Below are 144,179 nucleotides of genomic sequence, written 5' to 3'. Positions count from 1 at the left end.
CACAATCTGAAGCTTATGAAATAGTAATTAGTGAAGACAAATAGGCCACAATGATGACAGGGTAGGGCACAGCAAGCACACAATAGGTCATATAATGGCACAGTAGGACACTGCAATGACACACTATAGGATATTGTGATGGCATGATAGGGCATTGTGATGGTACAGTTGGGCACTATGATAATGCAATAAGACACAGTGATAATACACTAGGCTAGTGTGTTCTCACAATAGAGTCTTGTGGTGACACATTAGGACATGTTGGTGACACAATAAAACACAATAATTGCTCAAGATTATATTGTGATAGCATGTAAGTAGTGGTGATGACTCAGTAGGGCATCTTGATAGCACAACAGAAGGTCATAGCACAATATGACACAGTGAGAGCAAATAGGCCAGACAGGATTCAATGGGACACTCTGATGATGATATGATAGCATATTATAATGACTCAATAAGGCACAGCAATGGTAAAATAGGGCACTGTGATGATAGAACAGGACCTAATTGTAGAACAACAGGACAAAGTGACAACACAAAAGCTCACTGCAATGGTTCAATAGGGCAAAATAATGTTAAATTAGGGCACTGTGCTTATGCAATAGGTCACAAAGAGGATACAATAGGCCAAAGGCACAATAGGACACAAAGGAGCACAATAGACCACATGATTATATAAGAGCATAGCTTTATAGTGTAGTTGGGCATTGTGATGACACTATATGGCACTGTAAGGACACAATGATGATATAATAGGGCATATTGATGACACAAGAAAAACTACAGTGGCACAATAGCTTACTGTTCTTACTCAATGAAGCAAATTAATGGCAAAATGGGCCACAGACATAGTATAATACAACCCAGTTATGCCCAAATGTGTCATAGTGACAGCATAGGCTATGGATACTGTACAATATGGCATGTCATAGCACAATGGCAAAATGTTTTGGTGCAATGAGGCACAGATATTGCATAATAGGTCACAGAGATAGCACAATATGACACAATAGGCAACTGTTCTGACTCAATAGGGAATATTGATAGCACAATAGGCTTCAGGGATGGGAAACTTGTCCACAGTGTTGACTCAAAAAGGCATAGCGGTGGAATACTAGGTCATAGTAATGGCACAAAAGGCAAACTGTTGGCACAATATGACATACTTTTTGGTTCAATATAACAAAGCAATGGCATAGAAGATCACTTAAATGACAAGAAAAAATAATAACAAAGCTATACTACAATAGGACACTGAAATGACACTATATAGTGTTGTGATAGCATAGTAGGGCAATATGATGAGTCAATATGGCACAGCGATGAGGCACATTTATGACAAAATAGACCACTTGTAGCATAACAGTACTCTGTGATGACATGTACACAATAGGACATGGTGATGACACAAGAGTACAATGCAATGATACAATAGGACACTTTTATGGTACAATATGGAACTGTGATTACTCAATATGGCACAATGATTGTGCAATAGGAAACAGTAATGGCACAGTAGGGGACATGACTCATTGAAGCACAGAGATAGTGCAGTAAGATCTTGTGATAACACAATACAGCATAGTGACGCCACAATAGGTCACAATTGTGATGCCAAAATTATGTCACATATGACACTGTGATGACAAGGTGGAGCACTGTGATGAGTCAATATGGAATTGTGATGACACAATACATTAATGCAATGGTAAACATACATACTGTTATGACACTACAGGAATGAAAGCACAGAGAAAAAACTCTTTTGGCAGAAGACATAATTCTGGTTGTACAATAGAACACTAAGATGAAAAGATAAGATACCAAAGTGACAAGATAAGATACCAAAGTGACAAGAATGACTCAGCTGGGCAGTTATTGTGGAACAGGACAGAGCAGTGTGACATATAGGGCACAGTGTTTGCACAAGAGGTCACAGTGATAACAAAATGTGCCACTGTAATGACAAAATAGGGCACTGTAATAGCAGAGAGGGCACTGTGCTGACTCACATGCACATAGTCAAGTCTCATAGAACACAAGGGTGATACAATAGACCTAAGTTATGACACAATAGAACATACTGATGACACAAGAGGGCATTGTCAAGACAAAATATGTCACTGTGGTAGCTAAGGGGTCACAGTCTTGTAAAAAACAGTGATGCAGTGTAGGCACACTAGAAAACACTAGTGATACAGGTTCACATTTTGACGGGACATTAGGACAGAATAATGGCTCAGTAAGGAACCATGAGAGCATAGTATGACACAGTGCTGGCAAAATTGGCCGGAGTGATGACACAAAGGATGTTGGGATGACAGCATTTTGAAGACCCAGTTGGGTACAGTAGTAACACTATAAGCTAATATGAAGGCACAAAAGATAATGTAATTATACTATACAATACAGGAATAGCATAAAGGAAAAACTTCTGGTGCAGGAGGAAATTGTGATCAATACGATGCTGTGGTGGCAAAACAGGACACTATCATGGCAAAATAGGGAACTATTGTACTCAGTGGGGTACAGTGATGCTACCATAGGATACAATGGATATGTAATAGGATATTTTGATGACACACTAGGGAATGATAATGGCACATTAAGGTATAATGATGTCACAAAAAGGCACATTAATGGCACAGTGGGCCACAGGTAGGCAAAATATAGCACAGTGGTAACACAATTGCTTCAGTGATGGCACAAAAGAACACTGTGGTGACACAATAGGACTCTATAATGACACTTTAAGCTACAGTGATAGCAAAATAAGGACCTCTGGTGTCTCAACAGAACTTGTAAAATAGATGTTTCTGTCCCAGTAGGGCCTTGCTGATGCTTCAGCCCCAAAGAAACACATGGACGTAATATCAGTATAAAGGTGTTGGTCATTATCTATGCTTTCTTATTGGCTAGCTCTGACTTATTTATTAACCCATAACTACTAATGCATGTATTTCCATGTGGTCTTCGCTTACTGGACCTGCAACTCCTTTACCTGCTATTCGATGATGGCTCAACATCTCTGCAAAGAAGAGATGAGAAGAGAAATGAAGAGATTCCCTATTTGTCCTTGCTTATATTCTGCCTCTGACCAGCTACATCACTTCCTGCCTGTCTGTACAGACCTCCAGAACTCTATGGTTAGCTAGTGACAGTTTCCACCCAGCTATGTCACTTCCTAGGATCACATGGAGACCTCTCTACCTACATTTCCCAGAATCCTCCTTGTCTCCTAGTCCTACCTATCATCCTCCCTGGTCAGTCAGTGTTTTTCTCATTAACCAATAAGAGAAGCATATACACAGAAGACCCTTCCCCATCATTTCCTCTTTTCTGTCTAAATAAAAAGGGTTTTAACTTTAACAAAGCAAAATTATATATAGTAAGAATGATAGTGACAATATTTAGTCCATTAATATTTACCAAGATTTAAAGACAATATTTTATCATCTATCCTATCTTTGTGAGTCTGAAGTCTTACATGTGACTAATCTTTTATCCTAGCTATATAATAATAACCATAACTATCTGTCTTCAACTCCATCAAAGACTACACAGAAGGATAGGATATAAACTCTATGATTGACAGAGACATCTAACTACCTGGTCAGTCACCCAAATTTCCTCTGTAATGTTGGAGCATCCATCTTCAGCCCATAGGCCATAATGTGTCTGGCAGACTTCTCAGCAAAGTAGGAAATTTGAAACTGTCCATTTGTATTGGCAGTTTGCCAGTCATTTTTCACCATCCTGCAGAATTTCTAGCAGACATTTCCATGAAGCAGGAACCTTTCAGGACTGTTCATCTTGTGTTTACAAATTCAACAGCCACTTTATTGTAGGTCCTTCATGTCTGGTTTATGCACCAACAGTCAAACAGTCTAGGCAAGATTGGTTTCTTGCCCAAATGGCTAGTCATGCCATATTGAAAGCAAACTCCACAACTAGTTACTTTGATGTCCAGTTTCCTCTCAGATGTAATGGTGTTGCCAGGAGCAGTTGTGTCTCATTGTCATGAAAAAGCCTAAACCATTTTAAATGCCATATTATATAGGTCTTTGAAAGGATTGAAGACTTATCTATCCACCTCAAATGTATTTCTGTATAATTAGAAAGCCTAACTAACATGAGTTTTGACTATTATAGGTAACTATCTATAATCTATAAACACAATGCCTAAACAAGAGGAGAAACATAACAGCTTTTCCTCTTGTTTAGGTGTTGTGTTTGTTTATACAGCTCATTTAAAAATGTAATGTATAATTAAGTACAAATTATAGATAGTTGCCTATATAACAAAATTGATCTTAAATTTGTATCAATAAATCAAAATCCATACCAATGTATTCATTTTATCTCATATTCCCCAATTTTCTTTTAAAAAGAGATTGGTTGTGATCCTTAATCATTTATAGCCAACCCCATATAAATGAAAGCAAACATTTATAAAAATTATTTGGTATTTTGCTCGTTACCATTTCCTGCTTTTCAGGGGTGCTGTCATGTGGATCCTAAGAAAACCCAGAAATCCTGGCTGTAGTGGTCTGTGACTGCATCATTCCAGGTGTCTTCAATGTTGGATCACCTGGCCATTGCTTCAGGGGGATCTTGCTTCATCAACCATATTAGTCTGCAAGGAATCCACAGCTTTTCATTTTCTGTGGAAACAAAATCAGACATTCTTTTCCCAAATATCCTGTCCTTATAGTTAAATTTAGAAGTCAAAGCATTTTCAAAATATATAAGTTGGACTAATTCAGCAGCATTTATTATCAAGTGTATTTTAGCAGTTGTTTTGTTTTTTGAGACAGAGTTTACCTGCAACTTTGGAGGCTGTCCTGGAATTCACTCTGTAGAACAGGCTGACCTCAAGGGCACACTGATATATCATGTCATCACTGTATGTTCAGTAGGACACTGTGATGACATGATATGGCATTGTGATTGCTTAATAGACATAGTGATGTCACAATATACTTAAGTGATGACATAATAAGACACCATGATGACACAATAGGACCAATGGCTCAAGAGGACACAGTGATAGCACAAGAAGGCATAGTGATTGTACAACAGTTTATTATGTTGAGTATTTAAAGCACAGTGAGGGCACAATTTGGCATACTGATAGAAAAATATGGCACATTCATGATAACATAATACTCTGTTATCTTGTCTTTATAGGACACAGAGATGAGACAGCAGGATACAGCAATGGCACAATAGGAGAATATGAAGGTTGATCATGGCACAGTGATGGCAACAGGTAAGTGGGAAGTAATAGTAGAATATTTCAGTGACACAATAGGTCACTGTGATATCTAAATAGGGTACAGTGATTATGGCATTATTATAATAAGTGATAGGACAATAGTACACAACCATAGTACAAGTTACAGTTATGGTATGGAAAGAATCTATAACTTCTGAAGAGGACTCTGTTATGGCACAAAATGACACTTTTAAGGTATGATTCAAAAGTGGGATACCAAAGGGTATGAGGAGGCTTAATATCGTATAGTGTAGACCCACATAGCACAGCCATAAGACAGAATTATTGTACAATAGGGTATCATAATGACTTAATAGGAAACAGTGACGTCACACTTTGACACAATAGGATAGTGTGATGGCATAATAGACTAACTTGATGATTCAATAGGACACAAGATGTCTCACTAGGGCTCAGTAGGCCAAAGTTATGGCACTACAAAAAGCCTGATGGCCTGATAACACTGAAGGACCTGTGATAGCAGTGATTACACATTAGGGAACTCTGATGATTTAATAAGGAACAGTTATGGCACAGTAAGTTACAGTAATGTAACAATAGAGCACTGTGATTATCACAATAGAGCACAATGATGGCACCCCAAGACACAGTGATGGCACCATAGAACAACACATGGCATGTTATAAGGCTGTGATGGTGTAACAGCATACTTTGATGGCACAATAGGGAATCTTGATAATTCAGTTAACACACATTTAGGGTACCCTAGTGACTTTAAAATAGGACACAGAAATGGCACAGTAGAAGACTGTGAGAACTCATTAGAACACAATAATGGTACAATAGGGCATAGTGATGGCAAGAGCCCACTGGGAAGGTACAAGAGTTTTATAACAATAGGCACAAGTGATGGCAAATTTGATACTGTGGTGGCACAATTTAACACAGTCATGGCACTATGGGCTATGGTAGCAAAAAAGTGAACTGTGAATCTTTTACTAATGAGCTATACACTAGAGTATAGTAGCACAATTGGCCACAGTGATCACACAGTAGGAAAGTGTTGGCATGATATAACTCTGTGATGGCAAAATAAGGCAAAGTAATGGTACAATTTGGCACAGGGATGACACCATGGCAACACAGCAGAACACTATATAATAGGCCACTTTGGTAACTCAATTTGGCACAGATGTTGCATAATACACCACAATAGAAAAGTTTTAGGACACAATAGGTCCAGTAATAGTATGATAGGACACAGTGCTAGCAGGATAGAGCAGAATGATGGCACAAAGAACACAGTGACAGTACAATAAGATAATGATTTCACAATAGGTCATAATAATGGCACAATAGATAATATGATGCATAATAGATTAATGCGATGGCTCAATAAGAAACTGTAATGACTCAATAAGGCACCATGATGTCACAATAGGCAAAAATGAAGCACAAAGTGAGCTTAAAGACATAGTATGGCACTGTGATGGCACCATAGAGTATTGTGATGGCACAGTAGAGCATTATGATAGCAAAGTAGGACACACTGATGGCACAACAGGGTATTATAATGATACGATAGGGTTCTGTGATGATTCAGTAAAGCACAATGATGATAAAATGAGACAGAGTTGTGGCACAATAGTGTTGTGTGTTATTTTGATTGTGTTCTGACAAATAAAGCTTCCTTGGAATCAGAGGGTAGAGCTAGCCACTAGCTGACAAAAGTCAATCACAGAGACTTGGAGAACTGTAGACAGATAGGAGACAAGAAATAGTAAGGCAGGACTGAGAGAGGATCTTGTTCGTTTTGGAGGAAGGAATGGGAAAGGTAGGAGACAACTGATGGCTGCTCCCCTGCTTTTCTGATCCTTCAGGTTCTTACCCTGATATCTGATTCCTGGGGTTTTTTGTTGATAGAACATAATTAGTTAAGGCTCCCCGTGGTTTCCAACTTGGAGCACAAATTCACAAGATAACCACTTGCCCTGGCTTTCCAGCCACTGGCAGCCACCAGACCTGCACCCACAGGAGCTGCCACACTGTCAACTGGATTTTTCTTTTTTTTCCAAGTCCTTTGAGGGAGTCTGGGATTTTCCTATTCCAGCCTCTCTAACAGTCTCTGGCTGTCACCCAAACTCCATAGACCCCAAACTCCAGAGCAGCTGGGCTCCAAATGCCACTGGACTTATCTGCCCATGACCAGTTGGCTCTGCCTTCAGGCAGTTCCCAATGTTTCTCTCATATGATCCCCATGACAATTTTTGATAGCGGGCTTCCTTTCCCTGTGGGTTAGAGGCTTCCCCGGGACTCCCTCCTCAGGGTGCTACCACACTAGGTAACTGCCTTGACACATTCTCAGGCTTCTATTGTTGTTGCAACACCACACACTCTCATCTCACAACTACACATGAGCTGCTGCAGCTGCCTGCAGCCAAGTTGTGCACTGTCTGTGTACTTTACCCAGTTGTGCTATACAGTGACAGACAGCCTCACATTTCATTGTCATCATCAGCATATTTGGTAAGACAATTGGGAATTCTTAAAGTGTGGGGGGAAGTAATTAAAAAGAAGAGATATTTTTCTCATCTTAAAAAGGGGAAACAATATTACAATGGAGGGAGTTAGGTTTCTGTATGATTCCACAATGAATGGTTTTAAAATAGAACAAATAAATAAGGAGATAAACAATTTAGCTGAGATTGATATAATGTTGGTCATAGTGATTACCAGTCTGATAAATCATATTTTATCCTTAAAAATGGTTTCATAACTGTGCCAAATATGAGAAATTGACTGATATGATACAGGTGTTTTAACTGTTACTACTGATAATATGCAAGCCCTAAAACTAATTAGTAAAGAAAATAATGCAATTTTGTCTGATAAGTTACAACTGTTAGGAAAACTTATTCCAAGATAATTGAGAGATTCAGACACAGTCAAAGGAATTTAAAGGAGAACCAACCTTACCATAATATCACAAAATTAAAGAGGAGCAACCCAAGGTTACAGAAAAAAAAACATAATTTACCCAGTCACCATACAGGAACAAACACCACATGACAGGTATCCTGAAGTCTATGGACGAGCTTGCTGAGTTCCTGTGGAAACGTTAGAATATAGGAGATTTACAGAAGTTATAGTCTCTTATGGTATATATTCACCTTTTGTGAAGATGTTAAATTCATGAGCAACTAGTAACCGAATTATCCCACTATATTGAAGACTTGTTTATAGCTGTATTGGAACCTGGTCCTCAATTATAGTGGAAGACCTAGTAGAAAGATGAGGCTAGGGGCATTGAAAATTGAAATATAGCTAGAGGTATTAAAATTTTCCAAGACCAGCTTCTTGAACATGGCTATTATGCTGATGTTAAAAAACAGTCTAGCCGGGCAGTGGTGGTGCACACCTTTAATCCCAGCACTCGGGAGGCAGATCTCTGTGAGTTCGAGGCCAGGCAAGACTGACAGCCTCCAAAACAATACAGAGAAACCCTGTCTCGTAAAACCAAAGAAAAAACAGTCTATATATGAAGATGCCTTGTCTCTGTGCTATACAACAGCTTTGAATGCTTGGGACACAGGTGAACATTTTTGAAAGAGCCCTGAGTAATGTACTAAAATTATACAAGGTCCAAAAGTCCTTCACTGATTTTTTTTACAAAGATTGATTTCAGCTTTAAAACGAATGATATCAAATCCAGAAGCTAGATAAATTCTAAATGAAGCTTCAGATTTTGAAAATTCTAATTCACAATGCAAAAGGGTAATTAGACCTTTAAAGGCAAGGTCAGCACCCATAGAGGAATTGATCTGAAATACAATCAATATTGAATCTCATAATCATGTCAATTCGTGTATAGGAGAGGTGATTTCCAAAAACTTGAAAGAAAAACAAAATGCCAGATGTTTCATTGTGGTAAACAATATCATCTAAAAAGGGATTGTAGACAGGAAATACCTAGACATAATGTGTTTTTCTAGACATACTCCAAAGAGAAGACCCCTGCCATCTGGGATATGCAAAGGTGCAGGAAAGGCTAACCTTGGAATAATGAATGTAGACCAATAAGGAGGAGACAAGATAATCATTTGCCATTGGGAAACACCTTAGGGAGCCTCTCACAGGTCCCCCATGTCTAATTTGGTTCAATAACTCCCTGTCAACATAAAGGAAACTCCTCCACAGAGCAATCAAAGGACATAAGGCCTATTGTAAAAACCATAATGCTCTGGATAATGGAACAACTTTAGAAGAGAAAACAAAAATTTCAAGAGAATACACAAAGGAATTTTAGCAAACTTCTATAAATCATCAAAGACCAAAATTAAAATTATGATGAAAAAGCATTGTGATTGCACCAGAATCTTGATGTCCAAATTGGCCTCTTCAGGAGGTAAATGTTCAGCTTTTAGGAATTAGAACTTTTCTCAGTAAAACAAAACACAAGATGGGTTAAATTAATAGGGCCAGAAGGACAGAGAGGAAAATTAACGCTTCAGGTGGTTAACATCAATGGAATACCCAGATCAACATTCATTAAATCTCAGTAACAGACCATGTATGTTTATTGGGGAAGTATTAAAAGATATTTATAGAACAGTCACTGACCATTCAGGTTGTACATAAACAGGGCTCAACAGCTGTTGACCTTTCATAAGTACCAACAGCCCTACCTTTAAAAAGGTTAACTGACAAACATGTCTGGGTTTAACAGTGGACTTTGACATTAGAAAAAATACAGGACTTAGAACAGCTGACATAGGAGCAGCTAAATGCCTCAGCATATTGAAGAATCAACCAGTCCTTGGAATTTCTCTTTATTTGCATTATAAAGAAAACTGGAAGATGGAGAATGTTAACAAATCTGAGAGCCATAAATAAATAAAGTAATTCAGCCAAGAGACTCTCTATGGCTGGAATCCCCTTGCTTTCTCTATTACCTAAAGGCCGGCCTATTATAGTTTTTGGTTTAAAAGACTGTTTATTGCTATACCTTTAAAAGATCAGGATAGAAAAAAGTTTTCCTTCATGGTACCTACTTACAATAACTCTCAGACATCATTAAAAATTCTTCCACAAGGGATGTTAAATAGCTGCATCCTGTGCCAATATTTGGAAATAATTTCTACACAGTTTCCTTAATCTATAATTTACTATTATATGGATGATACAAATGTAGATGCCTTTGAGAAAATGTTTCAAGAGTAAAGAACAATTTTGCCTTGTTAGGGATTAAAACTGCTCCTGAAAAAATACAATGAGTAGATTATAGGATATAAAATACATTTACAAAAAATTCTACCACAGAAAGTACAAATAAGGAGAGATCAATGACAAACTCTTAATTATTTTTCAAAACTTGCTGGGAGATATTAACTGGATACAACCCAAAATTAGAATGACAACTCAAGAAGTAAGTAATTTGTTTCAAACTTTACAAGATGATAAGTACTTCAGTAGTTCAAGAAAATTATCACCTGAAGTGGAGAGACAATTGGCTTTGGTAGAAAATAAATTAAAGCATACACATTTGGATCATTTGGATCCAAAGCCTGACTGTATTCTGATTATTTTACCTTTTACACATTCCCCTATAGGACTTCAAATGCAGAGATAAGATAATATTGTAGAATCGATATTTTATCACACAAACAGAGCAAAAAGTTAAAGAAAAGTTTTCTGAGTTTATCCTAAAAGAAAAATTGTGACATCATCAGTTAGCAGGAATGGACCCAACAGAAATTGTAGTACTTTTTACTATTGCTGAAATTTCTGCATTATGCACAAGAAATATCTATTGGCAAAGAGCTTGTGTAATTTTTAGGAAATATTAGCAACAAATATCTAAAATGCAAGATAAATCAGTTTATAAGGAGAACTAATTGGATCCTTCCTCACATTGTATGGGAAACACCAATTTCTAGAGCTCCTCCATTCTATACTGATGCAAAACAATCAGCAAAGTTGGGCTATAAGTCAGGAAATTTAAATAAAGTAAAAACTTTTGATTCTGTTCAAAAGTCAGAATTATATGCTATTCTCATGGTGTTATTGGATTTCATAGAGCCTCTGAATATAGTTTCTGACTCTTTATTTTGCTGTTTTATTTAAATTAGAAACATGCATACTTCAAATGTCAATCCCAGCTCCCCCACCACTTGTCCCTCCACCAGCCCCCCCACCCCACAACCCCCAGCTCAATCCCCACATCTTTCCCCGGGGAGGGTAAGGCCTTCCTTGGCGAGATCTTCAGAGTCTGTCATTTCATCCAGGGCAGGACCTAGGCCCTTCCCCATGTGTCCAAGCTGAGAGAGCATCCCTCTATGTGAAATGGGCTCCAAAAGTTCATTTGTATGCCATGGTGAACACTAATCTACTACCCAAGGCCCCAGAGATTTCTGAGCCCTCCTCACTGACACTACATTCATGGAGTCTGGATCAGTCCCCTGTTGGCCTCTTAGACATCAGTCTGGAGCTCAAGAGCTCCCCCTTGTCCAGTCGACTCTGTTTGTGGGTTTCACCAGCACGGTCTTGACCCTTTTGCTCATCATTCCTCCATCTCTGTCACTGGGTTCCAGCGAGTCAGTACAGTATTTAGCTGTGAGTATCTGTCTCTGCTTCTATCAGTCACTGGATGAAGGTTCTAAGGTGTCATATAAGGAAGTAGTCAACCACATCATTAGGAAGGGGCTATGCATAAAGAGTTGTTTTAGATATTGAAGCTGCTGAATTTATTCCAGATAATTCAGAATGGCTTTGTTATTTTTTTACCTAATGATATATATATCATACCATAGATAAATATTCAAGGGGGAAGTACTTTGAATTCTGAAAAGGCTGATTCTATAATTACACATTTATTAAAAGGTATGTCCATCATGAGAATACTTGTACTAATTAAGACAGATAATGCTCCATAATATGTCACTAGTAATTGAAACAAGTATTTTTACATATTACAACATAAATCATATTACAGATATACTGCATAATGCTACAGGCAAAGGGGTAATTAAGGCCCCCAGAGACATTTTAAACAATGCTTTGTTAACATTAAATTTTCTAAATGCTAACGAGAAAGAAATGACAGCTGTAGAAAGACTGGATAATAGTAAAAACTGCTGAATTAAATCAGTCTGTATACATTAAAGTAGTGTTGACCTCAGAATGGAAACCAGAATATGTGTTACATTGAGGAAGAGATTTTACTTTAGTTTCCACAGAGGAAAAGCTATGTGTGCCATGAAAATTGGTAAAGATTAGATTGGAACAGGAGAGACCTCTGGATTAGAAGAGGTGATAGTTCAACAGCATAACCATTCAACCTAAACTAACTGATAAAACTAACAAATGCTTTCATTTGACCACATATAACTTACCTAAAGGACACTGTAAAATTAGGGTTGGCGTAGGTTTTGTTTTGTCTTTCTAGGAGAATGAAGATATCCAACTAAGGAATCTGAAGAACACTGGAAAAATGAGACATCTGAAAAAAAAGGATAAATCATTTTTTAATCCCACATTCCCAAGAGGGGGATGGGTATGTTTTGGTTGTTCATTGGTTATGGGTATTTGTCATCATTTAGGGGAGCTGGTTACAAGGCATTATTGGTATTGATGAGGGAAAAACACAAAGGACACTAGATTCAGAGATTATGTTCTAAAAAGAAAAAGTGGGGATACAGAAATGACAGGATAAAAGGGTAGATTATTGAATCTATTTTTGAACCAAAAAAGCAACTACTAGTCTTAAATGTTTTACATTGGTATGAACTTTTGTTTAATGATACAAATTTGGGGTTATTTTTGCTATAATGTAGATATGTTTCCTATGCTTATTTAAGTTATTTTTATATATTGATACAAATTTGAAGTTATTTTCATTATAACATACTGTACATGCATTTCTACTCTAGTTTAAGGCATTTTACCTATGCAGCTCATTTAATAATATAATTTCTTCTATTCCTTGAAAGTTATTATTGCAAACTATTTAGGATAACAAACAAATGCAGGTACTAGTTAGTCACCTATTACAATAAAACTTATCTTGTTAGATATGTTTTCAAGGTAAAACAGACATATGTTCTAGATAGACAGGGAGTCTTCAAACACTTCAGAGATATATAGAATATAGCATTTAAGATGTTTCAATAACAACCTTTTTCTTTATGACAATGAGGTATATCTGATTTGTTCCTGGCAGCATCATTCTCCTTCAGAGAAGAAGATGGGCAGTGAAGAAACTCCATATAGAGTTTATTTTATTTGTGGAAAAAGTTAGCCACTGGCAATAAACTTTCCTTGTCTCAACTACTGACAATATGCTGTCCAAATTACACAAGCAGTACACAAAAATATATGACTGCCAAACTTTGCCAAGGCAAGGCAGTACAGTCCTTCAAAAATTTTACTTCATAGAAAAGTCTGTCAGATATTTTAGGCCTGCATGCTGAAGACAGATTTTCCAAAGTTTCAGAGAAACCTTTGGTGTCTATCCTGGAAGTCAATTGTTTCTGCCATTTCGTGGCTTTGGAAGTTGTCTGGTCTGTACTTCCTGTTTACTTAGGTAATATTATAATCTTCTCAGGTCACTGATGAAGCTGAAGACTAGATGGTTATAGTTAAAGTTTCTCTTATTACCAAATTCAGAAAAGAAGCTCACAAAAGTGGTATAAAGTGTATAATGTTGAAAAACATAAAAAGATAATTTTGTGCTGGTAATGCAAGTTAGGATAGAAAGTGAATTAGGTACATCACTTTGGGTAGTATAGATTATGGAATATTTCCTCTGAATTTGTCAAATGAAAATGGACTGGGCATTGTTAATGCAAATCTTGCTTTATATTTTTCTATATAGTTATTGCACTTAGTATATATAGTTTTACTATGTTAGTCAAAATCTTCTCTTTTTTTAGATAAATAGGAAGAGATGTTGCATGGTAGTTTGATTGTCTTCTGACAAATAAAATTTGTTTGGAATCAGAGGGTGGACTAATCACTAGCTAACCAAAATTAACTATAGAAGTTTGGAGGACTTTAGACAGAAGGCAGGAAGTAGTAAGTTGGGACTGAGGCAGGATCTCGGTCCTTTTGCAGGAAGGAATGGAAGAGGTAGGAGGAAATGGGTGGCTGCTCCCCTGCCTCTCTGATCTTTCAGGCTCTTACTTCAATGTCTGACACCCAATTTTTTTATTGATACAGAATAATTAGCTAAGACTTCACCATAGGACACAATAATGGCACACTAGTATATAATGGTACAAAATGTCACTGTAATTACTAAATAGACCTGAGTGATAGCACAATTGGACATAGTAAAAGAACAATAGAGAATTGTGGTGGGGCAATGGAACAGAGTCACTTCACAATAGGCCTCTATGATGACTTAACTGGCCACAGTAACAGAATAGCACAATAGGGCACAGTGATAGTATAATTGGCCATAGTCTTGGCAAATATGGAATAGTGGTGAGTTATTATGGCACCTGGTGTCAAATGGTACATAGCAATGTCAAAAGAGGGCATAGTGACAGCACAAAAGATCACTGGGAATGACCAATTACTTCTGTAATGACTGTGTGACTCATTGGTGTAGTGCAATGTTACAATAAATTACTATAGTGACAAATTGGACACAGTGAAGACACACTAGGGCATACTGATGGAACAAGCAGTAGCTTTATGGCACAACAGGTCACAGTGATTTCTAAATAGGGCACTGTGAAGACACAATGGGACACTATGACGACAATATAGGAACAATGTGATAGACCAAGAGGCCGATACAATGACTCAATAAGGAATAATAATCATTAATAGGCAGGACACTGTGAGAACCTAGTAGGTCATGTTGATAGCACAATGGGAAATTATAATGACATAACAGGTCACTGTGTTGATACAACCAACCACTATGATGACATAATGGGGCATAGTTATGACACAATAGGACACAGTGATTGAACAGTTCGGCACAGTCATGGCACACTAGTACACTGGAATGGCCCAACTGGGCACGTGCCAGCACAACAGGACAATAAGTGCCAAAGGGAACTCTGGTTGCAAATAGGGTACCCTGTGGCTATACAAGTCACTCTGATGGCACAACAGGACACTGTGGTGGCAGTGCAGGGCACTGTATTGGCACACACAGCAGCATTATGAAGGCAAAAGAGAGCAATGTGTTCAGGCAATAGGATACAGTAAGGGCACAGAAGGTCGCAGTGCTGACACAACCGTGCGCTAACTACCATACAAAAAATAGAGCAATGTGAGAGCAAAATATGTGACTTTAAAGACACAATAGTTTACTGTGACAGCAAAATGCCACACTATCATGGCTTATCATAATGTTGTGATGGAACACTAGCACACCGTGATGCCATAGTAGGAAACTTATGGAGCAACAGGAAACAGTAGCACAATAGAACAATGTGTTCGCACAATAAGGCATTTGATGGCCCAAGAGACTACAATGGTGACACGAAATGTCAGAATGAAGGCCAATTGTATACATTAATGGCACTGTAGAGTACAATGAGACATGGGGATGGCACATAAGAACACACGAAGGGTACATTAAGCCAAAATGATAGTACACTGTAATGACATAATATGGCCTGTGAGATTCAATGGGCCATAGTGATGGCACAATACTGCACTGTGGTAACACAACAGGAGACACTGATAGTATAACAGGGTACTGTGATGACACAATAAAGCCCTGTGAAGACATAATAGGATATACTGGTGGTGCAGTCAGACACATGGATGACACAATAGGGCATAGTGATGTCATAATACGACTCAGTGATGTCACAACAAGGCACAGTGGTTGGCAAAATGGAACACCGTGATGGCATAACTGGGCACCGTGATGGCATAGGAGGGTAATGTCATTGTGCAACAGCAAACTGCCATGGATATAGAGGCCCCTGACACAGCACAGCATGGTACTTAGATAATCTGGTAGGGCACTGTGATATCACAAAAGGGCTAAGTGATTTTACAATAAGAGCGCTCTGATGGCACAACAGGTACTCTGATGTCACAAGATAGTATTGTAACACAACAATAGAACACTATAGTGGCACACTAGGTCAATGAGAATGTACAATAGGGCATTGTGATGGCGCACTGTGACAGTGTGATAGACAAGGTACTGCTATAGTACAATAGAATGCTGGTTACAAACTAGAACACTGTGATGACATGATTGGACATTGAGGTGAAGCAATAGAATACTATGCTGGCATAATTTAGCCCCAAGATGTCATGTCACAAAAGGGAATTGTGATGTCAGAGTTTCTCATGGAGATATGTATTAGCCGTCTATAGCAGCTTGTCTTTATGGTGCCTGTCGATAGTAACCCGTTTTTGTGAGGCTTCAGTCAGATCCAACTGAGTGCCTGGTTCGTACCTGAGAAGGAGAGTATGTGTTGAGAAATAGCAGGTAAAGATGCCAAGGAAAAGACAGAGATACAGGACAGAATCAGGAGAACAATCCAGTGAATACTAAATGCACCAAGTATATTCTTCAACATTCTTATATACTCCAACCAAAAAATGGTAAAATGGCAAAAGACTTCTTCATCAAGACACAAGGAAGAAACAGACTTTCTTCCTTAATTCTCCAAAGACTTGGTAATCACGCCTTAGACTAAATCTCTCATTATCTGGCTTTGAGGGTTAAGAGTAACCACACCTCAGACTAAATCTCTTGTTATTTAGATAAAACATTCACCCTAAGACCAGACATCCTACAGTAGCTACACCTTAGACCTTTGGTCTTATGACTTTAACCTTGCAAGATTAAGGATAGTTTTGAACTCTCTGTCCTGAAGCCAAGATGAAGTGAAGCCCTTTTATGGGCCTTGACAGTGACATTGTGATGGCACTGTGATAACACAATGAATCACAGCGATGGTACGCAAAGACTCTTTGATGACACAACAAGGCACCATCATCACACTAGGGTAAAGTGATGACACAGACAGATACTGTGATGGCACAGTTAGGCACAGTAGGATATTATTATGGACACACATGGTACAATAAATAGGGCAGTATAACAGTCTAATTGTCACTGAGATGGCACAATAAGGAAATAAGATGTCATAATAGGGCATGGTAATGGCATAATAGGGAAAAGTAAGAATGACACAATAGGGTGCTAGCCAGATTCAGACTGTGTTGTCAGAGCTTGGGAGCAAGATAATGCAACATCTCACAGTGGTAGTAAAATGTGGCACTCTGATGGGAAAGCAGTACACTTCTGTGTCAGAGTAGGACAGTATGATGACAATAAAGAGCACTGCAATGGCACACATCAGCTTTTTGATGGCACAACAAGACACTACAATGCGAAACATGGCACTAGGATGGTTCAATGGAACACTGTGACGTCACAACAGGGTACTGTGATGGCAGACTAGGCTCAGTGAAAGCACACTGGAAAACTAGGATGACACAATGGGAAAAGTGGCGGACCAAAAGACACTGTTATGTTTCAATAAGGGATTACAATGGCACTACGTGGACTCGAGATGGCAAAGGGACACTGGGATGGCACAGGAGGACACTACAGTTAAGCAAATGGTGTAAAATGGCCCTGTGTTGTCACACCAGACACTGTGACATCAGAAAGGGGCAGCATGATTGCACAATAGCACACTGCGCAGACAAAGTAAAGTTCTTTGTTGGCACCAAGGTGCATTATGATACATAGGGCACTCTGGTGAAACAGAAGGGTGCTGTAATTGTACTACAGGGTACTATAATGCCACAATTGAGAGTGTATTGGAAAACAGAGCATGGTGGTGGTGCAACTGGACAATGTCATGCTATAATAGAAAATTGTGACGGCAGAATAAAGCTCTCTCACAGCAAGAAGGAAACTGTTATGACACAATATGGTGTGGCACCTCTGGACCTTGTGATGGAAAAACAAGGCACTTTAATTGCACAAATGGGCACAACATGGAACTGTGATGGCACAATGGGACACTGAAACGGCGCAATAGCTCACAGTGATGACATAATAGGGTACTGTGAGCATGGCACAGCAGGACATAATGATGGCATAACAGGGTGCCAAGAAATAGCAAAATGATAGCATTATGCACAATAGGGTATTGGTGTGACATAACATGGTACAGAAGATGACAAAATAGGACACTGATGGCACAATAGGGTCTTATGATGACACAAAGGACACTGTGATGGCATAATAGTACACTGTGAGGCACAATAGGTCACTCTGCTAGCAAAATGGATCGTTGTGGTGACACAGTGGTACATAGTGATGACACTACTGAATACCTTAATGTCAGAATAAAACTGTGATGGCAAAGTGAGCACTGTGATGGCATAACAGAGCACCTCTCTATACAACAGGGCGCTATGATTACACAATATGGTTCTGTATTATATGTGCTTTCTTAGCACTTTGAACACTCCAGTTCCTAATTGGTCATTGTAGTAGTCCAATATGTATGCCACTGTGATGACACTATAGGACACTGAGACGGCTCCATGAACATGTGTGATTGAATAGGTAGCATTATGATGGCAATGGTACCTTGTGATGACATAGTGGAGCTTTATAGAGGCACCATGAGGCTGTTGCAAGGCTATATTATGATGGCAAAACAGAGCATTGTGATCTAGCCAGCCTGACTTAGTTGAATTTCAGGTAAAACTGAGACCCTGCCTCAAGAACATGAGTCAAATATCACCCAAGGAAGAAAATTAAAGTACCTCTTGCCTTAACAAACACACACATGGAAACTCATACATTTATTTTATTTTATGTTTATTGATGTGCAAGTGTGTGTCTCTCCCTGCGTGCATTCACACAGGAGTGCGTATGCCTGTGGAAGGCAAAAGGAGAACATCAGATTCCCTGGAGTCCTCTAGAAGAACAACCAGTGCTCTTAGCCCCTGACCCATTTCTCCAGACCATACATTCATCTAAAGTTCTCCTATTACAAGACTTTCAAAAGCACCCATTGCTTGCTAGTCTGTGACAGTTACTACTGTCTGTGACTCACTTTCTCTCCACATCTTTACTAATGGACCGAATTTTGTGCCACACCCGAAAGGTGCTACACTCTTATCACTGATTCCTTTAAAAAACATTATCCCAAGAGATTGGAATGCTTACACAACCAACAAAGGCAGACAGGTCCAACCTAAACCTTGGAGTCCATGTAATGTAGGAAAGTTTCCTCTGTAAAACAGAAAGTAAAAGCAAAGAGGCAGCTCGGGCAGAGGCACATTGCAGAATTCATCTGAGGACTCTCATCTGAGAAGGTGAGAGAGTGACTTCTCTCACAGGTGAGGGCTTTAGCCAGGGCTTGGTAACAGATTTCTCCAAAGATACTGAGTTCCAGTTCAGCTAAGTAGTGTTCACGGTTAAACTAGAATGCACATGAATGGTATTGGTGATGCTGCATCAGGAAATTGACGTTGGGAAACTGAAACTGAATTTACTGAACTTGGCCACAGAAGCTGTTCATGTCAGAATGGGGGCAAGAAGCACACTGTGGTGACACAACACATCTTCACAGGAAGAAGGTCATTAAGGAGCGATGGGGTTGACATTAGTTGTGCTGTTGGCTGGAAGCTGAAGAGGTGAAGCTGGGTGACATCTGCGAGATTTCAAATGGGAGAAATATGTGATACATGCTGTTGTCTCTGAGCATGGGGCTCCACACAGAACAGAAAGGCTCTGGAAACCCAAGGAAGTCACTTCCCTCCCCAACGAGAGCCAGTGAGCAGCAAAGAAGCTCCAACCTGCAGAGGGAAGGGTTGGATTCTGATGATAGCAGGTCTGAATTGGGAAAGCAATTTCCTCCCAAACTGTTTTCAACCTCAGCTTCCAGAAACTCCTACAAGGGAATCCACCCAGCTAACCTGGATTTAGGACCTGAAGAACTCAGAGGTAAATTGTGCCATTATAGAAAACAGAATCTTACTATTGTATGGCAGCTCTCTGCTTCATTTAAATATGCCCAATACACTGGATAAAAAATTAACTGATATTCATTTTTTCAGTTCCATTCCACTATGTGGCTAGCCTCTTCACAAACTCAAGTGATAAAATATATTCTTTTTGGTGAAATGTGATCTTTTGGGTCCTTTTTATTTCATTTGTAATTTCATCGTTTTGGTATATAGGCTGTTTTTACTGTTTATCTCCATATGAATATATCATTTCCCCAATTAGGTTATAATCCCATGGAAAGTTGAGGTCTTGCCATATTCATTATTGTGCATACATACATGTATGAATGTGTGTATCTGTTCTCTGTATGTTGAAAAGCATATAACTTTTGAAACTCTTTGTGATCTGGCCTGGTTCCATTTACTTATTTAGCTTATCATCCATCACCCCCTGGCATATTTCCAGAATTTAAACCTATACTTGGTTTCTATCACTGTGACGAAATATCATGAACAAAGCAACTCGGAGGAAAGGGTTTATCTGGCTTACATTTCCACAGCATTGTTAATCATCAAAGGAAATCAGAATAATATCTCTTACAGGGCAGGAATCTGAAAGCAGGAACTGATGCAAGGTCATGGTGGGTGCTGCTTACTGGCTTGTTCAGCCTGTGTTTTTACATAACCCATGGCCACTAGTCCAGAAATAGCACCACTGACAATGGGCTGGGATCTGCCCCATTAACCAGTAATTAAGAAAATGCTCTACAGCTGGATCTTATGAAGGCATTTTCTTTCAATTAAGGTTCCCTTGTTTCAGATGACTTTAGCTTGTGTCAACTTGACATGTAACTAATGAGGCTACTTGGCAAATGTTTGTTGTATGCCAAGAACCAGAGTCCAGTGTCTTTCACACTGTGCTAAGGGTAGTGTTCTTGATACATAAAGAGGAGGAGGAAGATGAAGAGGAACAGGAGGAGGGAAAGAGGGGTGCTGGATCCTGAGATAATAAAGGAAGAGGAAGATCTGTGAGACATGGCTCAGGGGGTAAGAACACGTGCTTTGGAAAGTATGAGAACCTGAATTAGGATTCAAGCGTGTAGAGATGGGAAGAGATAGGATGATAATTTGGATTTTGAGGTTGACAACCTAGATGAAAAACGCAAGCACCGAGTTCACGGACTTGAAAGGATAACAGCATGGAGTGAGAGAGGATGATACCCAGCAGCCTTCTCGGGCCTCTGTACAGAACCAAACATACATGTAGAACCATATACACAAAAATTAATTAAAATTTGATGGTTCAGAGTCTACTGTGTTTTTCATATTGTTCATTTTGTCCCCGAGGAATATTGGGAAATACATGGAGGGTTTTGGTTGGTTGGTTTTGTTTTTTTTTTTGGTTAATTGTGTTGGGGTGAGAGATAGATTTCAACTGACATTTGGTGAGTGAAAAGCAGAAATGCTACTGAGGAGCAGGCGGCAAATACTGGGTGGGGGAATCAACAGGCTCCAGGCTGAGCAGCCTTGTCCTAAAACCACACTGCCTAGTGCTGATATCAAGATGCAACAGTCTTTTATTCCTGAAGAGAATAAAATATAGTATATTCTGGTGTCTAATGAGAGGCACCCCCACCCAAGGAAAATAAATTTAGATAGTTCCATATATTAGCTTCCTTTTATTGCTGTGACAAAACACCATGACCAAGGTAATTTTTAAAGAAAAGTGTTGAACTGGGTTTAAGGTTTCAGAGAGTCAAGACCATAATGATGGAATGAAGGCATGGCTGCCCCAGTAGCTGAGTGCTCATAATTGATGTCTAAGGAAAAGGTAGAAAGAGAGATAACTGGGAATGGTGGAGCCTTTTGAAACCTAAAAGCCTGACCCTAGTGTTGCACTTCCTATGAGAAGGGTACACCTCCTAATCCTCCCCAAAGAGTTCCACCTACTGGGATCAAGTATTCAAACATAAGAACTTGGTGGAGGTGGTACACACCTTTAATCCCAGCACTCAGGAGGCAGAGGCAAGTGAATCTCTGAGTCTGAGGCCAGCCTGGTTTACAGAGCAAACTCTGGGACAGCCAGGGCTACGCAGATAAATCCTGTCTTGAAAAAGCAAAACAACAAACAACAAACACCAACAACAAAAATACATAGGCAGCTATGGAGGTTATTGTCCTTTAAAACACCATAGCACGGTACTGTGTTTCAGTGCAGTCACAGATTCAAGAAGTTTCATTAGCAAGAAAACAAAGAAAGGTATGAATCAGGGCACTTTTCAAACACTCTGGTGGGAACACCAAATAGGTAGGTTACAGGAACCTGGGGCAGCCTCTGTCTGTTGCAAGCCTCAGATGTTCTCTGATGATACCTGTAGCCTATGTGTTGGTGGAAGCTAAGAATCTGTTCATGTATCCCAAAGACTTCCCATGACAGTCCCAAGGATATTATGTAAAATACTGAGGTGATCAGTGCATTGTTATTTAGGGACTAAAGATAGCCCAAGATAAATTGGCTCTAGATCTGCAACACTGTAACTGTGTCAGACACAGAAGTTTACATATACATAAAACTTTTTATGTTTGTCACTTTCAGTTCCCTCTCCCTCCCCTCCTCCCTGACTCCCCAGTCCTCTCAACCCCTCACCCCCACTCCATCCCCCCTCTGCTCCCCAGTGAGGGATTTTCAGTGTCTCTCACATCATCCCGGGAAGGGCTAAGGTTCTTCCCCATGTGTCCACGCTGAGAGAGCGTCCCTCCACGTGGTATGGGTTCTCAAGAGTCCTTCTGTATGCCAGGAATAAATACCACTCCACTCTCCAAGGTCCCACAGACGTTTTAATTAGTCAGTTAGCCTTGTTGAATGGTTTAACATTGGTGAATTTTCCAGGGAACATTAGTTCGTCCTAGCTCTGTATAAATTTAGGTTCTCGGCCACACTGTAGAAACTAAGCAAGCATTTATAAAATTGAATGATGTACAACCCAGCTCTTAGGAGTGCTGTAAACACATGAATGATAGTATTTATTTATTCAATATTTTACAAATGTCTCTGTTCTGTCTAGATATGCTAATTTGTCAATTCCTTAATTTAAAATATGTTTCATGAACTATAAATTAGTGTATCTTTCCTGAAACAGCTAACCCTAAGGCAATGATTATGACTATAAAACTTAAGTGAAAACAAAACTCTCACAAATTACCTAATTAAGACCTAGCATGGCCATTTCCTAATAACCCAGCACGTTCTCTGTCTTTGAAGACAAGGCCTCATTTACACAAATATTTCAATCTGTTCAATAATATTTATCTTGTCAAGTTATGAAATGCTGCTACAAAGTTGCTTTGCGTATGTTGTGGCATATAAACATCAGAGAAAACTCTTAAGACCAGTGAAGCGTCTGTTTGTGGGTCAACATCACTAAAGGGAAGGGGGGATTTGCCAGAGAACTTTTCTCGCAACATCTTCTAAATAATGTATAGATCTTCACAAAACCCATATAACACTTTTCAGTTTCTTAAGCGCTAACACATCTAAATAAGAGAACTTTAGTTAAGGAGGAAAATGTAGCTTTTAAGATCAGAAGCTTGTAACCTCTCTTAACACCAGAAGTTCAATTTAATACGAAAGAAGCACAGGTCCATCAATGTCTATCCAGCTCTCTGGAAAACCTGAGGGATATTTTCTTCCTCCTTGTTACATCTGTGTGTTAGATATTATTTGAGTCATTTTGGTCCTGGAACATTTACCCTAAAGAATACCGGGAAATTACACTTTGCTTTGTTTTTTCTTATTCTGTACACATCTATATTATGTATGTGCAGGTATGCAAGCATATGTATTATATGTGGATGCACTTGTGAAGATCAGAGGTCAATGTCAGGTGTCATCCTGTATCATTCTCCCTCTTACTTTTGAGACAAGGTTTCTCACTCTACCTGGAGCTCAACAACTATCTAAACAATCTGGTCAGCAAGGCCCAGAGGTCTGCTAGTCAGCTTCCAAGCTCCTCCTTTTTCTACCTCCCCAATCCCTAGGATTCCAGTAGGTAGGTCCCACACCAGATACTGTGTACTGAAATCAGAACTCAGGTAATTTACCTTGAAGATGAAAAGGGGGCCGTTTTTCTCCTATAATGATGTTCAGTAGTACAGAGAAAAGAGGCCAGTATTGTGGTGTGAACTATGGCACATGTGTCTGATTCTGACACAGAGGCCCTTCCCTGCTGTTGTAATCTTTTCCACAGTTGAGTCCTTCATCAAAGTCAAGCCCTGCCTGAGAGTAAAAGGACCATGGGAAACATATTTCATGGATTATGTTTAATCCATACAAAATATGATGAAAAATAAATTACTAATATGAAATATCCTACAAGGTTGTATCCTACTATTTCTAAAACATACCATGAGATTACAGCACAGTGTTCTGTTTGTTTTGTCAACTTGACACAGGCTACAGTCATTTGGGAAGGGGGAACTTCAGTAAGAAAAAGGTTTCCTTCACATTGGCCTGCTGTCAAGACTGTGGAACATTGTCATGATTAATGATTGATGCAGTGGATCCCCTGGAAAGGCGATCTTGGGATTTATAAGAAAGTTACTGAGTAAGACAGTAAGACAGAGGAAGCAAGCAAGTAAACAGTGTTCCTCTGTGGATTATATAACATGGACAAGCAGGAAAATCCCACAAATTTGGGGAGCCCTTGTCTCCAACAAGGTGGAAAGTGGAGACTGACACCCAGAGCCACTCCCTGACCTCCACACCCTTGTTCCCACACTCACACACAGAACTTACACACACACACACACACACACACACACACACACACACACACGCACGCACGCACTAATTTAAAAGGAGAAGATGAAGGTTTAAAAGGAGAGGATTCAGGCACCCCTTCTCCTTTGCACTAGCCTTCATTATGGTGAGAACCAGGTGTGAGTTACTGTTGCAGAGTTCCATATGCTAAGGAACTGGAGGAGCCCTTTAGTCAACAACCTTCAAGGTAGCTGAGGTTTCCAGTCCAGAAGACATGAGGAAATTATGCCTTCCTCAAATCCCACTCTCAGGTGAGGCCATGCTGCACATCATGAAAATCTTGATTAAAATCTTCTGAAAAAACCTGCATGGGTCAGTGGCACTGAGACCAGTTATGTCCATATTCCAAATGTATGAAAAATGTGAGATTATCTCTGTTATTTGACATTCCTGGTTTGGGTAAATGTATAACACAGCAACTCTGGAAATTTTGTGGAGTCCAAGTATTCAAAAGAACTTCCTTCAGATAGTTACTTCTCTTCTACAAGCAAATAACCCTGAATATTTTTGCACTCATTTCCCTAACTAGTTTCTGTGTCTCATCCTGAGGCTTACTTAACATAATAGGGGCAAACCCCAACTTCCTGGATTTAAATACTGTGTCCACTACTCATTAACTTCATTGCCCTGGAAACAGCCTAGCTTTTGCTTTAGTAATGAGAATGATGACAGCACCTACTTGTCCTCATTAGTGTCAACTGTCAACTGAACAGAACACAGAATTATGAGGAAGATGTCTCCTTTGAGGGATTTCCCAGTGTAGTTTGTCTGTTGGCGTGTGTGTAGAGGTGAGTTTTCATGACTGTTTAGGGATGAGGGAGGACCCAGTGTACTGTGGGCCTGCCATTCCCTGAACTGGTAGGTGGTCCAGGCTAGATAATAGGGAAGCATAAACCTGGGAGAAAGCCAGCAAGCATAATTTCTGCCTTAGGTCTCTGTCTTGGGTTCCTGATGTAACTTCCCTTAAGAACACTCTGTGACATGGAAGCATAAGCTAATTCAATCCTTCCTTTCTTTAAGTTGGTTTTGGTCAGAGTGTCTATTACAGCAGCAGAAAAGAAACTGCATTTCTCCATAGACTCAATTTCATATTGTGGCATTAATATGTTCATATTCTCAGCATGAAACACAGTTCTTATTATATAGAAAAGGCAGAATCAATTTTGGCCTGCATGAGCAATATTGCTTGATCTTTCTATCCACCTAAGTATACTGCAATCTATTTGAGGACATGGGCTATCTCTCATGTTATTCCATGGTTCATAGATATAGATAGCTAAGGAAATTATTTTACACCTTGACACCCACAGAACAATACTTATCTGCTAAAGGTCCATTGATTTAATATTTTATTCACACTCTTAAATCAGCCATCTCTTCTGGTTCTGCAAGTTTTTAAATCCTTGGCAATCAGTGGATTTTACAAAATGTCTGATTGTTTATTTAAGTTGCTTTCATCTGTTTCATTTCTTCACTGAAATCAATCATATTATAAACATACCCGATTTGCCTCTAAGACTAAGTATTGACATTGAACATGAAAACGTCAGGTGGTAGAATTTACTGGTGCCTCAGTTTTGATACTCCTCTCTAAGATACATTACTAGGGAAGTCTGCAATTCATCAGAAGGGAATCTCCACTGCTGTAGATCAAAGATGGCTCTGTGCCCTGTGATTTGTGTTTCTAACTCCCAAATGGAACTGCCCCAAACCTTGACTGCTGCTGGGTCATATGTTCCCTAAACATTGGTTTTCCCAGAAGCTGCTTAGCTGTCTGCTTCCTCCAGAGATAAGTGGTTTTCACAGAGGTATACAGACAGGTGGCATATCATTACCCAACAACCTGCCAAATGTGGAAATGATTGCGTTCTTTCCTATACCTAACAGACCCATGCCTCTAGGGCCTGAGCTAGCAGCCTGTATTTCTCATTGGATTTATGATTGTCAGGACAATGTGGGTATACCTTGAAGTTGAGAGACACTGCTACAGAGGACAGAGTCTTTGAAAGCAGTGTCCATAGGTTACTCAATCTGTGATTTCCATTGTCTGGTGCATGACATAAGCTATACATTCAGTGGATGTCTGGTCACAGGCTTACTTTTTAGAAAAAAGAGTGTATATGATTGTGTATATATGTGTATACATGGGCATGTGTTTATTTGTATGTATGAGGAAGTGTTGCATGTTTATGCATTTAGAGGCTAAAGGACAACTTCAGGGATCATCCTCAGGAACACAAGCTATCTCCTTTGACACAGGGTCCATTTTTGAATTTGGGTCCACTAACTGGGCTACCTAGGCCATGCCGCATGCCCCTGGGATCTGCCTGTCTCCATCTGCCAGCATGGATATTTCAAGCACTTGCGACAAAGCCAAGCTTTTTGAATACGGGCTTTGGGGAACTCAGGTCATCATGTTTGTGAGTCAATCACTTTATCAAATAAGCCATTTGCCCATAAACCCCTCCCATTTGACTTTTGAATACTATATATGTAAATAGTTTTAATGATAGATAGATAGAAAGACAGACAGACAGAGAGAATACCATATGTGCAAAAACAATATCTAGGAAATGCATGTGACTGCAAAACATACTACCTGTCTTTAGTCATCACTATTTTTCAGTTATCTAGCTATACTGGGCAAGTTTGACCCTAGTCTTATGGTGTTATGTTGCTTCTGTGTTGGTAAGAATATTATTACAATGACTATCATCCCAACAGAACATTGGAGACACACATGCATGTAGACCCACACTCAAAGATACAAACATACACACACAGACAAAAAGATCACACACACACACAGAGACAGAGAGACAGAGACAGAGACAGAGAGAGAAATGGGGGACAAAGGGAGATCTTTCTCAAAACTGTCATCAAAGATACAAACTGTCGACTGACATGAATATTGTGATAAAGCATGAGAAAAACCTTGGTGGATTCCATACCAGGTAAGGGTGACTGAGGCGAGGGAAAAACAAGTCAAGCACATAGCTTAGTGAGAAGTTTTATTCAAAAGAGAAAGTTGGGGACAGAAAGAAAAGGAGGTAAGGAGACACAGAGAGGATGGAATAGAGGAGGGAGACAGAAAAAAATCCTGTCTACCCCAGAGAAACAGCATGAAAAGAGGGAAAGAGAATAGCAGAAAGAGCATAATGGGTAGTGGTCTTTCTTTTAAAGGGATCCTTTGCACCTGAATGCAGACTAGTAGTCTTAGAACCCTGGGCTGACCAGAGTACTGCCTGAATGCATTCTGCCAGGTGATGGGCAGACCGACATAATGCCTGAATCCTTACAATGACACCTGACAGGTTTTTTTCCTGATTTTCTTTACCCTTGAAAGTGAATTTTAAAGGTAAAACATCTTTAAACAGAAAAATTAATAAAGCTGATGTATTTTTATATTAATCACACATCCAAATCCCAGACATCTTAAGTATATCACTGAACAAAAGACACAAGATTCTCTGTCATTAAGTAGCTCAGATTGTATAGGAGGCAGGGAGGAGGCTGAGGAAGGACAAGGGTGTAGACAACCTACATGAAAACAAATCTGTAAAACAGTGTGCAGAATGGGAGAAGCAGAATGGATGGTACTGTCACTGCAGGGACAGAGGCAGGGCACCTCACTGTCACCTGCAACAGCCTGAAGACTTTTTTTTTCTCCTTAAGGACCTCCATCCTGGCAAAATCAAGATTTGTGGCTTCAATACAAAACGGGACTTCAGGAAGATCCAGTATAAAGAGGAGTTTGGGATTATTAAAAGGCATTTTAAAGCAGATCTTAACTCAGGGGTAAATAGAAAGAGACACTGGAAAAACAATAAAACATATCCAAAATGTGGGGATAGGCTTCTCAAAGTAGAGTTGCATTTCAGTATATGTACAATTGTTTTTTGTTTGTTCTTTTTTTCTGTGACTTTGTAAGATACATCGTTTAAAGAGTGCAATTCATTACAAGGCTTAGAGGTTAAGGGATTTTCTTTAGTAAACAAAGTTATAGTGTGGATAAGTGAACAACTGAATTTAGCAATGAGACAGAATTTCTGGGAACTCAAGGTTATGAATTATTGTGGCCTAAGGAAGTTTATTTGATATTTCTGAGTTGTTCTTAAGTATGGACTGTCTCAGTGGGTGTTTGTGCTTTATCTGTGTGATATCTGAAACTTCCTACTTTTGCCTGTAGGGAATGCAAATCAGACCACAGTATGCAAGATCTCATTTCTTTACTGTGCTTTCTGTCCCATGATCCTATAATTTTACCCATCATACCTCAGGACAACAACAATAAAATCATGGGTAGTCCATGGATTTACAGGTCAGGACTGAAGACTGAACCTCAGGGATTCTGAAAACCCATTATCTTACCCTTCCTAAGGTCATCTCCTTTATTATTCCATCAAGTCTCTGGGCTTCAAATATAATTTATATGCAAATGTAACTAAAATTAGAATGTCCACTCTAGGGCTTGGGGGTATTCCAGATGTAAGTATCCCAACTGCCTTCTTGGCATCTCCACTTGAACATCTGAGAAGCCTTTCCAGTTCACATTATCCAGAGCATCTCCTGTCTACTACCCCAGCCCATACTCTCTTTGGACTCCTTAAATTGGCGCTCTATCATTTTCATCACTCAAAGCCTCTCTGGGAATTTTTCTTAATTTCTTCTAGTACCTTCTCACTTTATCTGATGGTGAATCAAATCAACTGTCCCTTAAAATCTCTCCCAACATCCATTGAATTCTATTATGTGTTTGTGCAGCATGTTACCTCTGTTCTTGGGTTGTCTTCTTACAGATAGCACTGGGAGTGCCATAGTTACTTCTCATGAAAACTTTGTTCTCATCTTTCAAACAGGCTGCCTGTACCACAGTAATCCAAGTGATTGAGTTACTTCTACATCAGTCATTTTTCCTTCCCCAGTCAAGTTCCTTCATGGCAGACCCCCAAGCTCACTCCTTATCAAGATCAAGAGCCTCATATTGGCCTGTGAGTCCCTTTCGACCTGAATCTATTGTTTCCCTGACTTCAGCAATTCCCACTTCCCTCCTCGCTCCTCCTCCTTTCTCCAAGTACTTGGTTCTCCTTTGGAGTTCTGAGATATTTGGGGACAAAGCCCTTCCCAGTGTTTTGTACTTGTCTTTTCCTCTGCTAAGCAACTTATTCCTAGGTATCCGGACATCTCATACTTTACCTACTTCAAGTTGCATTCTAATGTTGCTCTCAAGGTGACCTTCCTGTGATTACATCTTACAAGTTGTAGCTACCACCCCCCCCAATACTGGATACCTTAATTTTCCCCATAGCACAGATGGTAAGATGACTTTCGAGACATTTTACTAAAAACTTTGTTTTAAAGAACTCGCAAATAAAAAATATCACTCAGAAAAATTAACCAGACTGAAAGTCTATAAATCTTTATAAATTCTATACTACTAGAATGACCTTTGTGCAGCTATGAAGCTTCACACTAGATTTTATACTCTTACTAGCAAATGTGTTGTGGTAGTTTGAATATAACTGGCCCCCTTAATATCATGGGAAGTGCCACTATTAGTAGGTGTGGCTTTGTTGGAGTAGGAATGGCCTTGTTGGAGGAAGTGTGTCACTTTGGGGGTGGGCTTTAAGATTTCTTATGCTCCAGATACTGCCCAGGGTCTCAGTTGACTACCTTTTGCCAGCAACGTGTCTACATGCATGCCACCATGCTCTTGTCATAATGATAATAGACTGAAACTGTAAATGAGTCACAACAATTAAATGTTTTCTTTATAAGGGTAGTCATGGTCATGTTGTCTTCTCACAGCAATAAAGGCTCTAAGAGAGAAGTTAGTATCAGGGACTAGATTATAGTTGTGATCTGCCTGACCATGTTTTTGTTTGGAGTAATATGGATTTTGGGATTGAATACTGTAAGTGCTGACTAATGAGCCATACCAATAGGAGTGTAGAAGACAGTGGTGTTGTGTTGTGTTGTGTTGTGTCGTGGAACATTATTTTAACTATGTAAAGATGTGTTACATTTGTTTGTGCTGCAGGATATTGCTTGAAATATGTAAAGGTGTGTTGCATTTTTATGCTTCATTTGTTTAACGATGTAAAGAAGTACTGCTTTGCCTGCCTAATCCACCAGAATTGTCTAATAAAAAGCTGAACAGCCAATAGCTAGGCAGTAGAGGGATAGGTGGAGCTTGTTGATGGAGAGAATAAGTTGGAGGAGGAATCTAGGCTCAAGAAAGAATGATTGGGGAGAGAATTATGGAGAAAGAGAAAGAGATGACCAGGGCCAGCCAGACACAGAGTAGGGCATACAGAATAAAAGAAAGCCCTGAGGTATAACATAAATGCAGAGAAACAGGTTAATTTAAGTTATAAGAGCAAGTGGGACACGCATAAGCTAGAGCTGAGCATTCATAACTAATAATAAGTTTCCATGTCATGATTTGGAAGCTGGTTGATGGCCCAAAGGAAAGACTGCTATGGTGTTGAATGTGATTTGATGAACAGTGGGGAGCTTGCTCAAGAGATTACAGAAGGGAAAAATGTAAGTATGTTGCCCAGAAATTCTTCTTATGATATTTTGGTAAAGAAAGTGGCAGTCTTTTACCCTTGTCTGAAGATATGCCTGCAAATAAAGTGAAGAGTTTTGGATTAATTCCATTGACAGAAGAAATCACATGCAGCTTGGTATAGACTCTGTCGTGTAGTTTCTACTGTTCATGCTTATAAAGATTTATAATGAGATAGAGCAAGCTGAGCAGGGTAAATTACAAAACATAAATTTGGAGGAGAAAAAGAGCACCAGGAAGTCAAGTGAAGTTAAGTCCTATGTTCAAAGAGACAGATTAAGAAATGGGATAAAGGTCATGGTAACCTCAGAGTAAGAACCTAACCAGCTAACTTTCCAACCCTTCACTATCTAAGTTTGGTGTTCTGGAACTTGATCTGTAGAGCAGACTGGCCTCAAACTCAGAAATCCACCAGCCTCTGCTTTCCTACTGCTGGGATTAAAGGCATGCGCCACCACATCAGGCTCTAAGCTTTACTTTTATTCTTTTTCACAAGTTGGAAATTTAGCTTGGTTGGATCTTCTCCTGAGGTCTCCCTTCAAATTTTACATTTTCTTACTCCTTTCCATTACAAATCTGTATAAGAGTAATCACACAATAGAGTCAATATTAGGCAGTTTTGATATTTTCTCTGACAATGGAATAAACACTTCACTTTAGCCTCAGTCAGTCTCTTTGGAAAAGGGCAAAAATCAACCACATTCTTGACCACAATATCATAAGACCTAACTATCTCTGGGCCACATACTAACAGTCTTCTCTGAAACCTCTTGTTCCCAGAACCCATTGTTCAAATCATACTCAGCACCACTGTCTTCCACGCTCCTATTAAGATGACCTATTAAGCAGCACTTAAGTTATTCAGCTGCTTTTCTAATCCACACTCCAAGATCCATATTTTTCCAAACAAAAGTATAATTAGACCTATCACAGCATTATCCTAGTCCCTGGTACCACCTTATATCTTAGGGTTTCTATTGATATGAAAAGACACCATGGCCATGGAAACTCTTATAAAGGAAAAACATTTAATTGGGGTAACTTACATTTCCAGAAGTTTAGTCTATTATCATCATGGTGAAACAAGATGGCATGCAGAAAGACATAGTTCTGGAGAGGTAACTGAAAGTCATACATTTTGACTCACAGGCAAAAGGAAGTCATCAGAGACACTGGTCACAGCCTGAACATATATGAGACCGTAAAGCCCACCTCCACAGTGACAGACTTCCTCCTACAAGGTCACATCCCCTCACAGTGTCACTTCCTTTGGGGGGCATTTTCTTTCAAATCACTGTAATATCTCTTAGGTCCAGTTGATTTATAATATCTGTTAGCTCCAGTATTTCTTTGTTTAATTATTGTCTAGATGTCCTTTCCTTTGCTAAGAGTGGGGTATTGAAGTCTCCCGCTATCAATTTGTGAAGTTAGATTGTGATTTAAGCTTTAGAAATGTTTCTTTTATGAATGTGGGTACGTGTCCTCGAATTTGGGACAGAGATGTTAAGTATTGAAATATCATCTTGGTGGGTTTTTCCTTTAATAAGTATGAATTTTTCTTCCTTGTCTCTTTTGACTGATTTTGATTTGAAGTCTACTTTGTTAGATATTATAATGACTATGCCATCTTGCTTCTTAGGTCTATTTGCTTGAAAAATCTTTTTCTAAACCTTTAGTCTGAGGTCATGTCTAGGTTTGATGTTAAGGTGTGTTTCTTGTATGTAGCTGAACAACAGATCTAGTTTTCACACCTATTCTATTAGTCTGTTTCTTCTTTATGTTGGAGAAGTGATTTCGTTGATTTTAAGAGAGACAAAAGACCAATGATTGTTGATTCCTGTTATTTTGTTGTTGGTAGTGATGGTGTGTGTGTGTGTGTGTGTGTGTGTGTGTTCCCTTTTTTGAGTTTTGATGATATGAGATTATTTATTTCCAGTGTTTTTATGGGTATAGTTAACCTCCATGGGTTGAAATTTTGTTTTTATCATCTTCTGTAATGCTGTATTTGTAGATAGATATTATTTAAATTTTACTCTATCATAAAATACCTTCTTTTCCCATCTATGGTGACTGAAAATTTTGCTGGGTTTAGTAGTCTGAACAGGCATCTGTGTTCTCTTAGATTATGCAACACATCTTTCCAGGTCCTCAGTTTTAGAGTCTCCAATGAGAAATCAAGTGTAATTCTAATAGGTATACTTTTGAATTTTGCTTTCTGTTTTTCCATTGCCACTTTTAATTTTCTTTCTATGTACTGTATGCTTAGTGTTTTGATATTATGTGGCAAGGGAAATTTCTTTTCTTGTCCAATCTATTTTGTGTTCTGTATACTTCTTGTACTTTTAGGTTAGGAAAATTCTTCCATGATCTTGTTGAAAGTGTCTTCTGGGTTTTTGAGCTAGGATTATTATTCCTCTTCTATTCCTATTATTCTTAGGTTTGGTTGTTTCATAGTGTCCCAGAAAATTTGTGATGCTTGTATCTGGAGTTCTTGTTCACTCACCTACCTTTTCCATTTCCAGAATTTCTTCATTTTTGTTTTCTTTATTGTTTCTACTTCCATTTTCAGGTCTTAAACAGATTATTTCTCTAAACTGCTTGTATGACTTTCTTTAAGGTATTTATTCATTTCCTCCATTTTTTTGTGTCTTTTCTTCAATGTCTTTAAGGGATATATTTACTTCTTCTTTAAGGCCCTCTATCATAAACATAAAGTTGATTTTAAGGTCTTTTTCTTGTGCTTCAGCTGTGTTGGAATATTTAGGACTTGCTTAGACAGGATAGTTAGGCTCTGATGATGACATTTTGCTTTGATTATTGTTGATTATGTTCTTATGCTGATGTCTAGGTCTCTGGGTTTTGAGTGATAATAGGTCTAGGTTCTGATTTCTGAGTTTGTCTTTGTTAGATGGGTTTCTGTTTTCTCTCTGTTTTCCTGGTTTGTGTGGACTGAATTTTGATAGCTGGCATAGCCTATGGTACAGCAGATAGTCTCCACCCAATTGAGGGCTAGACTTTAAGCTGCCAGCATGGTCTTTGGTTGAGCAGGGGTCTCCTTTTGAGTTAGGGGATGAGACAGGGTGATTAGAAGGGGAGAGGAGATTGGGGATAATGTTGAGGAGAATGAGGAAGTGGAAGAGTACTGAGGGTGGGTAACCTAATGGAGTTCTGGAGGCTGGTGTGACCTCTCGTTCAACAGTGAGTCTCTGCCTGAATTCATCTACTTGTTCTTCTGGCTGGTATGACCTGCACATGAGCAGGGGATTCCATCAAAGTTGGGGTGAGGATACGGCAGCAGTGGTGGGTGGTGGGGAGAGAAAGGATGGTAGCAGTAGATTGGGTCTTTGGGGACTGAACTATGGGAGTGGGAGAGTTCTGTAGGCAGGCAGCTTACCTGTTCTTTTGGCTAGCATGACCTATGCCTGGTAAAGGGATATCCATCTTCCAGCCCTCCCTCTAAATAAATATTTTATTTAAATGTTATTTACATATAGAGAATTACAATAGCCATGAGTATATAATCAAATAAACTCATGTAAAATGAGAAGGCTTGAGTATCTATCATTCAGATCAACACAGCATTATGAACATCTCATCAGAGTACTGAATTGCAGGGGTTCTGCAAGCATCACAGCAGGCAAGCAAATTCAGCTTAGTCTGTCACCAGGTGGTTTAATGCAAGCATATTGAAATATAGCAAAATTTAAGGAAACATTTCTGGGTGTAATAATATCCCTGATACACAGGGAAGCATAATTACATAGAAACTCAACTCAAAGTACATGGCATTTCTCACAAGAAGATGGGTGCTAGAGATAGGCTATGCATATTAGCTTAGGGTCTAGGCGTGGCTCTGGCATGGTCTCGTCATACAGATAGTATAGAGATCATTTAGACTATAAAGTACATGTGACATCTCACCTAAGGATGTGTACTATTGATTGAGAAACAATGATAAAGATAAAAATTCTGGGGGATATGGGTTAGCTCTGACCCTGCGGGTATCAAAACTCACAAGGTAATTAACATAATCTACAACCAGCCTTCTGGGTGGAAAAATGGGTATTACATCTTTTTCTTTGAAAAGACAACCTTTACCTGTCTATCTATGGGTACAAGGACCTTTGTAATTCCAATGCTGAATGACAACTTTCAGCAGTCAGATCTCTACACCTGCCTCCTAAGGCAGGGCATCTCAGTTGATTCTCCAGTGATGTATATTCCAGGATAGCTGGCCAATTACCACGTAGGCATTGTTTTCTGTCTGTATCTCCCATCTCACCATAGGACTCTTGGCATCACAGATGCCCCCCACTAGATCCAGAGGCTTGCTCTGTTTTGTTTTTTTTTTTGTCTGTTTGTTTTATGTAGTTTCTAAAGATTGAATTTTGGTCATCATGCTTCCCTGGTAAGCACTTTCACATGCTGAGTCATCTTGCAAACCCCTATGTACTGGTGTGTTTAGTTGCCAACTTGATACAATCAAGAAATGTCTGGGAAAAGGGAATCCCAAATGAGGGATTTCCCTGATCAGATTGATCTGTGGGCCATTTTATTCATTTTTAACTTATATAATAGGAATCATCCCATGGTGGACAGTGCCATCTCTAGGAGGGTGGGCCCAAGCTGTGTAAGAAAGGCAACTGAATATGATTTCCTCCATGGCCTCTGCTTCAGTTCCAGCCACCAGGTTCCTGACTGCAACCTGTGAACCAAATAAACCCATTCTTCCTTAAAGGTGGTTTTGGTCAGTTTTTTATTATAACAAAAAATGTAACAGCCAACCATGCATGCCTTTAATAAGCATATACATGGGAAAGAAAGGAAGAGAAGAAGGGAGAGAGCAAAGAGATGAAGGGGGAATGAAAGAAAGATGGCTCAACAACCAAACAGCAGGAGCAGCTTTTGTAGTTAAAGTTTGAAATTTGGATTCCAGCACCTACATTGGCAACTCCATGTAACTCCAGCTACAGGGGATCTGAAGCTCTCTTCTCACCTCCTTAGGATCCTGTACTCAGGTGCACATAACTACTTTCACACACATAAAAGTACATAATTTAAATCAATTTTTTAAAATCTTAAATAAACAAACAAGCATGCACTTTTCTTAGATTTTAATTAGAAGTAGAACAACTTACACAGAGATTTAGTGATCTTCCAAAGTGATCCAAACAAAACTAGGTTGTTTTCCCAAGAATGTATAAGAGAATTTGTTGTAGCAAAATATGGTTACACAGCAGTTTCTTCTAAATTGAAACCTCAGATCCTAGGAAAAATTTATGGGCCTAGAAGGTAAGGATCTTCACCAACCTCATAAAACTGAGACCAGCAGGATTCATCAGGACCCTCAGAGGGTTGAAGCATCTAGAACCACCTGCAGGGAAGGAGACACGGTGCAGAGGGGAGCTTTCAGCTTGTGGGGCTCTCTGGAGTTGCTCTGAGAACTACAGGAGTGCAGCTTTCCTGAGTCTCACCTTTGTGGGGAAGACTCTTCCATGAGACAGCTGCTGTTCAGTCATCCTTAGGCAACCCCTCACCTACACCCTTCAGCAACCCAGGATAAGCTTATTGGTTCCTCAAGGCACAAAACTTATTTTGTCTGTAGTGGGTTCCCAGCCTAGAGAGAGTAGACATGTGTGTTGCATCTCAAATAACCCATCCCCAATGGGTGGATTTTGTTTGTTTGTTTGTTTTTGTTTTAACAGACTAAGAGATGTATTCAATATTGTTTAAATTTACACTTCTCTGATGACTGATACAATTTAGCCTTTGTTCACTGATGTTAGCTGCTTGGGTACATTCTGTGACTTCTTAAGACTTCAATTAGCTTTCCTATCAATTGCATTGATCTGTAGAATCAATACCCAGAAACTAAATTCCATGGATGAAAACTTGTGAAATCACTTATCCTGCTGAGATGTTTATTTTTCACATTTAATGACACTTTTTTCCCTGTCGAATACTGGGACTCAAACAGAGAACCTAGCACAAGTTTGGTCAACACTTTCATCTATATCCCTTGCTCATTTTTCATTTTTAATCAGGGTCTCTAAGTTGTTCTAATTGATCTTGAACATACTTTTCAGCTGAGTCAAGCCTTGAACTTTTATTCTTCCTGGCTCACACCCCACCCCCTGGCCCAGTACCACTAGCCTGTCATAACTACACTTCCTGAGATAAACAAGTCTTTGACCCTACCACAGTTAGTTTCTACACATGCCCCTTTGCTAATAGAACCATCAACATGTTAGTTAAGAAATCTTTGCCAATTTGCTGTTAAATTTTAAAGATTTATCTTTATTTTATAAAGTGTATGTGGCTCTGCATGCCATGAGTGCAGGTCTCTGTAGAGGACAGAAGACTTGAACCCCTGAACTAGTGTTACCTGCAGATGTAAGTGCCTGATATGGATGATATAAAGAGAACCCAGGTCCTCTGCACAAGCAGCAAGTACTCTTAACCACTGAGGCATCTCTCCAGCCCCCACAAAATAGAATTCTTAGAAGTGTATTACTTGCCAGGCATTGGCGGCATATGCCTTTAATCCCAGCACTCAGGAGGCAGAGGCAGGCAGATCTTTGTGAGTTCGACGCCAGGCTGGTCTACAGAGCAAGTTCCAGGACAGCCTCCAAAATGATACAGAGAAACACTGTCTCGAAAAACCAAAAATAAAAAATAAAAAAAGAAGTGTATTACTTAACACTTTAAATGCAGATATGTATATAATCTATACTTTTGAGTCAGGTGTGAGGTAAAGAGTGACTATTCATTTAAACACGATATTATCCTAACCTAGCACAATTTATTCAAAGCTATCCATCATTATCTACTGTCCTGAAGATCTCCTGTAACCACACACAGCAGTTCAAATGCACGTGTGGAGTTTATACTCTAACTCTTCAATAATATTATAGTTTTAATTAGCACATATTTGGAGCGAGAAAATATCTGCTGGTAACTATGTATTCTTCAAGATTATAACCTCCTTGTTCTTGGTCATAGATAATCCCACCAGAAACTTAAAATTAAATTTGCCAAATATTTCACAAGAAAATCTGCTGAATTTTTTATTATGTTTTTGAATTTCAGCAGAAAGTGCCAGCTTTATTTATTTAAGCATGGAATCCACGAATGTGGCACATTCTTGATGTCATTTAGTTATTTTACTAGTCTGTGGATTTCCTCAGTGTCAGTTGTTGTTATGTCCCCTTTTCATTTCTGATTTTGTTAATTTGCATGTTCTCTCTCTCTGCCATTTGGTTAGTTTGGATAAAGGTTTTTCTATCTTGGTGATTTTCTCAAAGAACCACCTCTTTGTTACAGTGATTCTTTGTATTGTGTTCTTTGTTTCTACTTTATTGATTTCAGCCCTCAATTTGATTATTTCCTGGTGTCTACTCCTGGGGGTGAGTTTGCTTCCTTTAGTTCTAGAGCTTTTCAGTTGTGCTGTTAATTCTCTAGTGTAAGTATTCTCCTGTTTCTTCATGTGGGCACTTAATGATATGAACTTTCCTCCTAGTACTGCTTTCAAAGTATCCCATAAATTTAGGTATGTTGTGTCTTCATTTTCACTGAATTCTAGAAATTTTTAATTTCTTTCTGTATTTCTTCCTTGACCCAGGAATGGTCCAATTGTGTATTGTTCAATTTCTGTGAATTTGTAGGGTTTCTGGAATGGGTGTTGTTGAATTCTAACTTTATAGCATGTTGCTCTGATAAGATACATGGAATTATACCAAGTTTTTGTTGTGTTTAGTATTTTTAATCATATATTGGGGATATAAGTTTTTTCTGTCTTGGTTTCATTCCCTCAGCATTGTGAGAATGTCACTAATTTCCTGTGTTCACAGTGCCCTCTTGTACTTTTAGACTTCTCTGTTATGGTTGTTTCTCTTAAATCATTTTTACATTTAATATTTCCTTCTTTTGCTCTGATTTTACTTTCTCTAACTTTTACCTTGAATTGTAGATTAAATCATGAATTTTAAGATTTAGATTTTTTATGTGCTATAAATTTCCTTTTGAGCTCAGTTCTTTATGCAGCACATATGTTTTGGAAGTTATTTACAGTCTGACTTTTTTTCCATCACTCTATAATTTAAAGTGTTTTATTGATTCACATAACCTTGGGAATTGTATTTATATGTATGTATATATAATATATTTTATTGCTCATTTTTACTTAGTTTCATTGTTGTCAGAGAAAAAACTCTGGATATTTCAATCTTTGAAAGTTATTAAAATTGTTTTATGACCCAACATATGTGCAATTTTGATTAATATTCTATAAATATAAGGCAGCAATAGTTTGCAGTTTCTCAAAGTGTCTATAAATTCAAATATAACTCCTTGTTCTACCAAGTGAGGAGAGCTGCTATGTTAAAATGCCCTCTTATGATTTTAAATTTATCCATTTCCCTAGCTAGTTTTATTTCTGCTTTATATTCTCAGATATTTTGTTACCAATAACATCCAAATTTAGAACTTTTATGTATTCCTGATCATAATAGAATGCCATCTTTATCTCCCATGATATTTTACTTCATAAAGTCTGGAGTGCCTGACTGGAAAAAAATTTCACTAATTTTTTTAAGGCAGGGTCCCAGTGTGTAGTTCATGCTATCCTTGAATTCATAACCCTCATATGGTGACTTTGCAGATGCTGGGATTACAGATGCACATCACTATGTCCCCAGCACCCCAGCACTTACCATTCTTAACTTAGCATTTGAAGCTCATATTTTTATTTATCCTTACATTCTCAACCCTCCAATATCAAGTCTCTCCTTAGAAGAACTGAGTAAGTTTTAATTTGAAGTATTAAAAATTTAATCAGCATCTATTATGCCATTTTCATGCAGCATATATATGGTTTCACTTTGCTCATATTTGCCACTACAGTACCCTTCATCAGTATTTACTGGTTTCCTTCCTCCATATTAGTCTCTTCTGCTTTCATGGCACACACACACACACACACACACAGATTTTACACATGGTAAAGTGATTAAATGATTTTACCTGTCATTGCTTACCATGAGCCTCCTCCTGTAGACATCTTCTTGCTCCCCCATCACAAACAGTCCTGTTCACACATCATATACATACATGCATACATATATATAATATTCATGTCTTTTCATATATGTATCTAAATTTCAATTCCAATATGAGAAAATATGACTTTTTTCTTACTGAATCTAACTTCTTTCACTAAAATTATGATCTGAAGTTCTAGTAATTTGCTCAGAAGTGATATGATTTCATATTTCTCTGTGGATAAACAAGATCATGATTTATCTTTGCTTCTATTTTCATTATCCATTCACCTATTGAAGGGGATCTAGGCTGGTTCCATATCTTAGCCACTACAAAAAGTGCTGAAATAAACATGGATACAAAAGTCTATTTTTGGTATATTGACTTATAGCTTGGGTATGTGCCAGAAGCAGTATAGCTAGATCATACTGTAGTTCTATTCTCAGTTTTTTGAAGAAACTCTTTATTGATTTCCATAGTAGATCAACACACTTACATCCTCACTAGGCGTGAACAGGAGTCCTTTCCCATGACCTTACCAATGTTTCTTGTTATTTGTTTTCCTGATGGCAGCCATTTTGAGCAGGGTGAGATGTAATCTCATAGCAATTTGTATTTGCATTGCATTGGTAACTAAAGATGTTGAACACTTGTTCAGGCAAGATTGGACTTTTGTGTTTCTTCATAGAGAACTGTATATCCTTTAATTAGCTCACTTACTGACTGAACTATTTGTTTTATTGGTGTTTAATTTTTGCCGTCTTCATATTAGTCCCTTGTTTGAAGCATATTTGAAAGTATTTTTTTCTCATTCTGTAGGCAGTCTGCCCTCTGTTGGTGGTTTTGTTACTTCTTGTTGTTCTAGAGAGGCATTGTCACTTTGTGTGATTCCATTTGTCAGTTCTTGGAAATATTTCCATGAGACTGTTCTTTCCACATAAACCTATATCCTGAAGTTGGTTTTCTGTTTTTGTTTTTTGTTTTATGTTGATTTTATTAGAAGTGTACAAAAGTCACTTTAGCCTTATGGCAATTATTTCAAATTAAAAGTATCCAGAAATTTTTTTCCTGAGAATATGTATTCAAGCTAAGGATGTATTTTAAAGTTCTTCAAATATATATGAACCAAGCTGTTTGTTTCATTGACAACAAAGCACTTTGTTCCTCATCAAATTATAAATATATGCCAAAACTTCATTCTCCTCTTAAAGTGAGTTTCAAAGATTCAGTCTTTGGTGATATAGGAATTGGTAGTCAAAGGTAACAAGCCATTTGTCTTTCATAAAAGTCAGTAGACTTGTGCCATTTTCGACTTTGTTCGCATGGCTTCTGATGTCATGGGTTCTGAATTTTAACTCTATTTCAAGATGAAGACAAAATTTCTGTGCTGGTTCGTATTAACTGTCAACTCAACACAATTTAGAATCATGAAGGAAGAGACTCAGTAGAAAACTTTTCTGTATTGGGTTATGTTGTGGAATATTATTTTAACTAGTCAAGGATATGTTACATTTTATGCTGCAAATTTTAATTTAACTATGTGAAGTTGTGTTATATTTGTTTCTGCTGCCTTTGCTAATGATTTAAAGACATGTTATATTTATTTCACCCTGCCTGTCTTAGGCACCTGACAATCTAATAAAAAAGCCAACAGCCAATAGCTAGGCATGAGAGGGATATGTGGGTCTGGCAAGCAGAGAGAATAAGTAGGAGGAGAAGTCTAGGCTCAAGAGAGGAGAAAAGAACTAGGGAGAAAGCAAGGGACATACCCAAGGTCAGAAGCCAGGCAGCTGTCAGCCAACCAGCCATGGAGCCCGCAGGAACTAAGATATACAGAAAGAAAGAAGGTAAAAAGCTCCAAGGCAAAATGTAGATGAACAGAAACAGGTTAAGTTGTAAGAGTTAGGGAAAAAAAACCTAAACTGAAGCCCAAACTTCGTAACTAAATAAGTCTCCATGCCATGATTTGGGAGCTGATTGGGGGCTCATAAGAAATTCTAGTACATTTGGCCCCCACACTAGGGCCCAAATCTCCACATAGGGCCTGTAGTTGCCAGCATCCCTGTTTTAGCAGCCATGACAGGTTACCATGTACTTTCATGACCTTGCAGCTCCTGTCCTGGTCACTAGGAGGGCAGATGCCCTCCTTGTGGCAAGGAGCCAATTAAAAGTTAGCTGGTGGGGCTGTGCTTTATATAAGGCTCTGTGTGTGTGCTTTATGGACAGTGCACAACAGTGACTTGCAGAGCATAGCAACCACCCTGGGAGGGCCTATGGGCCATAAGAACCAGTTGACCAATCACCACAGGGCAGGTCACCCAAACTTGAAAGCAAACCAATCCTGAGACTACTTCATACCTCTAGACACTCCCCTCTTGCTTCCTTTTAAGATCCCTGCCTCGAGGTTGCTTGGGGTCTTTCTCCAGCCATTCGCCATGGTGGAGGGGTGAAGGGCCTGAGCTAATGGGTTTAGCTCATTAAATAACTTTAATAAAAGACTCTTTGCTTTTGATCAAAATGGGCCTCTTGGTGATTTTGGGGTTCAGAATTTGGGCACAACAGGCCTGAGATAGCTTTTAAAAAAGAAAGGAATTAAATATGGTCATGGCTCTTTAAGAGAATCTGCCATACATGGAGCCCTTGAGCAGCTGGCATACCTAAGTGGAAACAGTAAGCTATGTGAAATGCCTGCCAGAGCTGGAGTGACTGAACGCAGCTACCTGTCAAATGCAGATCTGCAGGCTTAGGAGAGGCCTTCACAGACCTGAGAAGGCCATGGGGCCAGCCACCAGAGCACAGCAGAGAGCCTAGCAGCCTCTGCTTAGCAGTTTAAAGTGTGGCTCACACACCAGAGAATGAAACTGCAGGCATTTAGTAACCAGATTCAGACTGGAAACAAAAAAAAATACTATACAGGTTACAGTGTGTTTGAAAATGTCCATAGGATTAAGAAAACAGTCATATAAAAATAGTCTTTAAAGAAAGAGTAAAGTAACATAAAAAGGATAAGCTATGTAAAGACAGGAAACACACAGGAAGCTACTGAGAGACATGGGATTGTAAAGGGGACTGATGATTTAAACCTCCCTAATGCTTCAGGAATGCCTTAATTTTAAAATGGAAGTAAAAATAAATGTATTGGCCGGGCGGTGGTGGCGCACGCCTTTAATCCCAGCACTCGGGAGGCAGAGGCAGGCGGATCTCTGTGCATTCGAGGCCAGGCTGGACCGATAGCCTCTGAAACAATACAGAGAAACCCTGTCTCATAAAAAACCAAAATAAATAAATAAATAAATGTATTGCATTGGGGAAGTATGAATGGCCGTGGATTCACTGAAGGTTAACAGAGATCAGGTTTGATTAGAGGAGACCCCCTGAAAATCCTGGCTACATAAATAAAGAAATAAACCTAGAAAAACTGCAAGACAGGTGATGTGCATTTTACCTGCTCAGATATAAACAAAATATCATTTTGGGCTGGCTTGTGTATGGTGCACAGTCCATATTTGTGTTAATACACACATGTATGTTACCTTTGAAAGTTTATGTGTTTTCAGAGCAAGGGTACCAAACGCCAATGAAAATGTGTAGTTCAGGTGATCAGTCTCTTAGTGTACCTCTCTTGAAGTTTCCTCAGAGTTCTTCATCCAGAACAGCTTCAAGGTTGCTGGCTGAGATGGTCCAGCCTCACAGACTATTCTAACCAGAATTGTAGTTAAGTCTTGTGCCTTCCCATTGCACAGAGACTGGACAGCAAATGTCACAATTAGTTTTTCCCAGGACTTGACCATTATGTTGATTTTCTCAGGGTCCTCTAAAACATGCCGTAACCCCTAGACAACAGGAAGTACTTTTGAGAATATGACACCTACATTCCCATGAGGTTGGATGGGTGGTTTTGGGTCATTTGGTGGGTTATGGATGTTTGTCATCATTTGGGGGAGTTGGTTGCAAATTGTTACTGGTCATGGTGAGGGAGGAAACTGAGTAAGGGTGGTGAGATTCAAGGATCTGTTTCTGAAAAGAAAAAGGGGAGATCTGGGAATGATAGGACAAAAGTAGATTACATACATACAAAAGTGGATTATTGGATCTACTTTTAGATTAAAAGGCCATTATTGACTCAAATATTTTACACTCGTTTGGATTTTTGTATATTGATACAAACATGTCTCCACTCTTATTTAAAAGACTTTTGTTCAATGATACAAATTTAACGTTATTTTTGTTACAACATACTATATATATATGTTTATACTCTTGATTAAGATATTGTAAATATGCATTTCATTTAAAAGTGTATGATAAACATTCTAGTCCTTGAAAACTATTATTATAATAAACCATTTAATATAAGTAACAAATACAAGTTAGTAGTTATTCATCTATAACAATCAAACCTGTAGTTTTGTTAGCTATGATTTCAAAATCATACAGAGTTATATTTCATATATATAGATGGTCTGCAGACTCTTTAAAGACCAACAGAATATGGCATTTAATTTGTTTAGTAGCATGGGCTTTTCATGACAGTGAAGCATGTCTGATCCTGGAAGCACCAACATACTTCATAAAAGAATGATGGGTATTGAAGGAACTCCAAATTGCAGGGGAATTTTGGGGGACTGTCCAGGCAGCCAGATGTCTATCGTTTCTATAGTTTTAGGAGTGGCTTAATTTATACTTTCTGTTTACTCAGGTAATATTATATCCTTCTGGGGTCTTTGATGGAGTTGAAGACTAGATAGTTACAGTTCTAATTTTCCGTAGTTATGATATAAGGCAAATAAGGTGTAAAATTTTGGACTCACCAAGATAGGAATAATAATGAAGTATTTTCTGTGAATTTGCCAAATACAAATGACTGAATAATGTAAAGTAATTATTACCTGATAACTGTACCTATTGTATATGTTCTTACTATGTTAGGTTTAAACTTTTCTTTTTATTTAGACAAAAGGGATAAAAGTTGTGCAATGTTATTTCAACTAGGCAAAGATGTGTTAAATTTGTTTATGCTGCAGAACACTACTTTAACTATGTGTATTACATTTGTTTCTGCTGCCTTTGTTAATGATGTAAAGATGTGTTATAATTGTTTCACATTGCCTGCATAAGGCACTTGATTGGCCTCATTAAAAGCTGAATGACCAATAGCTAGCTAGGCAAGAGAAGAATAGGCAGGACTGTCAAGCAGAAGAATAAGTAGGAGGAGAAATCTAGACTCTTTTTTGTTTGTTTTACAAGACAGGGTTTCTCTGTATTTTTTTGGAGGCTGTAGGAGGAAGCCTGTATGCCGCCATTAACCATGTGACTTACTAGAGGTGCATACAGATGAGGTAAGAGCGGTTTACCACACCGCTAACCACACTCACTTTAGGCATGACTAAAGACATATACAGACGGACGTAAAGAGGTATACGTACGTAGGCGGTGAACTACGTCCCTAGCCATGCCCGAAAGTGGCTAGTGGGCATTATGGGGGAAGACATAAAAGACAGCACACAGGAAGTCTTGCTCTCTTTTTTCCTGGAGTTCGGCTTCTGGTTCGGCAGCGGAAAACTACTTGGCTCATCTGGGTTACTTGTTTGGTATCTTGTGAGTAATTTCTACAATAAATACTTACTTTTACTTTCAGTAAGTGTGTCACTTATCATTACAGCATCATTTGGAGCATCAGGAGGCTGTACTGGAACTCACTCTGAAGACCAGGCTGGCCTCAAACTCACAGAGGTCTGCCTGCCTCTGCCTCCCGTGTGCTAGGATTACAGGCATGTGCCACCAACGCCCGGCTGAAATCTAGACTCCAGAGAGAAGGAGAAAAGAATGAGAGAAAGAGAGGGACATTCCCAGGATGAGAATAAGGAAAGAAAGAGAGGAAGAAAGAAAGGGAGGGAGGGGGAAAGGGAAAGAGAAAAAGAAAGGTAAAAAGCCTTGAGGTAAAACATAGATGAAGAGAAACAGGCTAAGTTATGAGGTAGAAAGAAATGAGCCTAAGCTAAGACTGAGCATTCATAACTAATAATAAGTCTCTATGTCATGATTTGGGAGCTTGTTGGTAACCCAAAAGAAATTCTACTACAGGGAGAGCATATGGACAAGTCAGTGGGAGACTAACTTGAATGCTAATTGATGAAGAAAGAACCAACCCACTGTGGGTTGCACCATTTTCTGGACTGGGTGCTGAACTGTTTAAGAGTGAAGAAAGCTAACTATGCATAAGCAGTGAACAAGCAGGTTCATTCATTTCTCTCTTATCTTAACTGTGCATGTGATGTGAATAGCTGTTTAAGTTCCTGCGTTGGCTTCCCCCAAATGATTGACTGTACCCTAGAATTGGAAGCTCAATAAACCCTTTCTCGTCTAAGTTGATTATTTTCAGAGTATTTATCATAGCAACAGAAAGAAAACGTGGACAGTTTCTATAAGTGCTCATTTTACATATGCCTGCCTTTCTAACTACACACAATATTCAGCAAATCACTGTCTCAGAATTACTAACCTGGGAGTCATGAACAGTGAGCAGAACTAGATGGCTGCAATGAAAAGCACTGATGTGGGAAGTCTGCTGTGGGCATTCTGACACAGGCCTGGCAAGACAGGAAGTTATTGTCTGAAGCACAGAGGCCAAATCAGAGGCCAAAGACCAGACAGACATGACTGAGTGTATTTTATCTTCCACAAGTACACACAGTGGAATAAGATGTCAGTGTCATAGATGTCAATATCAGAGAGACATAACATGATGCCGATGGCCATTTCTCCATCTACAGGGACCAGAGAATGCCTGACACTGACTAGTAGACTGTAAGAATGACAGGTTAACTAATGTTTAAATCACTTAAAGGGATAAATGAGGGACTGATGATATGTCTCTGTGGGCAAAGATATTTATCTCCATGACTAGGTTCAATCTCTAGAACCCACATGGTAGCAAGAGAGAACAAGTTCCTACAATTTGTCCACTAAGAACATGTGTTGCAGAAATTAGAGGCTAGTTCTGATTGGTACAGACCCTGAACATATATGTGTACATGTGACTGTGCATGTGCATGTGTAGCTATGTGTGTATGTACATATGTGAATGCATGTGTATATGTATGTTTGTGAATGTGTGTGCACATGTAGTATTCCTATGTGTGGGTCTCTGTGTATGCATTCATACATGTACGTGTATGATGTGCATGTGCATGTTGAAGCACCCATGCACATGTACAGACATAGACACATAAATGTGCTTAAAAATTAAGTACTACATCATCTCACAACTTTAATTAGCTATTTCTACCTTTAATTTTACATGAAAATATCTATACAAAATCATCTTAAAATCATTGTTCATTAGAAAAACTATTCCTAGTCAGGCAGTGGTGATGCATACCTTTAATCCCAACACTTGGGAGGCAGAGGCAGATGAATCTCTGTGAGTTTGAAGCCTGCTTGGTCTGTAAAGCTACACAGAGAAAGCCTGACTTGAAAAATAAAAAATAGAAAAAAAAGAAAAAAGAAGAGAAAATCTATCCCTAAGAACTGGCAATTTCTTCTGGAATATAATGCAAATCTTGAATGAAAGATTTTAGGATTTGAATATGCCTTAGCTGATAAAGTGATAGCAGCACAATCATGAATCTGGTGCCATGAACTTAAATAAAAGCCAGGTACAGTGGGATGCACTCTTATACTTGGCATTTGAACACACCTCTAGGTGGCTGTGCTCTGGAATACACCCAGTGTGTGAGGTTGGGGAGATGGCTTGTTTGTTCCATAGCATGAGGAGCTTAGTTTGGATCCTCAGTACTCACAGAAAAAGACCAGATATGCAGGCACATAACTATAATTTCAGTGCTGGGGAGGTGGAAACAGAAAAATCTCTGGGCCACCTACTATAGCCAAATCCTCAAAGCCAAAGAAACACTGAGAGACCTTGTTTCAAAAAATAAGTAGAGTGACTGAGAAACATACACATGCATGTTGCAGATGGTTCTCTGTCCCGGTGGGTCCTGCCATCCTTTGACTCCAAATAAGTGCACAAAGACTTATACTAATTATAAATCTGTTAGCTGATGACTAGGGCTCTGTCTTGATTATTAACTCATTTCTATTAATCTAATATATTTCCATGTGGTATTATCTTACCAGAGAACACCTGATGCATTCTTTTTTCCCAGACTGTACAAGGTGACTTCCGGGCTCCACATAATGACTCCTTCGACTACCTTTTCTAGAATTCTACACTTCTCCTAACCCCACCTAGCTTCTTGCCTTATTGGCTAACAGTGTTTTATTCATCAATCAATAAGAGAAACATATATACAGAAGGACTTCCCCTATCACATGAATGCACACTTACCATGAATGAACATACAAAAGTATAAACCACACACACATTTACATAAGCATACCACATGAATAAATAAATGAATACACATATGTATGGTGTTACTCAACCACGGAAGCCTGCGCTGAGTCCAAGGAAGTGTAAGTGTGCCATTCTCCCATTCTCCAGCCTCCCAGGATTCTGAAGACAATCAAAAACAGTAGAGAGTCTAGTCAAGCAGGAACTCGTTTATTGCCCCATAGCAAGCATCTTTAAAACAAAAAAAAATAGTATGGGAAAACAGCCAGACAATGATTTTAAATGTCAGCCTATCATGTGCTTAGGTGCCCTACGCTTTACCTAGTGAACATGAGCAGTTCATGCAGTGACCTCATCTGTTTTGATCTTGGCAACCAAACACCCCTTTTTGCAAACATCTCAGGACTTGCCCTCCTGACTTCCTCTCCTTGGTGCCATCTTTGACTAACTCATATTCCCTTCACACATGCACATACACACATCACACAAATATATGCATATGCTGGAACTCACAAAGGAATACCCCAGGTGCACACATAAATTAACAAGAATGTACACACATGCACACACACACATGGCACACATATATACACGCATGCATACACAGAGACCCACATACAAGAATACCACATGTACATACACACACTCACATTCATACACATTTGTACCTGAACACATAGTCACACATGCATTTACACACAGCCACATGCACACATACATGCACAAGGTCTGTACTATTCAAACTAAATCATCTCTTTGAGCTCCCAAATCCTTCCTTAGGTTCCATAAAGTACTCAGTTTAAGGAAAACTCTTTTCCTTCTTCTGCTAACACAACCCTCCATTAATAGGCACTTATTCTTTGAAAAAGCAATCATAAATACAGTAGTCACTTAATCTGCAAATGGTCTCAGCAACAGTTTTATCAAATCAGCACTAATGTTTCTTGATTGACATCGGTTCTTCATATTATTTCTTACAATGACGAAACTTGGGATTACACTTGCACACATACACATACAAACATACATATGACATAAGAGTAGAGGGGAAGAGAAGGGGATCAGTGGGAAAAGGAGGGAGAAAAAGAGTAAGTAAGTGGAGTAAATGATCAGAATACATTATATACAACATATATGTGAAAAGTCACCAGGAAACCCATTATTATGTATCATTGGTATATGCTCATAAAAATTTTGGAGGTTCACTGAAAGTGACTCGGTGTGTAAAGTGTTTGTGGCATAAACAACTCAGTTCTGATGTCCAGAACTTGCATAAGGAAAGACACAGGAGTATGCCTCTGTTACCCCAGCAATACTGGAGCAGACATATGAGGATCCCCTAAAGCATACAGGCCAGTGAGGGCTAGATATGTATCAGGAAATCCTGCTTCAAACAAGAAAGAAAGGAAAGTGAGAGCCAATACCAGAGGTTGTCCTATTCCCTCCACGCACATTCCGAGCTTGTTCCTTACTGTGCAAGTGAGTTTATGTCATCTTGACACAAGCTAGAGTCATCTGAGAGGAGGGAGCCTCAACTGAGAAAATGCTGCCATAAGATCAGGTTTCAGGCAAGCCTGTAGGGATTTTCTTAATAGGGGGATGAGGGAATCATAGGATCGAATACAGATCAGGCACCAGAGCAACCTCGAGTGATCTAAAGGGATAACACCAACTGGCAAGCTAAGCAATAGTGGAGAGACCACCTCGAATGCCCATTCCTGATAATGAACTTGATGTCTATAACCATCCAGGAGCCTTCATCCCATGACTGATGGAAGCAGAGGCAAACACACAATTAATCACTGAACTGAACCCAAGGAACCCAGTGACAGAGAAAGACGAGTGATGAGCAAATTGGCAAAGAATGGGCTGGCAAAACCAGCAGAGACAGCTGATCTGAACAGGGGAGAGCTCTTGGACCCCAGACTGACAGTGGGGAGGCCAGCATGGGACTGATCTGGACCCCCCAAATGTGAGTGTCAGTGAGAAGGCCTGGGCAACCTATGGGGCCCTGAGCTGTGGATCAGTGTCTATCCCTGGTATACAAACAGTCTTCATGTGCCTATAGCACAAAAAGGGATGCTCTCTCAGCCTGGACTCTTAGGGGAGTGCCTGGACCCTACCCAGAGTAAAATGACAGACTCTAGATATCCCCTATGTGGAAGGATTTGGCAATAGGGTGGGAGGGTGGGGGGGAAGGGGAGTGCAGGAGGAGGGGAGGGAGAGGGAACTGGGATTGACATGTAAAACAAGCTACTTAAAATTAAAATAAAAAGTGATAAAAAAATAGTGACTGGTGGGGGAGGATCCAACCCATTGTGGGTGTTAACACCCCTGGACTGGTTGTCCTGGGTTCTATACAAAAGCAGACTCAGCAAGTCATGAGGATCAAGCCAGAAGGCAGCTCTCCTCCATGGCTTCTGCATCAGGTCTTGCTTCCAGGTTCCTTCCTTGTTGAAGTTCTTGTCCTGACTTCCTTCGATGATGAACAGTAATGTGGAAGTGTAAGTCAAACAAACCCTTTCCTCCCACAAGTTGCTTTGCTCAATGTGTTTTACCATAGCAACAGTAACCCTAAGACACTTACAATTGTTTCTGGGAAAAGAGAAATACCCAGATTGCCTTCCCTTTGATTATGTCCAGGAAGCATTTAATACTCTGATGTGCAATGAAAATTATAGAATCACCCCACCCCACCCTCATCTGGGAAGAGCATTTTCCTGGACAGTGCTCCTTAGAGTACCATTAAGGAAACTCTGATCTAAATATTTCATGCATAATTTTCTCAGCACTTAGTAAGTGATTGCTCAGTAAAGACTCTGTGTTCCCCCAAAAAAACTATGTGTGTTACACAAGGACAGAGTTCCACTGCTTCTTAAATCAGGACTAAGATATCATTAATGTGTTTGGGAGATGGCTCAGTTAGTAAGGGCTTTGCTCTGTACTCTAGTTTTCTTGCTGTTGGTACAGTAAAGACAAGGACCAAAAGGAACTTGGTGAGGAAAGTCAGTTACATCTCGTAGGTTAGAGTCCATCAGGGAGGGAAGCCAAAACAGTAACACAGAACAGAGATCTGGAAGCATGCATTGAAGCAGAGACATAGAGAAATACTGCTTACTAGCTTGCTGCCCATGCTTACCTAACCTGTGTCATATATACCCTAAGAGTATCCACCTAGTGATTGAACCATCCACTGTGGGCTGAGTTATCTTACATCAATCATTAATCAAGAAACTGCCCCCACAGAGTCGCTTACAGACTAGTCTGATGGAGGCCTTTATCTCCATTGAGTTCTCTCAATTAAACAAAACAAAACTCAAAATCCTAATGTGTGCACTTTGCAAGCATGAGGACATGAATTCAGAACCCAGAGCTCACATGAAAAACCTGTTGTGGCAGCACAATTTGTGATGTCAGAGCTGATCAACTCCCTATGGCTCCCTGGCCAGCCAACCTAACCTACTTGGTGACTTCCAGGGTTGTGACTCTCTCAAATGACTCCTGATGAAGGACATCAGCACAAGAGCATGTGTATTCTCTCTCTCTCTCTCTCTCTCTCTCTCTCTCTCTCTCTCTCTCTCCTATTTACACACACACACACACACACACACACACACACACACAGAGGCATATATACACTTACAAAGTAAGTGACCAAAAGACCTACTACTACTACAGAGCCGGTGGTTATGATTATGAAAGTCCAGGCAACTGTATCTTGGGAAGACAAGTAGTGAGTCTTATGAGAAACTGTAATTTTCTCTCCCACTGTAGTCAGTTCTGTAAGTCTGCCTTATTTCCTTCAGTAAGCATTGAACTGTGGTGTCAAATTTGCTTTCTTATTATGGAAATTATTCGCTGAAGCAGGTGGAAAATTCCATGTACAGGAAAAATACATGAGCAATGTTCATCTGCTACTTTTCCCAGTTCACTATATGATGGCTGGAGGACACACTTAGGCACACACACACACACACACACACACACACACACACACACACACACACACACACTGGAAGCCTGAGGACAAGCTTGCCTGAATTGAAACACTGGGGGTCTGAGCACAAGGTTGCCCACTATGTTTGTTCTTCAGCCTCTGAACCCTCCACCCTACCTAACTTTCTGAAATGTTGGAGAGTCTCCTCTCTGCTTCTCTTGATAGCCCCCTAAGGTTTTACCCTGGGCTAAAAAAAAGAAACGTAAAATTCAGTAATGGACTAACTCTCAAGAATTGTCTCCATTTAATGCATTTTTCCCAGCATAGTATGTACAATAATGAGTACAAAAATTAAATTCCAATCATAGAGCCACAGAGATGGAATGTAAACATCAGCCTACCAGTGCTTTGCTGACACAGAACTCATAATACGGACCGTTTAGACAGCCTCAAATAGGGTCTGTTGGGAATAGCAAAGAGAAAATGTTCCTAGGCACCATCCAATATAATTCACAGGGTTCTCCTCAACCAAGAGGACCAGACTAAACCCATGTAGGGCACCATATGCCAGTGTTCTCTAAAACAGGGTAACATATTGTTCTGTGACAGACTTCCTGAGAAGATGCAACACACACACACACACACACACACACACACACACACACACACACACACTATTCACATTAAACAAGAAACCCAAGACAGACCAAAGTTTAGATATCACAAAAGTCCCACTTAGTGAATCATATGTTTAATAGGGCCACTTACAGAATCAGAAATAACTCAAAGATAGCTACATCACCAAAGCCTGGCATAGATAAGAGCTCACTGAAGTTTGGAACCTGGAGTACACAGCACAGCCTACAGATGGCTCAACAGGTTGGAGAGTATCCTTTCCAAATTACACAATATGTCTAAACCTCTTTAGGAAACTCCCTTGGTTCCTGTGTCTACAAAGCAGCTAGTCCAAAGTATTCCTAAAAGTTTGGCTTGTTTGAGAGTAATTCTCTCAATCTTTATTGTTTACTCTGGCCGGGAGGGGCCTAGTGAATCTTGTCAGTTTCAGGGACTTCCTGAAGCTACTTTGAATTGCTTATCTTCTGTCTTACAGAACATCCCTACAGAATTAAATATCTCAATCACAGAGATAACTGCTGGACAACATATACCGATCTTTATTCATACATGAGTAACTAAAAATTATATTTAGTAACAATTATATTAAATACTTTGCATGACTCAATTACCCTCCAAAAAATAGATGTTATCACCATGCTGTTTTCATGTATACTAGGCATCACTATGCCTAATCTACAGTAAAAAATCAGATTTGTACCTTACTTGAAGGATGTAACTGTAATCCTTTAAGATTAGCCAAAATTTTGGTACTATAATGTAATACCTGCTATTGGTTAGTTTCATAAAGTAAAGCTATCAGTTCTAGAAGTTCAAGGTAAAGCAACACCTTGGGAAAGCTCAGCCTTGGTGAAAAGCTCATAGCAGATAGAGATGGCTAAACAGGAAAGAACAAGTGTCGAAGTGCCAGGACATAGATCAAAACAAGAAGCAAGAGATAAACAGGGCAGGTAGGCTGGTTTTAAAATAACAACTCCCAGAATTAGCCAGGGACCCTGTGTTGGTAGTTTCATGTCAAATCAACACAGGCTAAAGTCATCAGAGAGGAGGGAACCTCAACTGAGAAAATGCCCCCTTAAGATCTGGCCCTGTTTGAGATCCTGTCCTAACTTCTTTTAGTGTAAGATAAATAAACCCTTTCCTCCCCAACTTGCTTTGGCCATGGTGTTTCTGTAGGGTAAAAGGTCCTCCAAGTCTACTTGTGGATTTGAAAACCACCAATCTCTGAGCTCGATATCCCACCAATCCCTGGGTTTGACTTAACATCCTACCATTGCTACCCTGGGCGTCCCCACCCTGGAAAACTCTGCCCCTATGAAGCTCCATATCAGACCTGACTCCTGGTGAGTCCCCTGAGCAGAAGCAGGTGCCCTCTTGTTTCTCTCCCAATAAATCTCTTGTGTGAGGCTTGTTGTGCTTTGTGGCTTTGTGGTATTCCTTGGCTCCTGACTGCCTTTTCCCTCAGAGCTATCACACCTCCACTGGGGAGGGTTTCCTCTTCAAACTGTAACACTTACAGTTTGATCACAGCACTAGTAATCCAAACTAAGACATCAGCCTTTAAGGAATACACAAGTCTCTTCTGAAGGCAGCTTTTGAGATTGAATTGGAACATCACAATAGAATCTCTCTCTGAAAAATAGTATGTCACAGCTTTCTTTGTAAATTGAATTTATTGTGTGTGTGCATACTCATGCAGCATGCCACAGCACATGAATGTTAGTGAGAGGAAAACTTGTGGAAGTTGGTTCTTCCTTTCACCAAGTAAGTCCTAAGGATAGAACTCTGGTCATTAGCTTTACCCACAAGGTACCTCTACCTGCTGAACCATCTCACCAGTCCTGTATATCACCTCTTATTGTTGCTATCCTGGATCCCAAATGTTCCACACATGAACCCTGAAGGCAAACTACACCTGAACTACAGCACTGCAACACATACTCATTCATTCTGGGACATAGGCTAGAAAGCATCTACCTTCATCTATTTAGCCCCTCTGTTTCTCTCCCTAACGTCATATTGTCATTCTAATTACCACAGAATTTGAAATTGTACCTATATAACTAGCCAATATTTAAGATGCAATGTACCTTAGCATATATCACTCATGGATGTATATGGTTGTAATCCCAGTGCTAAGGAAGATGATACAGGTAGATGTAGGAGCTCCTTGGATAACCAGCCTAGCCAAATCAGTGACCCCAAATCCTAATGACAGATACTGTCTCAAAAATCAAAGTGATCAGTTCCTGAGAGACAACACAGAAGGTTGACTTATGGCTTCCACATGCATACACACACACACACACACACACACACACACACACACACACACACACACACAATTTGAGGTCCAGATTTGTTAAACTCCTCATGCAGCACTCCAAACAGTTTTCACATCTTTTTTACCCTCATATTTTACTTTAACTTCTACAGTACCATTCATAGGTCCCTTGCACACATAACCTCCAACACATTGCTTTTAAATAATATCTCCTTGTTATTTTCAGCCCCCAGGAATGACAAAGAAAGATAATGCCTTCAAGCGATAATAGAAAATGAATGTAGATTCCTGCGGCCCTTCCCATACCTTCTCAGTTTCCTTTCTAGAATAATGAAAATCCTCCCACTTCTTGAATTAAATTATAACTGAAAGGTTGATGAACAGATCTTGTTTTACTGTAGGAGGCCTTCCCTCAGATACATGGGGTTTACATCTCTCATTATTAGTGTGACCATTAACTTCAATAGAATACTCTCTCAGTAACATCTACCAGAGTAGTGAGACTCAGACCATAATGCAACACATTTCCATGGCTCTGGATAAATAAAAGCAGAACATGTACTTATAGAAAATGCATTCACTACAAAGATGAACATTAGAGTCTCTGCATGTTGCCTTACTTACAGAAATGTTTATTATTGTTATGTACATTTGTAACAATATTAAAGGTAAATCAAGATAATCCAAATAATTACTGTATATTGAAACAAACGTTAAAAAGAGTGTAGTTCATCTGGAATTTTTACAACAATAACAAGATTCACAATAACACAGGATAATGTTATTTGCTTCAATTTGATGATTAATATTGATTGCCTACTTGAAAGCATGTAGAATCACATAGAAGACAATTCTCTCCACATCTATGAAGTTGGGTTAGTTCAGGTAGTTACACCCATCATTTGACCTATCATTTATGTGAACATCATCATCCCATGACTGGAGTCCAGGGTTGAATAAATGAGCTGAACTCTAGAATTCAAACCCCCTTCCCTCACACCGGCTTCCTAATTAAGCTGCCTCAAGCTCCCACCTCATGTGGTGGACTATACCCTCAAACTGTGAGCCTAATTTCCTTAAGTTGCTTTTGTTGGGTATTTTGGCACGACAGTAAGAAAGGAAGCTAACACAACTGGCTAATACTTATGGAAAGCTAGATATGGGACTGATGCAGACCCCCTGAATGTGGGTGTCAGTGAGGATGCCCCAGCATCCTTTGGGGCCTCGGCAACATATCAACATTTAGTCCTGTCATCCAGATGGATTTTGGGAGCCCATTCTACATGGAGGGATGCTGCCTCCGCCTAGACATATGGGGGAGGGCCTAAGCCATGCCCCAGATTATATGACAGACTATCGAGATCCCCCATGAAGGACCTCACCCTCCTTGGAGAGTGGAGTGAGGATTCGGGGAGGAGTTGGGGGAGGGTTGAAGGGGATGGGTGAGGAGGGGAGGGAGAGGGAGCTAGGACTGACATGTGAATCAAACTTGTTTCTAATTTAAATTAAATTTAAAAATTTAAATAAAAAAGAATACTGTGTTACTAAATTTGACCATAATAAACTAAGTATGTTGCCCACTGCTGCATCGCTTGTAAGTGAAAGAATTAGATTCAAGAGCAGAGAACGCCATGCTTGGGCTCTGAACCTGCAGGTTTTGGTCTGCAGAACCTAACTAGAGATGAAACTTTGAATCCTGCATTTTTACACAGCTCATGTCAAGGGTAAGCTAACATGCACAGTCATACATGCAAAATAGCATTAACAATTTCAAATATGTATAATGCATGTGTAGCTTCATCTAGGCCATAGAAATATTCATACATACATGTACACACACACGCACGCACGCACACACACATACACACACACACAAAGTGAGATAAACAGAGAGAGAAAGACAGATACAGAAACAGAGAGAACCAGAAAAGCAGGAAACAAAGTCCATTTGACAACCTCAGAAAATTGTATTCAAGGTCAATAATGCTTGTTTCAGATCACCAGAAAACAGTGACTCAGTCTAAGGTATTTATCGAGTTTCTACCATGCAATGTAAGTTGTCAAGTATCTCAAAAGAGTAGGAAATATGGGATCAAGATGAAAGCTGTCAAAATGTTGTAGCTACCATGATAGTGTCACATAGGAGGTTATGTGACACTACAAGTGCTAACCAAACACTTGTAATTTCCTGAAACTTCTAACAAGTTCAAAGAGGAAAACATGAGAACAGCACAGATGTGTTAATGGGCTGGTCCCATAAGAACTGTTAAATAGTGTTCTCTAAGCAGGGCAGTGGTGGTGCACGCCTTTAATCCCAGAACTCGGGAGGCAGAGGCAGGCAGATCTCTGTGAGTTCAAGGCCGGGCTGGACCGACAGCCTCCAAAATAATACAGAGAAACCCTGTCTCATAAAACCAAATAAATAAATAAATAGTGTTCTCTAGTAAGATTTAATTAGAAAACAGTGATTGGACCTGAAATCAAAATTTATCTACAAGTTTGTTTTCAAGCAGTAAGAACAGAGAAAATTCTGTCTATAAAAACTGTGAATGAAGGAGAATCCCAATCCCTTACCACATAACTAGAAGAGGAGAGAGGCCACTGTAGGAAGCAGGGTCTGACCATAGGCCAATTTGTACAGAAAGTTGGATGTTCTGACTACTATACAATACAAGGAGCTAAAGGGAGAAAATGCATCACAATTCCTGCCTCTCTTTCCTCCGTCTCTGTCTCTCTGTCTTTCTGTCTCACTTGTGTGTGTCTGTGTATGTGCTTGCACACTTGCACTCAGTTGCACATTGAAGTGGAAAACAGAGGTCAAAGTTGGGGTCCAATTGGCACATATGTGCTTGTTTGCACACACACACACATGCACACACAAACATCACACACACACATCAGTACTAGGATTACAGATGTTCAGTGCCATACTTGGCTTTTTACTTGGGTCCTGGGGATCTACACTCTGAACCTTATGCTTATATGGTAGGCACGTTTCCAACTGAACAACCTCTCTAGGCTCCTCAAGCAATTTCTTATATGAAACATCAGCCACCTTTTTATACCAGAAACAGAACTCACTTATCCCCCATTGTGGGTTATAAAACTTGTAGGAAACCCTTCAGTTTAGAAGAATTGAGTCTTGAAATGGATCCTAAACACTGAGCCTTCCATGATGATAAAACAGAGAATGACTGCATTTCACCAGGGAAACCAAACCCTGAGCAGTTCTCACAGGGGCCATGTGAGGTAAGCTTATAGAAGAAAGAGATGGTCCAATGGGATCATGGAAGACTTGTAAGGGTAAAGGGTATTCACTATCCAGGCAATTAATACAGGAACAATCATTCTAGAAGGTGAATAAGATGGGAGGAAGCAGTGGGTATCTAGGTTACAGCTAAAAGTGCAAAGGTTCTACCTTAAAAACATGGAGGAAGGATGTGGACAGAATGGCAGTAAGGAATCACTGACTCTCAAAAGCCCAGCTAAGCATCCTGCACCTATCCCCAGAGCCTGGGGATCTGCAACAAGCTCAGCAGGCAGAATGCAAAAGAAATATTACCTGGGGCAGATATCCTTTAGTTAGGATTAAAAATAAATACATCTTATCAAATATTGTAATGAAGCTACCGAGATAGAAAAGTGCTTTTCCTGCAAACATGAGGACCTGAGTTCTATCCTCAGAAGTCATGGGAAACAGCCTGACATGGGAACAATAGCTTAGTGGCAGAATTCTTGTCTAGCACATGCCAGGCCCTGGGTTCAATTCCCAGTCTCAGAAAGAAGAGAAAGAACAGAAAGAAGAGACACTCTACAGAGTCAGGTATGGTGATGTGTGTCTGTGCTTGTGATGCTGGAGAGGCAGAAATGGCCTGATCCCTGAAGCTGGCTATCAATCAAACCAAGTTGACTTGTCAATCTCCAGGCCAGCAAGCAACTTAGTCTCAAAAGGGGAAAGGAAGTGGCACATGAGGAACAAAACAAATGCTATCCTTTGTCTTCCTTATATAGTTACACATATATTATACACATCTGCACAAATATATGCACTCCTACCTACATGAGTACACACGCCCACAGAGAAAGACAGACAGACAGACAGACAGACAGACAGACACACACACACACACACACACACACACACAGAATACAAACAGATATCACCCTACACTGAGTGAAGACCTGAAGATTAGTCCACAGCTATAATTTCAATGAGACATGAAGTAGCAGTAGCCAGAAACAGTGTGATGCTCTTATAGACAGGAATTCTGCTTTACAATTTTTTGAGATGGCAGTCTGTCTGCACCTTCACTGTTCCTTTCCTTCCATCAACCTGAAACAATTCTCTCCTTTCAACTCCCTGTGGTCCTCCATCCATTTTTTCTTCCTATAGACTCCTGATTCCACTCTTTCCCTTCCCCTTAAAAACTATGTTTCTCAGTTGTCTCACTGATAGATACCTATAGGAGGACCAGTACCTGCTACACATTGTCTCACATTTCTAAACAAATGTTTGTGTTGCACTTAAAAGCAAGAAGAACAAGGAGCAGTGGTATGCCCAGAGGCAGGTGTGCCCTGTCCTCTGGAAATCAAAAAGGGAAAATCATCTGGGAATGCAGCAAGAAAGCACATGAAATAAAACCATAATACTATTGCAAGTGAGATAAAGGTCAGTGGATCTCAAAATGTCAAGTGACAAAAGGGTAATTTCCCTTCCAGTTTTCAGTTAGTGTAGCTTAGCTGCTGCCAAGGTTTGAATGTGTCTGGATCCGTGTACATTTTTAGTCTCACGGTGCCAGTATATTAGCAATTTATTCAAGTTTGTGTTAATATCTCCATAAATGTCAATCAGCATCTTAATTGGTTTGGAAAAATTGTCAGATAGATTACATATATCCTGAGCATAATCATTACACATTGACTTGAATCTGTAGATGCCCAAAAGCCATATTAAAAGTTAGTGTGACAGGTGAGGTTGTTGGGGGTCAATGGGGACCCTGATCGCTGAACCTTTAAAGACACTAAAAATGTCTAAAGGATGGTGCTTTTCTACAGATTTTACAAAGTGCCTTTGTGAATGAGAGAGAGAGAGAGAGAGAGAGAGAGAGAGAGAGAGAGATTTTTACATGACTCAGCATTAAAGGCATTATAGGCACACAGTAATCCTTGTACAATTTGGGATATAGGGGTGACAACTCAGTGGGCAAGTTATGACTTGAGATCAGATCCTCTGCACCCAAGTAAAAATCCAGGCACCATGATTCACATCTGTAACTCCAGTGCTGAAGAGGGGCGGGATAAGAGGATCCCTGAGGCATCTTAGCCAGCCAGTCTAGCCAACTAAGTAAGTCCCAAGTACAGTGAGAGACTCTGACTCAAAAAGTAATGTGGAAGGCTACAGAGGAAGACACCTTAAAACTTTTGTGTATACACACTCTCTCACACACACACACAATGTGTAAAATGAAATTTGATTAATAAAATTTAAAAATATGTATTGACTACAAATTTTGTAACTATTAACAAGAATATTTGAAACACTAGTGCTCATGTGCTAGGACTTGGTGTATGTCACTTTGATTTCTGCTTAGTCGTCTCTGTCCTGATTTCAGTGATGAGGAAACTGTGTCTCCACTGAATCAAATTATACTTCCGAGGTCACACAGTAATTGAAGGGCCCAGACAAGATATTTAAGCTAATGTTGTCTACTTCTGGAACTCAAACACTTCCTGTTGTATATTTAAGGCTGCTGAATGTCAGTAAATTAATGCTAATTGCCTCACTTCTAAAATGAGAAAGTTCCACTTTCTATAAGAAGCAATGGAATGTATACAGTCTCAAATGTTTTTCAGTTTTCTTCCATGTTTCTGTGTTCCACTACAAGCTCATGTGTTCCCAGCTGACAGTGCTAATAGGAGGGCCATAGACCCTGCAGAAGCCAGAGCTTTGCTAGAGGAAGTGGGCTGCTGTGGGCTTGTCATGACATCCAGGTGTCTGTTCTTCTTCCTGTTTATTCTCTGCTTTCTCTCTGCAGACACAACATGACCAGCTATCTCATGTTCCTACAGCCATTTCCCACCATGATGGACTGTGTCCCTCCAAAATAAAACTTTTCTCCTTTAAGTTGCTTCTTATTGGGTTTTGGCCATACTGGCCAGGAGAACAGTTAATACACCAAACTTTCACACCCTTTAATAAACAAAGTTAATGCTTTATGTGAGGCCACTTTAGTATGTCTCATTTTTCCTTTGTTCTTTGTGGTATTTAGTTCCTGTGACAGTGTCAGATGTGCTCATAGGTCTACAAAGATGAGAATTCTTACAGTCCCTACATACTGAATGCAACCCATTCTTCTCTTGTTGATCTCTGTTCGAGTCCATATGCTGAAATCAGACTTACATGGAGCAAAAGGAGCAGAGTTCTTTCCCATATTACTGATATGCAGCTTATTTCGGCATGCCAATTCTGCTCTAGAAGTGCCAGCTATGGGTAAAAGAACAGAGGAAAGAGATTGGCATCTGTGTCACTGTTGAAGAACTTCAGAAAAGATAGCCATTATACAACCCTTAGAGTCATGGTTCTCAACCTTCCTAATGCTGCAACCCTTTCATATAGTTCCTCAAGTTGCTACCTCATAACTGTGATTTTCTACTATTATAAATTCCAACATAAACATCTGATGTGTCATCACAAAGGGGTCACAACCCACAGGTTGATAACCACTTCCTTAGAGGAACAACAGAAATAGCTTCATGTTTCCCATAGATTGAAATAACACTACAAGCAGAGATACTGGGAATGAAAATGAATAAAACATTTAGAACAAGTGAGTAGATTAAGTCATCCTAATGAGCATCTTATTCCATTCCTTTTGATATAATAGAAAACCTTAGATTGGTAAGTTATGGGGAGCATAAGTTCATTTTTTCATAACTCAGGAATCTGGAGAGATCAAGACCAAGATGTTGGCAGACTTGATGTCTGATAAGAGCTACTCAGCAGACCAACTCTCACATTCTGAATTTGACATGACAGATGTGCAGAAATGCACAAACAAGTTTTGGAAGACTCTCTATAAGGGCACTGATTCTTCCAATCACCTCTCAAAGGCCCTGTCTTTTAATGCCATCCGTGTGAGAGCTAAGTTCCAACATATGAATATCGTGGAAATCAGAGATGTAAGGCCTATAGCAAGATGGTTGAGAGAATGGACTTCACTCAAATGCTTGATCCATGTTCTACAATAAATTAAATACAGGGATAATTTCTGATAGTAAATGTGTTTTTGTCTAGATATTCAATAGGAGCAGTAAACTGAAGAGGGCCTGAGGCTGGATGATAGCAACAGCATGTAGTAGAGATGTTTCCATGTATCAGAGCAATCAGGAACTTTGGGTTCCACTGTTTCATCCTCCTATGTGAAGGAAATATCAGAATGCATGCTTCTCTATGGCAATGGAAGGCAGTACATGGATCTAGGTCTTTCCCTTCCCTGGCATCAGAATTTCATCCCTTATCTAATTTTTCCCTTCAGCAAGGTTCAGTGTTTTCTGATAAGGAACTCTAAAGATTTGAATGGAAAAAAACCTCTTTACTAATTCGCCTAAAATGTTGAAATATCCACTTCTGGGAGAAGACAGAAGAATGAAAAAATGTCAGCTATGGCATCTGTCCTAACTAGTTTTCTCTCTCATCTTGACACAGTCTAGAAACATCGGAGAAGTGAAACTCAAACAACAAATTTTCCAGATCCACTTGGCCTGTGGGCATGTATGTGAAGACTGTCTTGATTATTAATTGATTCAAGAGAGCCCAGCTCACTGGGAACAGCATCATCCCTGGGTAGGTAGGTGGTCCTTGAATACATAAGGAGACTAGCTGAGCATGTGCAAACAAGCCAGCAAATGTTTCTCCATGGTTTCTGCACAAGTTTCTGCCCTGACTTCCCTTAGTGATACACTGTGACCAAGATTTGTAACCCAAATAAATATTTGCTTATGTAAGTAGTTTTGGTCAAGGTGCTTTGTCACAGAAATCAAAGTAGGACAGCCCCCTAAACAATGAGGAGATTCCCAGAAACCAAAGATAAACAAAACAACTGCCACTTTTGCACTTGTATTAGAATCATATAGCACTATTATAGCTTATTTAAGAAGTACATTCTTGTAGTACATATATATTATTTACAAGGTCATTAAAGTTTGAATTTATAGCATTTTGAATGACATATACTATCATATTATAGTTCTTCCATGTGAGCTAACAAAGACTCATTCACAAAGGTTTGCAAATGGATGAATAGGTGTGATATATTAAAACTATTCCAAAGCAGGCCTTTCAAACAATGCTGTTTTAAATAATCCAGATTTGTGAAGCAGGGACACTTTTTTCCATGAAAAGGGAATTTAGCTATTTAGTTCCTCATATAAAGGCTTCTCACAATATGGATATGAAAACTGTAAGACAAACCATTAGCATTATAATGCACTTCAATGTAAGAATCAGAGAAGTAAAAAAGAATCTTGCCCAATATAAACTTCCCTCGGGGAAAAGAAACAGAATTCACAATAACGTTTCAACACAGATTAATGGGATTAATAACAACAAAGCATCATCAACAACAATTATATTATAACCAATTAGCCAATTTGGGACACAAGAGCACAAAATATGAAGCTTTTAAATGCCCCTGGCCCTGTAGGTACAGAACAGGGACAGAGCATGAGCAATGGATAGAGGGACCAGTATCATGCACTTAGTGTACATCAGAGAAGAGTTAAAATGAGCTGGATGGAAACAGAAATTCTGCTCTCATCCGAAGAGCAAGTACACTTCCACAGTTAGGAGTCCCTCAAGAAGACCAAACTACACAATTGTAACATATATGTAGAGGGCTTATGCTATACAGGATTCATAGTTGTTAGTTCAGTCTCTGTGAGCTCCTATAAGTCCAGGTTAGTTGATTCTGTGGACTTTCTTGTGATGTCCTTGACTCATATAGCTACTCCTTCTCCTCTTCCAAGGATTCACAGAGCTCTGGTGAATTTTTGGCTGTGGGTCCCTGCATCTGTTTCTATCAGTTACTAGGTGAAGTTTCTCGGTTGACAATTAGGCTAGACATCAGTCTATGAGTATAGCAGAATATCATTAGGCATCATTACACATTCAGGATGATTTTTATTGAGTTCCATGCATTTGCATACAAATTTCATGATCATTGTTTTTAACAGCCTAATTAAACTATTGTGAAAATGCACCACATGTTCTTTATGCATTCTTTGATTGAGGGATATCTAGGTTGTGTACAGTTTTTGATTATTATGAATAAATCTGTCATGAACATACTTGAACAAGTATCCTTGTGGTATGGCAGAATGTCCTTTGGGTATATCCCCAAGAGTGGTATACTGGGTTTTAAAATAGGTTGATTCTCAATTTCCTGAGAAACCTACATATTAATTTCCAAAGTGGCTGTACAAGTTTATACACCCACTAGCAATGGCTGCACAAGTTTGCACAATCACTTGTGTTTTTGATTTCATCTATTCTGACAGTCATAAGATGGAATCTCAAAGTCCTTTTGATTTGCATTTGCCTGATGGCTAAGGATGCTGAACATTGCTTTTAAGTGCTTCTTGGCCATTTCAGATTTCTCTGTTGAAAATTCTCTGTTGAAATCTGTACCCCATTTTTAAGTTGGGTTTTTTGGTTTGTTGCTGTCTAGTTTCTTGAGCTCTTTAAAAATTTTGGGTATCAGCCCTATGCCAGATGTGGGGTTGGTGAAGATTTTTTTCCATTCTGTCTATTTTTGGGGATTTTATTTTATTTTATTTTTTTATTTTATTTTCCAGTTTAAATTTAGATAAGAAACAAGGTTGCTTCACAAATCAGTTCCAGGTCCCTCTCCCTTTCCCTCCCCTCCTCCCGTGTCCTCCCCCAACCCCCCCCGTTATCCCCTCATTCCCCCAGGGAGGGTGAGGCCATCCATGGGGGTGTCCATAGTCTGTCATTTCATATAGGGCAGGGCCCAGACCCTTCCCCAAGAGTTCAGGGTGAGAGTGCACCTCACATTGTTTTATGGGAGTCCAAAGTCTGTGTGTATACTTGGGATGGGTACTGATCTGCTGCCCAAGGCTCAACAGATTAGCTAGGCCTCCTCACTGACACCCAGATTCAGGGGGTCTCTTGATCAGTCCGATGCTGGATTCCCAGGCTGATGCCTGGGATTCAATAGTTAACCTTTGTCTGGTCAGCTGTTTCTGGGGGTTAAAACAGCCCAGTCTTAATCTCTTTGATCATCAGTCCTCCCTCTCTGTTACTGGCTTTCTTGAGTTCAGCTCAGTACTTAACCAAGGGAGTCTGCCTCTTCTTCGATCAGCCACTTAATGAAGTTTCTGTTTCCCAGACTCTCTGGCCATGGGACTGTAAGCTGCCACTCCCCAGATCTATGTCTAAAATCCATATATGAGAGAGTACATGCCATGTTTCTCTTTTTGTGACTGGGTTACCTCACTCAGGATGGTTTCTTCTAGTGTCATCCATTTGCCTGAGAATCTCATGATTCCATTATTTTTTTCTGCTGAATAGTACTACATTGTATAGATATACCACATTTTCTCTATCCACTCTTCGGTTGAGGGATATCTAGGTTGCTTCCAAGTTCTGGCTATTACAAATAAAGCTACTATGAACATAGTGGAACAGACAACTTTGTTGTATGAATGGGCATCTTTTGGATATATGCCTAAGAGTGGAGTTGCTGGGTCTTGTGGTAGGTTTATTCCCATTTTTCTGAGGAATCTCCATACTGATTTCCAAAGTGGCTGAACCAGTTGGCACCCCCACCCGCAGTGGAGGAGTGTCCCCCTTTCACCATATCCTCTCCAGCATAAATTGTCATTGGTGTTTTTGATTTTAGCCATTCTGACTGGAGTGAGATGGTATCTCAGAGTTGTTTTGATTTGCATTTCCTGGATGGCTAAAGATGTTGAGCACTTTCTCAAGTGCCTCTCAGCCATTTTAGACTCCTCTATTGAAAACTCTCTATTTAGTTCTGCAGCCCACTTTTTAATTGGGTCCTTTGATGTTTTGGAGACATGCTTCTTGAGTTCTTTGTAAATTTTGGAGACCAACCCTCTGTCAGATGTGGGATTAGTGAATATTTTTTCCCATTCTGTGGGCTGCCTTTTTGTCTTGCTGACTGTGTCCTTTGCCTTACAGAAGCTTCTCAGTTTCAGTAGGTCCCATTTATTAATTGTTGATCTCACTGTCTGTGCTACTGGTGTTATGTTCAGGAAGCTGTCTCTTGTACCAATTCGTTCAAGGGTACCACCCAATTTCTCTTCTAAGAGGTTCAGTGTGGCTGGATTTATGTTGAGGTCTTTGATCCATTTGGACTTAAGTTTTGTGCATGGTGATAAACATGGATCGATCAGCATTCTTCTACATGCCAGTCTCCAGTTATGCCAGCACCATTTGTTGAAGATGCTTTCTTTATTCCATTGTATATTTTTAGCTTCTTTGTCAAAGATCAGATGTTCATACGTGTATGGGTTAATACCCGGGTTTTCAATTCGATTCCATTGGTCTACCTGTCTATTTTTGTGCCAATACCAAACTGTTTTCAGGACTATAGCTCTATAATAGAACTTGAGGTCAGGGATGGTGATGCCTCCGGATGTTGTCTTGTTGAACAGGGTTGTTTTGGCTATCCTGGGTCTTTTGTTTTTCCATACAAAATTGATTATTGCTCTTTCAAGGTCTGTGAAGAACTGTGCTTGGATTTTAATGGGGATTGCATTGAATCTGTAGATTGCTTTTGGCAGGATTGCCATTTTTACTACATTGATCCTACCTATCCAAGAGCATGGGAGATCTTTCCATTTTCTGAGGGCTTCTTTAATTTCTTTCTTTAAAGATTCAAAGTTCTTGCATTGATTCTTTGTATTGTTTTCCTCGTTTCTACTTCATTGATTTCAGCCCTCAATTTGATTATTTCCTGGCATCTACTCCTCCTTGGGGAGTTTGCTTCTTTGTGTTCTAGAGCGTTCACCTGTGATGTTAATACTCTGGTATAACTGTTCTCCTGTTTCTTCATGTGAGCGCTTAGTGCTATGAACTTCCCCCGTAGCACTTCTTTCAAAGTGTCCCATAGGTTTGGGTATGTTGTGTCTTCATTCTCATTGAATTCGAGGAAGTCTTTAATTTCTTTTTTTATTTCCTCTTTGACCCAGGGATGGTGCAGTTGAGCACTATTCAATTTCCATGAGTTTGTAGGTTTTCTGCAATTTGTGTTGTTGTTGAATTATAATTTTAAAGCATGGTGGTCTGATAGGATGAATGGAGTTATTCCAATTTTTTTGTAGCTGCTGAGGTTTGATATGTTGCCAAGTATGTGGTCGATTTTTGAGAAGGTTCCATGTGGTGGTGAGAAGAAGGTATATTCTTTTTTATGTGGATGAAATGTTCTCTAGATATCAGTTAATCCCAGTTGGGTCATTACTTCTATTAGACCCTTTGTTTCTTTGTTGAGTTTCTGTCTGGTATTCCTGTCTAGTGGTGAGAGTGGTGTGTTGAAATCTCCCACTGTAACTGTGTGGGGCTTTAGATGAGATTTAAGTTCTAATAATGTTTCTTTAAGGAATGTGGATGCTTTTGTATTTGGGGCATAGATGTTCAGGATAGACACTTCATCTTGGTGGGTTTCACCTGTGATGAGTATGTAATGACCTCCTTCATCTCTTTTGATTGATTTTATTTTAAAGTCCAGTTTGTGAGATATTAGGATTGCTACCCCTGCTTGTTTCTTGGGTCCATTTGATTGAAGAAAAATTTCCCAACATTTAACTCTCAGGTAATGTCTGTCTTTGAGGGTGAGGTGTGTTTCTTGTATGCAGCAGAAGGAAGGGTTCTGTCTTCGAATCCACTCTGCTAGTCTGTGTCTTTTTATGGGTGAGTTAAGGCCATTAATATTGAGGGATATTAATGACCATTGATTGCTCATCCTTCTTTGATTTGCGATGATTTTGTTGAACATGCCTTCTGCCCCTTTGAGGTGGATTTCTTTTCCTTCTTCTATACCTATTATTCTTAGGTTTGGTCTTTTCATGGTGTCCCATATTTCCTGGATGTTTTGTGTTAAGGAGTTGTTGGATTTAAGGTTTTCTTTGGTTGTTAAATCCATTTCTCCTAGTGTATCTTCAACACTTGAGATTCTCTCTTCCATCTCTTCTATTCTGTTGGTAATACTTGTATCGGTAGTGCCTGACTGTTTGTCCAGCTTTTCTATTTTCTGCCTTTCTTCAGATTGTGTTTTTTTAATGTCTCTATTTCAGTTTTCAACCCTTGCAGTGTTTGCATTGCTTCTTGCAATTTTCTGTTTATCTTTTCGTCCATGTGTTGCCTTTTATGAATTTTTTGGTTTGTTCTTTCTTCCATTTCTTGCATTTTTTGGTTTGCTTTTTGTTCCATTTCTCGCATTTTGTGCTTTGTTTCTTCTTCCACTTCCTGCCTTTTTTGGTTTGTTTCTTCTTCCATTTTTTAAATTTTTTCCTTTGTTTTTTCTACCATTTCTTGCATTTTTTGCTTTGTTTCTTCTTCCATTTCCTGTCCTTTTTGGTATGTTTCTTCTTCCAATTCTTGCATTTTTTTGCTTTGTTTTTCTTCCATTTCTTGCATTTTTTGCTTCGTTTCTTCTTCCATTTCCTGCCTTTTTTGGTTTGCTTTTTCTTCCAATTCTTGCATTTTTTGGTTTGTTTTTTCTTCCATTTCTTGCATTTTTTGGTTTGTTTTTCTTCCATTTCTTTGAGGGATTTTCCTATATCCTATTTTAGGGCCTCTATCATTTTCATGAAAGTGCTTTTAAGGTCGTTCTCTTCTGCTTCGTTCGCATTGGAATGTTGGGGTCTTGCTGGTGTGGAGTCTCTAGAATCTGGCGGTGTCATATTTGTTTCTCTGTTGCTGAGTGTGTTTTTGTATTGTCTCTTTCCCATCTCTTCTTCTAGTGGGTGCAGAAAGAGCCCCTTACTGGTCTGGGGAGCAGAGTTCCCTTTTGGTGGGTGCTAGCAAGTCCAATAATCTGGTGGTTCTTCTATTCCTTGTCCGAATGCTGGTCCTGTGGGTGGAGAAGAAGAACAGGAATCTGGGGCGCTTAGCCTCCTACCTGGTCCCCTGGACCCTATGCTGGGTCCTGTTGTACCTGATCCGGAACAGCTATTCCCCTGGTCTCCCTGGCTCCTCTGGTTTCCTGGTCTCGTTGGCGGGAGAGAAGCCCTGGAGTCTGGGGTGCTTGGCTCCCGCCGGGATTGGGAGCTCTGTGCAGTTCCCAGGCGATCTACAGGTACTGGAACACAGGCCGGGAAGCCGGCCTGTTTACCTGATGCTGCTGCAGGAACAGCTGCTTCCCTGGACTCCCAGCCTCCTCTGGTTTCCTGGTCTCCTTGGTGGGAGAGAAGACCTGGAGTCTGGGGTGCTTGGCTCCCGCCGGGATTGGGAGCTCTGTGCAGTTCCCAGGTGATCTGCAGGTACTGGAACACAGGCCAGGAAGCCGGCCTGTTTACCTAATGCTGCTGCAGGAACAGCTGCTTCCCTGGACTCTCAGCCTCCTCTGGTTTCCTGGTCTCCTTGATGGGAGAGAAGACCTGGAGTCTGGGGTCCTTGGCTCCCGTCGGGATTGGGAGCTCTGTGCAGTTCCCAGGTGATCTGCAGGCACTGGAACACAGGCCGGGATGCTGCCGGAGGAACAGCTGCTTCCCTGGACTCCCAGCCTCCTCTACTGTCTTTTTGTTTTCCTTTGCCTTACAGAGGCTTTTCAGTTTCATGAGGTCCCACTTATTAATTGTTGAGACAAACATATATGTACCTATTTATAAGTGTCTATTAGCCATAAAGTAAAAGATAACCATGCTACAATCCACAGACTCAAAGAAGCTAAGTAACAAGGAAGGCTTGGGGAATGTGAAGCTTACTGTGAAGGAGAAATAGAGTAGATGTCAAGGGTGGACAGGGAGAGGAGCATGTATTGGAGGGGCATGGGAACAGGAATGGTCAGGTTGGAGCACAATGGAGGGATAGAGCACTGTGATCTGGACAACTGGAATCTGGGGCATCTCTGGGATGAGCTAGAATACTAGTGCAATGGAAACTCCCAGTGACCTATGAGGGTGTCCCTACCTAAGACTTCTAGAAGGGAGAGATACAGAACCTGAATCAGCTATCTCCTATAATGAGGCAAGACTTCCAGTGGAGGGACTGGGATCCCAACCCAGCCACATAATTTCTTACCTACAATTTACTCTTCCTACAAGATAAGCTGTGGCTATAAGGGTGGCCAACTAATGACTGGTTAAACTTGAGACTCATGCCATGAGAGGAAGCATACCCCTGACACTGCCTGGAGGGCCAGGATCCAGAGACTGAACATCTCAGACACCCACCTAGGTTAGAACCAAAAATGACTGGCAAGAAAATAGCCAAAGTCAGTGGAATGATTACTAATTATATTCTGCTATATTCATAGACCACCTTTGCCTAACCCAATTGTCATAGGAGAGCCTTTACTCAGAAACTGATGTAAACAGATGCAGACACCCACAGCCAAACAATGTGTGGAGCTCTGGGAATCCTGTAGAAGAGGGAAGAAGAAGGGTTGTAGGAACCACAGGACACCACAAGAAAACCTACAAAATCAACTAACCTAGGCTAAAAGGGGCACACAGAGACTGAACTGCCAACTAGAGATCTTGCATGGGACTAAACTAGGCCTTCTTCATAGCTGTTACTGTGGTGTAGCTTGGTCTTCTTGTGGGATTTCTAACAGTGGAAGCAATAGCTGTCTCTGACTCTGTTGTCTACTTTTGGGATGCTTTCTTCCTACTGGGTTGCCTTGTCCAGGTGTCTAGTCTTAGTGCAAGGGCTACCTTTTTCTGAACAGAAAGGAGAAGGAATAGATGTGGGGCAGATTGGCAGGAGATACTTGGAGGAGAGGAAGGAAGGAGGGGAAAAATTCAAAATCAGCCAAACCAGTGATTGGTCTGGAAAATTAATTAATTTAAAAAATGAAAATGTGACACTTTCTTCCTTGAAGCAATGTTAAATCAGAATGGCTTTGTGAGAGGGAATGGTCCAGTGTATGATTGTGTAAGGCATGATACAGTCTCAGTAAACTCAGTGATGCATCTCCACCTAAGGTCAAGAACAATGCCACTCTAAACAGGAAATTGAAGTGATGTGGAAACTAGGTCTCAGCATCAATGTAGGTTTGATTATAACTATAATTATGTTATCAAAATGGAAGATTGTTTAGTGAAAAATGAGTTGCAAAATTGCAAATCTATGATGGAAAATATATTTACACAAAACACACACACACACAGGGATTCTGGAGTCCTTTGTTTATTGAAGTAGCAAAATTCTGAGTTTGATGACCTCCATTGCTAAGGATATTTCTTTTAATGCTGCTTTCTTCAGAGTTTATCAGAGGAACAAGTGGCTCCTGGACTATCTAATTCTATGCTTTATTTTATTCAAGACAACATAGCAGCATATCTTTTATGATTTCATCTAACCTTTTTTTAGAGATAGTGATTATTACATAATGGTGTTTTGTGACACATTTGCTGGGGACACAAGACACTGACATTTCTACTTACCCCAGATAAGAAACCATGACAGACCAAAGTAATGATTACACAAAAATCCAAGTTGATTAATCAATTAGTTTTGGAGAGTTACCTACAAGAGTGTAGATGATACATTGCTTACAGAATCAGGGGTAACTCAAAGACAGCTGCATCAGTGAGAACCCTACCCAATACTGGTTACCAGTCTTGAAAGTGGAACTCCTGGCACTCTCAGAAAGACCTTCAGGTAGCTTGGTGTGATGGAGATTCTACAGCTCAATTTAGTACAGGGGATTCTCAGTACATGTTTTCTAAATGAATAAATGATAAAAAATAAATTTATCAGTCTCTAGTGCCTGCATATTTTTCTCTATAATCTATGAAAACTGAAATAAGCAAGCATTACCATGCCAGTACCCACAACATCTTCCAAATGTTCATAGATTATATCAAGAGTATGAATACATAACTCTCACTATTTTGCCCTGAACAAAGTAATGTGTTTCATCACCTCATTCTCACGTTATGGCACTGTTTGTCTTAAGGCTATGGAACCTTCATGAAGGGAGAATTACTCTGCAGGAAGTGGGTCACAGTGAAGGGGGTAATTAAGTGTGTAAGATGGTCCTTCTTCCTGCACATGTCTACTTCCTGCTTGCTTAGACATGAGCCTCATACTCTCAGGTCTTTTTCTCTACAACAGACAATACCTTTGAACGTGAGCCAAAATAAATATTTTTCCCAAAGTTGCTTTGTTAGGCTGTTTTTTTTTTGAGACAGGGTTTCTTTGTGTACCTTTGGAGTCTATTCTGGCACTCCCTCTGTAGACCAGGCTGGCCATGAACTCACAGAAATCCACCTGCCTCTGCCTCCTGAGTTCTAGGATTAAGGACGTGTGCAACCACCGCCAGACTTTGTTAGGTTCTTGGTCATATCAATAAAAACATAATTTATATAACAACTATACACTTCTCACACAAATAAAGTCATGACTGAGTATAAATGTGAATAATTTTAATAATTAAGCCAATGATTTAGGCAAAAATCGGGACTATTCCAAGCAAGCAAAACAAAAAGAAAGGTGTCTATTAGGAAACTATCACAGGTACTAGATGAGATAAATTATTATGAGAGATAGATATTGCTAAGAAATCCTAAGACCAGAAAATAAAGTATGGGTCATGTAGAATGTAAGGTTTTCGTAACTGTCACAAAAAAGCTGATATAGTCTAACTTTGTGAAACAAAAAACATTTAGCTCACAATTTTAGAGGCTGAATGTACAAACATCATGTTATAGCCTCTGGTGATGGCCATGTGCTGAATGATAGAAAGTGTCAGAGAGGAAGCATCCCATCTTGAATCAGAAATCAGAAAATTTTGCTGGGCCATATTTTCTCCTTGTATACCAACCCTCTCTCGAGAATGGCCTAATGACTTCTGAATACAGATGCTCTGGTGCGAGACAGACTTCCTGGAAAGACAGGATATGCATCCACTCACTCCAGAAAGGGAACTCGCAGACCAAGGTGGCAAATACACCAGTCTATCCCAGTGAACCATTGAGTTCATAAGGGTTAGTTAGTGTGGAGTTACTCACAGAAGTGGGGATGACTCAAAAGCAGCTGCATCATAGAAACCCTCACCCCAGTACGGTGATGACCATTACACCTGCATCTTTTCAGCTCCTGCCACTTCAGGCAGTTCAACAAGTTTGAGAAACCTCCCTTCTGCTGGTCAGTCTCCTCTTTCAGCAGCTGTTTACTGCTGCTCTAACCCCAGGGAGGTTTCCCGATGAGTCTTACAAGGTTCATCTTTCCTAAACATGTGGCTTCCTCCTGGAGGGAATGTTTCAAGGTGGAAAAAGATCTCCCTGTTCTGCCACTGTGATGACCAAATCTCCAGTCATTCCATATCCAAACCATAGACACAGTAAGGAAAGTAGCAGTGGGAAACAGTAAACTTCTTTCCTCTCTGTCAAGAAACCTGCCTTACCCTGTGGCAGAGAAGAGCAGATTTAGCTCTATGGTCCAGCATAATTAACACAGAGTTCTCTCTTCAAAGTAGCAAAGCAGACCTTAAACATCAACATTGGCATGCCAGGAAGGCTTCAAATCAATATTTCTGAATGTGTTGATTCTATTCCATGAAATATTTGTCCAAGAAGAGTAATTAACTGAGCCCCCTGCGGGCTTCAGAGAGTTATAATAGCCATCTAATTTTCAATACATCACAGCTTTTCTCAGTGAAGGAATCAACAGCCTTTCATACCCAAAACTGAAGGCAAGATAACTTCAAGGATAATTCATCTAATCTGTTCTGTTCATCTGCTTCTACCTAAATCTTTGCTACAGGGGGACAAAGCAGAAAGAAAAGCAATGAGGGAGAGAAGGGAGAAGGCAGCAGGGGGAGCCAACTAGAATACTTCCACCACACACCTGTGTGCCCTGCGCTTCTGTAGAAATCATAAATTGGGGACTAAACCAATGTGAACACAGGGTGAGCCCTTTGCACTGGACGTCTAGAAATAGATTAGAAGGCTCTCATGAGATAGAGTTGCAATAAGCTGGATGGACATCTTTTCTAGCACCAAAAGGAGGAAAAAAATCTTAAACAGATGTGGAGTGGTGGGAGAAAATGTTAGCAAAACAGTACTCTTTAGCAAGGTGTAATAAGCAGGAATATACATATTGTAGCACGGTGTGTGTGTGTGTGTGTGTGTGTGTGTGTGTGTGTGTGTGTGTGTGATAACCTTATGTGTATATATATATTCATGTAGGTGTGTACACATGCACATGCAAACATGGAGACCAGGGGTCAGCCTTTGTTGTCTTCCTCTATAGTTCCCTGTAGTACCTCTGGTTCTCCTTCTTGTTTTTGAGACAGGCTATCTTACAGACCATAGATCATTGATTTGGCTACACAGATCACTGATTTGGCTACACTGAGTGACCAGTGAGCCCCAGGGATCCTCCTATTCATGCCTTCCCAGGCTGGAATTATAGGTAAATCATCATGTATGTGTTTTTACTGGGAACTGGGGTTTTGGATTGAATTCCTGTGGTTCTGTGGCAGCCACATTCCTGATCCACCAGTCATTTCCCTAGCCCTGCAGCACAGTTTTTGTGAGAGATATTGATATTAGGTTCTTCTCTCACCTCCAAACATCCAATGTGCTACTACCTCTTTCACAAACATCCACAGACATGGTTATTCATCCTCAAGATGAGAGAGACAATGTCTGCTTCTCACTTTTCCTCTGGCCTCTCAGGGTTGTTAGCTGCTGTTCTGTAGACATTGGAAAAATGAGGCATCTTCTGTGATCTATTTTCTGCATGCCCACAGTGATTATTTCTTTAATAGCTTAACACCAGTCATGAAGAGAGACAGTTACTAGGAAATAGCACCTATTACTGTATGAGTAACAGGAAATGTACTTCCCTACAAGGGAACAAAGGCCACAAGGACCAAATAAAAATTAAACAACATGGCACCCATGTGGCTATCCAGAATAACTCAGTTTACATGACAGAAACTATTCATCTAGGAAACTATAACTTAACAGTAATGATGACTATTACATAAGTCATTATATACCTGACACTGGCAAAACACCCTTTTTATGTGGTTTTGTGTAAATGTCCTTGAGGTCAATGGAATGTACCTTCACTTAAAATGAATAAAGTGCATCACACCTGCCTGTGTCTCTGCACACCTTTAATTTCTTTATCCTTTATAACCCTCTATCTCTGGACTCAAGCTTGGGACCTATCACCTGCCCCACCTAGAGTTTACCAAAGGAATTGATATTTTGTAAAAAGTAAATCTTGTCAATACACTTTGCATAATCTGCTAGAAAATGACTATATATATAATATGTAATTAATATAGAATGTAGACATCAAGTGCTGTGATACAGAAACTATTAATTCATTGTCTGTCAGCTACCAAGTGAAGGTTAACACATAAGGCTATGAAACTAAGCTAAGTTTAGCCAAATTTACTGCCATAGTTGAGTGATGAATCCCAGCCCAAGGCAATCTCTGTAATAAAGTGAACTGTACTACAGCTTGATCCATAAACAAACTATTCCTGATGACCAAACAACTGAGTCTCAGACAATCACATGGGCTGAATCTCTAGCAAATAGTTGCCTATCAAATATGGTCAAGGCAAATGACAAGTACTTCCAGGTAGGTTGTTTACAGATGGCATCTCCTTCTCTGTAACCATAAATATAAGCTATACATGTGAAAGGAAGCAACATTCTGAAGCATTTTAATCTTTTACTGCCCAATTCTAGCATCTCTATTAAAGCCAATTAAGGTCACTGTGTTAGTCATGTTACTAAAACAAAAAAAGACTCAAGGCAAATAACCCAAAGGGAAAGGGTTTGTTCATTTCATAATTTTAGATGTTTCAGCGTATTCTCACTTAGTCTCTGGAGTATATGGAAGAGTGGCTGCTCATATCATAGTAGCCTTGAAGCAGAAAAACAAAAACGTCAGTGACAAAACATGGCCTTCAAAGTCATGTCCCCATCAGCCTTATTTCCAAATAGCTCTTTTGTGTTGTTCAAACTCAAAAAATGAAAAGAAACATCTATTCACCCCCAACAGTATGCTGGAAGACTAAACAAATTGGTGGACCAATACCTTCATTAGGGTTATTTACAGGAGCATAATGAGAAGTTACAAGAATAGTGATGACCCAGCCTTTGCACTAGATAAAGGCTTCATCCCATAATGGTTATGATTCATGGAAGCATCACTAGGGTGCCATCCACAGCATGAATAAGTCATAATATGCTACACTGATGAAAAGTCCTCTGGGTACCCACAGATAGCTGTATTTGTAAGGTATCCTAAGTCATATTCTTGCATCTTATATGAACTTAAGAAGAGGAAATCGTGAGGATTTCATGAAGATGCATGACCCTTATGAGCCTTTTGAAATCTAGGAACACTTCTCACTCCATAAAGAAATATTGATAAGCCCAATATTATGAGTTCTTCATGGATGATCACAGATACTCTGATTCAAGAAGACATTAATCATATCCAATGTAGAAGAAAAGAAACAAATGCAAAATGTTCTACCCCTTCCTCTGTCCTGTCCCCTAATCTACAATATTCTATGAACCATCTATGGAATATAAGAATATTTTCATTCAGAGTCAGTCATGAGAATGCTATGCCAAAGATTCAACTTTTCATTTCTAGTATCTCAACCTACTATGAAATTTTTCTGTAGCTGTAGCCAATTGTAGGAAGTTTCTTTTGAATGTGACTATCATCAGCTATAATCAACAGTCTAAACAGCATAAATGTTTAGAAGGCAACCTGGCTGACATACCATATTCACCTAACAAAAAATTATCTACAGCTTCCCTTCTGTGGCCTGTGATTTTTCTAGCCTCAGGGTTTTGCCTTAGCTTACAATACGAAACATGTGTTCCTTCCTGTGAAACATCCTTACATATATTTAGAAAACAGTTGTTTACCTCCATAACTGCCATGCCATTATTGTAACAGCAAGTGCATTTTGCCTAGAATTCTTAAAGTGTAGTATTTATCTAGCATACAGAACTAAGCAGGGGCATTTGTGATCATTTTCTCCCAGCAGCCTGCATATATTCTTCTGGCACTCCAAACACAAGCCAGTAGGAATGAGTTTCCAGCTGAACACCAGCCTGATTTATCCATGTTCTACAGCACTGGTAAGAATTCATCATATAGTTCTGGCATGGAACAAACAGCAGTAGCACAACCTGGATTATGTGTGGGTCTCAAGACTCTCCATGGATAACAACCCTCATGGAGGCAGCCTACTCCTGGCACTGGGATTTAAACTGAACAGCCTCAAATCTTTAGGGAGTACCTGCTTCCATCCACAGAGGATGCCTTTTGTGTTAAACTCTCCAAATGCTACTTTTATTGTTTTCTTTTTCAGATTCTTTTACACATCTGTGAGACACACAAAATTTATCATATGTAATGAAACTTTAAGCAGAATGGGCAGCTCTCTAGAGGTTTCCTGTTTTCTGTTCCAAGCAAGTGCAAAATGGTCTTGACATTCAGTAGCTAAAGGAAAACAGGGGGAAAACACAATTAGCAAAATCCAAAGAAGTGTTAAAAAGAGCCCATAAATTGCATCAGTTGTTCTGTCAAAAGAGCAATGTGTGGTGGCATGGATGGAGAACACTACATTATCTAACTCTTTATAACTCACAATCATTCCCATGACCGGTGTGAACTCTTTACCATACACATCTGTCTGCCAAAAAGTGCTTTCATTTGGGTGCATAGGCTCTCAAATTCACAGTCTCAACACCACAGAGGATTGCTCCTACCATCTGTACCAAAAAGCAAAAAACCTCTCCAATGGCAGTGTGCAAAGTGTGCCTCAGCAGATATCCAACCCCAGAAATACTTCTGTTGAAGGGGGCAGATGTATGAAGTATATTCTCTGAGAGATAACTGTCTACCACTAGGAAAAGCATTCTCTTTGTCACTTGTTCCGTTCTCTCTCCATATCCAAACCATTGAAGGTGGTGCTTTTTGGGGGTGTGCCTTAACAGGGGATCCCCAAATCTGCAATTCAACATGGGGCCTCCTGTTACCCTGGATGGTCCTTAAAGGCAGATGGCTACTGGAGGAGGCAGCTGAGATAAATGCACACCATAAAATCTCCTTCTTCTGTGTAGCAAAGATTGTAGGAAAGCTACCTGTGCATTTCATGCAGCTGTTATTCTTACATGAAAGGCTTCCAGGGGTTCACAGGTACAGCATTCAGCTTTTTGTCACTTTCTTTTTTTCCGGGTTACCTGGCTTGACACATTTGCTTTCAAGTGACCTCAACAGGCCCTTTTGTCTACTTTCCTTCATGGCCTATTCCAACTCAGACTGTAATAAACAATAAAGCAGTATGTTCATTTCTGTTAGGTAAACAAAGCAGACCCCCAAATGGCAGTGCTGATGGCAATATTCTATGTCCGGATCTCACCTGGGTTGGATTTTGCTGGGGAACAGAAACCTAAAGCATTTTTAGAAGCCCTTGATGGTTTCCTGAATACTCCTGACCACAGCTGACAACACCCGAATAGGCCCGACCTTAACTGGCAGCACTTCCTATATCTAAAAGAATCCCCATGGTAACCATCAGGCCATTGTGCCATGCCTCTCCCCCCACCGCATCATATACCCACATAATATGCAACACATTTTTGTAGCTGGGTGCTGTCTTCAACTACCTAAGGTGACTAGCAGTTTATAATTAATTGTTCTCTCGCTCCACTGAGAATGGCTGTGTTCAGTGGTTTCTTGCTGCCTCTTCTTATAATTTTTATCCTTCTCTCACCCACTTTGTCTGCCAAATCAGAGGTAAATATACAGGATTCCTCTTACCTACATATTTACTTAAGAAAGTTGTCTCTTATGAGGATAAGTTTCCTCAGGTCAAACATCTCAGTCTCGGGACCACAGAGCTACCACAATATTAAGAAGACACACCATCTCACAGCACATGTTGGAATATAACTGTGTGGGGATTTTCACCACAGATGTCCCACCTTCAAATGTTGCTTAGTTGCATGCTTTAACATCACTCATAGCAGGGGCATGCAACTCCTCCTCTGAGACTAATCTTTGGCTGTGTTGAGACTCTACTTCTCCAGGAAATATATAATATCTAAAATACAAGATCAGGCACCAAAATTCTAAAGAAACCACTCCATTCAACTCTAGATTTGTAAACCAATGAGTTTGTTGAAGTTTCTTTGTAGGATCATAGATTATTCAAAAGCAATATATCACCATAGCACACCACAGAAGTGAGACAAGTCATCAGAAGGTGTTCCCAGGGCAACTACAATACTAAAGAGTCCCAACCCAGTCAATTGTTTACTCCTTATATAATGTCTAAGATAGAGGGGCCTTGTGAGAATCTCGGGAAGACTCATGAGCCTCTGAGACTCTTGGCTCCTTCTACAAGGCAAAGTTAGGAGGCCTCATATTGTGATTGTGTCATGATGCTTTGATTCAAGACCAGTACAAAGCCCATTCAGAAAACCAACTACAGCAAAACCCAGGAAGCTATGAGGAGGTTAAAGCATCATGCTCAAGTAAAATCTATCTGGCGACAACTCTGAACATCTTAGGGATCAGAGCTAAGTCTTTAATACATGTGTCTATGGGGATATTTGCTATCCAAACTACAGCCATCTTCAAAGCTAGATTCATTATAATTTTATCTTCTAAACAAATAGAAGTACTCTTCATTTGTAATAGCTCCTGTACTGTCTTAAAGGGAAGATCTACTTTACAAGGAGATACATAATTGCTTTTTTTACAAATATAAAATATTCTAAGATTGTATAGAAGAAAAAAATGATACCTTGGTTTAGATGAGTGAAGAAGCCTTGAGCAAGGCCATCTCACTTTAATATTTAATTGTCTCCTTCCCATCATTTCTCTATTTGTGTATATGTGTGTACACACCAGTTTTTGTGTGTACATGTATATGAGAGTGTGTGGAGATATTTGGAATGTACATGTGATGGTATATGAGTATGTGTGTTTGAATATGTGCGTGTCTGTCTGTGTGAAAGCATGCATGTGTGTGTGAGATAGTGTGTGTATGTATGCATTTCCATATGAGTATGTGTGTGAGTGTGGGAGTATGCATGTGTGGATTTGACAGTATGTTTGTATCTGTGTATGCATGTATGTGTTTCAGAGTTTTTGTGTGTTTGTAATATGAACATGCATCTGTGTATATGTGGAGAGGGTACATGCATATCATAGTTCAGAGAATCGTATATTTCTGTTACACTGACACAATGCTGCTCAAGATCAACCTCTCATATCAAAAGATCCCTCATTATTTTTGGATGCTTTTTCCACTATTATGAACAACTTCGGTAATCATCTTAATACATAAATATTCTTGCTTAAGATTATTCCCTAGAATAGAGACTATTAAAGAATACTGAATACTCCTTGCTTGAGAAGTTTATAGCATCACTTCCAGCAGAGTTTGACTAAAACCTAATTGTGGGTGTCACTCACTCATCTCAGACATTAGAATGTGAACACAGAATCCCAAAAATCCCATTTGAATGTACTCTCTAGAGCTAGGGAGGCAGAGACACACAGATAACTAGGGTTTGATGGTCACCCAGCTTTCAAATCAGTGAGCCCCAAGACAATGAATGAGAAATTCTGTCTTAAAAGACAAAGTGGATGTCCTCTGGAGTAAAAACCTATGTAGAAATGTATTCATAGGTATGCCCTTCTTCACATATATGTGCGCCAGAATATACATGAACATGCAAAGATATACACACTCACAAACATTCACATATATACCAAATATAGATATACCCACTCTGTGGAATCTGGAGGGCAATTTTGTTTAAGTACCATTTGTTTATGAGCAGCTCTACCATGTCTGGCTGTATGATGGACACTTCAGTTTATGGGTGTGTAGGTTCTGAGTATCTCTGTAGTAGGTATCTTGGTAATAAGTACAAAGCTATGGGCAGCTCTGCCAAAAGCCTGGAGATTTTCACCTCTAGGGAAAATTCTGCACTTACTCTATCAAGTGTGTCATCCTCCCTTGTTCCTCCTTAAAACTCTGCAAATCTCCTAGGGGTTATCAAATCATAGAGACCCAAGCCTCTCACACAAGCCCACTTGTCAAAGAGACACATTTGGGGATATTAGTAAATTCCATTTCCACCCCAAAAGAGGATTAGAATTTAGCAACTATCACAGAAAACCCATAACTAGATTCCAAGTTTTTGCAATCATCTGTACAATTTTTTACTTAAGAAATTAACAGATACTATGTTATTGTCCTAAAAATATATTTTACAATGTGCCTTTGATGTTATAAGAACACAAATCAACATAGTTTCAAATATAAAAAGTGCCATACACACAATGAAATGTTCTGTCAATAGCTTTTTTTCTTTCAATCAATATCTCCTTCAAAGAAGGAGAAAGTTTATTGGGTAGTATGTAACATACTCTTTTTATAAAATGGTATGGGTATTTGTGATTGTGTGTTCAGTTGAACAAAGTTCACAAAAAACACTTAGAAGATACTTTGATCAATGCTGGATAACAGCAGGGAATTTCATATTGACTGTAGAGGTGTCTTGGTGGCCTCGTTAACATGGTAAAGAACTATTGTTAAATCTTGATGAAAAACACATCAAATACTAAAGGACATGGCATGAGCACAGGGTAAATGGAAACTAACTCTTGAGTCCAATACAAAAATGGTATTATATTGCCAGTTAATCGGTGCTGAAGACTGCTTATGGCTTTCCAGTTAATACTTGTTACCAGTTCGAACTCATTCCTGTGCACTCCTCTAAGTACAGACACCTGTTCAATGACAGACCTTGAGTGAGTGACCAGTCACACAAAGCAACCATCTGCCTCGGAGCTCCATCTAATCTTTGCACTTTGGTCTTTAGGATGAAGGCCAGGGGCTCATGGCCCTCCCTTGTTTGGTGCCCCTTTTCATTGGTATCCTTATTTTCAAATTCCCCTCGAATACTTGTGTCTCCCATATGAAGAAATCTCATTTTTATTTAGGAGTTTGGATGTTTTCCTTTCTTTTCTTTTTACCATTTTCTAAAAAGTATTTAAAGCAGGTCAGGATAAATACTAAGACCATGGAACCTTCCTTAGCTATTCATCCACAAGTCATCTTGTTTCCCTTGAAACTGTTACCCTCACTTAATATGCATACTCTGTAGCCTACCCTTGTCTTAGTTAGGATCATTACTGATAAGTTAAAACACTGTGACAAAAGGCAAGTTGTGGAGGAAATGGTTTAATCTCAGCTCACAAGTCACAGTTCAGCAAGAAGTAATGTCAGGGCAAGAACTCAAGGCAGGAAACCAGCAGAGCTGATGCAGAGGCCATGCAGGCTTCTTACTACCTTCTCACCATGGCTTGCTCAACCTGCTTTCTTATACTGCTCAGGACCATATGACTGAGGTGACACACCTACAGTAATCTCCACCCTCCAACAAAAACTAATCAAGAAAATGTCCTACAGACTGCCTATAGGAAATTTGATGTAGGCATTTGATCAACTGAGGTTCTTCTTTCCAAATAAATCCAATCTATGGCATGTTAACAAAAAATGAAGAAAGAAATAAAAGTCCTGTATCAACCATGCAATGCATTCTTTCCATGACAGATGGTTTTCCATACTGTAAGTTTTAAATTTCCTACTAGTTTATAAGACCTTTAGCTTTCAGGTTACTTGGATAGTGCTTCCTCAGTCACTTTATGTAATAGTGGATGCTAATGAACAATAAAAGCGCAATGGCTGGGGCTGGGGAGATGGTCTTGGGGACCCTGGTTCTATGCCCAGAACCAGTGTAAAAGCTAGGTGTAGCAGCATGCACATGCAATCCTAGTACTGAGGGAACAGACATAGGAATCTCTGCAGTTTTTGAGCCAAGCAGTCTAGCTAGTCAATGAGCTAGAGTTTTAGTGAAAGACCCTGTATCAAAACAAGAAAAAACAAGGTATCAGATAGTAGAGAAAGACACTCAATGCCATCCTCTTGTCTACACTCACGCATGCAGACACACAACACACACACATACACACACATGCACCACAAAAAATGAACAGCAAAATAATAATGATCTTACAGCAGTAGTCATGCCATCGTGCAGTTAAGAGTTTAAATTTAAACTTAAGAGTTTGAGCTCCAAACACTCTTCTAAGCATTTGTGCATGTGGTTCACTCAGTTGACTCATGATCTTTGATATCTTTCTCATGGTTCAAGTGAGTAGCACTTGCTTCTGACGCAGTTGACCTTCTCAGCTTGAGTGAGTTTTCTGGAGCCAAAGAAGTCAGAAAACACAGGTATATGTTTCCCAGCTTTCTCTCTACTGAACCAAAATACCTTTGAAAACTAGTAAGAGCCATGTCTGCATGCAGAACTCGAGTGCACAGCAAGAGGAAGAACAGAGGCCAGAACAAAAGGAGAATTCTCAGAGAAAGTTGCCTTCAGTAACCACCCAGAGATCCTTTTATATTTGCCAAGCTCTTTGTTAGTGTGCTAGCAAAGGCACACGTCTTCACCATGTATTTTAAATAATTTTTATTAATTTGGGGGAATTTCATATATACATTTCACGGTCCATTCATCCCTCTGACATCTCTTGGATCCACTCTTCACAAAATACGTCACAGGTTCAATTTTTTCTCTTTCTTTTTTTCTTTTTAATGTTCTCATTATTCCTTTCTCTCTATCCCTCCCTCCATCCCTCCCCCTTTCTCTCTCTCACACATACTTACACACACACACAAACACCACACACACACCCTCTCTCTCTTTTGATACAGGAACTCACTACCTCTGGCTAGCCTGGTACTCAATATGTAGCACAGACTGGGCATGAACTCGCAGAGATCCACCTCCCTCTGCCTGCTGAGTGTTTTGATAAATAAGTACTCTGTAACTCATATCTTTTTTGTTCTCTATAACCTACTGAGTTTAATTAGTACTCCCTTTAAAAAAAAACATGGTATAGGGCCTTTTGCTAGAGAATAATTGACCTATCAGTATCCACATGCTGAAGAAACAAAATGTGTCTTCTTTCCCTGGTATCTATCAATTGTCAACAGCCCCTCAGCTGGAAGCATGGGCTATTGAGCTCCTCCCCATCCCCACACTGGAATGTTGATTTGCTTGATCTTGTGAAGGTCTTATTCAAGCAACCATAGCTGCTATGGGTCCCTGAATGAATCAGGCCTACCATGTTCGAACGACACTGTTTCCCTCTGGTTCTTCCTAACCTCTGGCTCTTATCTTTCTGTTTCTTTTTCTGTGGTGTTCTCTGAACCTTTGAAGTTACTGAATATTGAGTTAAGTTATATTTTCTCTCTTTTCTGTACCATAATTCCATTTTACATATTCATTCATTTATCTGTTAATTTTGTTAATATCATCTGTGCACCTAAAATGCAGATGGTTCAGTATTTGTTATGTATACATGTATGCATATATATGCATATGTACATATATGTGCACATATGATAAGTATATTATAATTATTGCATATGTATTTACAATTATATATATATGGTACATATTGTACATCTAAAACATGATTCTGATTTCTGGATGGATTGGGAAATTAGAAATAAATTTGGAGTAGGCAACCTAAATTTTCAAGTATAGGTACTTGCTATCAAGTTTGAGAATCTCTGTTCAGTGTCCCATAAATCACAGGGTAGAAGGAGAGAACCAGCTCCTGGAGGCAGTCCTTTGATCTCTATATGCACATTTTGGCAAGATTGAACACACACCACACACAGACACAGACACACACACACACACACACACACACACACACACCACAGGGTAGTGGGTTAATAAAGAATATGTAAAGCAAGATTTTTGGTAAATTTAGTAAAGACATGTCTTAGATAGATTTACTATTGCTATGATAAAACACCATGACCTGTAGATGGAATTTCTTTTCCTCCTGGTACCACTGCCCTTCAGTCCCAAGTAAACATGCAGAGGCTTATATTAAATATAACTATTCAGCCCATGGCTCAGGCTTCTTATTGGCTAGCTGTCTCTTAATTATGAACTCATCTCTGTTAAACTGTGTATCTCCATGTAGTGTTGGCCTACTGGAGAATGTACTGACCTGTTTCTTCTTTGGTGGCTACATGGTGTGTCTCTGGTGGCTCTTCTCTGCCATGTAGGAATACATAGATTAATATTTACAGGTTAATAATTAACAGAGAGCTAGACAGTAAGAAGCCAAATCCATTGACCAAACAGTTTATAATTAATATAAGGCTCTGTGTGTTTATGTTGGGGTTAAAAGGCTGTGAGACAAGGTGTGAAAGAAACTCCATCTACAGTGATCAAAAACAAATTAGGGATGAAATGATTTATTTGGCTTACAATTCCACTTTGTATTCCATCCTTGAAGTTAGTCAGGACAGGAACTCAAACAGTGAAGGAACCTGAAGGCAGGAGCTGATGCATTGGCCATGGAGGGGTGTTGCTTACTGGCTTGCTCCTCATGGCTTCTTGTGCTGTTTTTCTTATAGAACCTAGGACCACAAGCCCAGGCATGGCACCACCCACAAAGGTCTAGGCTCTCCCCCACCAATCACTAACTAAGAAAATGCCCTAAAGGGTTGCCTATAGCCAGATCTCATGGAGGCATTTTCTTAATGAATTGAAGTTTCTTCCTCTCAGGTGACTTTAGCTTGTGTCAGCTGGGCACAAAAATATCCAGCACAGTGTACAAAGAAAATATGGCACAGAGACAGAGAGAAAGAGAGAGAGAGAATAAAAAACAAATTAACCATGAGAAAGATGAAGACAGCTTCCATGTGGAGGTTCTGCCTAAGCTAGTTCTGAAGGGCAGGAAGATCTTGCATGGGAAGGCTTGCTGGAAAGAACTGGATGCCCAGATGTTGCAGTCATTTTATCACCAGGTCATCCGGAGCACCCATGCCCAGGCGTTTGCATCTGAGACAGGGTACTTTCTATGGCTTTGTTTGGATAAGTAGTATTAAAAGTGTTATAGGGCAAACATTCATATTTATGTGATATTTAACTTTTCATCAATAATAAATTCAGGTGATGCCTCATTGTTATTAATATTGATCTATGCTCCAATTGAAAGCACAGATGTCAGGGATTTTTTAAAGTGGGTTCAGTTATATTTAATAGTGCTGCTGATGAGAGGAAACCTAATGAAAACCAACAGATGGTCTATTTAATATTGCTCTCGGCTTTGAAACATGTGCCAAGCGTGAGCCACACAAGGACCTGACAGGGCTGTTGTGGGAAGCCTTTAATTACAACTATTTACACTCCTGGGCCTGCCAAAATTGCTACAATAACACCAAAACTTCAACACCGGCCAACCCAGAATTCAAATAACACCCATTTACGATATTGTGTGGTTCTATCTTTCAAAATAACCTCTATAGACATCATGTCCCAAAGGTCCTCTCTTCTCAGGGTCAAGCGATTGGAGCTGGTGGTCAGGAAGTACCCTCCACATGATTCTAAAGCAACACATTGAACTTGCAATGCTGAACAGAATCTCTGAGGTCATTACTAATTTACTCAATTACAGAGCTACCCCAACAGAGGTATGCTGCCAAGGCAATGACTAAGTACTTAATAATAACACTGGAAATATCAACCACCCCATTAAGAACCTTGGTAAATATTATCACCAACTCTCAAAACTAGACACAAAGAGACAAGGTTGCTGAAGCCAAGAAGGGTTCAGTGTCAAGCTCAAGGTCACACTGCTTCTAAGCAGTAGCCTAGGGAGCTTAATTAAACATAATAAATTCACAGTGGATCATTTGATTAAGACAATGTTAGAAGAAAGAGGAGAGGAGGAAAGGAGCTGGCAAAGAAGGGGAGGGGAGGAAAGGAAAGAGGAGGCTTCAGGAGGACTAAGGAGCAGGAAGGGAAGGTTTTGGGAAAGGAATGGAGGAGAGAAGAAGGGGAAGTGGATCTTTAATCAGAATGTAGACAGCAGTAGAATACCCTCTGTTTAAATGACCAAAGCAACACAAGAAAAAAATGCCAGTAGTCTGACCCCCATCATCTAATCTACTGTCTGCTGACCAGCTCTGCCCTCTGGCTGCCTATGACTCTAGGAAGTTAGGCATTAGCAAATGCAACTCTCTTGAGACAGAGTGACCTAAAGCACTGAACATCTGTGGGAGCCTTAAAAATTGTTCTAAGGCTTCTTCTACTTCGGGAAAACACCAAATTCTGGATGATGCTGGTGCAGCAGGAGGACCCAAAGGACCAGGGTCCCAGGATTAGGAGGCTTCCTCAGTGGTCCCAGAGGCAACAGTCTTGGTTGAGACCTTGGCCATGGTCGAGGCTGTGGGGCTCATATCCTCCCAACCTCTCTGGCCAAAGTTAAATTTAAATGGATTCTTTATATAACAAAATTAAGTTATGTGTAGCTTTAAAATCATATTGTAAAAATCTAAAACATTTCATAGTAAAAAGTTCCACTTGAACATATAAACAGCCTAAATGACAATACTGGCTTCAGCTCCTGGTCCACTCAGAGTGGAAGGCAGAATTCTACCAGTGCCTGGTGTCTCTATGTCTCTCAGTCTTTTCTTCTCAGTTTACTACTTCTCTTTCCTTCCCAGCTATTATGCCCATTTTACTGCCCCTTGGTAACACAAGTGTCCTAACTGGAGATTTGTGGTGGTGCTCCATACTCCCTGAGTGCTCCCACCACTCTCACTTTGCCCAAGGGCCGACATCTGAGAGACCTACCTCTGACCATAGTAAGTGTCTAGCTCACATAGTTGATATAAATACAAAATAACACACACACACACATATGCACACACACACACCTCCAAATCCTCTCCACTTACTCCTTTCTCCATACTAGTTTCATCTTAAAGCATATAATTTATTTTTGTGTTCCTTTATTTTTACCCATTTCTGTTCCTTGGCCATGAAAGAGTGTAAGATCTGTGACACAAGGAACTTTATTTCTGCAATTGTTCATTTGTTTGTTTGAGACAGGGTCTTATATAGGGTAATCTGGCCTAAACTTGTTATATAGCAAAACATAGCTTCGAACTTCTGACACTCTGGACTTCCCTTCTAGAGTATTTGGATTAGTTATACTTCACCATACCCATTTGATGTGGTACTGGAGATCAAACCCAGGGCTTCCTGTGTGTTCAGAAAGCACTCTACCAACTGAGGTACATCCCTAGCTCAAGAAAATTTCATGGATTTTGTTTTAATATTATAGGCTTATCCAAATTGCCTAACAAAGTCAGATAATATGATGGTATATTATAATAGTAAATGTTTACCCAGTGCAATGTAGAGCATCAGCTAACCATGAGAGTTAAAGTTTTTCCCCTTTCAAGAGTTCTAAAAGCCAAACTAATTATGCACTGACTATGGAGTTCAAAAGAGTTATATACCAGTGACCATGTAGAGCAGGTATAACCTTGTCCCACCATACAGACATCTGAGTACACATAAAGCTGTGAAATGCACAATGCTAAGCCCTATAAATAACTGTGAAAATACAAATTTTTAAAGATCCAGCTTTTAAAAATCAAGATGGCAAAAAAATGTTAGAGATAAAAAGTATGATAACCAGCCGGGCGTTGGTGGCACACGCCTTTAATCCCAGCACTCGGGAGGCAGAGGCAGGGGGATCTCTGTGAGTTCGAGGCCAGGCTGGACCGACAGCCTCCAAAACAGAGAAACTCTGCCTCGTAAAACCAAAAAAAAAAAAAGTATGATAACCAATGACTCAGCCATCTACCTTTGAGGAAAGTATTCCAATGAAAGGAACACACTTATGTTGTCTAAGTAAATTGCCATGGCACTAAACTTCTTTCTAAATATTCATTTTCATACCCATAGACAATCCTCCTCTCAGCATTAATCAGTGAAACTTCTCTTTGCAATGAACAGATGTAAATGCAGAAACTCGGGGCTGAATATTAAGGTGCTGACAATACTTGATGGTTGAGTTCTCACCTCTAAATAGGACATTTACACAACCCCCTCTGAGGCTCAGGGAACATCAAGGAAGTGATGAAAACAATTTAAAAGCCTGAAGACAGAGAGGGGCTAAGAAATGCTATCTTCTTAGCATGAGACAGCTCTAGCTCTCATGATCTCACAGCAGCTCTGTGATGAGTCTGCACAAAACTGGCCCTATCTACAGTCGATAGGGATCAGAAGGGGCTGATGGGGCTCCACACCTCAACTATTGGATAGTGACAGCAAGCTAAATTCTTCAACTGTGTATCCACTAAAGAGCCTTCTAGGTTCCAATGTATAGCCCCAAGTCCAGGTCATACAGACAGTCCTGGTTAAACTTTGTGAATCACAAAACAAAACAAAAAGACCTGAAATTGGAAAATTGATTTGAAGGGAAGAGGGGAAGGTGGAGGGAAGGGGAGAAAGATGAATGAGAGGAACCATAATACATTGTACACATGTATGAAATTCTCAAGCAACAAATTTAGTAACAATTACATAAAGAAAACAACGTCTTTAGTTACATAAGGTAGGTATCTGGGTATATTTAGTGTAACACTATATGTAATAATAAAATTAGCCAAATACTAGAAATTATGTTGATGGAATATGAATATCAAAATCATGGGCAAATTATGGAAAACCACCTTATTAAATATTTTGCAGATGTAAAAATCAAGAGTGCTATCTTCATATATTAACCTGAAAAGTTGCCCATGGTATATTTCCAGAGAAAAATTGAAAGTTTAAAACAATATGTATGTATGCATGTATGTATGTATGTATGTATGTGTGTATGTATGTGTGTGTGTTTTCTAAAAATTAAGAAAATGATTTAAAATGACTTTTATTTGCTTGATCACAAAATATTAAAGTAGTGAATGATTGAATTGAAATGAATTTTAGGGAACCTTCATACAGCTCTTCCATATCCTAAGAAAGTTAGAAAGCCTCTCATAACAGTTTTTTGAAACTCTTAGTATAGAATGGTTTCATATCTTTTGAGAATTTTATCTATAAAATCTCTCCCTTAGCAAAAAGATCTTGTTGAATTACCTTCAAATTATGCTTTCAACATTCCATTTCTACTCTATTATTCCTAGACCCTGTTTCTCTCTATCTCCTGCATCATTCAAGCCTTCTAGACCTCATCTAAAGAATACCAAAAGGCTTCCAACAAAATGAATTTGAAGTAAGTGAAACTAGGTGCAATTCCTCATCAGTATCTCAAAAACATAATTCGAGTTACACTTCAAAATGGAATGATGGCTTTATTAATTGATTAATAAAGACACAGAATCTCAAATATATAGTTAAATCTTAAAGAGTTTTGGGCTAAAGACATGGTTCTGTTGTTAACAATATATATTGCCCTTGCAGAGAACCCCATTTCAGTCCCCATCACTCCTATTAGGTGGCTCAGAATCACCTGTAACTCCAAGAGTAAAACACTCTTTTCTCTCATCTGTAGGCACCTACACACAGGTAAGCATATCCCCCCCACACACACACAGATAAAAATAAAATATATCTTTTTAAAATTTCAATGAAATTGAAAACATAATGGATAAGAATTGGACAATGTGTGATAAAGGGGGAAATAAGACAGAGAGATGGTGTTTAGGAGAGTGGGTGCTATTTGAAGCACAATAGATATCTATAGACAGGGTTGGGTAATGGAATGAAATACTGACTTATGGTTTGGGTCTTGTTTTGTTTTTATTCATAGGGCTGTTATATGCAGAATAAATTCCAAGGGAATAAACTAAGAAAAGAGCACCTTGGGTTGTGTACACCATGCTATCTATACACCAAGAGACATGATATTTAGACATGCATAAAAGCAGACAGATGCCAGAAACATCATCTAGAATTTTCTGTATTGGGAAATGATTTTCTCAGGGTAGTTAGAAAAAGACAGAAATCAAGAATGACTCTTAGAATTTACTAAGCCATTCCCAGTAACCTTGAGCATTTTGATATTCAAAAAATTGGCAGGGAGCTTGGCAGCAAAGACTAAATAAGTCCAATTCCAATACACAATGAGGAGGAAGTTCAGTACAACATAAAGAAAGATCAGAGGTCATATACTGTCACAAGATAATGGGAGTGTGTGAGAAAAAAGTGATTAACCAGGCCAAATTCTCCTGAGAGGTAATGGATGGAAAAGAAAGACACAAAACAGCCCCTGTGGCCCAGGGTGATGACAGCTTAGAGGGTAAGGTCCTTGGTGCACAAAGACTGAAGCTCTGAGTTCAAACCCCAAACTTCACATAAGGTTGAAAGGGAGAAATTACTCATGAAAGCTGTCCTCTGACCATCTGGTACCAGGCACACATGCTCACTCACATACATCATACACACACACACACACACACACACACACACACACACACACACATACTACTAATAAAACTACTTTTAAAAAAAACACTGAATTTGGCCAGAAGGAAGCTTGACATACTCTTGATCCAATTTAGGGAGGAATAGAATGCCGAGACACCAAGTAAAATTATTTTTTGTAAAAAAAAAAAAGGACTAAAAAGGGAAACTCAGAGAAGGAAGCAGTGGTTTGAGGAAGGGTCACTGACAAGGAAAACAGAAATGAGGCAAGATCTGGAAGGGGGCATTGAGTCACTGAAAGTTTTATTCCAACTCTCATGCTTGAGATTCTTTTCACATTTATGATAGTGACCCATGGATAAGGAATGAAGACAAAGAGAAGTTGCCAGAGCCGAGTCCCCAACTGCCAAAGAAAACCCTGATCCTGGACACCACAGAGGTGGAAATGTTGACCTACATCTCAGAATACCAGGCTACTGCAAGAAGCTCAGAGATACTGAATGCACAAGCAGGTGCAGTAGCGGAGAGGGGACAAGAGAAGAGGGTTTTCCTGTGGACAAGAAGGGTGTCTTCCCACTTGGCTGTGAGACCAGGTCTCAAGTTGGGAATAAGAAGTCAACACTAAAGGGAGGTGTTCAGGAAGCACTTTTTAAGACCAGGCTTGGGAGATAGTTCCATTGGTAAAGTGCAAAATAGACCAGCTTATGAAAGAACAAGGACAAGAGTTCAAACAAACAAAAATGCTTAACACACAGCTGGGGACAGTGACAGGAGATCCTTGGGAATCATGAGTCAGCCAGGTGAAGCCCAGGTTCCAGAGACAGACTCTCTCAAAAGAAAAGACAACTGACTCCTGAGGAATTGCACTCAAGGTTGACCTCTGGTCTCCACATGCATGTGCATACACAAACATGCATAAACACACCCATACATGTGCTCACATCACACACACACACACACACACACACACACACACACAGACAAACATAGATAAAAAGAGGAAGAGAATATTGTTTTAACAAGAAAATTCATCCCTGAGATGGAAGACATTTGAACTTGGGATTGCTCTGGAAAAGTCTGACCTTTGTGTGCTTTTCTGCAGGGACTTCCTGCAGTCCAGGAGCTACTGATGGAGAGGATGTTGCTGTCTTTATTCTATAGGCAAGAAAGAAGTGGCATTTGCAAACACTGTGTGGTCTTCCAAATCCACCCAATCACAAACAATGAGGCCAAGATTAAATGCAAGTATATCTAACTTCAAAGATTTTTTTCAGTTAAAATATTACTAATGAGATTTGCTTCTTTACTCCTGCCAAAGTACTTAGAAGTGGAGGACTTGGAACATGAGGGAAATTAAGGGGGTGCTTTTAGGGATGGTTTCAGGGTCATAACATGCATGCTTCTGTATAAATGAATGGAAAGGTAGCTGGCAAGTGTAACTGCAGAGAAGGGTGATTAATATGCATGAATTCTTATGTTTAATTGCCAGTACTGGCAGCAAAGAAGGAAAGAAGGGAAGAGGAGGGAAGAGAAAAGGGATAAGAAAAAGGAAATAAAAGCAAGCCACTGATGCTTCGGGTAAGCAATTATTCCATTACATATTGATGGCTCTGAAATCTTTGTTTTCAGCTTAATTTTTAATAGACTTTCTTATCTTGATTGCTTAGATAAGATGGTAATCTCTAAGATGACCTGCAAGAAAGATGTATGCTACATGCTATCATAAAATTGACAATATTTACTCAAAATGAATTCCTGAGCATGTCTAATTAATAAGCCCAGGAATGGCCATTGCTTGGTTAGTTAAACCCTAAAGTCTAGCAACAAAACAATGTCATGAAAAACAAATGCTTTGCAGGGAATGCCTTTAAATTTTCATTTCCTTTTAAATCAACACAAGCAAGTCAGATAAGGCAATTAACATGCAAAATGCCTAAATGATGTTCTTGAAGAAGCAATGTGTGGAAATAGCAGATTGTCTTTCTGCTTGCATGAGGCAAAGGACAGCAAAAATAATGGACTTTGTTGAAATGTTGATGCTGAACAAATCCACACTAGGGATTAGATAACAGGGTAAGTATGTGAGGCACAGGCAACGGCAAATGCTCATGTCTGTGTGTGCATATATGTGTTTATGTGTAGATTATACAAAACTGAACATAGTCATGTATTGATTACTTCTCTATTGCCTTAATACATAAAGACCAGTGTAACCTAATGAAGATGGAGCTTATGAAGCAGTCAAGTTCCACATGTGTAAAGTTCATGATGGTGGTGTGAGGGCAAGAACACAAGGCCAGGAAGCTGAGGGTTCACACTTTCTAAACTTCAAATCCTGCTTCTAGTGAAGTACTTCTGCCATCAAGATCTCACCTCCCAAATAACACCACCAACTGGGAATAAGTGTTCAAATGTTCAAGATACAGGAAATATCTTGTTCAAACCAGCATAAACCCCAAATGTCAGTGTAATGAACCAGAGGATTCTGACTTATCAAATCTTATAAAGAATTTCATTCAAGTCCACATTCTTGATGCTTAGTTAGATAAGTTTAAAGATATAAAAGGGTCTCTAATATGAACTATTACAACAGAGGTATTCAGTTTGATCAATCAAATTTAAGGCTTTCACTAATAACCTAGATAGCTGAACATTAATATTGATGTAACTTATGACATGAATCTTCTCAGAAGTAAAAAGTTGATACTCAAAAACAAATGCAAGCAGTAAGTCTGGAAAGATGACTCAGTTGGTAAAACATGGTTTATGAATAGAGCAGCCATGAACATGGCTGAGCAAATACCTGTCTTGGCCTGAAGAATGGATAATGAAAATGTGGTAGATGTATACTACAGAATACTGTTCAGCTTTGAAGACAAAGAAAAATAAAATGAAAATTGCAGGTAAATAGATGTAACTAGGTATGATCATATTGCTTGAGATAACCCAGACCCAGAAAAACAAATATCATATGTTCTTTTTCACCTGATTATCTTAGCTCCAAATCTTCAGGCGTGAGTACATAGCCTGGAGTAACTTCAGAAACCTGGAAAGTAAAAGTGACTTTGATAGGGCTGGGGGGCACTAGAAAGGGGAATAGCAGGCAGCAAGTGACCTAATGGGGGAGGTAGGGGAAAATGGAGTACACCAATTAGATATGATGGAGAAAAATTGATACATAAGGAGGAAAGAGGACAAAAGAGACAGTGAGGATAGCTAAAATCTCATGTTATTTAGCATGTTTCCCCACTGTGAGATGCTGTTAGGCCCTTCATAACAGCCTAACTAACTAATGAAAGCAACTTTACTTCCCTTATTTAACAGACAAGGAAACCAAAGCAGAAAGAGTACAAACTGAAGCTGTTGACTGAAGTCAAAGACCTAGAACCTGGGAAAGGTGAAAATATACACTCCAGACTCCTGGTTATATCCAATGTCTCTTTATGGCATCTGTAAGCCTATAGTCAAGAGTACATAAGAACACATATCAAGAAACTAGGAAAGGTCACCTATGGTTAGCCCTAGTTCTGCAGGGACGGTAACCCAGCCTTCTTGAAAACACTATTGTTGATGATGAAAAGTCACCATCCCCCGCCTCATTTATCAGGCCTTAGGACTCAGAAGAAAGAGAGTGCAAGCCTCCAAATCAGAGCCCCACCCTGAGTTGTGCTTCTACTTCCCAGTCTTTGACTTCAGACCCAGACTTACCACCACATAGCTTCCAAGTTCTCTGGGAGCTTAGATTTAACCTAGGTTGCATCTGTGTTTTCAGGCGTTCACATGTGGAGTTATCTGTATGGTTATGTATACTTGGCATATATGTCTGTGTGCACATGTGTACATGTTGGGGATAGGGTACAATTCCAGCCACAATGCTAGCTGATAGAAACGGACATTTCTGAGGGTCCAGGTTTGAATCTCAGCTCCCCTGTGTACTAAGCCTCTTTGGTGGTTTGTGGATTTTTCATAATAGGATTGGATTTTACTAAAGGGATATTTACAATGCAAGATGCTGCTTAGGTTTTCATAACTGGTAGAGATCCTTCTCACATCCAGGGAAGAACAAAGGAGGGTATAACATCCTAAAATATACAGAGTAGCCCTGATTAGCAAAGAGATATCTTGTACAGATGACCATGTGATGTTGTGTTGACCGAGTTTCTGTTCTCCCTGGAGCTGCAGACATTTAGTACCTAATAAACACACAGAAGCTTATATGAATTCTAAACTGTTTGGCCAATGGCTCAGGCTTTTTATTGGCTAGCTCTCTCTTAATTATTAACCTACTTTTATTAAACTATGTATTGCCACGAGGTTGTGGCTTACCCTTAATGCTCTGGCTTGTTACTTCTTCAGTGGCTCCATGGTGTCTCTGTGATGACTCTCTGTGTTTCTCTTCCCAGACTTCTCCTAGTCTGGTAGGCCCACCTATACTTTCTATCTGGCTACATCCTGCCTTTCTGTTGGCCAAAACAACTTTATTCATCAACCAGTAAGAGAAACATTCACAGCATACAAAAGGACCTGCCCTATCATCTCTTTTCTTTCCAAATAAAAAGTTTTAAATTTAACATAGTAAAATGATGTATAACAAAACAGCTATCAAGCAAGAACTATAATCAACAATATTTAGTCCACTAACATTTAAAGAAAATATTGTAACATTTATCCTATCTTTGTGACTCTGAAGTTTTACTTGTAAGGTGTCTTCAGTTATAACTAAGGAAAACCATAACTATCTGTTTTCAACTACATCAAAAACAAAAACTTCAGAAAGATAATATATAAACTTCATATTTGACAGATACATACTGCTGCCAGTACAGTCACCCAAATTTCCTCTGTATCATTGGGGCATCCATCTTCAGCATAGAGGTCTAGAGTGTCTTGCAGACTTCTCAGCAAAGCAGAAAATTTTAAACTGTCCTGTCTGTATTGGCAGTTTTCAGTCATTTTTCTCTGTGTTCTTCAGAATATTTAACAGGAAACTGGAAGGACTGTTCCATCCTGTTTTGGCAAGTTCAGCAGTCACTTTTCTGTGAGTCCTGCTTGTCTATAATCTGTATTTAATTACACATTACATTTTAAATGAGCTGTATAAACACAATATCTAAACATGAGTAGAAATATGCCAGTTTTGTTGTTGCTGTTGCTGCTTATTTTGTTTATTTTTTAAACAAAAAACCTCTATTTTACTAAAATTAAAATTTGAGTTAGACTGGTGAATCACTGAACGACCCCAGACCCATAAAATCAGAAGTTCCATGGACTTTTAGCAATTATAGTCTTGAAGAGTTCCACATATGTTAGGGTCTATACTTTCAGTACCCTACAACCTCAAGGCTTCCACTATCTTCTTCTAGAATCAATCAATTATAGGAAACATAAATTTAATCAAACCATTTCAATTCTGAGAAACTACTATAGAACTTCTGCATGGTGTTCAAGGTCTCTACTGCAGTATCATCAAGCAGCACCTGCCTGTAGAGTCAGCACTAGAGAGACTGCAACAAGAGGAGTGCTGTGTTTTTGAGGCAAGCCTTGGCTACATAGTAAATTTCAGGTTAGCATGGGCTACAATGTGAGGCACTATTTCAAAAGTCAAACAAAGAGAGAAACAGAGCATCTCTATGGATTCCTTACTGTGAGCTTTTCCATCTTATTTTTTATTCCTCCTTTTCTTGTGTGCACAGTATGTACCAGTTCCCTTATGAAACCTTTATTTTCCATCATCAGTTCTTTGCCTATACAACCCTGTCATCAAGAATTTCCTTTGTGCGAAACTGATAAAACTTATAATTTTTGTTGTTCCTTTCAGCACACTCTGAATCACCTTCCTCATTTAGAAACAATCAGTGTTTCATTCACTCACAGTCGTGGGTCCTTTGTTCATTACACACTGGTTTTCTTCTCACATTATCAAGTCAAGACCGCATGTCTGGAAGATGCAAAAAAAATCCTCCTATATCTTTCATGGTAGACTGAATTATTGTTGTGCAAATAAAAAGACTCATTAATATAAAATGATTCTTCAGAAAAATGGATATTAGTATATTTTTTAAATTCTTGGCACTAAGTGCTCAAAATATATTCATGGAAAGTATGTGTGAGTTAAATGAGCAATTGAGTGAATTGATTGCTAAGAATACCTACTGCAACACAATGGATCATTTCATTATATAACACTGTGAAGCATCTTCTGATAAGCAGTCACTAGTAGAATTTATGAATTCAGAAATTGTCCATTGGTTAAAGCCATTTGATAAGTAAGGGACATCTGCTCATGTGACAGATATAAAGCCAGTTCCTATAAAACATTTACTATTTTCTACACTAAATTTCTGGGAATTTGTAGATAAACCTATCCAAGTGATAGTCCTCTGAAGCTCCTAACTGAAAAGTCTGCTATGACCGAGAGGCACTGTCACTTATTTGGCTTCATCCAATTCATGACTTTTATATACAAACACAGCAAATAAAGCCATGATATATTACCGACTTGGTGAAAATTTAATCTCCTCTCTGCAGAGGACACTGTGACTCTTGTAAATTTCAGGGGTTTCCTAAACCTTGTGAATTTTGCTTACTTTCAGAATCTTAATTGGTCTTAATTAGTCTCCCTTTCCTCCCAGGAGAGAATGTTTCAACTCTGAGGAAATCTCTAAAAGTGCCCAATCCCTATTGTCTTGCCTCATCCCAGGATTCCTCTCATATAGGATTAGGCTACTCTGGGTGACTGTTTTGCATCAGTCATAGTTCTTCAGAGAAAGAGAACCAAGAGAATGCACATATATAAGGCATTTAATGTAGAAATAAAAGGACATTTGATGTAGAAATTGGCTCACAGGAATCACAGCTGGTCAGTCTATAATTCTTGGTTTGAGCTTCAGTGAGATGCCTTCTGAGAATGATAATGAGATCCTTAGTAGTAATGAAATTCTTCTTACTAAGCCATTCAGTCCAGCAGGAGCAAGACTATGAAGCAATGCTAAGTGGGTTAAAACTGGTCAAATTCTTGACCCTTTCCAATCATCTGAGTTATATAATTCCTGTTTCGGTAAGTGTAATGTCACATCCCCTGTTAATCAGATTACAAAGTGATCCTAGTCTGCACCCACCCCTGCCCTCCTTCAGCTTCCACTAAATTTATTCCAGTATTTCTCTTTGGCATGCCAAGCAAATTCTCACCCCCAGACTATTGCACAAGCTTTGTGTAAGGATTCAGACATTATGCTGGCCTGCCTGTGTCACCTGGTCAGCCCACGTGCAAAGGACCCCTTTAAAGAAAGACCTCTGACCACTTATGCTCTTTCTGCTTGCTCTCTTTATTGCTTTTCCTCTGGGGAAGACAGAACTTTTCCTGTCTCACTCTTCACTTCTGTCCTCCTTCTGTCCCTGTGCTTCTGTTCTCTTTTCTCTTTACTTCCCCCTTCCCTCCCCTTACTAATAAAACTTCTCTCTTAAACCCTGTCTGCCTGGCATGTTTGTCCCTTGCCTCGGTCACCCTTGCCTGCTATGGAATCCACCAAAGTTCACCTTGAGATTCATCATAACACTGTGGACTTTTCCCAATATGTGGAAACCAGTGCTTGTAAACCCTCAGCTCTCACTCACTATCATGACTCAGGTCAAACCTTGATTCCCGTGTATAAAATCAGGCAATCACTCATTTTATTCTAGCTAAGCTGCTATTTCAGAATACTGTAGACTGAGAAGCTTAAACAATAGGATTTTGTTTATATCAGATTTAGAAGCTGGAAAGAACAAAAGCAGACCACCAAGATCTTAAGTATAACATGAAGACCTGCCTTGTCACATGACATCTTAGCATGTGTCTTTACAAGGGCTCTCCCACATGCATCTAGATTCCATAAAGGCAATAACCCCATGTGTCAGGGCTCCAACCCAGGATCTAATCATTTCCTAAAGCTGTGTTGTCAAATATTGTCAAACCTCCTCATCCTTCATCCTTCTTCAACGGTGTTTCACTGCATTGTCCTGGTTGTCTTGGAATTCACTGTGTAGACCAGGCTGGCCAGGAACTCAGGGACCTGCTTGCCTCTGGCCCCTGAGTTCTGGGATTAAAGGCATGTACCACTACCACCCAGTTCACATATTCTTACATTATGGATTACATTCTAGTATGTAACTTTAATATAACACAAACAGTCAGTCAAACGTACCCCTGAGCTCCTTTGTCTCATCCTGCCACTCTTTCACACTATTCATACACCTGGACTTTATAGGCTGTTTGATTTCCAGATGAGGCTTGTTTTTTGCATGAATAAATGTATGTTGAGTGAATGAATAAATACATCAACTTATCAGTTACGAAACGATTGGTTTTAATGAATAAACCATCTAAAATTTGCATTGTATGATTTTTTAAAATCATTAAATTAAGCAAGTAGGACTATACATAATCTTTAAAAATATTCATTAAGAGCTAAATATAAATAAACCTCCTGATTTTTTACAAAAATGAAGTATATTTTCTGTGGAATATAGCCTGATGGGTAAGGACCAATGGCATGAGAACTCCCACATTCAAGTTAAACTTGAAGCTTGCTTCAGTGTCTTAAAACTATCAAGTGACTTTTTTAGGACTAATGTTGACATAATGGGATAAAGGGTCATGTAAGACACTGGGGAGAGTCTTTGAGGAAGAAAATCCTAAAAGGCAAATTCTAGAGACAAATGTGGCCATAGAATGAGCATGTTGGGAGTATAGGCAGCTGAGACTCTTGGATGCTCTTAGGATATCATTAAATTCTAATTAATATTGAATTAGACTGCCACAGTGTCAGGCACCCCAAAGTGTTTCCTCTCAGATTAGACATGCGCATCCCTCCTGCTGCGCCTCCAGATGCTCATCTAGTGATGCCTTGCTTCTTGTTTGCATTGGGATTTCCTGAAGCTTCCAAGTCCATGCACAGCAGGTGTTGAAAACTCATTACTTGATGCTTCCTCAGAGAGAAGCTAGATAGGTAGGCGCTTCAGTGGTCTGGCATTCTAAGGTAGGCCTGAGACTCCTCACTCTTTCAAGGAACTGCTGGGGTAACGTGTAGGGCTGACAGTTGGTTACAGGATGCTTGTTTTTCTCTCTTTAATACTCCAAGAAGAAAGACACTTTCAAGTCAAATAAAAATTGGCTTCCAAACATAGTGAAGAAATTTTTTAATATATCCTTCTTCATTCTTAAAATTTCAGAAGTTAAAAACTATAAAAACTCAAGATGATGGCATTAAGGCTCATGAAGGTTGAAGTGAAGCAACATTTGATTTGCATCAGCCATTGTTTCCAAGGGATAGAACCAACAGATGCTACAGACAAATAAGAGGGTACTTATTATGGAGCTGGTGTCCATGAATACAGAGACCAAGAACTCTCATGAAATGACATTTGCAAACTGAAAAACCAAGAAAGTTTATAACATAACATAGTATGAATCCAAAAGCTAAAATTTGTCTCAAGGTGATGTTGGCAGTAATGGGATTACTCATCAAAGTTCCAGACCCCAAAGGCTGAAGACCCAGGGACTCACCCCCATGTCAGAGGGAACAGGTCTAATCAGAAAGTAGTTGTTTGAGCCCGTAATAGTCATGCCATTCTTGCATCAATGAGCACATACACATTAACTATAAGTAATAATAAGTTTCATAGAGTATTTTGATCACATTCATTCTGCATCAACCTCTCATGCTCCCCTTCCGCTCCTGCTGAGCCCTCCCTTTCTCAGCTACTGCCCTTCTACTTTCATATATTTATTTTTGCATGTGAGTCAATGAGTTTAATTGGAGTTACTTACAGGAGCCCAAGTAAGGGGTTAGTTATTTATAGGAATGTGGGCAATTTATCCGTTACTACACAGATGAAGAAATGTGTTTCCTTTTTTAGCAACCACTAAATACCTATAGATTCTCAGTAAGACAGAGGGTTTCGCAGGTCCCCTCCTCCACGAAGGAGTGTAAACAGTACATTCTTGCACAAGTAATCACTTTTGCTGAGAATTCAAAGGTACAGTGTGCATGTCATACCTAGAAGATAGTATTCCACCACACTCTGCATATTTCTCCAGCTCATGTATTGTCCCTGTCTCATCTTCTGTGATGTTCCCTGAACATTGGATGGTTTAAGCATTCAGCACACTCAAATGTAATGTGTTATGAGTCTCTGCAGAAACCAGTGTCCACTACTAAAAGAAAGCTCTCTAATAATTTTTTAAAACGGCTTTATAAAAGAAGTACAATTTAGCAAATAAAGATCCTAGCAATAAAAAAATAAGGAACTCATTGCTGGGCAGTATTCATTATTTGTGTATTTATTTATTTACTTGTGTGTATACATGAATATGTGTTTTTCATGTGGGGGCATACATGTGTGTAGTTATATGATCACTTGTGTACATAAGCATGTGGAGGCCAGAGGAGAGACTAGTCATTCCTGGGGTACTATCAACCTTCCTTCATTCCTCCCTCCCTCTCTCCCTCCCTCCCTCCTCTGTCTCTGTCTCTGTCTCTGTCTCTGTCTCTGTCTCTATCTCTGTCTGTCTCTGTCTCTCTCTGTCTCTCTGTCTATCTGTCTGTCTGTCTGTCTGTCTGCTCTCTCTCTCTCTCTCTCTGTTTTGTTTGTGAAGACAGGGCCTCTCATGGGCAAGAAACTGACCAGTTCAGTTCAGTCATTAAGCCCAGAGATCCTCCTCTGCCACAGCCCTAAACATTGGAGGCGCAAGCACATGAAGACATGCCTGACTTTTCTTGTGGGTGCTGGAAATCTGAACACAGTTTCTCATGCTGTACAGCAATCACTCTCATCCACTGAGTCACCTCCCCAGCCCCTCTTACTTTTTATAACTCACCTTTAAATTGACATAAAAACTAGCAGCTTTCATTCTGGCATTTTCATATATATGATTTCCTTTGGTTTATACTCCTACCACAAATGCATCCCACTCCCCTACTTACTCCTGTCTACCCCCAGAAGTCTTTTTCCACTTTCGTGTTTCCTGTACTCTATTCCCTGCCCTCTGCAGTTCCTGACCACCCACACCATGTCTCATATATTCTTTTACCCTGCCCACTGTAGTTCTTGCCCACACCTGCCATGTCTCATGTATTATATTACCCTGCCCACTGCAGTTCCTGCCCACCCACCCACACTATGTCTCATGCATTCTATTACCCTACCCATTTCAGTTGTAGGATCCCCACCCCGACGAGTATTCTAAGGCGTTTTTTCATCATCACACATCTAACTCCACAGTCTTTCAATTCTATCTTCTCACCACCCACAACTCCACTTAAATTTATTCCCAAAATATGTCACAGAATGCCATTGGTCACTAGTCAGGGGTGGAGAATTTGAGCTTCTCATATCTCCTGCCAGAATTCACTGTCCTTCCTGAGGACGTCTAACCTGCAACCCATCTTACACTTGGATACTCACTCAGCCTTCCTTCTATGAGTCCCCTCATGCTTCCTTCCTTCCTTTCTTACATGGATATGTGTGTGTGTGTGTGTGTGTGTGTGTGTGTGTGTGTGTGCGCGCGTGCGCTCGCATTTGTATGTGCATGTGCCTACACATATGAGTGTGAATGCATGTTTGTATATATTCATATGTAAGCAGGTACACGTGTGCCACAGCCCACTTACAGAAGTCAGAGGACAACCTTGAGTATCAGTCCTCACTGTACACCTGGCTCAAGACCACTTGCTCTTGTTTGCCTCTGTGTTTTTAAACTCCCATCTTGCTGGAAGACTGCTAGAGTAACAGATGAACACTCTGCATCTGGCTTTACATGGTTCTGGGGGTCTGATTCAGGCCCCCAAGTTTGTACAGAAAGAGCTTTAAATAATGAGCATACTTATCCCACTTTACCCACTTAGCCTAGCCCTCTTGGACAATATTGTCTATCTATAATACAAAAATCACTCATTGAAATCCATGAACCATGTAAATATTTACTAACTGGAATTTTAAAATCCCCAACACTGATTTACTGCTTTTATACAGAGGAAAAAATAAACAAAAGATGGTACTTCCTTTTTTCTAAATTATCTTCAACCTAGACTTTCAGTTTCATGTCAAGGTGAAGACGATTCTAGTGAGAATCCTATAAAGAATGTGACTGAGGCATGCTGGGACAATCCCTAGGGCTCATGCAGATGTGGGATATATTTAGCCACACACAAACATACTCACAGCTGAAATGCCCACCTTCATTAGCACAGCTTCTCATCTCTAAGTGGTACAAGTGTCTCTCCATGGGAGAAGACCTCTTTCTGCCTCCACCAATAGCAGGCTTCCCTCTCCTGCAGAGAGAAAGCTCAAAGAACACAGTTCAACACCTGGATGCAGGGAAAAGGAGCTAATTATTACAAGTATTTCTTATCCCTCTGGTATCTCCCTTTATTAATGCTGAAGCTTAGTCGTGGCAGATATATTCATCTCTGGCTTCATTATAACACTATGATCAAAGTCTGATTCTACATCAAATAAGTCTACCTCAAAATCTCAATGTTTCTGACACCTTAATCCACATAATCAATGACAGGGGGCACATTTCTATGTCATACAGTAACATGGCTTGCAAAAACGCTGCTTTTAAGTAAGAAAATAGAAAAGTTCTAAGGAAAATCAATGTGTGTTATTCTCCAAAGAAAGGCTGTATTGTGGACAGAAGAAATGAATTAGTGGATCAGAGTGCTTTCTGAGCAAGAATGAGGACCTGATTTTGAGTTCCCAAAACCAACATAAAAGCCATATGTACACACATACATACACACTCATATATATATATATATATATATATATGTGTGTGTGTGCATATATATTATACATACATATACATAGTACACACACATACATACACACACACACACACACACACAAAGTACTGAGGGGAACAAGGACAGGAAGATGACTGGACTTTTCTGGCTAACTGCCCAGCTATAAGGTCAAGGAGGCTTTGTCTCAAGGGAATATGTCAGGGAATGATAGATAGTACACTTGACATCACCTCTCAACCTCAAACCTCCACCCATGTACATAGATGCATATTCTTGCCAAAACATGTGTATAGACACCACACATATGCCACACACATACATCAAATATACCCTCACACATATGTATATATGCACAGAGAAATGTTACATTGACTGTGCAAAGACAAGCTTCAATGAGGGACAATTTAGGTGTCAAAATTCACCTTTAACTTATCTCTGTAAATATGTGCATGATGATGCTAAGAAATGGGTACCAGCCTTTGTTCCATTTTTCTGCTGCCAGCAGAAATGAAGAGGCAAGTGTTAGCACTTTAAGAAAATCTCTAGTGAGCTAAACATGTGTATTTGGTTAAGGAAAGTCTAGTGAGTTTAACGAGTTTTAACCTGTTTGTGAATTTAGCAGTTTAAATAAACGTATACAGAGACAAATTGTATATGTGTGTGTGTGTGTGTGTGCATGAGAGAGAGAGAGAGAGAGAGAGAGAGAGAGAGAGAGAGAGAGAGAGAGATTGTCTCTGTGTGTAAGTGCCTGTGGAGGCTAGAAGAGAGTGTTGGATCCCATGAAACAGGAGTTGTAGATAGTCATAGGCCAACTCTCTTGGCTCTAGAGAACTGCACTCAAATCCTCTGTGAAAACAGCAAGTGATCTTAAGGGATGAGCATACATTGTTTTGTTTTTTGTTTGTTTGTCTGCATGTTGTTATTTTCTTGACAAGGTCCTTCAATGGAGGTCACCAAGCAGGTGAGCTTGACCTCTTGAGGAACCCTAATGGTCTTGAGGAACCCTTCTGTCACTACTGGGATTACAAGACCACTCTTGTCATCACATCTCCAAGGCAGGTATGATACCAACTGAGGTCTCTCTTGAGCCCTGAAGATTATTTTAAGTACTAAATGATTTCAAAGTACTGAATGTCTAAAACCAGCAGATACAGTGTGTTCATTAACTTATCATTGACTAACCAGAGACATATGGGGGGTGGTCTTCACAGAGAATCTGTGTCTAAACTAGAGTCCTCTCCTAATTATTGGCCACTCTAAACACTCTAAAATTGTTTGGTCGCAACTCTCTGGATTTAAATGGTAAATATAACATATATTTTCCTGTAATTTTAAAATTGTTCACTTATTTGTGTGAGGTAGGGCATACATGTGCCATGGCATAAATGTGGTCAGAGGAAAATAGTTTTTTCTTCTACAACATGAGTTCCAGGGCTTAAACTTGGATTCCAAGGATTAGTGGGTAGTGATTTTACCACTGGCCATCTTACAGAATACTTCATATTCATTTTAAAGATTTTGTTTTATTTTTAGGTGTGTGTCAGGGTGTGGGGGCATGGGTAAGTGTATGCATGCTTGTGTGCATGTGGGTGCAATGCTCACGGAACTCGGAGGCATTGCATCTCCTGAAGCTGGAGTTACATGGGTGCTGGGAACCAAACTCAGGTTCTCTGCAAGAACAGTGATTGCTCTTAACCACTGATTCCAGTCCCCTGCCTTACTACATCACATTGTTTAACAAACATCTGAAATGATTCCAAGTCATTAAAATGTTTGTGTGTATGTATATGCAAAACAATAATACTTTGAAAAATAGTTTGTAATATGAAATTTATTTAATGATGATACATAATAAATAATGACTTTATGTCTAGACCACCCAAGCAAAGTCACTGAAATATAGCAAAGCAGTAGTGGCATATACCTTTAATCCCAGCACTAAGGAGATAGAGGCAGGTGGCTCTCTTAGTTCAAGGCCAGCCTGGACTACAAAGAAAGTTCCAGGACAGCCAAGACTATATAGAAAAACCCTGTCTCAATGCCCCCCCAAAGAACTCCTGTGGCAGAACATGGTGAGGACCACTGGACTTGTTGGTTCAAGTTAGTCTTTATCAGATAACAAGACGATGATAACAAAGGCGGGCGGGTTCTTATTATTTCTTTTCTCCATTTGGTGAACCCCACACAGGAGCTCTTGAAGAGCCTGTGTCTCTATTTCTTAGTCACCACAGAATATGCCTTCTAGCTCATCATCCCAGGTTACTAAGTGCTTGCCCCTCTCCTGTATTCTTGACATCGAAAAATATTCTTTTAGCTCTGTCAAAACCAAATTCACTTTGTCATAGTTTATCCTGATGTTTCACCTACATGCCCAGTTAAGACATTGGGCTCTATTCCTAAAAGGAACAAACAGGACTACTGAAGCTTCTGTTAAAACTTATGCTTTCGATTTCAAACTTACCCTGAAAGCTGTTGTAATTTAAATGTGAACTGTCTCCCATGGCTCACATGTTTGAAGACTTGATCCCTGGATGCTGGCACTGTTTGAGAAGGTTACTGAACCTTCAGGAGGTAGAACATCACTGGGGAAAATGGGTCACTGGAGGACTAGCTGTCTCCCTTTCCTGCTGCCATACCTGCTCCACCAGGATGGTCTGTATTCTCTCAAATAGTAAGAGACTTTCCTTCCTTAATATGTATTACACACACACACACACACACACACACACACACACACACATGTATGTATATATATATATATTGCACTTTTTACAGAATTTTCAGACTTTCTAGGGTTCATCTTATATGAAGAAAGTAATAGCAGTGACTTTTCCTGACCTAAAGGTTATCAAGTGTCCTTGTCCACCTTCCATGCAGCAGAGGATAGCTTGACAATGATAGCCACATCAGCAAGGACATAGGCAGACAGTATGCAAGCAGTGACCCAGGTCTTGCCTGCCCCAAACCTGAGACTATGCAATGGGGAAGGTGAACTATCTCAAGGAGGTCTAGAGAAGCAAGAGGCTTTCAGAAGTTTCCATTAGCACATATTAGTTTTACATAATAATGTTTCATTGTGACACTTTCAGAAATGCATATAATGCACTTAGATTTTAACCATTCCCTATTACTTCTCTTGTCATCTCTTACGTTCTTCCCACTTCTTTCTGATTCCTTCCTCTTCCAAGCTAGCTCTCTTTCTTCCTGTGTGTGTGTGCTTGTGTGCTTGTGTGCATGTGTGTGTGTGTGTGTGTGTGAATGAGTTTCACTAGTGCTAGTGTTGCTTATGGGTGCATAGTGGGATATTATTTGCATGGAAATGGGCAATTAACCAGTGACTACAAACTTAAGAAAATGTCTCTCCCTCCCCAAGCAACCATTAACTGCCTAAAGAACACCAGGAAAGAGTGAATTTAGTTTTACAAAAGTGCTAAGGGTACTCTTTAGATTAACAATGTGAACCAGTTTCATTCTCACTTCTGCTTGTCTATTATTACAATGTTGTCACAAACAAATCTGATCATTTCTAATATACTCATAAGCAAAATCACACATACACACCACCTATAGTATACATACATACTCACATACTACCTACACATGCACATACATGTCATAAAAATGCATTACACCTATCTTACACACATAACAAAATATACAGAGTTTCTGTCCTACAGCCATTTAGCCCCAAATAAACACACAGACGCTTGTATTCATTAAAAACTGTTTGGCCAATGTCTTGGGTTTCTTATTGGCTATATATCTCTTAATTATGAATACATAACTAATAATTGGTGTATCTACACATGGGCTTGGCTTTCTGGTGATTACCCAGGCATCCTACATTCCCAGTGGCTACATGGCATCTCCCCCAAGACTCTCTCTGTCCCTCTACCTACCATTACATACAAGCACCAATCTTCCACATAAACACTATAAACAAAAAAGCACACACTACCTTATTCACACACATACACAGATGTACACACATCACCACCTACACCTTAATAATGTCTACCACACACAAAAATGCACATACACAACACCTCCTTATATGCATACACACATATCACACATAGCATTAACTTCTATTGCTAGACAATCATAATATCTTATGTTTTGCTGACAAGATGACTCAGTCTGACAAGTACTTGCTTTGCAAGAATGAAGATTTGAGTGTAATCCACAACACTCATGTAAACAATTTCAGGCACTATAGTTCAAGCTTGTAATCTTGCTGCTACGGAAGTACAGACAGGTAGATCCCTGGAACTCCCTCGCCAGCGAGCTTACCCTTCTTGGAGAGCTATAAGATGGTCAACTCCTGAGGAAAGACATTAGGAACTATCTTCTAACTTCTACATGTATATCCACACACATGCACATGCACCTTCATACATGCAAAAATGTAACTGTCAGGAAAGAAAAGTCTTGCACCAGTAAAACATCCATAAAGTAGTTAATTGGTAGACAGGCATGCAGACTCTTCACTTGTTCCCACAAGTATTAAATCCTCCCTTGGCTGGGTTCCAGAGTACATGCTAATTTGCATGGCTGAAGTAAGGTGATCTATTTATTAAGGCAATGAAGCTGAGTGCTAGATTATAATAATTAACTCCTTGAAAATAATTATTTAAACTTCATTCAAATTTATCAGTCACCAGGGCTTGGCTGGCTCCTGATCACCATTGCAAACTATTAGTTGAGGAGAACAGGTCATAGAATCCATTCCCCCTGCTTTTATTGTAGTTTCATTACTGGGTGATCTTAACAAGATCTCATAATTAATTAGAACCTCCAACATACAGCCCATGAGACCTCACTAATCAGTGACTATTTCTTCATCTATAGTCAGAAACCTCACTACTTTAATAGGCAAGTGACTATCATGTGCAACAGAGGACAAGGAAATGAATTAAAATTGGCTTAGTTTCTGCAAGTTTGGCTGCATGACGATACAGGTGTCTTCTAAGTATGGGTTCTGGCAGTGATAGGAAACTCTGCCTTTTAGACTGCAGCAACATTTCAACATAAGTTAGAGTGATTGACAGGTTCTTGGGTTTGCAGTTTCTTAATTCTTAATATCACTTTCCTCTTCCAGCTTATGCTTCTACCTATTTTCAGCCTGTCTCATATCATTTGAATTCCTTTTACTCTATCCTGCAAAAAAGATTTTAAAAACTTTCCAAATGATATAAAATTATGCTGTATATTCATAGAAATGTAAAAATAGAAAAAAATCTTTTTGAAAAGCAGACTAAAGAAAATTGGCTGATATATTTATATTAAGTTATAGGGTTGAGTTTTATTTGGAACGTTCTACAATTGGTAATTCTGAATTTGATGATAATAATAATGTAATGATTATACTACTAATAATAAGATTAACTACAATGGTTGTTCATGAAAGTGGGGGAAAATATATTGGTTTAGGACTGTAAAGGTGGCTTGGTGTTTAAGAGTGCTTGCTACTCATGCATAAGAACCTGAGTTTCAGGTCCCCTGAACACACATAAAAATCTGAGCATGGCTTCATACAACTGTAATCTCAGTGTTATGTGGGATGTAGACTTGGTGGCAGGCCACCCCAGCCACAAACCAAAGAGCCTAGGTTTATTCAAAGACCCCTCTAATGGAAATAAGGTCTAGAGAAATAGAAGAAGGCACAAGGTGATTTATTCTGCCTTATGCCCACACACATGCATGGACAACTCAGCTGTGCAGAAACCTTTACCACACACAGGTTCTTACTGAAGTATTTGTCACTGGGTCACACCTTAGCCCCTGTCTAAAATGTGATTGTTGTATTTTCATCAAATTCCTTCTGCAATACTTTCCCTCTAGGGCTGTTGTAGAGTTTAATAAAGCAGCCTTCGTGAAGTTCCTTACACATTCTCTTCCTATATAGTTATGTTTTATTGTGATATCAGAAGGGACTTCACTGAAACTATACTGACATTTACTATATCCAAAATGTAATGTCGTTTTTGTTCTTTTCACTTTTTGTTGCTGGGGCTTGAACTGAGGGCTTTGTGCCTGCTGTAAGCTCTATATCACTGAGTTGTGCCTCCACCCCTAATGCCTTTGTTTTTGTCAAAAGCACACAGTCAGTAAGTTAGATGTCAAGTCAGAAATCTCCCCCATACTGATGGCATTAGTCTTACCCAGTAATGACAATCATCAAATACACAACATGGTCAGTGACAGGTATATGTGGGTGCTACAGACTTTTGGCCAACAGTAATATTTTGGCATTTTCTATCTGGACCCAGAACAGTGTTTCAATTGCATGTTTATTTTGTTAAACAATTGGTGAAAATAAAATGACAAACTAAAAACTAACAAAGAACATTTGTGTTGGTTTGAATGAGAATGGCCCACATATTTTCATATATTTGAATGTTTAATCATTACGTAGTAGAACTGTTTGGGAAGGATTTGGAGGTAAGGCCTGGTTAGAGGAAGTATGTAAATGGTCATGAACTTTGAGGTATAAAATGTCAGTCTCTTGCTCTCTGCTTCTTGCCTGTGGGTCAGGATGTTAAAGCTCTCAGCTATTGGTCTAGCATCATGCCTGTCTGCATTCTGCAATGATGATCATGCACTAACCCTCTGAAACTATAGTAAGCAAGCTCCAGTTTAATGCTGTCTTTTATAAGAGTTGCCTTGGTCATGGTGTCTCTTCATAGCAATAGGATAGTAACTAAGACAAAGTTTTTAGAGAAAATCTTCCCATAAACCAGTTAACAGTCAAGTCTAAAATTCTCTTGCTGTGGATCTGGTGAAGATCAACTGAGTAAATCATCTCTAATTCTGCAAGAGAGGATCTCTGTATAGTGTTGGCCATGTAGTATGGTGATTCCTTGAAGTGGTCATTAGGCCAAGATTCTTTTCATTCTTTGAAGAGAGGACAGACACAATTATTACAGGAGATTTGACCATTTAAGAAAACATGTAAGTATCACCACAAACTATTAGGTCTAGTATTTTTGATAGAGTAAGGAAAGACTTGGGGAATGATATATTTTATGCAGAAATGAGTTACTTTAAAACATGAACAGAGTATATCTGCATGGCAAGACCTGGCACAGAGTACTCAATGAATACTGCCCTGACAAGTTACTCCTTAGCAGAGCCTACTTCCCTTCTCCCAGTGTGAACTCCTGTTTCTCATCTGTTCCTTATGGAAACCTCTCTCTTCTCTTATTTAGACTCATGATGACAGTCCCCTATTTATTTCATACCTGTCCTATAGCCAACTGGGCAGTAATGAAGATGTTTTCAAGAAACACTTGTGTCCCTCCCTTTACCTATCAGACTGTTGAAATAGTAGATAGATCCCAAGAAATTAGAATTTCCCCAGAATCTCATGCTGGGAACTTAGAGGCCAAAGAGGTGGGAACCTGTCATCAAGAAAGAGATTTCACACATTTCTAACATTTTCAAACAAACTGGAGCTGGATTGATGGTGGGTCAGTGATGGACAGGACCACACCTTGGCCAGGAATGCTTATTTGTGCATTCCTCTTGTCCTCTTTTAAACCTAAATCTGCCCATACCCCAAAGATGGCCAAAATGAAATCTGATTTTCAGCATGACTTGCTATTTAACTGGACAGCTGAGAAGCGGCTAAACCTTGTTTATTTGGTATGCCGAGATCAGTTTCTGACCCTAACGACATCAGTAAATATGTATTTAATTATTATTGTTTCTCCAAAATTCAGGACTTGCTGGAAGCCATCACACTTCTTTCCAACTTTATTGACCCTGCATTTTACTCCAGTTTCATCCCACCATCATTCTTCATTCTCTATTCTAGTTCCACTGAGCCTGGGAAATTAATATATATTGTGCCATGCTGTTCAGTGTTTGTTATCCACTAAAGTTTTAATCTACTTGAATTTGATTGGATGCTTCTTTTATATTACCCAAGAAGTTTGCATTAACCAGTTCTATTTTACTTTGTGTATTCTGATGTGTTGATGTCTGAGAATTTGCTGAATCTTAAGGACCTTCCCTCTCAGGACTGAACCAGTTCCTAGAGAGGTTGAGCAGCTATAAGTATGCACATCTTTTATATGCAAATCAACCTCCCAGAGTCCATATGGAACAACCTCCATTATCAGGTTCTCATACACACCCACCTCCCTGACTCACTCATTCCACATCCCGATATTAGACTAAGACAGACAGCTCATACATCAAAGTCTGCTAACATTATTAAAACTGATTCTTAACCTCTGGACCCTATCTCAGTCTCCCAGCTCTTTCCCACTATGTCAAGTACAAAAGCTCTGGACTCTGGTCTCACTTCCTCTGTTTCATGACTCACTCCTTGAGTGGCCCTATGGCTCTATGGCCTCCTTGTTTGCAAAAATGACTTCATGGTCTGTCGACTTTATTATCCTTGAAGAATAAACAATAAAATCTATATGTTAAAGCCCTTCCCTTAAAAGTCAGTTCTTATAGGAAACCTGCCCAGGCCCTTCATCTCTCAGACTAAAGATGACCCAGTAAGTCTCATCAGCATTTCTATGGACTCCATGCATAATCCATGAGAGTTGTGAACAGCAACTAGTTATGTGGTTGCTTTCCCTACCTCTCTGACTTACTCAAACTAAATCTTCTATAAACACTTACCACCAGAGCCTAAAATAACACCTACTCCTAGACTCTCCATATGTTTGTTGAAATGAACTGAATTTTAAAAAATGATCCCTGACTGCCACAGCATAACTTTGAAGAAAGATACAGAGGAGAAACCAGATTTGTCTGGTTCAGCATATTAAGCACTAGAACAGGCTACTATAAGACCCAAATGTCCTCTACAAAGGACAGCTCAAAAACATTAATGTTGTGTGTGTACACACATGTACACACATACATGTGCATATTTCTGTGGTATGTATATGTCTGTGAAGCTGTATATGTGTACATGTGTGTAGAGAACAGAGCTCAAAGTTAAATCCATCATCCATGTTACTTTTTGAAACACAGTTTCTCACTGAACATGGAGCTTGACACTTAGGCTAGATGAGCAGGAAAACAAGCACTAGTGTTCATCCTGTCTCTGAAACCCCAACCCTGGGATAGCAGGCATGCGCTGCCATGCTTGGCCTTTATATAGATTCTAGTGCTCAAACTCAAGTCCTTGTGCTTGCAGATCAAGCAGTTACAAACTGAACTATCTATGAAGCTCAAATTTTCTTTTTGGTGTCAAAATCTAAGAGTACTTTTGCATTCAACAGTGCATATGGATTATTCCATAATGAACTTAAACTTCATAACTGAATGAAAAATAGCCTCGAAGACATAAATTGGGAGCCTTACTCTTGAAATGAATAGTATAGTGTATTTTAAAATGTAAGAGGGAATGATTGCATCAATTGAGTTACTTTTCTTGGATTCCACTTCTTACCATCATTCTATCTTGCCCTGTCTTTGTTCCCTCTGCTGCTGCTTTGTCATAGTTCATATTGGCTACAAGACTCTTACATAGGAAGGACAAGCAGTGAGTTAAAGTTCCAGAAATGTTAAAGCGCCTTTCATCTTGGACAAGTTATTTAACTCCCCCCAAATGTCTCTCTTTTTAGTAAACTAATACTAAAGGTAGCATCATATATTAATACTACAGGTAGAATTAAACTAGCTGATCTACACAATATATGTCCTACAGCAAGAGCTCCAACTAGATATTATATACAGTCATTGCTGCCTTTGAAACACCTCCCACTATCTCTTAACTCCATGTATACACATGTATCAGTTCAGTTTTTTTCCACAGACACCTGGCATGTAACTCTGACCATATTGGGTGCTTGCCTTCAGAATTTTTCCAGGAGTTTACAAACTGAAGTCTAAATTCCTTGGTACAGGATGAAAGAGTGTCCCATGGCTCTTCCCACGATATCTGCACTCTTTCCAATTGTAGAAATTCCACAGACAAGCTTAACTTCTACTCAAATTTTCTGAATGCATTGAGCTTTACCAGAACTCTGTGCTTCCTGCACCAGCTGTTCCCTGAAATGCCCTCACAAGCTGTTATCAGAAGTTTCAAGACAGAATTTGCACAAGATTGAAAATTCTACAAGGCTGATTGACTGATTAAAATTTTAATTATTACAGAGAAAACAGCATGTGATAGGTTCAGAACCAAATTATCTTGGAATTTTTGGCTCCCTAAATGGTCATTTAGTGCTCACTTCTATGTCCAACTATCATCTTTGTGACTACTGGGTAAATCATTTTAAAATGTACAAACAAGATCCCTAACTTGCATCAACCCAAAGGCTAAGGATGACTGAGTTTTATGATACAGTTTCCTCACTTAACTGTAACCTGCCTGCTTGATGTACCCATCACTGTATTTAAAAAGTAACCATAATTTATGAATTTCTTTGTTATGTTACTAGGAAATCTTCATGAACCTTTTGCCATGTTAATAGTTAGGTTAAACTGAATCTGTGTTTGATAGCCACAATCACCCACATTTGACTCCAAAACAAACTATTTCCTAAACCTTTTGAGGTAAGTGCTATACAGTTTATGTTGACACAGTCACCCATATCTTCCTGCCAAGCAAAATTTATCACCTTCTGCATTCTTTTCTCTCTATATATCAGTGACAGCAACCTCGGCACTTACTTGTGGTGACTTTTGTACCTAAATGTCTTCAGCCAGTTGTCTTTAATTTGACCCTGAAAAGTACTATCCCTTCATGTAGTCAGTGTCTCAAAGAATGATTAAAAAGTTATCAGAGCTCACAAAATTCTCATAGAAATATAATTAAATCACTCAAAATCCCCAAAATAATTTCTTTCTTTATCTACTGGCTTCTTTGGTCAATGGCAGTGGAAATAGACAGCCCAAGCTGCCACCTAACGCATCTCAGACACCTCCACTCAGATGAAGCCAGGATTCTTCTTTATTTTACACACACACACACACACACACATGCATATATATATATATATATATATATATATGATTTTATCTGTGTGGTTATTTGTGCTCATGTATATGGAGGACTACATAGACTAGACTAGATGAATCTGGCAGAGCCCATGGAGTTGGAGTTACAAGTTGTTATGAGTTGCCACATATGGGTGCTGGGAGCTCTAAATTCAGGTCCTCTAAAAGAGAAGAAAGTGTTCTTGATTACTGATCCATTGCTCCAACCCTTAAGACAAGACTCTTAATTTAGACTTAAGAATCTTAAAAGCAGCTATCTGTATTATTTAGGTGGCTTCAAGGGGATTTTAAGGAATTTTTATTGATTTTTTTTCAGAAAATGAGATCACTGGACATAAAAGGCTGACAATAAAACCATATGTCATATAGGTGAAAATAACCCTTACTATAATGGCTTACAAAGGAGTCAGACATGTGTCTTGACTATAAAACAAGTTCATAATCTTGTTTGTGAGATTGGAAAAAAGTTACACGTTTACAGCTTGGAAAGGAGGAAGCTAAACTCATTTTTACTTTAACATTCATACTTGAAATGTCTCTATAAAAAGAATAACATCACTATGTTGTCTCAATGGCAAATATTGATTGTTGTACCAAATTTTTCCTTTCTCAGATGTTGAGAGACTTCAATTAGGCTCCATAGTGAGTGCCTCTTTTTCTGTGATGCCTGAATTTTCCCTTTATTTCTAACATGCCCCCACTTTTTATAGATATGCAAATACTATATTTGTATATATATATACATGTGTATATACATATATATATATATATACATTTTTCAAACGTGTATCTATATGAAGAAGAGAGTAAAGTTTGAGAGTCCCTGAATCAACACCTTCTATCAACATGTGTTGGATGTCTCCTTCCTCTCCTCTTCTCTTCTCCCACTTTTTATGTCACCTCTCCTGTAACATGTTACTACACACAGGATGACAGCACAGGATGCATATCCTATAAACATTTGTTTGACTGATCTTTAAGTGTTAAAGGATTTCTTTCTGAACTATAGGCAACTGTTCTATAGTTTTAGCTCTTACTTGGTTAGACATACAGCAGATGTCATATGGTATATAAAGGGACTATAGTCCCTTTCATATTAATTTCACACTACCTATTGATACTTCTTGCCATCTCACTGAAATAATTATTTTAGGGAAATACCTTCTCTGTTATTTAATAATTTATTGTACTCTCCAAATACATATAGAGTGATGCTTAGTGTTGTTGGTTAAGATCTAGAATCACATGAGAATCAGGTCTATGGAGATGCATGTAAGGGATTATTTATTAGATTAATTGATGTGAGAAGAATCAGCTTAACTGTGGACAGGACCATTCCCTGTGTGGGGATCCTGGACTGTGCAATATAGGGAAATCAAAAGGATCATATGCATGCATATATTTATTGCTTTCACCTTTTTGATGCCTGATTTGATATGACCATCTGCTTCAACCCCTGAGACCTTGACTTCTTCACCATAGTGTACTGTACTGTACTGTAAGTCACTTGGTCCTGTTTGCCCCAGAATTGGCTTTTTTCATAATGTTTTGTCATAGCTAAAGGGGGAAAAGCAAAAATAAGTAGTCAATGTCTTGAAATCATATAGTTAAATTGTAATTTCCATAAAATTACAAATGATGTGAATCCAAAATTCCCGTTCTGATCAGAACTAATAGAAAAAAAAATGTCTGGCTGAAGCTGTAGAATGCATCCCAAAAGGAACTACAAACCAGAGAGGACATGCCTAGCTTTTTTGTGTTGCCATTGGCTGTGCTTTAATGCTGAGCTACATTTCTAATAATGGGTGTTCAATGGAACTTTCCATTCTCATTTCAACATTGTTAGTATTTACGGTACGTGAGTCTGTAACTGATATTGCAAGAGCACAAATTCGTATTTGATACACCTTTTAGTCTTTATAGATGCAGCACTGGCCAGAAAATCTTTCCAGTAAAATCTTTTACTACAAGTAATTTTGTATATAATATCATTTAAATAGATTGTTTGGGAGGAAACAAAGCTTGAAAGAAATGCCAAAATACGTCACAGAGAAGGGAAGTTTCATTAATCAAGGCTGAGGATAGTACCACTCATAAATTTCATGGCTAGTAAAGGCACTGAAAACAAGTGTTTGTTGAGTCCTCATCCTTAAATGGGTCAAGTACGGGACCCCCTCCAAGAGCTCTGGGATCATCTTGTAAGAGGTAGTGGAAAGTAAAATCTTGGTGATAGGGATGAGAGCTGTGAAAAGCTGTCATATAGGCATGCCATGGTAATGACATTAATGAATTCTTAGGAGCTGTGGTTGCCACACAGATTCTACACAAAATGAACCCTTAAACATCTTCAATCGCAGATGGGAAACAGGTTCATGGGGCTCCAGTCAGGGAAGATAATGGCAGTAAAAAGCTGCTAAAGAAGAGGAGGTCTCTATCTTCCATGTGGTAGCCTTTGGTAAGTTACTCATGTTCCTGTGGACAGCTCCACAAACCATGCCTATTTTAGAGTCCCTGGTTAAACTTAATGGGTCCCAAAACAAAACAAAAAGATGTGAAATGGACTGGGGCCTTTGTGGGAGGAAGAGGAAGTATGATGGGTTATCAGAGGGTTAGGAGAGGGGAGAACGATGATTACGACCAGAATGTATAACATAAATAGGTGGAATTATCCAGAAAAAAATCATAAAAATAGCCCCAAGACCAAATTTTCAAATATGTAAGTGGATTTCTTGGATTTTTAGACACATTTCCTTTGCAACAGAAAAGGTAATTCTGGCTACCTAACATAATAAGGAAATTTGGTGAAGGTATCAGGGGATTAATGATTCTGATGGCCTCATTGTGACTAAAAATAGTCATGCCTTTTGACACTGTGACAGGACATTGTCATTCATGAAATTTATGCTTAAGAATTGTACAATCAAGTTTTGCATATTCGTAGAGAAAAGATTAAAAAATATATGTATTAACTCTTTAAGAAATTCATACATACAGTGTATTTTAATCATATAGATCTCCAATTCTTAGCCTTGACTCCACAGATCTAGCTCCACCTTTCTGCTTCCCAACTTTGTATATTATTATTACTATTTAATGACACATAGAATCAATATATTTTTTTCGGGATGAGAACCCATCTATTGGAGCATACCCTTTAAGAAAATTGACTCTTTCTCAGCTGTGTGAATCTGGTAAACTGTAATAATGACCAACATGGTAATCTATGTGCATGGGTGTGACAGTGGCACACATCTTACAGAAGTAACCAATTGCTTTCTGATTGATTAAAAAAAACCACTCCACAGGAAGAAACAAGTGTCTGGTACTGCAAACTGTCCAAGAAATGATGCTTGGGGAGTTTGCAGACCCTAGGCGTGAGCCCACTACTATTGTTTTGTTAGATAGGCATAATAATGAGCTTCTTTCTAAATTAGTATCTCTCTACTATAAATTAGTGCAGCTTTCAAGACCTCATGACGTTTCAAGAAGGTTCAAGATTTTGTATTGGGCCACACCCATAGCTATTATATGGCCACAAGCCATAGTTATTCATGTACCACAGACTGAACATCCCTGGTAGAACAATTCTAATAATGTCTGTGCCACCTAATTATTGATGCCCTTTTGGGTTGCTAAATATTTACAGAGAAGAGGTTTTTATCACCCCCTTGCCATTTGAATTAGCCCCAAAATTCAAGAAAGACTTTGACTTTAATTTGGGCATCTACACTGAGGCCATCTGCTTACTGGTTGGTTAGCTTCCCTTTGAAACTTAAAAAATAAAACTCAAACTTGAACCAAGAATCAGATAAGAGATGTCTAGTCATAAAAGGCATAATGAATCAAAAATATGAAAATCTGTACTCCAAAATCTGTCAACCCATTCCTATCCTTCAGACTACCACACAATTAGGTCTCACACACAGGAGGATATTCCATATTCTAGTCTTTAGATATGGAAACCGAAGTTGCAGTGACCAAAGGAAAATAGTGGATAGACTACCTTAAATGCCCATTCCTGATAATGAACTTGACATCTACCCTATATGCCATCCTGGAATCTTCATTCAGTGACTGATGGAAGCAGAGGAAAACACCCACAGCTAAACACTGAACTAAAACCCCTGGAGCCCAGTGACAGAGAGAGAGGAGTGATGAGCAAATGGGCAAAGCATGGGCTGGCGAAACCAGCAGAACAAGGGGAAGCTCTTGGATCCCAGACCAACAGCTGGGAGGTCAGCATGGAACTGATTTGAACCTCCTGATTGTGAGAGTCAGTGAGGAGGCCTGGGCAACCTAGGGGACCATGGGCAGTATATCAGTGTTTATCCCTGACATACAAATGGACTTTGTGTGTCTATAACACAAGGAGGGATGCTATCTCAGCCTGGACTCTTGAATGAAATGACAGACTCTGGATATCCCCTATGTGGAAGGGAGTGAGGCTGGGGGTGATGATGTAGGGGTGCAAGAGGAGGGGAGGGAGGGGGAGCTGGGATTGACATGTGGAGCAAGCTCTTTTCTAAAAAAATGCAATAAAAATAATGAGAAAAAAACAATTTTATAGTTGAACTGAGGAGATGATAGTGTTGGTAAACTGCTTGCCTTATAACCATGAGGACCTGACTTTACTTCCTGAGGAGTGGGGGTTATATGTAGTAATTTGAGTGAAAATGGCCCACATAGGTTCGTATTTGAATTCTCTTTCCTCTGTTTTTATTTAAATTAAAAACAATCAGATTTTACATACCAATCTCAGTTCCCTCTCCCTTCTGTCCTTTCATGCCCCATACCCAGCCCCCATCCCATCCCATCCCCAGTCCTTTCACAGGCAGCCATTATAGATTTAAGGGAAAATCTGGCACTAGTAAAATATCCAGAAATCCACAAGGATGACCCCAACTAAGAATCTGGGCAATAGTGGAGAGGCTACCTTAAAAGTCCTTCCTCTATGATAAGATTGATGACTACCTTAAATGCTATCCTGGAGCCTTTACCCAGTAGCTGATGGAAGCAGAAGCAGAGATCCATATTTGAATTCTTGATCCCTAATTGGTGGAATTATTTAAGAAGGATTGGGAGACTTTGGGAGTTCAAAAGCTCCTGTCTATCTGTCTCTCTTTCTTTGTCATTCCTTGTTGTAGATCAGCTATAAGCCCTCAACTACTGCTCTAGTGTCATACCTGACTGCCTGATGCTGTGTTCCCTTCCAGGATGGTCAAAGACTCATCCTCTTAAACTAAATGCAAGCCCCAAATAAACTTTCTTCTTCAAGCTCCCTTTATCAATTGTAATCCAAGCATTGGGGCCAAGAGTGGATATAAATGGATCCTTTGGACTTTCTAGGCAGCTACTCTCACCTCCCTCTAAGTGCAAATTGTAGGACAATGAGTATCTGTGCCTTAAAAATAAATTTAAAATTAGACATCACCTAAGTAATGATACCCTCAAATTGTTCTCTGGCCTCCACAAACATGTACATAGATGCACATAAACACTCTCACATTGTTGTGCATACACACAGGAACACACACACACAGTAAACATTTTATAAGTAGTATTGTTGCCATCAGATGTGATTTTGTATAAACTGTGATGACTCTTGTCTACAATCTCAAAGAAACTACTTCCCCAGTCCCTCAGTACTGTGTCTTATCTCACTTCTTAATCCTGACTGACTCCCACAGATCCACTAAAGCATTTTCAACACTTAGGATGCACTGTGGATGGTGACCAACAGAGGCGAGAAGCCTTCCTCTACCTGCCATCAGACCTTGCTCAGCTGTAAGTGCTGCCTAATCTACTGAGATTCCTCCTGCTTGAGCCAGTGGTCTGGTTCGGTGCTCTTGGGGTATCTTAACTAAAGCCAACACCTACGATCCACCCAGCAAAGAGACCTCATTTCAACAAAATAGTATCTCAAACTCAAATTATATCAAGGAACACCAAGAGGGGACAAAGAATTTCCTTTAGGCCAGCAACTTTAAGGAGTCACTCAGTACCTTAGCCTGAATCTAACCTAGATATTCATAAGGGTAATCTACATTGTCACAACAAAAGCAATAGCTTTAGGAATAGAGTCTAGGACAGGAGACTACTGGAAATTGATACACCAGATTCCTTCCCAGTTCAGGGAACAGCTCACCCCAAACCCCTCTATCTTCCAACTTTTGAATGTATAGGAAAGAGAAGCTGGCTAAGGTAACCTGAAGAAGCAGTGAGGAGGAGGGCACACCTTGAGATGTGGCACTTCCTTGAGAACTCTCCTCCATGGAGTCTAAGAATTAGGTTGACACAGGCTCACCACAGGCATTTTATTCTTGCTCTTTATATACTTTTCTTTTTGGTAACAATATCCTAAAATCTCTTTTGAGAGTTACTATGTCCCAATTCTTAGTCTAAAGCATGAGAGATGAGTTTAAGCTACCCTAGAAGCATATGTCAAGTCCATTTTTAGGCAGGAAAATAACATACACCCAAAACAAAGTATTTTAGTAGAGCCAAATCCATGATAGATAACAGTTGTCACAAGAAATTCTGGCCAGTTTTGGACATCAGCTCTCAAGAGTGATGTCAACTGCTGTTTCTTGGCTATAACTCTAAATGTGATCATCCCTGTGTGTTACAGGAAGTCACACATCCATTCTCCTATGAGAACTCTGAATATGCTCTTTATATCCTAACACTTGGCACTATTCCCAGCACCCAGTTAACACCCGGGCCACAGCAGAAGGATAGATAGAGATGTGAGAGGATAAACATCTACTTAGGGCTGTCTGCATCCAGAATGTGAGCCATCATCATGGGAACATTCTACTACACCTCAGCCAATGCAGCTGTCTGATGCTAATGATTAGAGGAGGAGAAACAGAGACTATGAGGTCTCCAGTTTGGGACCTCAACAGAGACACCAAGAGTGCCCATTTTGGTAAGAGATTTATTTATTAAGGGAATTATGAATGTCATGGAAAGACAGTATATTTGGAGAATTTGAAAAGATTCAGTCCATGGGAGGTTAGGCAGGGATCTCATCTTACAAATTTCAGAGGCAGACAGGATGTTCTATGTGGTCTAGCTGATGAGTAGCCCACTGTATGTGCTTACAATGAGGCTGTCTCTAATTCACAGATGGTAAAGGTTCAGCCGTAGGACGGGTTATGTCACATACATAGCATAGGACCTAGGAAAGTGAGCATTACAAAGTTTCCAACAATCATAGCTGCATATCTTCCATTACTTTTACAGTAGCTGTGGGGAGGGGAGGGGCTGCTACAGGTGAGTGTAGCCTGATTAACACCTAACCCCAATGGAATCTTCAAATTTGCAGCCAAATGGACTACACTAGAAGAAACCATCCTGAGCGAGGTAACCCAGTCACAAAAAGACAAACATAGTATGTACTCACTCATATATGGATTTTAGACATGGATCAGGGGAGTGTCAGCCTACAATCCCAGGGCCACTGAGGGTGGGAAACATGGAGGTTCCCAAGAGATATGCATGATACCCCAGAGAAGTGGAAAGAGGCAACATCTCCTGAGCAGATTGGGAACATGGAGGGAGGGAGAGGGAACCAGGAAAACGAGAGGGGGATAAGAGGAGGGTAGAAGAAGACATGGGAGAGCAGGAAAGTTGAGTAAGAATAGAGGAGACCAGGATGAGAGATACCATAATAGCTGGAGTCATTATAGCTTTGAAGAGAGATCTGACACCAGTGAGATTTCCAGAGATATACAAGGATAACACCAACTGGAAAACTACATAATAGTGGAGAGACTACATTAATAGTCCATATCTGATGATAAGGTTGATGACTATCTTATATGACATCCTAGAACCTTCACCCAGTGACTGATGGAAGCAGAGACAGATACTCACAGCTAAACACTGAACTGACCCCTTGGAACCCAGTGACAGAGATGGAGGAGTGATGATCAAAGGGATCAAGAGCGTGCTGGTGAAACCCACAAAGACAGCTGACTGGACAAGGGGGGAGCTCTTGAACCCCAGAGTGATGGCTAAGAGGCCAACAGGGGACTGATCCAGACTCCATGAATGTATTGTCAGTGAGGAGGCCTCAGAAATCTCTGGGGCCTTGGGTAGTATATTAGTGTTCACCATGGCATACAGCCCATTCCACATGGAAGGGTTTTCTCTCAGCCTGGACACATGGGGCAGGGCCTAGGTCCTGCCCTGGATGAAATGACAGACTCTGGAGATCTCCGCAAGGAGGACCTCACTTTCCCTGGGGAATGATGTAGGGATTGGGATGGGGGTGGAGGTGTGGGTGTGGGGCTGGTGGAGGGACAAGGGGGGGAAGCTGGGATTGACATTTGAAGCATGCATGTTTCTAATTTAAATAAAAAATAATCCAAAAAAGTTAAAAAAAACAAAAAAAATGGAAAGGTTCTCACATTTTGTCACTCATGAACTAACAGATATAAAGATGTACAAAACTGAACAAGCAACAATAAGACTGCCAAATTATGACAGATAGGGTGGTATGTGTACACATTTGCATATGGGCACAGACATGTGTGCATGTATATGGAAGGTGAGGGTTATCTTCAATTGTTTCCCCAGTTGCTATATACCCTGTTTTTTGTTTGTTTGTTTTTTGAGTGAGCATTTTTCACTGCACTGGAATTCATGGATTTAGTTAGGGTAGCTGGCCAACAAGTTCAGCTCTCAGTACATGGCTATTCTACATAAGTTTTGAGGGATGAAAATCATGCTTGTGTAGCAGGAATTTGGCCAATGGAACTATGTTCGCAAGCCTAGAGACATATTCTAATAAAAGAATATAAGAACCACCACACCCAAGCCCTCTGTGCTGTTTCCAGCACACTCTAACCCCAGGTAATTCAGGTAGCATCCTCATACTTCACTATGCTCTTCAAAGTACTGGGTGCTTGTCCTGACCCTTCCTTGTAACAGTTAAGTTAAAGTCATAGCCTCCTGAGAAACTTCCTCTAATCCCCTGAATTCTACGTTTAGAACTCAGCAGAGAAAGGTAAGAAAAGCATGACTGGAGGATTGCCATGGTCAGTGAAGAAGATGACAAAACAGAGCCCAGCTGTGTTGTGCTACACAGATCCCCATGTGCCTTGTGCACTCAGGAAATTTTCATTTGGGATTTTTCTGCATTCTTGCATCATTGCTGTAACTGTTTCAGTAGCTTTCACCCTCAAAACCAGAAAGGCATTTGCTGTGTATTTTTTAGAAATCAGTGTGTGTGTTCTGTCTTCCTCCACACTCAACATGAGAATATCCAGTAACAATAAGGTAAACATTCCAATAGGTGCGTGGTCATATTGTTCACCACAAAAATCTACAAAGATATGCAATATTTGAGGCTCTGCAAAGTCAGGAATGTTGGGGGAAGGAAGGACTTCATATTAGGATGTCTGCTTCAGAAGACAACATCATACTAATGCTTCAGATACCTACTGTTAAGAAATGTGTCCAAAATGTAGGCTGAAATCATTTTTAAAATGATGTCTGAGTGTCTACAACATTTCACATGGTTCACAATGTAAAGGCACTTGCTTTCAAGACTGACATCCTGAGTTCAATCCTCAGGAAGATGTTCACTGATTGCCACATACCCACATGGGCTGGAACACCTGCACACAGGCATATACAAATACACACCCCAAAGAAAGAATAACTGGAAACATCCACAAAAGAGAATTGTCATAGTATCTGGCAAAGTTGTTAGTGGAGTGACCACTGCTGTGTTGCCAGCAGCAGCAGCCTGGGGACTGCTGCTACTCATCATACAAGCATAGCTTTTCCATGTTGGTGTTCTAAGGGGCTGCGGGGAATACAGCTATACTCAAAGTCCTGGGCTAAGGGGAGCTCCCCATCTTATTAGGGCAACATCTCTAACATGCAGTTTCTGCTACTTAACAGATAAAGGGAAAGAATGGTGTGATGATAGTTTTAATCCATCTATTTTTCATAGCCTGGAATGTCATGGGAAGAGAGGACTGATTGAGCAGTTATTTGGAACAGGTTGGCCTGTGTGTGTGCACATCAGTGGGAAGTTGTCTTGATAGTTGATATGGAAAAACCTAGTCCATGGTTGGTATACTATATCCACATACTGAGGGTCTGCACTAGACAAGAGAAAGCCAAAAAGGAGCAAACTGTGAGGACCCACACACCTGTTCTCACAACTTCTGGACAAGAGATTTGAAGTGGCTGACTTGATTGTCTTACATTGATAGGCTGTAACCTAGACTTGTAACCTGAATAAACCTGTCTTGCTCTTAGCTCCTTGTACTCGGAATGTTATTCACAGCATCAGAAATAAAACTAGAACAAATTGACGACTCCTCAGTGAGCTTTTGGTGACCTTAGCATGATGTGACCTCTGTGTGATAGGGAGATAGAAGATCCCCCACGAGTTTACTGACTTGTGGAAGCCGTATGGCTCTCTTTACATGGCAGATGACTGGAATATGGTAGAGTATGTGAACTAGTTAGTCACAGCTACCTCTACCACACAGTATAAAAATCTTCCCTAAGAATCTCCTAGAGGGTTTCTATGACTTGATTTTAAGGGTGTGGTAGACCATAATCTGTAAGAAATTTCTAAAAGGAAAAAAACCCTTTCAGGAAAACATCCTGAGACTTTACAAGCATTATGTAAAGTATTTCTTTTCTATCTTATTGCCTAAATATAGAATATAATTTGGTTTCTTTCTCTCTTTTACTCAGTGTATCTCCTGTTTCTTAGAAATGAAACTTTCAGGGTTTTACATTTTCCTTCTGTGAATTCGGAATCAGCTCCAACTGAAAATTAGGAGTAAATCCTTGGATAGAGACTCTTCATAGGTCCTATGGGTAGGCTATGAACTAAAGATTAGTAACATTCTTCTAGATGATTCCTTAGTCACTCAGTTACAGGGGTTGGGGATAATTGGAAAAGCAGGGCCCTGAATTTTATTCCTTCAAACCCACATAAATAGCTATGCACTTGTGATCACAGTCCTGGAGAACTGAGACTGGGAGATTCTTAGGGTTGAGTAAGCAGCCAGCCAGGCCTACTTGGTAGGTTCCAAGCCACTAAGATAGTACCTGAGGAACAATACCCCAGGTTGTTTTGCCACACATAGGTCTGTACACATGCATGTACGGAAAAGTATGTTATACAGTCTCTCTCGTTGGACAGCTATTGTGCAAGGAGCTCCTTTATGGGTTCACATATGGAACCTGATTATTGTCTAAGGCTGAGGGAACTGGTGAAGGCATATATGATTATAGAATCTTCTAAAGAGTCAAGCAATGAAATGAAAGATCAGTTCACCAGCTGACCATAAAATGAATGGTCTTTAAGATTTCTTAATACAAGTGATACTCAACAGCAAAGTATAATGTCCAGTTTAGGTACAATTCTAAGCATTAGGAAAATACTCTTAATTTTTGGTCCTTTTCTCAATCTTTCCTGAGCACAGCTGGCTCCCTCATCTGAACTCATCTTCCCTCTTCCATGCTTCAGAGAAAAGTCAGGTCCCTGCAGGAATGCCGTCTCTCCAGAATCAACTCAGTTCTGCCCTTTCCAGCTGTCATGCTGAACGTAAGTTGTCAGAATCAACCTGGAGGTGCAAGGGGCTGCAGCAGTCAAAGTTTACTCATCTGGCTGCTCCTCTTCTGTCCGGTGAGTCAGTTTTTAAAATAAGGCTTCCCTCCATTTCTTATTCTCAATGTTTAGCGCCACTGCCAACTGGACTTTCCATTTTACATGAGTTTTAGTCTAGTCTAATTTTCCACTTCCCTAACTCTAATCCTGCAGTTCCAAATGGGATCCCAGCTGCACTAATATCTCTTACTTTCTGGCACAGAAAAGATCAATATTTCAAAATGCCATATGTTATATAGATCAGCAACTTCATGCATACCAGCACAGTGATATTTGAACTATTGAAGTATCTGTAAGTTGCATAAACCAGAGGCCAAAGAGGAGAGCTATCACCTGTGGCTACATTTCTGAAATTGATGTTTATTCTTAGCCACAAAGACAACTACTGTCATGTTAGTTTCTTAGGGAGTATTGTTTTTCATATCTGAAAGTCTGGAACATGGAGACTTGGGTTTTATTTTCAGAAGACACTTTTTGAAAAGTCTGAGTTGAGATCTATGCTTGTAGCTCCAGAGGCAAAGATAGGAGTATGCTTGAAGCTCCTTGGCCAGCCAGCCTAGTCTAATGGGTGAGATCCAAACTAGTGAGAGACTCTGGGTCAAAGCAAATTGTGGGAAGTGCCAGAGAAATAACATTTAGGCTTGTGTGTTGCAAAATACTTGTTTACACTATACAGATATGTCTCTGTCTAAGGTGCCTTCTGATGGACTTAATAGAGAGCTAAGTAACCAGTAGCTATTTAGGAGAAGATAACTGGGATTTCCAGGGAGAGACAGGAAGAGGAGGAAGAATCTAGGCACTCAGATTTCAGCAGCAGACTCATGGCAAGTTATATGTACCATAATGAGGAAAGGTAAAAAGCCATGTGACAGAACATAGATTAATAAAAGCATGTTAATTTGAGTTATAAGAGCTAGCTGGGGACAGCCTAAGCTAAAGTCCAAGCTTTCATAATTAATCAGAAATCTCCTTGTAATTATTTGCAGGCTGATGATCTAAAGATAGTCTGGAAAAAAAGTTTGCTACAAATGGTACCTAACATCTGGGACTCTTAATCTGCATAGGGCCTGAAAAAGCTGAAAAATAAAATAGCAGTGTTCTGAACACAGAATCAAATGTGGATTCCTATTGACCATGGCCTCTCAGGTATACCCAGTGCTTGCAGCATAAACACACACACATCTGCTAAGAGTCCCAGCTGTGCAGCCCAGTCTAGAGCTGGTGGTTAGGTGCTGCTCTCACCACTGCCTGAGGACCCAAAAGGGGTGGAGACAGCCACCAGTGCCACTCCACAGTGGTAGCCTAGCAGTTTAAGATTTGTCACCCTCAGTCAGAGAATACTGCAAGCACAGTGCTACAGGCATGCAAAAAAATAAGATCCAGGCCAAAAAACAAAAACAAAACAAACACTAAACAGGTACAATATGTTATAAACATGTGCTTAGGTGCTAAAGAAAATGGGTACAGACAATCATGGAAAAATATTTTAAAAATAGTGAAGTCTTTAAAGAGAGTATAGTAATGTAAAAATATATAAAGATGAAAAATACATACAGTGTCTGGATTCTATATAGTGCATTATTGATTTAAAATGTTTTAAATACTAATGAACAAAAAACAACACACGCTGAGAGACATTGGCTTATGGAAACTGCTAAATTAAACCAGTCTACATATTTTAAGAATGTCTGAACTTCAGAATCGAAGTCACAAAAGGTTATGTTGGGGGAGAGATTTAACTTGTCTTTCCACAGAAAACAAAAAGCTGTAGATTTCTTCAAAATGTTAAAGACCAGACTTGATCTGGGGAGATCTCCTGAAAAACCACAACACAGGTGTTGTATATGATGATACCTCTCTATGGGAACAGCTTTGAGACTAGGTGAGACTTGATACATCTTGTTAGCTACAGAATCCTTACAACTTATTATTACATGCCACCTTTTCATGTGGCATGGATAGAGGTTTGGTTAGACAGTTCAAACCAACTTCTGAAGTTAACAGATGCATTTTACCTGCCCAAACATAAAACAAAACATAAATCACCTTTAGGTGACTTCTGCACACCACACATTCCATACTAGTGTTAAATGTAGATATATATGTTACCTTTAAAAGTTTGTGTGTTTTCTGGAAAAAAAGGACCAGACACCAATAAAAACAAGTGATTCAAGTTATCTGGCTTCTTGGAATGCATCTGTTGAAGTTTCCTCAAAACTGCATCCATATAGATTTCAAAGCAGTTAACTAAGATAGTTCAACCTTATAGACTACTATACCTGGGACTTCAGATAAGCCTAGCACTTTCCCATTACACAGAGACTGGACAACAAATGATGTAGTTGGCTCTCCTAGTACTTGATCATTATTCCAATTTTTTTCAGGATCCACTAGCAATGTCATCCTTCCAAGACAACAGGAAGTAGTCTAGAAAACACAATGCCCACATTCCCAACGTATAAAGGTTTGTCATCACTTATGGGGCTTAGTTACAAACTGTTACAGGTGATAGTCAGGCAAAAAAAATAAACAAAGCAGATTGAATTCATGTATATATTTCTGAAAAGAAAATGGAGAGTAAAGGAATGATAGGGTGAAAGGATAGATATTTGGATCTAATTTAAAACCAAAATGAACTACTAGTCTCAGGATATTTTGCATGGCTGTGGATTTTTGTATATTGATACAAATTTAAGGTTGTTTCAATTTTAACATACTATATGTATGTTGTTCCTCTTACTTAAGGTATTTGTACCTATGAAACTCATTTTAAAATGTAATGTGAAGTTCTAGTCCTTAAAGGCTATTATTACAAACTGTTTAGTGTAATTAGGAAAGTGTAATATAGGTAATATAGTTAGCCATCTATAACAAACTTGTTAGGTATATTTTCAAGGTCAAACAGAATTATATTTTAGATAGATAGATGGTCTTCAAACACTGCAGAGACATGTAGAATATGACAGTATGTTTTAATATCATCGAAATGAGAAAAGAAACTTACATAAGAAATGTAAAGTTTGTAAGGTTGAGAAACATAAAAGCTTAAGTTGTTTATCTTATGATGTTTTAAGGTCTAAAATGATATTTCTATGATATAAAGTAAAATAAGTGCAAGACTTTGAACTCACCTAGAGAGTATAGAATTTGCCAAATACAAACAGACTGGCCATTATGAATGTAATTTTTACCTGGTAGTGGTTTTTATTATATATAGTTTTGCTGTTTTAGAGCTAAAACCTTTTCTTTTTATTTGGACAAAAAAAGGGGAAAGTTGCAGGAAAATCTTTTGTGCACTATGAAGATGTGTCTTTGCTAAGATGCTTTCTAATTAGTTTAATAGAGCTGAATGGCCAATAGCTAGGCAGGAGAGAGTTGTTGGAATTTCCAAGGAGAGAGAAGAAGAGGAGGAAGAATCTAGGTATGTTGTTTTCATCAGTAGATTCTGAGCAAGTCAGGCATGTCACATCAAGGAAAGGTAAAAAAACAGATGACAGAACATAGATTAATAAAACCACGTTAATTTGAGTTATAAGAGCTAGGTGGGGACAAGTTTAAGCTAAAGGCCAAGCTTTCGTAATTAATAAGAAGTCTTCTTGTCATTGGTTGTGGCTGGCAATCAAAGATAGCCTGAAAGAAAGCTTGCTACACTTGCCCTCTGGCTTCCACATGTAGATGTCACAAAGCAGCACACCCGAACACTCTCATATGCATTCATACAAATACACTCATAAAAATGAAGCAATAGCCTGTGCTTCTTCTATATTAGAGTTTAGGGGCAGGAACCAGGACTTACACAGAACTACTGCTTGAATCCGTGCATTTCATATCTCCGAGGACATTCAAATAGCTCCTTACACTGTCCTTAAGGTGCCTTTAATGACATCCCTTCTGTTTTTGAGGAAGTCATCACACAGGGAAATGAAATACTGTGTCTTGAATCTTCACATAATAAATCATATATAAGGGCTATAATTCCTGGCCTCCAAGATTCATAAACTTGCCCCAAATTCCAATTATCTGACATGTGGAAACCAGGAGACACAGATTGTGGTATGTAAGGACTTAAGGGAAGTGGGAAGCAGTATTCAAAGGATAACGGTGAAAGAAACTTAAAAGATAGAAACTCGCCAGTGTCAAGGAAGAAGGGAGACATCTCTTTCAGCAGCAAATGAATTGGTTCTTAGAATTTTAAGTCATTAGCTTAATTATTTTAGTTAGTTACCCTGGTATATCTTACCCTTGTCCAAGTTAGATGATTGAATAAATATCTATTGAACCTCTCTCACAGGTTAGACTACCATGTCTTATATTTTACAAGCTTTCTTGCATTTCACCCGAATAAGAACCAATAAGCCTCCTTTATTTTACATCTCTGAGGTAGGAATGAACTCAAATTGAAAACTGGGACATGTCTGTTATACAAACAATCCAGTGCTGGACATAAGAGATGGTTGCCTGACAGGACCCTCAATCAAAATGCTGAAGCTAAGCTGGTAGAGAGCTTTGCCTTCCATCAGAAAGCTAGAGATGGAGAGAGGATTGCCACCAAGATATATCTGTTTCATTCTTTACAAACTTTCAGCTAAGCTTTAGTGGATCCTTTGGCTATAGTATTTTAACAAAAAATGGAGGCAAATTGCTTAACAAATAAGATATGCATGCAACAAATACTTTGCCCTAAACTATATGAAATGATTAATCCTTATCATACCATATCACACCACACCACAAAGTATCCTTATTTCAGAGACCCATGGCTTCCTGAAATTCTCATCAATAATTGCTTCAAAGATAGACATATAGTGGATAGTTTGATAGATGATAATAGATAATAGACAGATGATAAATAGACACATACTAGATAGATGATATTAAGGGTAATATATAATAGACAAAATGATTTCTGAGCAGTGGTGGTGAATGCCTTTAATCCCAGCACTCAGGAGGCAGAAGCAGGCGGATCTCTGTGAGTTCAAGGCCAGCCTGGTCTACAAAGTGAGTTCCAGGACAGCCTCCAAAGCCACAGAGAACCCATGTCTCGAAAAATAAAAAATAGAAAAAAGGTCAACTAATTGATATAACAATTTATACTTTGGTATGCTTTCATTTCTATGGAAGACCATTTCCATGTACTTCTTATTTAAGCCCTCTCTATAATTACTGGAATTAGCAGGCACATACTCTAAAGTACTGTCAGCAACCTCTGGACAAGTGAGATGAGATGTTAAAATTCTCCTACAGTCATCACATGCAGACCATAACCTCTGAGTTGACAATACCCAAACTGTATACGAGTCTCAAAAGTTCATAAAATCATCAGACTCCTCAGATGTTCAAAGTCATAAAATAAGCCAGCTTGGAGGTAAGAAGAATTACCCCTATTAAAGGGGATTTCTGGACTTAGGTCACGATGATATGACTCCAGTCTGAAGGAACAGTAATTGAATGAAAATGTATTCAAGGAGAAGCTATGGTCCCTGTGGAAAGGGCACTGTGAGAGAGCCATCACTCTTCAATAGCTTTTCTATATTTCTGTGCTACATTATTGAAATGTGCTTGATGAGCAGTCTCCCTCTGAGAAGACACCAGATCCTCAGAAGCAGTTGTCATGAAAGATACTGCTTAAATCTAGAAAGAATTGTTTATTCCTTCACATTTCTTCCTTTATCAGTTAAAATAGTAGCACTTCCACTTTCCCCTATTGGAAACACTTTCTATTTATGAAAATAATATATATATATGAGGAAGAAAATTAACAATTAAAAAGTAAAAAGAATATACTTAGTGTGATCTTTCTGTCTAAACACACAGATAATCCTTGCTAGCCAAGTATATCATTTCATAAATTTGGATATCCACATTATTTTATATAAGTAGATGAAAATATGCTTATCTGTGATATTTGTAAATTATTTCAATTTTGTAGCCCAGTTTGCCTTTACAATTTTCATTAGTCACTATTACTTTTTGTTTTTAGACACAATCTTATGTAGTATACGCTAGCCTTGAACTGGCTACATAGCCTAGGATGATCTGGAACATCTAATCCTCTTGTCTGCACCTCCCAAGTGCTGTGATCACAGGTGAGTATCACCATGTTGGTTCAGCACCATATGGTGCCGAAGAGTGAACCCACGTTCCTCCATGCTAAGCAGACACTACAAACAAAACTTCACTCTGAGCCTTCCCAAGTTAACCTTAAATCTCCTTGTAATACTTGGGAACTCTGCCTGCATGCTCAAGCACAATGTTCACACTCAAGCACAATGTCTTTCTTATTAACAGTTAATATCTGCTTACGACTCTGAGACTCCAACTTCCATCGAGTCTGCATTACACATGTTGTCCCCATGTTTCCTCCTTCAGCAGAGATGCATCATACTGCCTGTTGACTTCAATATCAGAGGCAGAATTCAGCTTACCTATCCTGCTCTTGCCAGTCATGTGATCAGGAGTTAGTTCCCTCTTGCACTACCAAAGTCTCCACATTTTCTCATCCCTAAAATGAATGTAAGTCGAGGTTACAAAATTAAATGCACAGCAAACACATAGCACAATATTGGGCATGGAGTAGACCATTGGTTATAGGGATGTCTAATAGTCAAACCTAGAGAGGGAGAGATGGTTCAGCGGTTAAGACACATAATGCTCCTGCAGAGGACCGAAGTTATGTTCCCAGCACCCACATAGGGCTTCTCACAACTGCCTGTGGGAGCTAACATCCATTTCCAGACTCTGAAGACCCTTGCACTATCAGATGCACAAAGACACATGCAGCCACATACACGTATCTTTTTAAAGGAGAGGAAATAGTAGCTGAAGTTAAAGAAAAGTCATAGGAGAAATAATACTGCGTGAATTATTACATTTCGCCAACAGGACTAACAAAAAATTCTTGAGTATAATAAACTTTATTATAGAGTCAAAGATGGATTTGCAGCCTAAGTCAAGAAAAACATTCAATTTGATGATCAAATATCACTCTTCACAGAAATTTTGAGAAACTATTTCCCAGAGTGATTTCTTACTGTGTTTCCAAACAACAACACTTTAATAATTTCAGAAAGTTCTTCAGAACCTGTCCTTCATAAATTGCCCATTGCATTTGTGGGGACCATTTGATTTTCTTGCTTGGTGGATTACTTTTTATGCTTCTTGATCCATCAGTTGATTGCAGGTTTAGTGTGCTCCTTATTGATTTGCAGATGGTGTTTTATGAATTGTATATGACTTATGGTGCTATCATCAGTTCAGAATTCCACAGCAATTCTTCTCCTTCAGTGAAAGTCTCCTTTCATTGTTTTGCAGTGGTTTCATCTGAAATTACAAAGTGAATTTTAATAGAAGACAATCGATATGTACTTGATATATCCCACTACTTCATGCAAAACTTGTAGAAGCCTTTTAATATTGTAGCATTAGTCTTTGTATTGCAAATATCCTGTATCCGGTACCTAGAAGTCTTAAAAGCCCCATGCTGTAGGTTTACAGTTTCTAGTGTTATAATTGAAGTTGTCAAAAGCCATATATTTGCTTTTATTTTTTTAAACTTTGGCAAACTAAAGTTCCAATCTTTTACATTTTCTTAGGTACTCATCCTTTAAAGAATCTAGACTAGTATGGGTACATGTTACCATAGGACACAAGGTCTCAACTTGAAGAGTTACCTTTAACACTTCTTGTAAAGCACAACTACAGGAACACATTTCTTTGCATGATTATTTGAGCATGTCCTTACTTTTGTTTTTTGACATATATATGTGAATATCCTATATGCATTCATGTGGAGGTCCAAGGACGATGCTGGGTGTTTCCCTTGATCACTCTCCATCTTACAGTCTGAGGCAGGATCTCTCACTGAACCCAAAGCTCCACATTCCTCACTATAGAGTTCTGTGTGACAGGGTCCATTCTTTAGCATTCTGGAGATCCATTCTTGTGCATTTCTAATGAAATATCATCTGCCACCCTTCTCCATGAAACATGATAGTTTTCTCCAGCTGCTTTCAAGGAGACATTATGTTTAGTGTTTAGTGATCTATGTATGAAGTTCCTAGTATTTTTATTTGTATTTATCTTACGCAGTGGAGGTTTCTATCTTCCACTAGATTTGAAATTTCTAAACATCTTCTTTTGCTATTTTCTTTGCCTTTCTTCCTGGGATGCAACTACACAAATTTACCCTGCTTGTTAGTTTCTTGGGTCTCTGTACAATTAAAAAAACATTAGGCATTGTCTTTTTTGTTTGTTTGTTTAGAGAACTGGACGTTTCCTGTGAATTTATTTTTAATTGCGTGTATGCATATCTATGTGTATATATGCAACTTGTGAGAGAGTACTTGCTGCCCAATCATGAGGATTGGAATTCAGACCATAGTGAACTGTCAGGTGGCTCACAAGTTTCTGTAAGTCCAGCTGCAAGTGAGTCAAAGACCCTCTTCTGGCTACCATGTGCACATGCACACACACACACACACACACACACATAAAGAAGATACTTGTTATCTGGTCAGTCAGAAGGCTCTGCAGGTAAAAGCATTTGCCATCAACACTGCAAACCTCATATCAATCTCTGGGTCCCACATGCTGGAAGGGAAAAAGAACTCCCACAACTTGTCTCCTGATGTGTCCCACAACTGTATTAATAAATTATTCAGGGTTCTCTGGAAGAACAAAACAAAAAATGTGTGTGTATGTATGTATGTATGTGTGTGTGTATATATATATGTGTGTACACACACACACACACACACACACGATGACCTGAGTTTAATTCATTATGCCTTCAAGGGGAAGGAGAGGACTAACTCCTGTAAATTTACCCTCTGAGCCATCTCACTGACCCTCATGAAATCATCTTCCCATGATCCATCACAGCTCTTCCCCATCCCACCATTTCTGTGTTTGTTCCCCCACTCTCCCACATGTGAGCTCTTCACTTGAGAGTATCATAGTCTTTCCTCCCTGCTAAAGTCTCATAAGATGTAGAAATGTGGCTATAACAATAACAAATGTTACAGTTTGTCAAATTTTATCCCACTGAAATGGCATAAAAATCTTATCGAGCAGCCAATGAGTGGAGGATGTGAGAACTGTGGAAGAAATGTGTATGTGTGTGTGCAATTTTTGTTTTTTATGTTTTTCAATCAATGTTGTCCTCATGGTAGCCAAATGTTACATGTTTCTTTGATCCTTCTCTGCTACTTCCACAATTAGCATCTTCTTCCCCCACCAAAAAAAAAAACCTTATTGCCCAGGACCAGAACTTTCTACCAAACTTGGTGGGCAGCTCTGGCTGTATGGACTTCCCATAGTCTTTATCAGCATTCATCCACCATTTCCATTTTAAATTTTACATATGAAGTTCTGTACATAACAAGACATAATTAATGTAATAATATAACCTTGGAGCTGAGTAAGTGGTTAAGAAAACTGGCTGCTATTGCATATAATCAAGATTTGGTTTCTAGCACTCACATCCATCAGGCATCCCCCAACCACCTGTCATTCCAGAACCAGGGATCCAAGTGCTTTCTTTTAGCTTCTACAGGTACTTATACATGCACATGCACACACACACACACACACACACACACACACACACACACAAAGTAACAAATCACTAAAATATATTTAATTATATGTTTGATAATAGTATAATATAATATAATAATATAAAAATGTATTTTGTGTGGTACATTTACACAATGGAGAACTATTCAGCAGAAAAAAACAACAGAATCCTGAGATTTGCAGGCAAATTGATGGCACTAGAAGAAACCATCCTGAGTGAGGTAACACAGTCACAAAAAGAGAAACATGGCATGTACTCTCTCATATATGGGTTTTAGACATAGATCTGGGGAGTGCCAGCCTACAATCCCATGGCCAGAGAGTCTGGGAAACAGAAACTTCATTCAGTGGCTGATGGAAGAAGAGGCAGACTCCCATGGCTAAGCACTGAGCTGAACTCAAGAAAGCCAGTAACAGAGATGGAGGACTGATGACCAAAGGGATTAAGACTGGGCTGGTTTAACCCCCAGAAACAGCTGACCTGACAAGGGTTAGCTCTTGAAAACTAGGCTAATGCCTGGGAATCCAGCATGGGACTGATCAAGACCCCTGAATGGGGGTGTCAGTGAGGAGGTCTAGGTAATCTATTGAGCCTTGGGCAGTAGATCAGTATTTATCCAGGGTATACAAATGAACTTTGGACTCCCATCCAACAATGTGAGATGCACTCTCACCCTGAACTCTTGGGGGAGGGTCTAGGCCCTGCCTTGAATGAAATGACAGACTATGGACACTCCCATGGAGGGCCTCACCCTCCCTGAGGAAATGAGGGGATATTGGGGGGTTGGTGGAAGGGCACGGGAGGAGGGGAGGGAAACGGAGAGGGACCTGGAAATGCCTTATGAAGCAACCTAGTTTCTAATTTAAATTTAAAAATAAATAATAAAAAAGAAGGAAGGAAGGAAAGGAAGAAAGAAAAAAAGAATGAAAGAAAACCAAAAAAATATATTTTGTTTCTGAATTGGAAAAGCTTTTAGAGTATAACCTGCTTACGAGCAAACCCAGGTCTAGTCATCAGTTTTGAAATCTAGTCAGGTCTATGCCAGTGTGAAATTGAATTTATATTCTGAAGAAAACATTTTGGCAAAGGATTGAGCCTTGGGCAGCAGATCAGTACCCATCCCAAGTATACACACGGACTTTGGACTCCCATAGAACAATGTGAGGTGCACTCTCACCCTGAACTCTTGGGGAAGGGTCTAGGCCCTGCCCTATATGAAATGACAGACTATGGACACCCCCATGGAGGGCCTCACCCTCCCTGGGGGAATGAGGGGATAATGGGGGGGGGTTGGGGGGAGGGCACGGGAGGAGGGGAGGGAAAGGGAGAGGGACCTGGAACTGACTTGTGAAGCATCCTTGTTTCTTATCTAAATTTAAACTGGAAAATAAAATTAAAAAGAAAATTGAATGAGAACTAAAAAAAAAAAAAAAAAAAAAAAAAAAAAGAAAGCAAGAACTGAACGCCAGCATTGGTGAGTGTGAGAGAGTTGGATCACACATCCCTGTGATATGTAAATGGCTGTTCGGTCACTGTTCTTTGAAGGAATGATTATTTATTTAACGTAGTAAATGAAAGAATGTATTTTTTCAAGCTGCCTGCTGGAGTCATTTTTACGAATGTTTTATCTAAATTCTCTGGAGAAACTAAACCTTTACATTATGACCTCTAAGACTGCCTCCAACTTTAGGGGGGAAATGTAATGTTGTGTTTCTAGATCAAATTGGACTTAGTACATCCCCCTGCAGGCCCAGCTTGGTAAGTCTTCTGATACCCCTCTTCCAACACTTCCTGCTACTCTCTAGCAAGTTAGGAGTGGTTGCCTGCTTCATACTGTGCACGACAATGGCTGCATTTCAGAAGACATCAGTGGTAATTACTGACTGACACATACCACAGACACTCACAAAATGACAAACAGGTACATTGGGGCTTTCTGTCTCTCCATGACAGGTGTGCTTCACATGTAAATTGTTAGTGAGGGGAAGATGAGGCTACAATTGAGAATATGGCATTTCAACACTCAGATGTCAACTGTCTGTGTATGAGAGCCTGTGTCCATATTCTGGTAGCACAGACAGAGGAATGATGGCCTCTGTTGCCTGTCTGCATTTAGAGCCTTGGTCTTGAAATTACTCTTTTCTAACGAGGAATCGAGTTACATGGTTTTAAAATCTACCATGACAGCCATAACGTCTAGGCTGGAGGGATCATTCAACAGGTAACAGCACTTGTTGTCAACTTGAGTTCAGTTCCTGGTCTCACCTAATGGAAGGAAAGATCTGGCTTCTTGCAGTTGTCCTATGTACTTTCAATATCTACATCCATCCTGCCATTCTGTAACATACCAACCATTGTTTTAGACCACTGGGCTGTATTCATTTATGCCATCTCCATTTCCAAGATAAAAAGATTAACTTTAAATGTTTGTTTATGACTGTTTATTACTGTGTGTGTGCACACACATGCACGTGTGAGTGTGTGTGCACACATGCCATGATACATGGAAGAAAATTTGTGGGAGTCACTTCTTTCACCATGTGTGTTCCTGGGATTCAACTCAAATCTGTAGGCTTGGTGCAGGCATCTTCACCCATTAAGCCATCTTTTAGCCCCTATTGTGTAACTATTTTTTTCTTTGAGATAGGATCTCATGCAGCCTAAGCTGGCCTCAAAATAATTACATAGCTGAAGAGGACCTTGAATTTCTAGTCCTCCTGCCTCTACTTCCTGAGTGCCAGGATTAGAGGTGCTCCCACACCCCTGTTTTATGCAGTGTAGGGATAGAATCCAGGACTTTATGCATGCTAGGCAAGCACTCTACCAACTGAGATAAAAATTTTAACACCTCAGTTTTACCAGAAGAAGTTGGGCACATGTAACTAACACACAGGAAAAAGATATTTTATAACTCTTCTCATTTCAACAACTTGATAGAACAGTGGATGTAAACAGTGAACCAAGATTGCTGAAGACAGATTTCAGATTACTGAATTGCATGAAGAAGGAGCTAGTTGCTTTCAGTTTTCAGAAAGAGGAAGCTGTGGTCTCTGTGAGACAGAGGATGCTTTCAGTATCACAGCATCTTACCACAGTGAAGGAAGGAGACACAAGCAAGTAAGTAGAGGTAAGCACTGGGTCAGACATACTTCCTGGAATCAAAGCCATGCAGGTGAAAACTAGCTCATTAGTATATGCTGTGCCACTCCAGCCCCCTGCTTTCATGTGTGTGAAGCCTACTGAATTTACTGTTTTTGTCTGAAACATTTTTGTTGCTTTTTTCTTTTCTGTTTATGTGTGTGTTTATGTGTTTGTGTGTTTGTGCATATGTGTGTATATGCATTTGTTTGTGCGCATATGTGTGTTTGTGTCTGTATGCATGTGTGCTGCATGATGTGTGTAAGTGTGTGTGTGTGTGTGTGTGTGTGTGTGTGTGTTCATATGCAACTATGTGTGTACATTGAGCCTGGAGAGAGGCCAAAGTGCCTTAGCATGTTACCCACCCTGTTTTTTTGAGTCGAGAGTCTATGACTTACATGATGCTCCAATTAGGCTATATTCACTGTCCAGTGTGCACCTGGAATCTGTCAGTCTCCAACTCCCTAGTGCTGTGATTACAATCTCGTGACACCAATCCTATCTAAAAATAGTCACTGGGGATTGAACTCATGTTCACATGCTTGCCTGGCAAACACCTTACCTACCGAGCTATCGCTCAGTTACATTTTATACTTTTCCACATTTTCTTGCACATAACAAATGAAAAAACAAAGTTTTATCCATTTACTCACCCCAGTGAACTAGCCCAGAATATTCAAACCTCATACTTACATACTACAATGATCACCCAAATACAGGAGACTGAGCTCGGAAAAAAAAACTTCTTAGTAAATTTATAAGTTTTGACTTATTTGAGCTGAGGCTGTTTCTACCCACTCCAAAATGTGGGATTATCAGCTTCCATCTGGATTTTACACCCAACAGATGTGTTAGCTCCTGAACTCCAGATAGTCAAGCCCTTTTCTTACAGAAAGTGTCTCTAAGCTAAATTCCTTTGACTTCTGTGTCCCACTGTTTTAAGAAGAGGGTGTTTCAGCCGGGCGTTGGTGGCACACACCTTTAATCCCAGCACTCAGGAGGCAGAGGCAGGCGGATCTCTGTGAGTTCGAGGCCAGCCTGGTCTACAGAGCGAGTTCCAGGACAGCCTCCAAAGCCACAGAGAAACCCTGTCTCGAAAAACCAAAAAAAAAAGAAGAGGGTGTTTCCCCTGAGGTCACCACTGATCCCAAGTTCCTACGATAACACAACTATTAAAGCTTCTTTCTCAATCCAAACTCTCTTTGAGAGAGAGAGAGAGAGAGAGAGAGAGAGAGAGAGAGAGAGAGAGAGAGAGAGAGAGAGAATACCAAGTGAACCAAAGAGCTGGTACCAAGCCCTCATCAGGGCCTGGATTGCAAGTGCATGCCATCGCAGCTGGAATTTGCACACAGCTCTGATCAATTGAATGAGATGTTCTTCCATCAATCTCAGGCATTTGCATACTTGGTCCCTAGTTGAAGACTGTTTGGGAAGGAGTAGAAGGTGTGGCCTCACTGAAGGAAGTGTCATTGGGGTGGACTTTGAGGTTGCAAAAGCAGCATACCATCCCTAATTTGTCCTCTCTGCTTCGAGCTTGTGGTTTGAGGTTAAATTCTCAGTTGCTCCTCCCACTGCCTGATGCCTGCTACTCTACCATCATGGACACCACCCCTCTAAAAGCATAATCCCAAAATCGGCCCTCCCTTCTGTAAACTGCCTTGGTCATGATGTTTTATCACAGTAATAGGAGGGTAACTAATACAATGGGATCAGGGTTGAACTAAGGACTTAGTGCTGACCAAGCAAGCACTTGACTCGTTGATGTACTCTGTGGAGCCCACTCTTTTTGGCAGTCTTTACTTCTTTGAATTCTGGAATTCTACTGTCACTGGACTTGCCTCCTACCACACAGGTCACATGTTTGTATGCTCATTTCCGATTCCATCTGACTCAAACTGAGACATCTATTTTCCCTGATGATTTCATCAGTGCCTAGATGTTAAAATCCATTCATCAGCTGGATGCCTTGTCTCTGGGTGTCTGTTTGTCTCCTGGATGTTAAAATCCATTCATCAGATGGATACATTGCCTCTGCTGGGTGTCTGTCTGTCTCAAACTATGGAAGCTTTAAACGTACCTTGACTTGGACTCTCCCCAAGTAGAAGTTTCAGAAACATCTGCATCTCAGTGCTGTAACCAAAGCATCCTCACTTCTCTGAGACCCTGTCTGCAACTCCACTCTTACTCCTAAACTTAAAATCTAACACCCCAGCACACACATGCTCACATCCAAACAGACACACTCAGAAACTCTCTTCACTATCATTTCTGCCTAGGGATACTAGTGTGTAAGAGACTTCTGAGAAGACACACATGTACACACACACACACACACACACACACACACACAGAGGGAGAGACAGAGAACATTTATTCATCTCAGATAGAGAACTCATGTTAAATCAAAGTAATGACTGCACCAAAGACTGCCACGCCTGCTGCGCAGCCTGTGTCCAACGTGCGGAGGATTTCAGGGATTGACAACATATAGAACCGAAGGCTCCTCAAGAAGGCTCTCCTTTATTTCTACTCTGGCTGGTTATTATATACCCTGACACCAGAGGTGGATGTGGGTGGGTCTGAATGTGTGGTTAGTCTTTGGAAAAGGTCGAGGACAGGGCAGTTCCCGGGGGCAAGCCCTTTTCAGGAACTTATTGCCCTGGGCATTGTATTGTTTTTAGTAAACATGTTTTTAGTAAACATTGTCTTACAGCTGCCTACTCCCAGGCCATGGGGAAGTGGGTCTCTGCTCAAGGTATGGTGTTCCCACAATTCACCCCTTTTTATTTTCAAATGAGGCACTCCTGGCTTAGGTCAAGTAGGGTCACCCTCCCTTGCCCGTCTTCGGGGGACCTTGAACCCCTGTCTTAGGTGGAAAGGGTCTTCCCCACAGGTTGTCCGTCGACGGAGTCACCCCAACATTAAATCATCTGTAACCAACCTTCATGGCTATCGGGATTGCCATGGGCTAAGCTAAGCAATACTTGGTTACGGATCTCTTGCCTCTGGAACAAGGCACGTTTGAGCTCAGCATAAAGCCAGAATGCCTAACACCACTGCCACCATTTCCAGGACCCCCATTGACATAGCACCTCTCCATCACTGTACCCATCACCAGATCTGGGCCATAACATTCTACCAGCCTTCATCTGTTATAAGGGTAACCTGCACGTGATTTACATTCTGTTATAAGGGTAACCCGCATGTGATTTACATTTACAATTTGATAAAGTTTACAATTGTTCCAAGATCTGCTCAGGAAAGCATTTAGAAAGTGCACTTGCACAGATACATTAGGTACAATCATTGATGTTACACATGTAGCATTATGAAAAATATGAACAATAGGTTTGCTGCACTATCCACAGAGCAACAATTTGTTCCTGTGGTGATGCAGTTTGTTGATTTAACGTCAGCTGATTATGTGACTTGAGTCAAAGTCTCCTTTTTGTCACACTAGGACAAGTTGCATTTCTCCAGAAAAATACACTGGCCTAGGCGCGATTCCAGAAACAGGAACAACCAAGTCTGATATTTCAAGTGACCATGTCCTGTTCAAATACTGAAAAGCGGCTTTTGTCACTCATCATAGTCCATACCAATGTTCAAATGTTTTAAATGGGTCCTTTTTTCCCCTAAAGGGAAAAACTGGCAATATGAATTCTGTTGT

The sequence above is a fragment of the Mesocricetus auratus genome, unplaced genomic scaffold, assembly GCF_017639785.1.
Source record: "Mesocricetus auratus isolate SY011 unplaced genomic scaffold, BCM_Maur_2.0 Super-Scaffold_100676, whole genome shotgun sequence".
Taxonomy (NCBI): domain Eukaryota; kingdom Metazoa; phylum Chordata; class Mammalia; order Rodentia; family Cricetidae; genus Mesocricetus; species Mesocricetus auratus.
The sequence above is the reverse complement of the archived record's forward strand: the minus strand, read 5'-3'. Positions refer to the sequence as shown.